The sequence below is a fragment of the Gossypium raimondii genome, chromosome 11 (genome assembly GCF_025698545.1).
Source record: "Gossypium raimondii isolate GPD5lz chromosome 11, ASM2569854v1, whole genome shotgun sequence".
Classification (NCBI taxonomy): Eukaryota; Viridiplantae; Streptophyta; class Magnoliopsida; order Malvales; family Malvaceae; genus Gossypium; species Gossypium raimondii.
The window spans coordinates 973,448-1,098,480 of record NC_068575.1 but is presented as its reverse complement, the minus strand read 5'-3'; the positions used below and the strand labels follow the sequence as shown (position 1 = coordinate 1,098,480).

At 31.8% G+C, this 125,033-nt stretch overlaps 4 protein-coding genes and 2 long non-coding RNA genes across 57 annotated transcripts; 4 read left to right on the top strand and 2 right to left on the bottom strand.

The window, feature by feature from the left end:
• Positions 1 to 5,615: 5,615 nt before the first annotated feature.
• Positions 5,616 to 7,160, top strand: LOC105761703 (NDR1/HIN1-like protein 1). The gene has a single exon (XM_012579604.2). The coding sequence runs from the start codon at positions 5,701 to 5,703 to the stop codon at positions 6,331 to 6,333; it is 633 nt and encodes a 210-aa protein (XP_012435058.1). The 5' UTR covers positions 5,616 to 5,700; the 3' UTR covers positions 6,334 to 7,160.
• Positions 7,161 to 10,258: 3,098 nt separating this feature from the next.
• On the bottom strand, positions 10,259 to 97,465 carry LOC105761687 (putative disease resistance protein RGA1). 50 transcript variants are annotated; one of them, XR_008191041.1, is made up of 7 exons: positions 94,422 to 97,465; positions 84,099 to 84,305; positions 54,580 to 54,904; positions 54,410 to 54,487; positions 54,282 to 54,311; positions 53,821 to 53,976; positions 53,286 to 53,721 (listed from the first exon to the last, which is right to left on the bottom strand). XR_008191041.1 is itself a non-coding variant. In XM_052623990.1 (6 exons), the coding sequence occupies exons 1-5, from the start codon at positions 97,353 to 97,355 to the stop codon at positions 10,512 to 10,514; spliced, it is 3,903 nt and encodes a 1,300-aa protein (XP_052479950.1). In that variant the 5' UTR covers positions 97,356 to 97,465; the 3' UTR covers positions 10,259 to 10,372; positions 10,471 to 10,511. The 50 variants fall into 50 exon arrangements, 3 of the variants coding, with proteins under 3 accessions (XP_052479950.1, XP_052479952.1, XP_052479951.1); XR_008191039.1 differs by having other exon boundaries at positions 53,818 to 53,976; positions 84,099 to 84,156; positions 94,273 to 97,464; XR_008191038.1 differs by having other exon boundaries at positions 84,099 to 84,156; positions 94,273 to 97,464.
• On the top strand, positions 79,420 to 79,870 carry LOC105801402 (uncharacterized). The gene is made up of 3 exons (XR_008191045.1): positions 79,420 to 79,499; positions 79,610 to 79,698; positions 79,815 to 79,870. It is a non-coding gene; the product is annotated as an uncharacterized LOC105801402 (long non-coding RNA).
• LOC105761713 (putative disease resistance protein RGA3) lies at positions 83,168 to 114,967 on the bottom strand. Of its 2 annotated transcripts, none has more exons than XM_052623994.1 (3): positions 112,979 to 114,967; positions 112,717 to 112,773; positions 83,168 to 83,298 (listed from the first exon to the last, which is right to left on the bottom strand). In XM_052623994.1, exon 1 carries the CDS (start codon positions 114,965 to 114,967, stop codon positions 112,985 to 112,987), a length of 1,983 nt encoding a protein of 660 aa, XP_052479954.1. In that variant the 3' UTR covers positions 83,168 to 83,298; positions 112,717 to 112,773; positions 112,979 to 112,984. The 2 variants fall into 2 exon arrangements, with proteins under 2 accessions (XP_052479954.1, XP_052479953.1); XM_052623993.1 differs by lacking the exon at positions 83,168 to 83,298 and adding an exon at positions 111,928 to 112,388.
• LOC128034891 (uncharacterized) lies at positions 103,307 to 104,165 on the top strand. Its single transcript, XR_008191043.1, has 2 exons — positions 103,307 to 103,576; positions 103,888 to 104,165. It is a non-coding gene; the product is annotated as an uncharacterized LOC128034891 (long non-coding RNA).
• On the top strand, positions 109,663 to 124,095 carry LOC105761700 (transcription factor E2FA). 2 transcript variants are annotated; one of them, XM_052623995.1, is made up of 14 exons: positions 109,663 to 110,029; positions 120,976 to 121,168; positions 121,309 to 121,362; positions 121,466 to 121,551; positions 121,662 to 121,750; positions 121,866 to 121,920; positions 122,115 to 122,167; positions 122,256 to 122,306; positions 122,412 to 122,460; positions 122,538 to 122,603; positions 122,694 to 122,770; positions 122,895 to 123,123; positions 123,371 to 123,437; positions 123,569 to 124,095. In XM_052623995.1, the coding sequence occupies exons 1-14, from the start codon at positions 109,793 to 109,795 to the stop codon at positions 123,697 to 123,699; spliced, it is 1,437 nt and encodes a 478-aa protein (XP_052479955.1). In that variant the 5' UTR covers positions 109,663 to 109,792; the 3' UTR covers positions 123,700 to 124,095. The 2 variants fall into 2 exon arrangements, with proteins under 2 accessions (XP_052479955.1, XP_012435055.1); XM_012579601.2 differs by lacking the exon at positions 109,663 to 110,029 and adding an exon at positions 119,660 to 120,049.
• Positions 124,096 to 125,033: the final 938 nt, after the last annotated feature.

Here is a 125,033-nt window from a genome sequence, read left to right as displayed (position 1 = left end):
TTATCTTAATGTATTTATCCTATTCCCAAAACTGTAATGTAGGTTTTATTTTTTTATATATATAGTTTAAGTGAATATGTATGTAAATGTATGAGATCCAAATTGTATTATATCAAAATAAAATAAAAGATCTCACAAGATGAAATTAAATATGTGTAGACATCTTATCTCCGTAGCAATTAAACATGTGTAGCCTTAAATCAATTATCAACATCATCATTACATTTTAAACCAATAATCTCAAATGTTGCTTCTCTTTCAAATTAATAGCCTTAAACTCCTCTTTAGCATTTTTCACGAATCCCAAATTTGTTATTGTTATCTCTCTCCTTAAGTTGTTAAGCCCACTCAATTCACTTGGGTGTGTGAAATATAGGGATATGTAGTATTATTGAGGTTAAATTATAGGGTATTAATGATGGGTTAATGCTAGTAAAAAAGATGAAGGGGAGATGGGTAATTTTGGAAACGGATAGTATAGTAACTTTAGGTCTTATCCATATGAAGGACAAGATGGATTATGATAATGTTATGCTACGGAGTATTAAAAGATTAGTTGCTTGTGATTAAGAAATTTGATTCAATCATGTGTTTCATGAAGGGCAGTCATGGCTATTAGCCTTGATCTGAGAGTTTGTGTTTACCCATAGTTACCAAATGCAATTCTTTAGATTCTACATAAAAATTTACATAATTTTATAATATTCAAAATTATGTCGGCTTAATTGTTATTGTTTTATCTACCTTTAACAACAAAAAGAAAAAAAAGAAAATATTTGCCCTCCAAGAGCAACCATAAAATGGGATATGCGAATATATGGAATGCCAACCTGTTGCATCACTAAATTTACTGTTTAAATTTACTGTTTAAAGATTTTTTAAATATAAAAAAATAAGAGAAAGAAATTAGAATGGGAAGTATAATGGTAGGCGTAGGTTGAAAATATATAATGAAAATCAGAATATATGATGTAGAGAGAATTAGGTGATGTTTGGCTCACTACCAAACTAACCCCATCTTCACATCAATCATTGACGTCAATTTTTTCTCTTTACAGATTCATGCTCCCAATAAAACTCCCTGTAATTGACTTTCTCCCTGTACAAATTTTGGGCAGGGAAAACAGAGCAAAAAACAGAGAACCAGAGCAGCCAACAAAGAAGCATCTATATATAGGTTCACTAAGCATGACCATGGGGGCATCACCAAGCATCTATATATTTTTGTATTTAATAAATATATTAATTCTATTTATCTATTTTGGTTTTTAATTATTCTTTTAATATTAAACCTTAAACCCCCATAACCAAAATGTTGGGTTTTGGTTGGATATGCTTTTAAACGTTTCGACCATTCATTTTTAGTGAAAAGATGCAAGTGGCAACAATCGTAAAAGGCCAATGGGTGTGGCTCTTTTTTAGCAAGAAAATTCAAAATTTAATCTTTTTTTAATTTATCATAATTTTATTTTTTTACTATATAAAACTTTAGTAATTAATCCAATTAAATAACATTATTATTAAATCGTTATTTTAAAATTTATATATAAAAAATTAATAAAACTTAACCGTTCATATATTTAAGAACAATTAAATCAATTTCTCGTTTTTCACAAATTACGATATTAAATTAAGAGCAAAAACTAACTTATTAATTTTTGTAAAATAAATGAATCAACTTTATAATTACCTTCAAAATAAATGAAAATTAAACCCCAAATATATGCCGACAAGTGTCTATTAATTGAAAATTAATCCATAAGTATATGCGGCTACACGCTATTATTTTATTTTCATTTCATCTTTTATTTATATTTTAATTGATTTAAGGATTTTAAGGTGAAAAGCTTAGATTATCAAAGTTGAAAAATAACATACGATAATTATTTATGTTACCTTGTGTTAAAATATTATACGGAACATCGAAAAATAATAATATATTCTTGTTCATAAATATTTACGTAGTTCAAAAGTTGACATATACACCTATAAAGTCTTTGCTCATAGATGAATTCACTATAATTTTTTCTCGAATATAGAAAATGTATTCTTTTTGTTTATTTAACATGATTCGTTGCAACTAGAGATTGAAGATATTTTTATGTTCATATGTTCTTCTATAAATATATAAGATATTCTCAAGCTTTTAAGATTTCCTTCTATTGAAGTAATACTATGAGTAAATTTGTAATATATATAAACTTTTAACACTTAATGGATGTTTGAATTTAAAATCAAGTTAGGAGTAAAAGGTTAAAAAATCAAACTACAATCTAACTCGTGATATGAAAAATTAAATCTAAGTTTTGAAGTATCGGATCTGATTTCTATTTTTGTATCATATATTGTATATATATTACCTCATTTACTTCAATTAATATTTTACTATTTGTTAGAATTTGTTAAAAAATTACTGTATAATTCGTTAACAACTACAATTTATCTTTGATCATGTTTATTTGCAAATGAGTTGTTTAGCGCATTAAAAGTTAGACCTCCACTATGTAATGTAGGTGCACTTTGATACAAACCTCGCTCTAGTCAACTTTGTACTATGATTCATTTGCTAAGGGTATTCATCCTATTCCCAGAACCGTAATGTAGGTTTTGTTTTAATATAGTTTAAGTGAATATGTATGTAAATATGTGAGTTCCAAATTATATTATATCAAAAAAAATATTAAAAAGATCTCACAAGACCGAAATTAAATGTGGAGACATCTTATCTCCGTACAAATAGCAATTAAACATGTGTAGCCTTAAACCAATTATTAACATCATCATTACATTTTAAACCAATGATCTCAAATGTTGCTTCTCTTTCAAATTAGTAGTCTTAAACCTCTCTTTAGCATTTTTCACGAATCCCAAATTTGTTATTGTTAGCTCTCTCCTTAAGTTGTTAAGCCCACTCAATTCACTTAGGTGTATGGAATATAGGGATATGTAGTATTATTGAAGTTGAATTATGGAGTATTAATGATGGGTTAATGCTAGTAAATACGATAATTTTAGAAATAGATAGTTTCGAAGCTTTAGATCTTATCCATATGAAAGACAAGATGGATTATGATAATGTTATGCTACGGAGTATTAAAAGATTAGTTGCTTGTGATTGAGAAATTTAATTCAAGCATGTGTTTCGTGAAAGAAATCGATTAGCAGATTAAATGACAACCATGACTATTAGCCTTGAATCGGGTATTTGTGTTTACTCACAGTTACCAAATGCAATTCTTCAGATTCTACATAAAAACTTACATGATTTTATAGTGTTTTAAATGATGTCCGTTTAATTCTTATTGTTTTATCTACCTTTACAAAAAAAAAAGAGCAAATATTTGCCCTCCAAGAGCAACCATAAAAAAGGATATACGAATATATGGAATGCCAACCTGTTGCATCACTAAATTTACTCTTTAAAGATTTTTTTAAATAAAAAAAAGAGAGAAATTAGAATGGGAAGTATTATGGTAGGCGTAGGTTGAAAATATATAATGAAAATCACAATATGTGATGTAGAGAGACTTAGGTGATGTTTGGCTCACAACATAATCATCACCCACTACCAAATTTTTAGTGGACATATCATCGGAACCAAACTAACCCCATCTTCACCACCTCAATCATGAACGTCAATTTTTTCTCTTTACAGATTCATGCTCCCAATAAAACTCCCTGTAATGGACTTTCTCCCTGTACAAATTTTGGGCAGGGAAAACAGAGCAAAAAACAGAGAACCAGAGCAGCCAACAAAGAAGCACCTATATAATGGTTCACTAAGCATGACCATGGGGGCATCACCAAGCATCTATATATTTTTGTATTTAATAAATTTATTAATTCTATTTATCTATTTTGGTATTTAATTATTCTTTTAATATTAAACCTTAAAACCCCATAACCAAAATGTTGGGTTTTGGTTGGTTATGCTTTTCAAACGTTTCGACCATTCATTTTTAGTGAAAAGATGCAAGTGGCAACAATCGTAAAAGGCCAATGGGTGTGGCCTTTTTTAGCAAGAAAATTCAAAATTTAATTTTTTTAATTTATCATAATTTTATTTTTTTACTATATAAAACTTTAGTAATTAATCCAATTAAATAACATTATTATTAAATCGTTAATCTAAAATTTATATATAAAAATTAATAAAAATTAACCTTTCATATATTTAAAAACAATTAAATCAATTTCTATTTTCACAAATTACGATATTAAATTAAGAGCAAAAACTAACTTATTAATTTTTGTAAAATAAACGAATTAACTTTATAATTACCTTCAAAATACAATTTTAAATTTAAGCAGGTGTCTAATAAAAATTTTAATTATCGTTTTATACAAGTTAAGATAAAATTAAATATTTTATAATTCTCGATTTTAAAATCATAATTTATCTATTTTATTTTTAAAATATTTTAATGAAAATTTGAAAATAATATAAGAAAAGGATAACACAAAAGAGGAAGACCAATCAATTTGAGAGATGTATATCTTTCTAAAGCTGTGGTTTCCATGTATTTGCTCATCTAACGAAACATCAACCATCATGTATAAAAATATAAATAGGGTAAATTATAGAAATAGTCACTTTTGTTTGCCTCATATTACATTTTAATTACTTATATTTGAAATGTTACGTTTTAGTCACTTATGTTATCATTTTGTCACGAAGTTGTCACTCTACCGTTAAGCTCCATTACCTCCCTAACGACGGTCCTACGTGGAGTCCAAATGGATTTTAAATGCCAACTTAGATGTCTTACGTGGTAGTCCAAATTAAATTTATTTAATTAAAAACCTATTTTCATCCCAACAACTGAACATCTAAGTTGGCATTTAAAACCCATTTAGGCTACCATGTAGGACTGTCGTTAGGGAGGTAATAGAGTTTAACGGCAGAGTGACCACTTCGTAACAAAATGATAACGTAAGTAACTAAAACGTAACATTTCAAATATAAGTGACTAAAACGTAATATGAGGCAAATAAAAGTGACTATTTTTGTAGTTTACCCTTAAAAAAGACAAATTAGTCTCTATACATTAGATCAAAGAGTAAATTGGTTCTTTCTATTAAAATTTCATCCAATTGTACTTTTAAAAATTAGCATGACTAACAAAATAACCAAACAATGACACATAGCATTTCATATGTACTTTATAATTGACATACGAGAGACTCATTTTTAACAAAGACAAATGAATAAAATTTTAACAAAAAGAATAGCTTGCTTTTTAATGTAATGTATATGGACTAATTTACTCATTTTTAAATAGAGGGGTAAAGGTAATTCGACTCTTAATATAAGAGCCTTCGTGATACTTTTACCTACAATTCTATAATACGTCAAATAATTTACTTTTAGGTAAATTACATTAATAGTTTCTCAACTATTTTTTGTCACTAAACTATTTAATTTTTAAAATCGAGACTCGCTCAACCCTACTCATGGATACCTTTAAATTACACTTAAAAAACAAAATTCAAATAATTTTATATTTAATATTAAGATATTCACTATACTTTCCCCTACAAATCTATAATACATTAAATACAATTTATTATTATATTTTTTTAATTTATTAAACATATATTTACGCAGGAAGCTAATAAGATAACACACGCTAAATACTATTCCATCACTAAATCCTCATACAATCACCAAAAAGAAACCCAATAACTTACAAATCCACCATGTCCGGTAGCAAAGACTGTGGCGGCCACCACAAATTTCCCCGGAAAAATTTCCGGCGAGTCATCTCTTGTATTCTAATCCTCCTCCTCCTCATTCTCATCACAATCTTACTCATATGGGCAATCCTTCGTCCTAGCAAACCCAACTTCACTCTCCTCGACACCACCGTCTACGCCTTCAACGCCACCACCTTCAACTTCCTCACTTCAAACTTTCAAATCACCGTCCGTTCAGAAAACCCAAACGATGATATCGGTATTTATTACGACCAGCTCGACGTTTACGCTACTTACCGGAACCAAGAAATAACACTCCGGACTCGATTCCCACCAACGTACCAAGGCCATAATGAGGTCAATATTTGGTCACCTATAATATATGGTACTATGGTACCGATCTCACCGGAATATTCCGTCGCATTGGGTGCTGAACAGATGGCCGGGAGTGTTTTTTTGGTGATCAAGATTGATGGACGGTTGAGATGGAAAGTTGGGACTTTTGTAACTGAGAGGTATCATATTCATGCAAGGTGTCCGGCTTATATTACGTTTGGGGAACAAAGCGACGGCGTTTTGGTCGGAGAAAATGTTGTTAAGTTTCAGTTCTATAGTAGATGCAGTGTCAGCTTGTGAAGAAGAAGAAGCAAGTAACGCCGTTAAGTATATGGTTTTGTTTATCTTTGTTTTAAATTTGTTTCCCTCGTTTTCAATTTGACGCCGTTAATTTTTTATTTGGGTAAACTACATTACTAGTCATCCATATATTTTTCTTTTCCTTTTTGGTCACACAACTATGAAAAGTTACAAAGTGATCACCCAATTATTAGTAAGTTTATTTTTTCACCCAACTATGAAATTTACTAATAGTTGGGTGACGATTTTGTAACTTTTCATAATTGAGTAACAAAAACAAAAAAATAGCTTGGTGGCTACTAATGTAGTTTACCCTTTTAGGTTAAAATATGCCATAAGTCCTTGTACTCTTCATAAATTTAGAATTTTAGTCCTTATACTTTTATTTACAAGAATTTAGTTATTTTACCTTTCAGATTTTAAAATTTAGGTCCAATTGTTAAAATTGTTACTTTTTTGTTGAATTTGTTGGTGTGACATTTGAAATAAAAAATACTCACTTACTAGCCATGTAATTAAGAATTTGATGTTTTAATGAACTTGAATTAATAAAATAATTTCAACAAGTGTTAACAGTTGGACTTGAATTTTAAAACCTAAAAAGTAGAAGGACTAATTTCTTAAAAATAAAAGTATACTGACTAAATTTCAAGTTTACAAAGAGTATAGAGACTTGTGACATATTTTAATTTTTTAGTATAAGGGGATTTTAATTTTGTTATAGTAAATGGGGAAATAGCAAAATAAAATGGCAATTAATATGTGAACAAAATCTAAATGTATGCAATTTCTAAAAATTGTGTGATTAATAAAATAAATGTTCCATACATTATATTTTATTTTGATTAATTTTTCCTAATTTTATAGCAGAATTTAACCTTATTTCTATAGATTAAAAAGTTACATTTCCACGTAATATTTCTTAAGAATTTCTTTTTTTTCTTTTTCAATTTTTCATCCATATAATCTTAAGAATTATTTTTCTTATTTTTCAATTTTCATTTATTTCATATAATCTTAACAACTATTTGTTATAACTCTAATTTTATTATTTAATTAATATGTTTTATCTTTTTAACACCTTTTTGAACTTGATTTTTTTCTAATATTTCATATTTTATGCTTAAAGTATAGATTTAGCTCATGTGCTCTAATTTAGCATAAATTTGAATTATGAAATTTCAATCTTAACTAAAACAACAATGTTAAATCTGTTATGTCTAAATTTGTTATTGGTTTCAAACTATGCATAAATTGTGAGTTCGGTTTTAGTTTTCAATTTAATACTTTTTAATCCATATAATTTTCTAAAATTTAAATTTCAATGTTATACCATTTAATTCATTAATTAAAATATTGTGGCTTTTTTTTTTGCAAGTATTATGTCCACATATTAAGTTGGCATGGCATTAAATGTGATAATACATTTCTCGTATAAAATTATGAAAATAATTTAATTTAATTTAATAGATTTAACAACTATCATTTTAATAAGTACTAAAAATAACTAAATTAAAATATAAAATTAGAAAAACAATCTGTGAATTAATAGTAAAATTTAACCCATAAATTAAAATAATGGCTAATTTTAAAATGAGTGGTCTGACATAAAATAGATAAAAGAAACAAAGAAAATGATGGGTTGAAGCAATGCATTACATATTTTCTTTTTCAATTATAGTTTGGACCTACTTTTTTTTTCCTTCTTATAATTAATTTAAGAAGTTTATTTAATGTTATACAATTAACAATTAATGAATCAAATGATATCATATTATTATATTTTTAATGAATAAATAATTTTTTTCTCATAAAGTGATATTATTTGTGTATAATATAATTATATGATACATTAAATATAAGAATCTTTTAATTTAATATCTTAAAAGTGTGCATTTAGGGAATCTAAACTCCAATTTTTTACCTAAATATTATATTTTCCTTTTTCTTTAAAAACAAAATAAAAATTAATAATTTCAAAATAATGAGTACATAAATGTAGCATTCTGCCACTTGGTCCACTAGTTAGTGCATGATTTATATTCAAAAAGTGAGGCTCAAAAATCCTTTTTTTCTTAAAAGAAAATACAAAAATTAAGGTTCACAAACATCAATTTTTTTAATTGATATGGTGCAACAACTTACATGGGCTTAATTGCAAATTTTTTAAAACATTTACACACATTAGGGGTTAAGGCTGGGAAGTCCCTATATTATAGACTACATCAAATTAGTCCCTTTGTTATTAAATGGATCAATTTAGTCCCTATACTATTAAAAGGAATTAAATAAAATTAAATTGTAACAGAGTTAGCAATTTTCAATACAATTTTCATACAATAAATGTTAACTCTATTACAACTTGGTCTTATTTGATCATTTTTAATACTACAGGGACTAAATTGATCATTTAATTATTGAGGGACTGATACAGGGATAGGGACTTCCCAGTTACTTTCAGCCTTGTATATGTATTTAAATCCTACATATGGATGTCGGACTAGGAAGGACATTGGTGCCGATTGGATAGACCAAGCTTTTTGGCCCCATCAATACCATATTTTGTAAATTGAAGTTACTTCGTTAATTCATTTATCATTTTCTTTTGCTAATTTGTGCAGTAACCATCGAAGATTTTTAGTGAAACGTATTTGGCAAATTCATGAATCTAAACGAATTTGGTAATTTTTCTGATGTAATAAACTGATGTATTAGAACCGCATAATTAATGCTTAGTTTTGTCAGCATTAGTTAAATGGAAGATGCAAAATGAGGCATGCATTCTTCATGAGCTCATCCATCCACACCACTCTACTCCATATGCATTGACATATTGTTTCAAACATTAAAATGAACATAAATGTGTATTTTTCTCAAATTGATACGTATCATGTAACAAGTAAAATAAAAAGCATAATCAAGATGTTTACACAGTTTGGAACTTGTCCTACTGTACAAATAAGTGATTTAAGTTTTACTCCTAAGTAAATTCTCTTCCAACTCATTTTAGCCATGCAAATGAAAATCAACACTCAACACTCAGACGGTGTATGACAATGTCACTCAATAATAGTTCCTACTATGACATATGTGCTTTAAATTCACACATCATCTATATATAAGCTTTAGGATTGGTCAAACCCTTCATAAGCTCCGCGTAAAGTGGAATAATAAATTTCCAAATGCAATATCTCCGACAATTATCATGATGAACAACAAGACTGTTCCAAAAGCAACAATGAGCCTGAAAATTATAAATGCCAACATGGAATATGTTAAAATTGATGTCATTTAGACTGAGCAGTGTCCAAAGTGTAGAAACACTTACTGTTACTAAACGGAACTTTATTTATGTGCATGAATGGCCATTTTCTATGCTTTTCCAGTTCAAATTCAACAAAGGGCCAAACATAGGGCATCATCATCTGTAATAGTAACAAACTCCCATTCCCAAACATAGAGCATCAACCTCATCCTCACCACCAAATATTCTGAAGCAAGATCCTTCCATGATTTAACCTTCAAAATTCAAACAGCTAAAAGGGGTGCTCTGCATCAAAGAATATTGTGAAATATCCCCTTCTTCCCCCTCCATTTTCATCAACACTTAACCTCTACCCCCTATTTAATTTACTTACTTGACAACCACATTGCGTGTTTAAGCTCTCTCCAACACGACTCCAAGAATCTGTCAACAGCATAGGAACCAGATATTACCATTTTTCTTGACATATAAATTGCAACTCTTGAAATACTGATGACATATATTACCATTTTTCTTGAGTTGGAATATTTTGGCAGATGAAAAAATGGTAGTTGAAAGTATGGCCTCTGCTTCTTGTAATATATGCTATTCTCTGCCGAAGAAGAGAGCCAAAATCTAGCAAAAATTAGGATTCGATCATCAGAGGGACTCTTCAACAAAGAAAGAAAGAACACATGTGCATGGAGAGGAGGATTTCATGGGAGTACAATGCCATGGACAGGTCAGCAGTGAAGAATGCATGTCCTGCTTTTTGGCTCTTCCATTGAACTCATGCTGAAAAAGAAGAAGCTTAGTTAGGGGGTTATATTAGATCATTTGAAATTGTGAGATTTTTATGATTTAAAAATGTAAACCAATTAAGTAATTACCACCTCTTTTTCTGCATCTAATTTCTTAAAGTTGTCAAATGCCTTCAGAAATATCCAGCACTAGGCCAATGGGTTACTGCACAAAATTAACAAAAATATTATGAAAAATGAGTAGTATTTCAGTAAGGAAATTAATGAAAATACTAACCTGAAGGAATGTGAGCAATCTTATACCAATCGGCACCAATGTCCTTCTGACACCTTTCTTCCAACTGAGGAACCTTATGTATATTTAACTGTTGCAAATTGGTTAGGCAGCGCATCTCATCCGGAAGCGACGTTAAATTGGGCCAATCAACAAGAGAAAGAATTTGCAGATTTGTTAGATGTTGAATCCACTCCGGAAGATGCCGACACTTTGGAATATTTTCCAGTGCTAGGGAGCGTAGTCTTGTATGATCTTGGAATATTTGGAAGCCAGCTGCTGATAGCTCCAGCTCCTCGCAGTTCATTACTACAAGCACTTCAAGGAAAGTGAGATGTTGGAACACAGGAAAGAGTGACCTCAATCCGCTGCAATTCCGAATTTCTAATCTTTTCAATTGAACAAGATGTTGAAGCCCTAGGGGGAGAGACACCAGCTGTGGAATATTAATAATCTCCAAATGAGAGAGATTCTTAAGGGCTTGCCATTCCATGCCCTCTAAATCAACCTCCTTGCAATCTTCTATTGTTAATTTTTTGAGGCCGGTGAAATGTTTCAAGTACTCATCTAGCATGTGAGTGTCCAATCCCTCAATTTTGTGTACATGGAATGCTTTCAATTTGGAGAGAGGAAGAGAAGATGTTGAACTTGATGGGGTCGTACCAGTGATGTTCATCTTCATGGTCTGCTTTAACGGCCTTGAACTGGTCTTCACCAACCTTAGATCATCATCGAGTGAAGGATACAACGGCATTGAATTCAAAGGGCAATTTGCAATTTCTAAAGAGGAAAGACAAGGAAATGCCATGGTTGATGTTCCTATAACTGTTGTGTCATCCTCGTTATCATCATCAATCGACCTTTTCCTCCACCAACTCTTCATATTTGGGCAATTCTCGAGCCAAAGAGACTTAAGCGATGGGAAGAATGATTCCGTTTCTCCTGGACTTCCTTTTGGGCTGTTATCATCCAAGTACTCCAGCTCAGTTAAATCAACAATTGACAGCTTTTGAAGACAAGGCAATTGCGCAAAGGACGGGGTTTGTTTGAAATTACTAGGACCCCGTATTCTAATCACGACGAGGTTTGTGAGCAAAGAAAGCCAACTTGGAAACTTGGCATCACCCCTCCATCCTCCAATAAAGAGCTCCTTGAGATTAGGATGTGGCCGGAGGTCTTCAAGTGACTTGTCATCATCATCATCACCACCATCATTATCATCATTATTCCATTTTAAAACCAACGATCTCAAATGTTGCTTCTCTTTCAAATTAGCAGTCTTAAACTCCTCTTTTGCATTTTTTACGAATCCCAAATTTGTTATTTCTAGTTGTCCCCTTAAGTTGTTAAGCCCACTCAATTCACTTAGATCTGCACCGTCATGTGAGCCATCTTTATCCACTACAAACATGCTTAACGTCTCAAGGGAAGTCAGCTTCCCTATTCCACGTGGCATATGAGTTAAACTATAACAATCTCCACACGCAAGATGGGTAAGATTCACCAATTTTTCAATCTTCTTCGGCAATTCTTCAAGCTCCCAACATAAACCAAGTTTCAAAACTTGCAAATTTTGTATCTTGCAAATACTCTTTGGGAGGCTCTTAATACTAAAATTCACAGAAAGATTAAGGTATCTCAAATGTTTCAACTTATAAATGGAGCGTGGAATCATCTTAAAATCTAAACCATTCATTTCCAATACACGCAAGCATCTGCAATTTGAAATTATAAAATCCCAAGTTTCATCACTCAAATTTTGATCTATGTTGTTTGGAAAGTGTAACAAGGTTCGCAACTTCTTTCCCTTAAACAAAGGAATTAATGAAAGATCAATTGATATGTGGCGACATTTTTCACCAACCTTGCTTGCAATTTCATTTGAATCTACAATACTACTCTCCGTCCCTGCTACTGATTCAGCTAGATCATGCATTAAATCATGCATTTTACATGTTAGTCCTTCCCACGAATATCCTTCTCCTACTTCTTGGAAGAAACCTCTTTCGTTTAAATCTTTAAAATACACAAATCCAATCTCCTCGAGAGATTGACTTGGATTCAATTGCTTTACAAAGCCTTGTGCAATCCAAAACTGAACAAGAGTTTGTACACGAATTTCATGATCTTTTGGATACAGTCGGCAATAAGCAAAGCAATGCTTCAAATGGGATGGGAGATGATCATAGCTCAACTTAAGTGTAGCTAGAATTTTACCTTCGTTTTGAGCTATTCTAGTAAATTCGTTATCTTTGAAAGAACGCCACTCCTTTTCAGTTTCTTTGAAAGATAACACACCAGCTATCGTCCTTATGACCAAGGGAACCCCCCCACATCTTTCCAAAATCTGTTTCCCTATTTTTACAAACGTTGGGTTTATAGATCTTTACTCCAATGCTATTTCTTTGAACAAAGACCAAGCATCGTCATCAGACAAGCCTTTCAGAACATAAGGCTGACATTTACTAGTAATCTTTGCTACTCTCAAAGAGCGAGTAGTTACTATGATCCTACTTCCTTTAGCCCCACCTACTAATAACTCTTTTAAACTAACCCATTCTTCCCACTCCTCATTCCAAATGTCATCCAAAACAAGCAAATATTTTTTCCCACCGATTTTTCCTCGAAGTTGGTTTTGCAATTGATCCATTTCGAGTTTTTGATTTGGTGCTTGGCGATTCTTGATTTGATAATGTTTTCTACAATTATTTTGACATCAAAAACATCTAAACGCACACAAACATCATCAACTCAAAATGATTTTGACCATTTCATCATTATACACAAAGCTGCGCCAAAGCGGTCTTCCCTAACCCTCCTAACCCCACAATTGGAATGATGTAAACATTCTCTTCACTTTCAAACTCTAACATGAGTTTTAAAAGAGCTGCTTTATCATCGTCTCTCCCTGTTGGTGCAACAATAGAATCAAGCAGACTCAGCAAGTATCTTGTCGAGCAAGCCTCGAATCTTGCTGAGCAAACAAACAATTTCGAGTTAAAGAAAGAAGAAAATAAGCTGGGGAAATTTGAGAGAATATTGATGAACAAAAACTAATTTGATTCATGCATAAAACAATGGCTTGAAGCCAGTACATAACTCAAGCATAAGGCTTGTCAAAATCAACAAGTAATTACCTACCTCCACTAATTACATAGAAACTTGAAATCTTAGCTTGTAAACTTATACAAAGCGTGTTTACAGCTCATACATAAGCTAATTACATCAATCGAAAGCTAACTTAGTTAGAAATGAACTAACACTCATTTCATCAACTAAATATAACAAAATGAACAAAATGAGCTTGCATCGCAACCCTTGCATCTGCTCCACTTTGCTTGGTCTTCATGGCTCAGATGGAATCGAGTGTTGGCTTCATGTGACCAACTTCAACACTCCTCCTTGGTTAGCATGGTGCAAACACCTAATTTTCTTCTTAAATGCTCAAACCTTGTGACATTAAGGGCTTTAGTCAAAATGTCGCAAGTGGTCCTCTAATTGCAAAGTGAATTAGCTTCACTTCTGAGCTTGCTCCATTTCTCGAACAACATATAGCTTAATGCTAAAATGCTTTGTTCTTCCATGGAACACAGGATTTTGGCAATTGCAACAATAGATTGATTGTCACGAAGATCTCTGTTGCTTCCCTTTGATCCATATTCAAATCACCAGATTTTCCTAAGCCAAATGGCTTGGTTGATGAGACTTGTGCCGCCACATACTCGCTTCAGAGATTGTGCCACCGGACTTTGCTTCTTCGAGCTCCAGCAGAACATAGTGAACCAAGGTTGAAAGCATACCGAGGTGCTTTTCATGTCATCTATCGATCCAAATTAGTCACTATCGGTGTACCCAACTAGATTTAGATTTCCTTTCTGCATTGTACCTTAAGCCATAGTCCAAAGTGCCTTTGACATATCTCGAGCACTCTCTTGGCGACTGAAATGCTTCTCATTGCAACAATGCAAGAACCTTGAGAGCAATCCTACAGCATACATTATGTCCGGTCTAGTGGCGATTAAGTATAGCAAACAACCAACTAGACTCACAGAGGTAGTTTCACATACCTTCTCAAAGTCTCCTTGGCTCGATAGTTTTCTCCAACAACAGAACAGTGTTTTAGTTGGTTTGTTGTTTTGCATGGAGAACTTGGTCGAATCTTTGTGGCAAAGCTCTTCGACTTAAAAATATCCCATTCGTGCTTGAGTCACCTCCATTCCAAGAAAATAGGACATCTCCCCAAGATCGACATTTCAAACACCTCTTGCATCTTGGTCTTGAAATTAACCAAGATCGCCGATCTCCTCCTGTCACCAAGAAGTCATCAACATATAGGGACACAATGAGTTGTGTTTGTGTCCCTTGCTTCTTAACATACTGATGTTGGCTCACTCTTGCTTCGATTGAATCCCGGATCACCAAGTATCCATCGATTCTCATTGCATGCAGCCCTTGGAGCCTGTTTTAAGCCATATAGGGCCTTCTTCAATTTGTAGACCATATGCTCTCTCCCATTGTTTCAAACCCTTGTGGTTGTTCAACATAGATGTCTTCATCTAAAAACCATTCGAAAGGCTGATTTCACATCGAGTTGATGAATTTTCCATTCGAGCTGGGCTGCTAAGGCAATCAGCAGTCTGATGGTGTCGAGCCTGGCCACTGGTGCAAAGGTCTCCAGGTAGTCCAAGCCATACCTCTGACTGAACCCCTTGACAACCAACCTTGCTTTCAGTTTGTTCAAGGTACCATCAGCATTTTGCTTGGCTTTGTACACCCATTTCACCCCAATCACCTTCCTTTTGACTGGCCTTTCAACCAATTCCCAGGTCTGGTTCTTCTCAATCATGCTGATCTCCTCAGCCATTGCCTGCTTCCACTCTTGCTGAGCTTCAGCCTCTTCAAAGTTACTTGGTTCAGCTATGGCTATATGAGCCCTTTCATAAATCTCAGTCATTGATCTTGTTCCTCTGACTGGTTCATCATCAATGTCCATTTCAGGAACACTTTGTTCTGGCTCAGCTTGGTTTGTTGTAAGTTCTTCAGAAACTTCCTCAGGTTCATGCCTTTCCCAGTTCCAACATGACCTTTCATCAAATACCACATCCCTGCTTACTGACACTTTGTTTGTTGAAGGATCCAAGATCCTATAGCCTTTCTTAACAGTGCTGTAGCCCACCAGAAGACCAGGTCGAGCCCTTTCAGACAATTTGTCCCTTTTAACAGCAGGTACATGTGTGTAACATATGCATCCAAAGACCTTCAGATGAGCCAGTGATGGCTTGAAGCCAAACCAGGCCTCGAATGGAGTCTTCTGATCCAAAGCCTTGGTTGGAAGTCTATTTTGAATGTATGTTGCAGTGTTAATCGCTTACGCTTATAGTGCTTTAGGCGATTCTTCGAATCATTAAGCACCGCCATATCCATTAAGCTCCTATTCTTCCTTTCACTTACACCATTCATTGAGGTGTATAAGTGTTGGTAAGTGGTGTTTGATGCCCGCCTTATCACGAAGGCTTGGAACCGAAATGAGGTGTACTCGGTCCCATTATCGACCTTATGGTCTTGACTTGCACTGTTTACATCTCTCAGCAGTTTTAAACTTCCAAAACACAAGGGCCACTTCGATTTACTTTTTAAGAAGTAAAGCCAAGAATATCTAGAGAAATCATCAACAAACAAGATGAAGTACTGTTTCCACTTAGTGACTTAGTCCTCATAGGGCCACACACATCGGTGTGCACCAGTTGGAGTTTTTCGAGGCTCTCCGTGCTTGATTCATGGAAATGGCAATCGGCTCGCTTTCCTAGTCGACACACTTCACACACATCATCATGGTCCACCGAGTTGATGAAGTTTTCAGCCGTCTTCTCGACCATTAGGGCCATCGATCCGAAGTTGGCATGTCCCACCTTTGATGCCACAACTTAGATTCATCCGATGTGGTTGTGTAGGCAATGTCGACTTCTTTGTCCGATCAACCACAAAGCTCTTATCACCATAGGGATCGCCATCGCTTTGGATCCACTTGGATCACCGATTTGGCAATCGCTTGTCCTTGAACACCATAGAGTAACCTTTCTCCAAAGAATTGAGCTATCTTTGAGTAGGTTTCATCAATTTCGAGCACCAGAGCACATTTGAGATCATTTTGGCACCTGTGGGAGTGCATATCAGCACATCACCTTTGCCTTCAGCTTGAATAAAGTGCCCATTACCAATTTTGACTTTGGTTCTACAGTTTCTGTCTAAAGACTTGAAGATTGCAGCATCAGGTGTCATGTGATTGGTGCATCCACTGTCTAGGAGCCAACCAGATGAGAGCCTTTCCTGAGCAGCTGAGCATGACACAGCAAAGACTTGCTCCTCTTGGTCACTGTCCTCCTTAGCTACTCGAGCCTCAGCTTTCATCTGTTGAGACTGGTTCTGTCTTGTTTTGGTCTTGCTCTTGCAAACTCTCTCAACATGACCCTTCTTCTTACAATGCTGACACACAGCATCTGGATTGAACCAGCATTTTTCTTCTGGATGACCAGCCCTTCTGCAGTGCTTGCAAGTTTGACCTTCTCTTCTCGCAGCATCATTCTTTGGCTTGTCTCTCCAGGCCTTCTTGCCTTTGTAGGCAGTATTTGTCCTTGCTTGAAAGGCACCTTCTTGATGCTCTTCCAGTCTACTTGCTCTCCTCTGCTCTTGAGCATATAGAGCATTGATCAACTCAGTCAGGGAAATGGTGGACAGATCCCTTGAGTCCTCGAGAGATGAGATTTTTGCCTCATACCTCTCAGCGAGTTGCTATTACTTTCTCCACTATCCTAGCTTCATTAAACTGCTCTCCAAGGAGCTCGATGCTATTAACCACGACCATAATCCTGCCGAATATTGCTTGATGCTTTCTTCTTCTTTCATCTTTAAATTCTCAAATCTCTCCTCAAATTCAAGAATCATTCTCGCCTTGTCCTCTCTGTCCCTTGAAACTCTTCTTGCAACTTATCCCAGCTGTTTTGGTGATTCACAGGCCATAATCCTTGTGAAAATCACATCCGACCTTTGAGTTCAATGCAAGACATGGCCTTGTGCCTCTTGGTCCTCTCATCAAGATCTTTGCTGATCCGAGCCATTGTTGGATTGCCTCTAAGTGGTTCCGGTTCAACATCCGAGTTGACCACCTCCCACGATCATAAGCCTGCAGTAAGTCTTCATTTTGACCACCCATATGTGATAGCCTTCTCCATTGAATACTTGAGGTGCAAATGGTGAAAAGCTTGATGAAGCCATGGATTTGTATAACAGTCCCTTAAGAAATAAGCTCTAGATACCAATTGTTGGTGCAACAATAGAATCAAGCGAGACTCAAGAAGTATCTTGTCGAGCAAGCCTCGAATCTTCTTGAGCAAACAAACAATTTCGAGTTAAAGAAAGAAGAAAATAAGTCGGGAAATTTGAGAGAATATTGATGAACAAAACTAATTTGATTCATGCATAAAACAATGGCTTGAAGCCAAGACATAACTCAAGCATAAGGCTTGTCAAAATCAACAAGTAATTACCTACCTCCACTAATTACATAGAAACTTGAAATCTTAGCTTGTAAACTTATACAAAGCGTGTTTACTGACTCATACATAAGCTAATTACATCAATCGAAAGCTAACTTAGTTAGAAATGAACTAACACTCATTTCATCAACTAAATATAACAAAATGAACAAAATGAGCTTGCATCAGCAGCCCTTGCATCTGTTCCAGCTTTGCTTGGTCTTCATGGCCTGTATGGAATCGAGTGTTGGCTTCATGCTGACCAACTTCAACACTCCCTATTATGTTATCTTTAAAAGAGTGCGTTTGATGCCTCTTTTTGGTCATGAAAGAGGTTTCCATGGGGCGGTCACGCTCTACCAAATTGAACATCTTGGCCTCACTTCCGATCAAAGTTAGCCTCGCCTTAATGGCCTTAATTTGACGACCCATTTTGAGACTGCAAGCAAACTGGTTTGAGCTTGAGAAGAAAAGGCGTACCTCTTTCGTCAGCTTGCTCCCACCCAATAGATCTTTCCGCAAAGCTTCGGTAGAGAAATCATCAAGCAAGTCATCGGCATCATAAAGTACATCTTTCAGCTTTTCAAGCCAATCTCTGACGCGATGGCTGGTCACAGATCGCTCTTCTGCGTCAAGAAGCACAGCTTTGATTGTGGAGACGGTGCTTTTGAGGTCGTCGAGGTCATCTTTGACATTCCACCACAGTCCAATTTGAGAGAGAGTAAAGGAGCTCAATTTAGTAATAAGCTCTACGGCGAGGTCGAAAGCAATTGCTTCGGCCATTGCTGGTTCAAACTGAAATCAAGCAAAAGAGTGTTTGGTTACTGCAAGAGGAGGACTAAAATGAAAATGATTGGAACAAGATGAAACACAGATGTGGATCCATACACGCGGAGACTAAGAATTTTTATAGGTGTTACCATCCACCCTGCAAGTAGTATAATTAAATGAAAATAATGTTGATTGGTGGGAAATGTTTGACACAAATTTGTAAATGGAGACAAAGTTGGGATGATGACACTTCGGGTGCTCGCACAATTACATCAACTTGGGCAAAATTTGTGAGTCTCGATCCCTACAAATAATTGAAATTAATGAAAAAGCTATGAAAGAAAAGAGAAGAAAGTGACAAATCCCATGGAATCCAAGGTGTTTCGATTGAGGCCAATGCATTCGAGTCTTAAATTAAGTATTTTATTTCTATTTGAGTTGGAATTTAGTTCGTAATTTAATTTAACAAGATAAAAATATATAATATATTACTAAACATAAATTTAATTCGATCAATAGTTCAAATTCAGCTCAATAATTATCGAATCAATTTAAATTTATTTATAATCGTTAAATTATTAACATTAAAATCTCATTTAGGCCTCTCCCCATGAAATTTAGCTTTAATTTTTCCTTTTAGTAACTTGGTAACAATTATTATTATCATGTCTATAACCATATATAATGACAATTGTTACTATATCCATTATTATTATACTCTACTCTTATTAATAATGTTTTTATATTGATAAGTCTTTTAATTATATTTGTTATTAATTTTTTATATACTATTAAGAATAAAATAATAATATGATTTGATTTTGTGTCAAATAAGTGTCTCATAAAAGTTTTAACCATTTCTTTATATTATTAGTGTGGAACTTTGATGACGAAAATCTCGAACACATGAACAACAATTTGAACAGAGAAAAGAAGAAATAGGACAAGGCTCAATTATCTTTCTATTCACCCCCTACTCTATGTGCAAATGAGTTTAAAGTAAATGAACCTCAAGGATACATGAACCCTAGTAGCTATGAGCGTTTTACATTAACGAAAATAGTCCACTAAGAACTAAACAGAGTATAACAAGAAAATCAATTTTTATAAAAAATTTCAGCAATATTATTTTATAGAACAATCTAAGAATGGTAAAATATGGTAAAATATTCCTAAATTATGCTTGTATCGAATATCACTAAATTATTAATAAATTTATATTTTAATTATTAAATTTTATTTAATGCACGTGCAGTTTATCTTATTATTAAAATTGTTGAGATAGGTGAAATGTGTTTATCATCAGTTCTTTTATTAGTTTAACTTTTATTATTGTTAATCCTAGTGGTGTTTATGAATTGTTATGGTGAGATACTTTTTATTGTTAATACTCTAGTGTTTATGTGTTTTTCTTTTTATTATTTTTATTTTTAGAGTAAATATCAAAATTATTTATGAACATTATTGTGATGTGTGATTTGTAATTTGATACATAAATTTTAATTTTGTATAATTATATAAATAAAACTTTAACTATGATTCAATTGTATATATGAAAATGCAAATGTTAAAACACACCTATATTACCCGTAGAGTTTATATAATATTTTAAAGATGCCACCACCCACCAACCCACTAAGTAATAATTAAATAAAACGTTGCTAATTTTATATTAAAAACTTAGTTAAGGGACGGTCTTTCTTTATAAATTTTCTGCACTTTTCAACGTATTTTTCTTGAACAGCATCACATGACATGATGCTATATATGAATAAAGAACGACAAGTTGGGCAGAATTATCAATTGTATATCTTTTTTAAAGGGTAAAAGTGGGATTGGCTGAGAATCCAATTTAATTTTAGTGTTAATTGAAAATTCAATCACAAGTTTTATCTTTCCAAATATAGTTTATACTATATTTTTATTATTAATTACGGATATTGGTGATGTAGGTGAGCGTGTTAATATTTGTTATTAAGGGTAGTAGCATTTTAATTATTCTAATATACATTTATTTGTTTATTGTAAATGGGGTGATGAGTTTTATTTGTTTATTATAGGAAATTTGGCCCCATTCTTTTATTTATAATTGTTTATTACTTCTCTGTTCCATGCGCAATCATATTGCCATATTTGTTAAATTTTATTTATACTTTTGCTAAATAAATAACTTGATAGAGGGTTGTGAGATCCAAACTTATATTTAAAAATCTTTATTTTGGTTTTTTTTTTTTAAGAGATAGACATTGCGCTGTTTGATGAGCCTGCATTGTATTAGGTAGTTGGTCAGGTAAAGGCTGACCAAGCCAATGATGCTTAGCTGGTCTTTTCGGATGATCAGCCACGCTGGGACTAAGACACAACTCGGACTCCCACGGTGGGCAGCAGTGAGGAATCTTGGACAATGGGCGAAAGCCCGATCCAGCAATATCGCGTGAGTGAAGAAGGGCAAGGCTCGCTCGTAAAGCTCTTTCGTCAAGTGCGCGATCATGACAGGACTCAAGGAAGAAGCCCTGGCTAACTTCATGCTAACAGTCGCGGTAAGACTGGAGGGGGGGCAAGTGTTCTTCAGTATGATTGGGCTTAAAGGGCACGTAGGCGGTGAATTGGGTTGAAAGTGAAAGTCGCCAAAAACTGGCGGAATGCTCTTGAAACCAATTCACTTGAGTGAGACAGAGGAGAGTGGAATTTTCATCTTATAAAGTTGTATTAACATCAAGTTAAAAAGAGCTTGTTGATTCCGTATTGATAGACATACAGTTGAAAGTAACGAATTGATCATTTGTCGTATTCGATCTACCGAAGAATACATTGGCATGTCCAAGTAAGGAGTTAGTTGAATTTTATAAAGGGAAATAACAATCAGATCTAAACAACTCGCGCAGTTGAGGCCGTTGGTTCGAGTTGGACCCTTTTAGTTAACAAGGCTACTAGAGAGCTAAATTGTGGACGCATGTTTCGTGGTTGTTCATTCGGTAAGGATTAGTTGTTGGGCATTCCGCAATTAATTTACACACGGAAAGGTTGACGGTCTGAGGCTTCCTCGATTCGTATAACTGGCTTAACGATTGAAGGAGAAGACTTGTTATTGAGGATTGATTCAAAGTTGAAGCAAAATCGAGCTTGAAGCTAGAATTTAATCATATTGGTTTACTTAATTTAATTTCGTTTCTACTTATTTTTACTGTTATTCAGTTCCAATATCTTTATTATTTTTACTCTTATTAGATTTAAATTCTCCTTTTTATTTTTGCATAGACCGTCGCACCTCATGGGCACCTATTTAATTTTTCCATCCATTTTGAGATGATTTGACAGAGAATGTAAGTTCAAACTTCTCCATCCATTTTGAGGTAATTTGACAGAAAATGCAACTTTAAAGGCTAAAAGAGGAGAAAAATTAAATGGAGGGCTAAAATAACTTTTTCTATTAAATTGGAGGACCAAAAGAATCATTATGCCAAAAAATAATAATTTTCTTTTTGGTCATTTTCTAGTGCTATAATTCAAGATGGTGTGGAATTATTACATCAGCTAATCTTATTATTATTATTATTATCATCGTGGTCATTATTGTTTTTAATATCATTAGAGCGAATGTTATTGTCCAAACAAGGATAGCTTAAATATAATTTATTCAACTTCTTATAATATATTAGGGCTCCTCTAAATGCTCATTTGCCTCCGATGAGTAGAGTTGAATAAAAAAAACTAAAAAATTCAAAATTGATCTGGCTCGAGGTGTTTAGAAAATATATAGCATGCAAGTTAAAAAATCACAACCGCCCAAAACCAAACCAAATTCTATTTTTAAAAAAATCACTCGGTTGAAGTTAAATTGAATATTTTATTTCTATTTGAGTTGGAATTAAGTTCGTAATTTAATTTAACAAGATAAAATAATATAATATATATTACTAAACTCAAATTTAATTAGATTGATAGTTCAAACTCAGTTCAATAATCATCGAATCGAATTTAAAATTTTTTAGTTGAATTCAGTTAACATATGAACATTAATATCTTATTTAAGCCTCTCTCGCCAATATAATTTAGCTTCGATTTTTTCTTTTGGTAACTTGGAAACAATTATTATCATGTCTATAATTATATATAATTATAATTCTCACTATCCATTACTATTATACTATACTCTTAATAATAATATTTTTTTATTGATGAGTCTTGTTAATTATATTTGTCATTAATTTTTTATACAATATTAAGAATAGGAATAAAATAACATGGTTCGAATTCGTGTCAAATAAGTGTATGATAAAAGCTTTAGCCATCGCTCCATACTATCAGTGTGGAGCTTTGATGACGAAAATCTTGAACACATGAACAACAATTTGAACAGAGAAAAGAAGCAATAGGACAAGGCTCCACTATCTTTAAGGTTCTATTCACCCCTTACTCGATGTGCAAATGGGTTTCAAATAAATGAACCTCGAGGATACATAAACCCCAGTGACTATGTGCGTTTTATATTAACGAAAATAGTCCGCTAAGGACTAAATAGAGTATAATAAGAAAATCAATTTTTATATAGAACAATCTAAGAATGGTAGAAAGAATTTTTATAAGAATTCAAGAGACATTAACTTTCAATAGGTGTGTTTTTTTTAATAATCATATCTTCAAAAGATACATAATTATTCAATTAATATATTAAATAAACATAACTATTCAAATAATATTGCTTGAATAGTTATAATTCTTTGTCGAAAAATCAAGTGATATGTACTTTTTATATTTAATAGATTTAATTTATTATTATGAATAGTTATAACTCTTGATCAATAACCAAAAATATAATTTCTAATTAATTATACTCTTTTATTTATAATTATTGGGACAAGATAAATATTTGATAATTTTCCATCACATACAAGTCAAGACATATTTGCTATTAATAGTAGTATTTAATTTTTCCTTAAAATATACATATATTTATTAGGAAAGGATCAAATTTTTTATTAAGGATAAATATCAAATTTATACATGAATTTTGGTTTAATATGCAATTATCTATATGAAACTTGAATTGTGGTTCATATATATATATATATGAAACTTTGATTTTAATTCAATTGTATATATTATATTAGATTATTATAATTATTTATATATTTAATATATAAAAAAATAAAATGAGAGGTTGATTTGGCATATCCCAGGAGAAGTTGCCTACAAAAGAAAAAGTTAATATTTTTGGACTTAATATCAAGGGTGATTGCAAATGTGGCACAGAGAGCTGTTGAGGAGTTGCATAATCACTTATTTTTTGGCTTTAATTTTGCAAAGAACATGTGGTCATAGGGATGTGTTGTGATTAGGCTATCGTGGAGTTGAATGGGAAATCATTACTTATATCATCATCAATATTGCTTGTCGAAACTGCTTTTTTGAAAACAAAAATTTTAGTTGTCGACTCTAAAAAATAAAACTGGAGTCGCCACCGATCCTTTATTAAGGTGTGATCGGCCCACCTTAAAAATAATTTTAGACTGCGAAATTTGAGAAAATAGGTTCGGGAGTCAGTTACGCACAAGGAAGGATTAGCACCCTCGTAACGCCCAAAATTGGTACCAAATTGATTTTTTTAATGCCTTGATGTCGAAAATTTGAAAAGATTTTAAAAGGGAACTTTTTATTTCATGAATGAATCAAAATAATAAGACATTCTTATTTCAAAGAAATAAAACACCACACCCAGTGAGTTAGGGCACAATGTTTCTAAATCTTCAAAATACCCGAATATTGCCTTTTGTTTCTGAAAATTCTTATTTCGAGAAGTCAAAATATCAGGACCAGTAAGTTAGGACCCAACATTTTAAATCCCCGAGAATAAGCTTCATTTGAAATTTGTGAATTTATCGCAAAACGAATACTTGGCTTTCTAAATTCATCAAAAAATAATCGCGATCCAGTAAGTTAGGACACGATCTTTCACGAGAATCATGAATGCCAAATAGTTTGGAATTTATAAAATAGGATGATTTAAATACTTTGAGAAAATCAAAAGATATATTGTTTAAAAGGGATGCTAAAAAGGGTTAAGGTATAACATGAAACGGATATTCTAATTTCAAACATATATGAATAAATATTTACGAATGTATATATAATTAGGTATAATATACAAATAAATTTACAAATATGTATACGCATATATATCTAACACACATATACAGGAATACATGTAAAAAGAAGGAATGGAATAAATCAAATAAACAATATAAAAAACATGTAGTGAAAAGAAAATAAAAGTATAAAAATATGCACATGTATATATTTACAGAATAAAATGTATAGTATATAGGTCTATTATAAAATGCGTATTTTGAACTATAAAATATGAAAAAACATGTGTATTTAAAACATGTATGTGTACATATACATGTATTTGTAAAAAAAGTTTATGAAGGATAATAAAAAAACATATATACATATTACAAAAGTAAAGAAAATCTGAAATTAAAATATAAAATGAGCATATGTATAGATATAGAAACTAAGAAATAAAAATAAAAATAAAAGCATACGTATAAAGCATGTATGAGTGGACGTACCCTGTAACATGCATACATATATACTATAAAAACCATGCCAGTATACTAGATAAAAAAATTGCACACATGTATTAAATAAAACGATGCATGTATGTTATAAAATAATAATAATAATAATATCAATGATAGAGTAGTATAACAAAAATAATAATAGTAATAATAAGAATAGTGAAACAAATTTTAAAAAAATTAAATTGAACTAAAAAAGAAAAAAAAAGTGAAATTCGAAATAAAATAAAACAGGACCATATTGAGTGCGCGCGCAAGTGTGGAGGACCAAAAGGGAGATTATCTCCTCCTTCCAAAACGCTACGCAGCAAGGGACCAAATTGAAACAAAAATAAAATGTGTGGCCCAATTTTTTCAAAATGCAGAGTTGTAAGATTAAATTAGAGTTTATCATGAGTTGAGTTTAAGTATAATATTAATTCATTTTATATTTGTTTAAATTCGGTTTGAGTCAAAATATAAGTTTAAAATTTTACTTTAAGTTCGTCTAAATTTGTATATAGTTAACTCATGTCAATTTTAGACCCGCCATACTATTTTTAAAAAAATTAAAATATATTTGAATTATTTCTAACTTAATATTTAATAATTATGTATATATTTTTATTGAAATTTTATATATAGTCATATTAACATTATAATAGTACATAAATTTATTTTTATTTGTTACAAATTACATAACATATAAAAAATAATGTAATATAAAATATTGCAAACTAAAAAATTAGGTCAGCCCAAACTTACAGTTTAAATGTTCAATCTCAAGCCCAACCTATATTTTAAGCGGACCTTTTTTTTTTTTTTTGCTGGAGCCTATTTTTTAAACGTAATATATTTATTTAAACTTTCACAAATTTTGAACAAGCTTTTGGACTTGACGAAAAACCCTATCCATAAACAGATCTAGACTGAACTAAATTTACTACATTCTTTCCCTTTTATTTCCCTATTATTTTGGGTTAATAGTACATATCTATTAAAACTTTATTGCTCCTATAGGGATGATTATATATTAAAGTTAGACAATGATCGTACAAAGCTATTTTATTCACAACCAAGTCAAGAAATTGTCAATCCATACAATCGTATGCTTTTTCAAAATCTACTTTAAAAGATAGCACCTCCCCTTCTTTGCTTTTTTGAATATAGTCCACAACTTCATTTTCACTAAAGCACAATCCAGAATCTAACAATCTGAAATAAAAGCAAAATTGACCTTCATTGATGGTCCTGAATGAAGCTTTGAATCTATCTAGTCAAAAATTTTCGGTATAGTAAAAATTTTTAACATCAAATAAATAATAAAATAGGGTGGGCATCAATAAATAAATAAATAAAATCTGAATTTTACTGTATGGACAAGTCTATTGAGAAATTTTTTAAAATGATATTTTAGCATATATATGGGTTAAAGTACTTAGGAAGTCCCTCTAACATTAAATGAATCAATTTAGTCCATATACTATTAAAAAATATCAAATAAGTTCAAATTGTAACGGAGTTAACATTCACTATAGCACATTTAACATTAACATAGTTAAATATTTTCAATACATTTTAGACAATAAATGTTAACTTTGTTACAATTTAACCTTATTTGATCTATTTTAATAGTATAGGGACTAAATTGACCGAGAGGGTTATTTGATAAGTCCCTATAATACAGGGACTTCTCAATTCTCAAGTACTTTCAACATTATATATGTATTTCAATCTTATTTTGGAATGAAATTGAACAACTGAAAAAGGTTAGAGTTCAAAAACATTATACAGTCCCGATGATTGTCACAGATTTTCATCTAGTAATAGTCGTAGAATAGTTGCCGATCAAGAAGTTGAAGCAATTGTTGTGAGATCTCTAGTGAGTTCAAAAATTCTCTTCTGAAAATGGTGGCTATCATGTAATTAGCAGTATATTATTTCAATTTTGGTGAGAATTGTATTCTCACTTAAACGCTTAATGCCATTTGCTTAATACTTTGTGTGTGTGATCTTTTGATCTGTTCATAGACAGAACTTTTCATGGTGGCTAAGTTTCTTAGGGGATAAATTATTAGTAGTATTATTTGTTTCTGCAGTGAAATTGTGATGCCTGTATTTTAAACTGTGAGGTATTTCCGTATTTGTTGATGTAGTGGAGTTTTGGTAGATTTAAGTGCTCGTTTGCTGTACTAAGTTGAAATTGAATGAATGCTGGCCTCATCCAATGTCCAAAACTTGATGACTTCAACATTTTGATGCCTTAATTTGAGAAGACTAAGTTAGAGTACTATAAAACTTTCTAAGAATGCTGATGAGGCATAGATCTAGTGATCTAATATAATTGCAATTGATAGTATGGTAGTCTAAATGCTTTAGTAAGAGAGGAAGATTATGTCATGCTACTCCATTCTCGGTTTAAATCAGTGCTCTATATGAAGAAAGGTTGATGGGTGTTAGTTCTTTTGATGTCTTGTCTTTGATGGATGTTTGAAAAATGATTCAGTTGATATTCATAATGTCTATCACTACAGTTTCCCCTTTATGTATAATATGACTGCTAGTTTGTCGGTCTTCGTATATTATATTCCTTTTTCTTATTGTTTTCAACACGATAACAACTGAGTTACTAGTTATTTTACTTGATTTTGTCATGGCATTTCAAAGATGACCTTAAGGACCTCAAAAGCACCATCTTCACAATCAAAGATGTGCTTCTTGATGTCGAAGAACAATCCATGACCAGCACTCTCATCAAAGATTGGCTTGAAAAGTTAAAAGATGCATTTTATGATGGCGATGATTGGCTCGATGATTTTTGTTGAAGGTTGGTAAGCATGTAGCAAAGAAGCAGACAACAAGCAGGTCATGAAGATTGACCCATGCAGAAGCTGCTGCAGCAAGCACAACTGTTCCTTTTTTGTTCATTTTGTAACCTTAAGTTGATGTAATGTATTTTAGTTCATTTTGAACTATGTTAGGTTAATGAATGATGTAATTAGATGATGAATGAGCTGTAAACTCAGCTTTGTCCATGCTTACAAGTTTTGTTTTTCAAGTTTCAATGTATTAGTGGTAGTAGGTAGCAATTAGGTGACCACATACCGATTTTGATAAGCAAATTACTTGATTTATGTATTGGCATTATGCCATTGATCAAAATGAATGAAATCCATCAGTTTTTTGTTCTATTACACTTCACTTTCTTTGCTTTCTTTTCTCTTCTTTTCTTTTCATTTTCTCTCGATTTCTTTTGTTTCTTCAGCAAGCATTGAGCCTTGCAGCTCAAGCCATAAGCTGAACTTGTCTGTTCTTTGTTCCTAACACCAACAATTTTTCTACTGAAGTTTTGCGGAAAGATCTACTGAGCAGGAGCAAGCTAATGAAAGAAGTATGCCTTTTCTTTTCAAGCTCAAACCAATTTGCTTATGGTTCCAAAATGGGTCATCAAATTAAGGCCAGGATGTTCAACTTGGTAGAGTGTGACCGTCCCATTAAAACCTATTTCATAACTAAGAAGAGGCAGCGAACACACTCTTTTGTGAGTAAAGATGAAATAATATGGAGGGAAGATGATAAAGCAGCTTTTCTAGAACACATATTAGAGTTCCAAAGTGAAGAGAAGGTTTATGTGATTCCGATTGTGGAGTTTGGAGGGTTAGGGATGACTACATTAGTACAGTTTGCCAATGAAGTGGTCAATGATCATTTTAAGTTGAGGATATGTAAAGATTCCAAACTGGTCATCTCGGAAGCGATCTTAAATCGGGCAAATTAGAGAGATAAAGAAATTGCAACCCACTCCGGAAGATGCCGACACTTTGGAATTTTTGCCTGCGATAGGGAGCGTAGGTTACAATGCCATGGACAGATCACAACTCCACTTTCTATATAGTTTCAAAAATTACTCGGGGGCAGAAGGCAATGGGAGCCACAACTCCCCTTACCCCTCCCCCTTCCAAATTTGGGAAATTCTCATTAAGCCTTCAATTTTTTTGAAAATTTTAATTAAACTCCTCAATCTTTTTAAAATTTTTGAAAAATTTAATTCCACATTTCGCTACCTTTCGTCTCTGATAGCTTTAGTTTATTTGAATGCTTGGAATTAGGCTTTCACATTGTTACATGGTTGAAAATTACTTGTATTTTGATAACGAAAACAATGGGAAAAATAACAATTAGATGCTTGGAATATTGGCTTGTGCCATGATAGGCCTTTATAAGGTGTTATTCAACTTGTAATTTGATGTGTGCCAACATAAGCATCAACAGACAAGTCATGTATATACAGCCAGGACATCGACATCTTTTGGAAGCATCATAATTGAACAATGTGAAATACCGTCTAAAACAATTATTGTCTCATAATCAATTGTGCATCCCTGCATTTGAATACTGTTTGGAACATTAAAAATGTGTTTTTTCCTGAGTTGGTACATATTATGCAACAAGGAAAATAAAGAACACAATTAAAATGTTCACGCAGTTCTAAACTCGTCCTACGTCTGCAGGGCTTTGCCCAAAAATGAATCCACTATGAACTTCATAGTACAAAGAAATGATTTAAGCTTAACCCCTCAAACACTTGATGCAATCTCACTTTTGTACAATTAAGTAAATTCTCTCCCAACTCATTTTAGCTATGCAAGTGAAAATTCACATTCAACACTCAGATGGTTTTCCTACTATGAATCAAGCTCTTAATAAGCTCAATGTAAAGTGGAATAATAAATTTTCAAATGCAATATGTCTGGCAAATGTCATGCTTGAACAACGACTCTTCCAAAAGCATCAATGAACCTGAAAATTATAAATGCCAACATAGAATATGTTATAAATCCCATTATTATCAGCCTTATATTTGCACATATGTGTGTTTAGTATATTGCTGTTGATATATAAATAATGAAACATTTTATCAACTTCATCCTCACCACCAAATATTCTGAAGCATCTTCCTTTTTTTCCTGTTTGGACCTTCAATAACAAATCTGTTTGGAATTCCAAACAGCTAAAAGAGTGCCCTGCATCAACGAATATTATGAATTTGAATACCTCCAAAAGCCTGTCAATAGCAGTGGTACCATCTAAGATAGTAATCAGTTGGCATATATTAAGAGAAAACATAAATATATATAAAGATACAATAGGTAAGTGCTTAAATGAAGAAAGCAGAGCATATAGTCCAACCATTTTGAAGGCTTCATAGGCCTCTCTCTCCACATCAATGATTTTTTAGAATTAAATTAGTAGAAGCAATTGTCAAGTTATTATTATGATTTAAAAATAAAAAGCAAATAGATAAATTAGCACCTCTTTTTATGCATATAAAATGATTGAAATTCACTAATGCCTTTATCCAATGCCTTACTGCACAAATCAGCAAAAATATTATGAAAGATGATAAGTAAAAAGTAGGATGAAAACAAAGGGATTTTAACAAGGAAATTAACAGTATCCAACTTCAATGAAAAATGGCATCAGACCCCTGACTTGGAGATTCAATATACCACTCTTATTTTTCTTCAAAAAAAGATAAGGTCATCAAAATAAATAAATAACAAAGACAGACCAACCTGATTCACAAAATGCAGGGGATGTGAGCAATCTTTTGCCAATCAGCGCCAATGTCCTTCCGACATCTTTCCTCCAACTGAGGAACTTCATGTATGTGTAAATGCTCCAAACTGGTTAGGCAACGCATCTCATCCGGAAGAGATGTTAAATTGGGCAAATAAGAGAGATGAAGCTCTTGCAGATTTGTTAGATGTTGAAGCCACTCCGGAAGATGTCGACACTTTGCAATATTTTCCAGACACAGAGAACGTAGGCTTGTATGATCTTGGAATATTTGGATGCCAGCTCCAGATAACTCCAGCTCCTTACAGTCCTTTACTTCAAACTCTTCAAGGAAAGTGAGATGTTGGAACACAGGAAGCAGTGACCTCAATCCATTGCAGTTCTGAATTTTTAATGTTTTCAATTGAACAAGATGTTGAAGCCCAATGGGGAGAGACACCAGCTTTGGAATATTATCAATCTTCAAAAAAGAGAGATTCTTAAGGGGTTCCCATTGCATGCCCTCTAAATCAACCTCCTTGCAATCACTTATTGTTAAGAATTTGAGGCTGGTGAGATGTTGCAGGCACTCATCTAGCGTGTGAGTGTCCAACCCCTCAATGTTGTGTACATGGAAAGATTTCAATTTGGAGAGCGGAAGAGAAGAGGTTGAAGTTGATGGGGCCTTAGCATTGATGTTCATCTTGATAATCTGCTTTAACGGCCTTGAACTGGTATTCGACAACATTAGATCTTCATCGAGTGATGGATACAGTGCCATTAAAGTCAAAGGGCAATTTTTAATACCTAAAGAGGAAAGACAAGGAAATGCCATGGTTGATGTTCCCATAACTGTTGTGTCGTCCTCGTTGGAATCATCATCGATTGGTTTTGTCGTCCTCCACCAACTCTTCATATTCGGACAGTCCCAGAGCCAAAGTTGCTTAAGTGATGGGAAGAATGATTGTGGTTCTCCTTGACTTCCTTTTGGACTATTATCATCGATTGGTTTTGTCATCCTCCACCAACTCTTCATATTCGGACAGTCCCAGAGCCAAAGATGCTTAAGTGATGGGAAGAATGATTGTGGTTCTCCTTGACTTCCTTTTGGGCTATTATCATCCATGTACTCCAGCTTAGTACAACCATGTATCTCCAGCCCTTTAAGACAAGGAAATTGCGCAAAGGATGGGATTTGTTTGAAATTACCCCGATATATTCTCATATAAACGAGATTTGTGAGCAAAGAAAGCCAACTTGGAAACTTGGCATCACCTCTCCATCCTACAATACAGAGCTCCTTGAGATTAGGATGGGGCTGGAGGTCTTCAAGTGACTTCTCATCATCACCATTACCACAGGCCCATGCTAATTCCAACGATCTCAAATGTTGCTTCTCTTTCAAATTAGCAGCCTTAAACTTCTCTTTTGCATTTTTTACGGATCCCAATTTTGTTATTTGTAGACGTCCCCTTAAGTTGTTAAGCAGTCTCAATTCACTTAGATCTGCACCGCCATGGGACCCATCTTTATCCACTACAAACATGCTTAACGTCTCAAGTGAAGTCAGCTTCCCTATTCCACGTGGCATATGAGTTAAACTACGACAAGAATAACACGCGAGATGGGTAAGATTCACCAATTTTTCAATCTTCTTTGGCAATTCTTGAAGCCTGCAACACTCATCAAGTTTCAGCGCTAGCAAATTCTGAATCTTGCAAATACTCTTTGGGAGAATCTCAAGACCGCTATTATAAGAAAGATCAAGGTACCTCAAATGTTTCAACTTACAAATGGAGCGTGAAATCTTTTGAATACCTATAGAATCCAATTTCAATACACGCAAGCTTCTACAATTTGCAATTATCAAATCCCAAGTTTCATAGCTGAAATCTAGACTTATTTTGTCTTCAAAATGTAACAAGGTTCGCAACTTCTTTCCCTTAAACAAAGGAATTAATGAAGGTTTAATTGATATGTGGCGACATTTTTCACCAACATCGCTTGCAATTTTATTTGAATCTACAATACTACTCTCCATCCCTGCTACTGATTCAGCTAGATCATGCGTTAAATCATGCATTTTACATCTCATTTCTTCCATCAAGTCTCCTTCTATATCTTGAAAGAAACTTCTTTCGACTAAAGCTTTAAAATACCCAAACCCGATCTCCTCGAGAGATTGACTTTGATTCAATTGCTTTATGAAACCCTGTGCAATCCAAAATTGAACAAGCGCTTGTACTTTAATTTTGTAATCTTTTGGATACAATCGGCAATAAGCAAAGCAATGCTTCAAATGAGACGGGAGATGATCATAACTCAATTTCAGTATAGGTAGAATTTCTCCTTCAATTTGTGAAATTGTAGCAAGTTCATTTTCTTTGAAAGAATGCCACTCATTTGCAGTTTTCTTCAAAGATAATGTACCAGCTATCGTCCTTATGGCTAAGGGAACCCCACCACACCTTTCCGAAATCTGTCTCCCTACTTCCACAAAGGCTGAATTTGTTGAGTCTGCATGTCCTTGCTCAAATGCTATCTTTTTGAACAAAGACCAAGCATCATCATCAGACAAGCCTTTCAATTTCAAAACATGGGATTGACATTTATTAGTTATCTCCGCTACCCTTAGAGATCGAGTAGTTACTATTATCCTACTCCCTTTAGCCCCACCCACCAATAACTTCTTTAGCCTAGACCACTTTTCTGGGTCCTCATTCCAAATGTCATCCAAAACAAGCAAATATTTTTTCCCATCAATTTTATCTCGAAGTTGTTTTTGCAATTGATCCATTTCAAGATTTTGATCAGGTGCATGATGAGTCACAGATTTGATAATGTTTGCTACAATAGCTTTCACATCAAAATCATCTGAAACACACGCAAACATCGTTAAGTCAAAATGATTTTTGACCATTTCATGGTTATAGACAAGTTGGGCCAAAGCAGTCTTCCCTAACCCTCCAAACCCCACAATTGGAATGATATAAACATTCTCTTCACTTTGAAACTCCAACACGAGTTTTAGAAGAGCTGCTTTATCATCATCCCTCCCTATTATGTCATCTTCACGCTCAAAAGAGTGCGTTTGCTGCCTCCTTTTAGTCATGAAAGAGGTTTCCGCGGGGCGATCACGCGGAATGAAGCCAAAAGTGTTGGTCTCGCTTTCAATTGAAGCTAATCTCGCCTTAATGGCCTTCATTTTCCGACCCATTTTGAGACCATAAGCAAATTGGTTTGAGGTTGAGAAGAAAAGGCGTACCTCTTTCGTCAGCTTGTTCCCACCCGATACATCTTTCCGCAAAGCTTCAGTAGAGAAATCATCGAGCAAGTCGTCGGCATCATAAAGTACATCTTTCAGCTCTTCAAGCCAAACTTTGACGAGATTGTCGGTCACCGATTTCTCTTCTGCGTCAAGAAGCACAGCTTTGATTTGACAGACAGTGCGTTTGAGGTCGTGGATGTCATGTTTTAGATTCCACCACAGCCCAACTTGAGAGAGAGCACGAGAGCTCAACTTAATAATGAGCTCTGCGGCAATGTCGAAAGCAATTGCTTCGGCCATTGTTGGTTCAAACTGAAATCAATGCAAAAAGTGTTTGATTCGTGAAAGAGGAGGACTAATATGAGAATGATTCCAACAAGATGAAACACAGATGTGGATCCATACACGCGGAGACTGAAGTATATTTATAGATGTTACCATCCACCCAGCAAGTAGTATAATTAAATAAAAAGTAATTTTAAGAGATTCATTAATATAATTATTTGTCTATGCAATATGTCAAAGTAAAATGTAAGAGGTTGATTTGGCATATCCCAATATATTTTGTTATAGTTTGGATGGTCATTCTTGTCAAGTTACCTATCATTGGCAAAGCTTGGTAGAGACTCTTAAAATGGTAAATTTTTAATTTAAACCTTTTATAATTTATAAAATTTTAAATTAATAATGATAAAATTATAATTTAATCCTCTAAAAATTTATAAAAAATTAATTTAACTCTTTAAAAATTATAAAGATATACTACTATAAAAATATATAATTTAATTCCGACTAAAATTTTTTTTAGCTCGGCTACCGTTGCCTATAAAAGAAAAATAAATTTCGTTTTCCACACAATATGTGGAGAGATATTGGGTTTATGTCAGCTCCATGGGAATGTATTTTATTGGAATTGAAGGAAAAATCATTACTTATACCCTTATGAAGATTGCTTCCAATGCTCATATCTATTTAATTATTTTATTACACATAAAATTGTTTATTGTGAGTTGGATGCTTTTGGTTTGATTATTTAAGATATTTTATTTTTAAATATATTCTTAATTATTTATTTTACATATACATGTATTTTAACTTAATATATTTAATAGTGATTTTGTTTTTTATAAAAAAAGGACCCAAAGGTACTACCTCATTTTAAGTTGCATCATAAATTACAATGTTATGGATATCGCTAGGATAATTCATCCCAAAAGATAAATTACAACACTTAGAAAGAGCCCAATTACAAAGAGATCGACTAATTTGTTACAACCACGTTTCACCCATTTGACCTCGGCGGAAACAAAAGAATCAAGCATCTTGTGAGCTCATTGATGCAGTGATCAAGGGTCGTTATGTCCTCTTTGTGAAAACTAAAGCGGTTGATAATGCTAGCACAATCTGCTTCAAAAATGACATTATCGGCTTCAAAAAATTGAGCATGCCGAAAACCATCAATGAGGGCATCTAATTCTGCTTTAATAGTGATTTTTTATTCTCATTTTATCGGTATATTTGTTGGAACATTTTCAAATATTTATAGTGTTCCAATAACTATAAATGAATTGGTGTAATTAATCAAAAGATTACATTATTTGATTTTTTGAAAAAGAGTTATAACTATTTAAATAATATTATTTGAATAGATATAAATGAATAATTATGTGTTTATTTTTAAGACATTATTATTCAGAAAGACACCTATTGCTGAAGAGACATGAAAATTTCTATAAGTAGAAATGGGATTTCATTTGGAAAACGTACCAAAAAATTCTAAATATTCTTTCTTTCCTTCCTTCATTTTCTAATATTATTAGATTATTCTATAAAGTATTACTGCAGAAATTCTTTGTAGAAATTGAGTTTTTGATATACATTGCTTAATGCTTGGTGGACTATTCTCGTCAGTGCAAAACGCAAATAGTCATTGGCTTCATTGTATCCTCGAGGTTAATTTGCTTGAAACTCATTTGCACACCGAATATAGGTGGGGGTGAATATAACCTTAAAGATAGTGGCTTGATACACGCCTTGGAGCATTGTCATTTTTCTTCTTTTTCTGTTCGAGTTCTGTTTGTGTGTTCGAGATTTTTCTCACTGGAGTTTTGTACTAACAATTTTAAGGTTATAATTCATGATGACTACCACAACACATGAAAGTGGAACACTAAGGGAGTTGGCTTCCAACTTTGTTAAACTTGATCGGTTTGATGGTTGTAATTTTCGACGATGGTAGAAAAATATGCACTTCTTATTATCAACTTTGAAGATTGCTTATGTTTTGGATACTCTAAGACCTGAAGAGAATGAAAACCAATCTGTTGTTGCAACTTGAGAAAGATAAAAATGGGACAATGCTGACTACATGTGCATGGGCCACATATTGAATGGTTTATCTGATGGTTTGTTTGACACCTACCAAAACGAGGTCACCGCTAAAGAATTATGGGACAAATTGGAGACAAGATACATGACCGAAGATGGTACAAGTAAGAAATTTCTTGTCAGTCATTTCAATAATTATCAAATGGTTGATGGTCATTCTATTATGGAACAATTTCGTGATATTGAAAAGATGTTGAATCAATTCAAGCAATATGGTATGAAAATGGATGAAATGATTGTTGTATCCTCCATAATAGACAAACTTCCTCCATCTTGGAAAGACTTTAAAAGAAGTCTAAAACATAAGAAAGAGGAAATATCTCTTGAGGCTTTGGCAAATCATCTTCGTATTGAAGAAGAGTATAGAAAACAAGATCAAAACCTAAATTCAGAAATTGCCAAAGTGCATGTTACGGAGGAAGTACAGACTACTAAACCATTCAAGAGAAAGTTTAAACAGACTGATAGAGCACCAAAGTTCAAAAAGAAACAAAAGGGCTCATGCTATCATTGTGGAAAGCCCGAACATTTCAAGAATGAATGTCGATTTTTAAAGAAGAAATCATCTTTTAAGGCTGATAATAACGAAAAATTCGTTGCAATGATATCTGAAATTAATATGGCACAACATGAAAGTACATGGTGGATTGATACCGGAGCAACCAAACATGTGTGCAAAGACAAAAGCATGTTCACAAAGTTCACACAATGAAAAAATGACAATGTCTTGTACATGAGAAATTCTTCCACCGCAGCAATCAAAGGCAAAGAGTCTGTTGAACTACAATTCACTTCTGGAAAGGTTTTAACCTTAAATGATGTATATTATGTACCAGAAGTTTGAAATAATTTAGTGTCTGGAAGTCTGTTGAATAAGTTTGGTTTCAAACTTGTTTTTGAGGCAGATAAGTTTATTTTGTCTAAGGGACGAATTTTTGTGGGGAAAGGGTATATGTATGAGAGCATGTTCAAACTCAATATTATTAATAAAAATAAAAATACTATTTCTACTTATATGGTTGAATTTTTTTGTTTGTGGCATTATAGATTAGGTCATTTGAATTATAGAAAATTGAATGACATGTATAAGTTAGATTTAATTCCTATTTTAATAATAACATTGAAAAATGCAATACATGTATGTTGACTAAAATTACAAGAAACCCTTTCCCTAAGGTTAAAAGGAAAACAAAATTGCTTGATTTGATACATAGTGATTTATGTGACATGCATAATACTCCTACATTAGGTGGAAAGAAATATTTTGTTACTTTTATTGATGATTGTTCTAGATATTGTTATGTATATTTATTGCATTCAATAGATGAAGCGCTTAATAAATTTAAAGTTTATAAATCTGAAGTTGAACTTCAGTGTGAGTCATTTATCAAGTGCTTAAGATTAGATAGAGGTGAAGAATATTATAATCCAAGTTATTTTGAATCCACTGGAATTGTCCATCAAGTTTTAGCCCCTTACACACCACAACAAAATGGTGTAGCTGAAAGGAAAAATAGAATCTTAACTGAAATGGTAAATTCAATGTTATCATATTCAGGTATTGGACAAGGTTTTAGGGCGAAACTGTTCTAACAACTTGTCATATATTGAATAAAGTTCCTAATAAGGAAACTAAAATAACCCCCTATGAACCATGGAAGAAAATGAAACCAAACCTTAATTATTTGAAGGTTTTGGGTTGTAGAGCTATTGTAAAAGTTCCAACACCTAAACGTAAAAAGTTAGGTGAAAGAGGAATTGAATGCATATTTATAGGTTATGCACATAATAGCAAGGCATATAGGTTCATGGTAATTGAACCAAATGATTCAATTTCAATTAATAATGTTATTGAATCAAGATATGCTATTTTTGATGAAAATAGATTTAATTCTATATCAAGACAATTACACCACAACAATTGATTCATTCTTCAAATGAGAATGAGATTCCATTGGAACAAATTGATAATAATAATGAATCTTGTCAAGAATTAAGAAGAAGTAAGAGAATTAAAAATGTCAAAGATTTTGGACCAAATTTTATTATGTTTCTTGTAAAAGGAAAAGGTGAAAGTATATGCAATAAGATACCTTATTGTTATAATACAGAATCTGATCCTATTACATTTGAAGAGGCAATGAAATCTCAAGACTCTGCTTTTTGGAAAGAAGCAATAAATGATGAGATGGATTCAATAATGGGAAATCAAACTTGGATCTTAGTTGATCTTTCACCAGGTTCCAAACTAATAGGTTGTAAATGGATCTTCAAAAAGAAAATGAAGGTTGATGGAACCATTGATAAATTTAAAGCAAGGTTGGTAGCCAAAGGTTTTATACAAAATCAATGTATTGATTACTTTGATACCTATGCTCCAGTAGCAAGAATTGCTACAATTAGACTCTTAATATCACTTACCTCTATATATAATTTAGTTTTTCACCAAATGGATGTTAAAATTGTATTTTTAAATGGTGAATTAGAAGAGGAAGTGTACATGGAGTAACAGGAAGGATTTATTGTTCCAGGACAAGAGCATAAGGTATGTAAGCTTGTTAAATCTTTATATGGGCTTAAACAAGCACCAAAACAATGGCACCAAAAGTTTGACAAGGTTGTTTTAGCTAATGGCTATAAAATAAATGAATCTGATAAGTGCATATATAGCAAATTTGAAAATGGAAAAGGTGTCATAATTTGCTTATATGTAGATGACATGCTCATTTTTTGCACGGATTTGGAACAAATAGAAAACACAAAGAAATTCTTGTCAAACAACTTTGCTATGAAGGATATGAGTGTAGCAGATGTTATTCTTGGGATTAAAATAACCCGAGATGAAAGCACTATAGCTTTATCACAATCACATTACATTGAAAATGTGCTTAAAAAGTTTGATCTTTTCAACTGTATACCAGCATCTACACCCATGGATCCTCAAATAAAATTAGTATCTAATGCTAGTAGGAAAATTGATCAATTGAAATATGCAAGTCTAATTGGTTGTCTTATGTACATAATGACTTGTACAAGACCAGATATTTCATATGTTGTTGGAAAATTGAGTAGGTACACAAGTAATCCAAGTAGTTTGCATTAGCAAGCTTTGAATAGAGTACTTAAGTACTTAAAGAAAACTATTAACTATGGATTGTGTTATAACAGATATCCTCCAGTTTTAGAAGGTTATTCGGATGCTAGTTAGATTACAAGTTTGGAAGATCATGCATCTACTAGTGGATGGATCTTCATTCTTGGTAGATAAGCCATTTCTTGGGGTTCCAAGAAACAAACATGTATTACTGATTCCACCATGGCAGCAGAATTTATTGCATTAGCTGCTGCATCTAAAGAAGCAGAATGGTTAAGAAATTTTCTTTATAATGTACCTTTATGGCCTAAGCAAATTTCACCTATTTCTATACGTTGTGATAGTGAGGCTACTCTAGCAAAGGCATATAGCCAAGTATATAATGGAAAGTCTAGACACATTGGATTAAGACATAGTTATGTCCGATAATTAATCTCTGATGGAGTGATCACTATTAATTATGTGAGGTCAAGTGAAAATTTGGCAGATCCTTTGACAAAAAGTCTTGCTAGAGATATAATAAAAAGGACCTCAAAAGGGATGGAACTCAAGCCCATTAATTAGAGTCACCCATGATGGAAACTCAAATCAATGCTTGGTATAACGTCAAGTCTTGAGTTCAATGAGACAAAGTACATCATTAGTATGTGACTGTTAGCACTATAAATAAATCCATCCTAAGATTAAAGTGCTAGGTATCCATAATGATAAGGAAAGGATGAATAATGTACTCTTAATGGACCCATAACAGAAATATGTTAGAGTGTTATAATTACGGGAACACTCTTGATGGGATCTACCTATGTGAGTGGAAGTGCGGCCGCTTCTAGGAGCTTAAGGGTTTGACTCTGACAGCACTCATGAAAAGAGGACACAGACATATGGCCATAATAGTGTCTCTAGATACTATGCATTGGCCGATGTTGAAATCATTGTACGAGATGTGTTCAGTTAATCAAATGGAATAGTTGGTTCAAAGCTTTGTCTACCGTGCATTTTTTATTAACTTTAACATATATTCACTAAGTGAAGGTTCAATTGTAAGATACATTCATTTATGCAAATTGATTTCCAAGAATATCAAAATCTAAAATATTTTGAAAATGGGGGAGATTGTTGGAGCATTTTCAAATATTTATAGTGTTCCAATAACTATAAATGAATGGGTATAATTAATCAAAAGATTATATTATTTGATTTTTGAAAAGAGTTATAACTATTTAAATAATATTATTTGAATAGTTATAAATGAATAATTATGTGTTTATTTTTAAGACATTATTATTGGAAAGACACCTATTGATGAAAGATGTCTCTATGAAGAGACATGAAAATTCCTATAAATAGGAATGAGATTTCATTTGGAAAACATACCAAAAAATTTCAAATATTCTTTCTTTCCTTCCTTCATTTTCTAATATTATTAGATTATTCTATAAAGTATTACTGCAGAAATTCTTTGTAGAAATTGAGTTTTTGATATACATTGATTAGTGCGTAGTGGACTATTCTCGTCAGTGCAAAACGCAAATAGTCATTGGCTTCATTGTATCCTCGAGGTTAATTTGCTTGGAACTCATTTGCACATCAAAGATAGGTGGGGGCGAATATAACCTTAAAGATAGTGGCTTAATACACACCTTGGAGCATTGTCCTTTTTCTTCTTTTTTTGTTCGAGTTCTGTTCGTGTGTTTGAGATTTTTCTCACCGGAGTTTTGTACTAACAATATTTACATTTGAATTCAAATACATATTCTACAATTAACTTTAATCTCACTGTTACAATACTTAACCTCACTAAATTACTTGTTTAACATGATTATCGTGAATTTATAGAAAGAACAATCACGAAGCAAATGCAGATGCACTTATGTTTAAAGTGTTTTTAATTGAAATTTTATTATTTTGAAAAATAAAAGTATAATAACTTTTTGGCATTCCAACTTTATAAAAGAATTATTTTAGCTCTTTATTTATTTTCCTTCTTTTTAGTCTTTGAACTTACATTTTTTGTCAAACCATCCAAAATGGGTAAAAAGTTAACGTTTGTTAACTTTGTTGACATGACATATAGGTGGATTACCACAGTATGTCACATTAGCAATTAATTATTTTAAAAATATCAAAAAATATTTTCTTATTATTTTTTAATTTTTTTAATGTTTAAAATATTTTTTAAATGTTTTAAAATTTTAAAAAATAATTAATTGCTTATGTGGCATATACATGGAAATCCGCGTGTATGTCACATCAGTAAAATCAACAGACGTTAAATTTTCACTCATTTTGGAGTGATTTAACAAAAATTACAAGTTTAAGAACTAAAAGAAACGAAAAATTAAATGATAAGTTGAAATAACTTTTTCCGTAAAGTTAGAGACCAAAAGAATCATTATGGCAAAAAATAGTTGTTTTTCTTCTCTTTTCTTCTTTTCTTTTTGGTATCTTTTAGTGCTAAAATTCAAGATGGTGTGGAATAGTTTCTAATCTTATTATTGTTATATATGTTTTCGATCTCATTAGAGCTATAATCTTATTGTCTATATAAAGAGAGCCTAAATATAATTTGTTTAGCTTCTATTAAACATGTTAGTGCTCCTTTGTATGATCATTTTCCTCCCGTGAGTAGGGTTGAGTAAATAAAATAAAATAATTGAAAATCGATCCAAATCAAGGTGTTTAGACGGTTTATGGAATACAAATTAAAAATCACAATTATCCGAAACCGAACAAAATTCTATTCTTTATTTAACTTATAAATAATTTTTTATAACATAAAAATCTTTTATATTGAAAAATAGTGAAAATAAATATATATATATATATATATTTTAAAAATATTATATAAAAGTATTTGATTATTTTTATTTACTTAAAAAATTTTAAAATATCTATGAAAATAACTTTGAAAATTTGTCAAATGATAATTAAAAGCAGTAAAATAAAGTTAATTTTATTAAAATAATTATAAAATTTTATAATAAAAAATCGAACTAAACTAAATTATAATGGATGGATAAAAAAATGCAATCGAATTAAACTAATATCACTTAATTTTATTGCACCAAACTGGACATAAAAGATTTTCTTAAAAAATTTAACCTGCAATGAGACTGTTTTTCTCACTAAAACCTTCTAGAGCGTGCAATGTCCTCGCCAAGTAAGTAAATTCAATAGAGGTTGGAGGCTAAAGGTTGATACATAAAAGAAGGGGAGGGGCATAGTTCTGCTTCAAACAAAACCCCAAATTTAGCATCTTGAGTTGTTAAAATAAGTAAATTCACCATACTTTTCCGTTAGATTTTGGCTCTCTTCTTCAGCAGAATGTAGCGTACAGTACAAGAAGCAGGGACCATCCTTTCTACCATGATTTGTTTATCCGCCCACATATTCCAACAAAACGAATATGGTAATAAATGTCATCAATTTCCTTCTAATTTCCAATGGATCTGATATAAATGGTGTAACTATATTCAAGAGTACTTGTATAATATATATGCCCAACTGAGTACTAGATGGAATCTATGCTGTTGACGGACTCTTGGAGGCATGTTCGAGAGAGCTTAAACACATTTATATTTTTCAGTGTTCCATACAATATTCTAATGAGTGTCAAATTCATTAAAAATGATGTAAAAAATAATATAAGGAGTAGGGTCAATCCACAGAAATTGAGATATCAACATTTGTTGTTTGCTTCAACCAAGTTGCACGTCTAGATTCCTATCCTGCCCACGAGGTGTGACTGTCTGTGCAAAAATAAAAAGAAAAATTCTAATGTAATAAAAGTAAAAATAATAAAGATAAAAATAAGCAAAAAGGAAATTAAATTAAATAAACTAATATGATGGAATTCAAGCTTTAAGCTCGATTTTGTTCCAATTTCAAACCAATGCACGATAACAAGTCTTCTCCTTCAACCGATAAGCCAGTTATAGTGATCGAGGATGCCTCAGACCACTAACCCTTCCATATGTAAATTAATTACGAGAACGCCCAACAATTAATCCTTATCGAACGAACAACCACAAAACACGCATCCACGATTTAGCTCTCTGGTAGCCTTGTGAGCTAAAAGGGTCCATCTCGAACCAACAACGTCAATTACGTGAGTCGTTTAGATCCGATTGCTAACTTCTTAGTTGGACACGCTAATGTGTTCTTCGGAAGATCAAATACGACAAATGCTCAATCCGGTACTTCCAATTGTACGTCTATCAACACCGAATCAATGAGCTATTTTTAACATTGTGTCAACACAACTTTGTGAGATGCCAATATCTATCTCCTAAATCAGAGAAACAACAAATACCGAAATAAAAGTTTTTAAGTATAAATTTAGATCTCACAGCTGTCTACTGGATTATTTATTTAGCTACTAATGAAAATATATGAAATAAAAGTATAAATAAAATTTAAAAAATATGGAAATAGGATTGCGCATGGAAGAGAGAAGTGATAAACAAGTATGAATAAAAGAGGGCAAATTTTCCAATAATAAAGAAAAAAAAATCATCACCCTTTAAAAAAGAGTGGGCCAATCTCACTTTTACCCTTTAAAAAATATATACAATAATGTTGCAATTGATAATTCTGCCCAACTTGTCGTTCTTTATTCATATATAGCATCATGTCATGTGGTGCTATTCAAGAAAAATACATTGAAAGCTGCAGAAAATTTATAAAGAAAGGCCGTCCGTTAACAAAGTTTTTAATAAAAAATTAGTAACTTTTTATTTAATTATTACTTAGTGGGTGGATGGTGACATCTTTAAAATACAATATTGACTCTACGGGTGATGTATGTATGTATTAACGCTTGTATTTTCATCTTGTTCGAATCATTTCACTCTTCCTCCTGCAATAATCAAACACTTTTTGCGTGCCATCAATGGCTGAAGCATTGCTTTCGATATTGCTGGAGAGCTCATTACTAAGTTGATCTCGCGAGCTCCCTCTCAGGTTGGAGTATGGTGGAATTTCAAAGATAACCTCGATGACTTCAAACATTGTTGCTGTCATATCTGAATGGGCTGATCTATGAAAATTAAATTAACTCTGATACTACTTAATTGTTAGGATCAATCCAATTAAGCAATAAGTAAATAAAATAGCGGAATAAATTGAGAAATTGAACACATAAATTTAACGTGGAAAAATCCCTTTAAAGAGGATTAAAAACCACGAACAAATATAATTTTACTATAATGGTAAAAGAACGAAGAGCATAAAAGATGGAGATAAAAACTAAACCCCGAAAACACGAAAACAAAGAACCCTAAAAACGTAAACACAAAATTCTCTAAATGTGTTATGAGTCTTATTATTAATTATTGGTATCGTTGATGTAGCTGAGCGTGTTAATATTTGTTGTTAGTGGTAGTAACATTTTAATTATTTTATTCTACATTTATTTGTTTATTGTAAGTGGGTTGATGATTTTATTTGTTTATTTTGGAAATTTTGTTTCATTCTTTTGTTCCATGTCATGTTGGAAAAAGAGTTTGAATAAACATGTTTGGAGTATTAGGGTTGTATAATCTAAATTTTAAGAGATTGTTGGTAAGTCAAGTAAAAAAAATATTTTTTAGAAAATTTAATATTTATTAATATAATATATATGTTTAGCATTTATTAGCATAATATATTTGAGATTGATTAGAATTAAATTTTTTTTAACCTATAAATAGATGTAGTTGAAACTCCTATCGTATGATTTGAATTCAAACAATTAATGCAATAACCATATAAAATGGCGTTGGTTTGGCTACCCCTTTGATGTTTTGGCTTCGTTTTGGTGTTTGTTTTGGGGGTTGTGTCTCTTTGGGTTAGTTTTCAATATATGCGTGCTGATGATGCAATGAATAAAGAAATCAAAAGTTATGCAGAAATTTCAATTCTGGATGGCGCTGCAATTATATTATTAAGAGTAGTAGCATTTTATTTATTATTAACATATATTTGTTTATTGGATACGTGTGTTGATGATGCAGTGAATAAAGAAATCAAAAGTTGTGCAGAAATTTCAATTTTGGATGGCGCTGTAATTATATTACTCAGAGTAGTAGCATTTTATGTTTCTTTTAGATGTACATATATTTATTAGGAAAGGGTTGAAGTTTTTATTTGTTTATTATTAGGGTTAAATATCAAATTTATACCTTAGTTTTGGTTCAATTGTATAATTTGATACATGAATTTTGATTTGGTGCAATTATCTACATGAAACTTGAATTCGGTTCATATATATATAAAACTTTGATCTTGATATAATTATACGCATTAAAGAAATGAATACCTATATTTATTTTCACATTGGATTAATATAATAGTAGCGACCTAAAATTTTTGCGAGTTAGTTAAGGTCGTTACGAAAGGAAATCTTGGGTTGACGATTATTGAAAATTCGGAAAAGGTCTCAATTTTACTTAAAAAGAGACGAGTCGCCACCGGTCCTTTTTCTAAGTGAGATCAGACACCTACTAAATTCTCTTTTTAAAAGAAAATTTATTTTTAAAATTCTCTTTAAAAAAAGTCGATTTTAGGTCTGCGTCAAAATCCAAAGAAAATTAGAGTTCGGGAGTCTGTTATGCACAAAGAAGGTATTAACACCCTCGTGGCGCCCAAAATCGATATCCCATTAAACGCGTGTTGTCTTAAATTTTAAAAATACGAATTCAATTTAATATTTAATCATGATTCGATTGAAAAATGAGAATTTTGATAAATCACATATTATTGTATTGTATATATTTTAGAATGAAATACTGATAATTTACTGAATAAAAATAAAGATTTTATTTTTAATGAGAGAATTTTTAAATTTTTTAATTTTTAGAAGGGCGTTCCGTATTTAACAAAAATCAATGATATCCACCCAACATAGCAGTGAAATCAATGACTTAATGCTAAATCGGTTCGTTGACTTAGGTATTGAAATTATTTAAATTAAAAATTGTAAATGAAATATTTCTAAAAGGCTGTTTAAAAATGCTAATTTAATTAAAATGAAACAATATTTAAATACATGGACTAAATAAATAAATACATGCACTTATGTTGTGAGATATCTAGTGAGTTCAAAAATTCTCTTCTGAAAATGGTGGCTATCATGTAATTAGTAGTATATTATTTCAATTTTGGTGAGAATTGTATTCTCACTTAAACGCTTAATGCCATTTGCTTAATTTTTTGTGTGTGTGATCGTTTGATCTGTTCATAAACAGAACTTTTCATGGTGGCTAAGTTTCTTAGGGGATAAATTATTAGTAGCATTATTTGTTTCTGCAGTGAAATTGTGATGCCTGTATTTTAAACTGTGAGGTATTTCCGTATTTGATGATGTAGTGGAGTTTTGGTAGATTAAAGTGCTCGTTTGCTGTACTAAGTTGAAATTGAATGAATGCTGGCCTCATCCAACGCCCAAAACTTGATGACTTCAACATTTTTATGCCTTAATTCGAGAAGACTAAGTTAGAGTACTATAAAACTTTCTCAGAATGCTGATGAGGCAAAGATCTAGTGATCTAATATAATTGCAATTCATAGTATGGTAGTTTAAATGCTTTGGTAAGAGAGGAAGATTATGTCATGCTACTCCATTCTCGGTTTAAATTGGTGCTCTATATGAAGAAAGGTTGATTGTTGTTAGTTCTTTTGATGTTTTATCTTTGATGGATGTTTGAGAAATGATTCAGTTGATTTTCATAATGTCTATCACTACAGTTTCCATCTTATGCGTAATATGACTGCTAGTTTATCGGTCTTCGTATATTATATTCCTTTTTCTTACTGTTTTCAACACGAAAACAAGTGAGTTACTAGTTATTTTACTTGATTTTGTCATGGCATTTCAAAGATGACCTCGAGGACGTCAAAAGCACCATCTCCACAATCAAAGCTGCGCTTCTTGATGCCGAAGAACAATCCATGACCAGCACTCTTGTCAAAGATTGGCTTGAAAAGTTGAAAGATGCATTTTATGATGCCGATGATTGGCTCGATGATTTTTCTACTGAAGCTTTGCAGAAAGATCTACTGAGCAGGAACAAGCTAATGAAAGAAGTATGCCTTTTCTTTTCAAGCTCAAACCAATTTGCTTATGGTGCCAAAATGGGTCATCAAATTAAGGCCAGGATGTTCAACTTGGTAGAGTGTGACCGTCCCATTAAAACCTCTTTCATAACTAAGAAGAGGCAGCGAACACACTCTTTTATGAGTAAAGATGAAATAATAGGGAGGGAAGATGATAAAGCAGCTTTTCTAGAACACATATTAGAGTTCCAAAGTGAAGAGAATGTTTATGTGATTCCGATTGTGGAGTTTGGAGGGTTAGGGATGACTACATTGGCACAGTTTGTCAATAAAGTGGTCAATGATCATTTTGAGTTGAGGATATGTAAAGATTCCAAACTGGTCATCTCGGAAGCGATCTTAAATTGGACAAATCAGAGAGATAAAGAAATTGCAACCTCAAGATGAATACACTATGAACTTCATAAAGAAATTGCAACCACAAGATGAATACACTATGAACTTCATAGTACAAAGAAATGATTTAACCTCAACCCCTCAAACACTTAACGCAATCTCACTTTTGTACAATTAAGTAAATTCTCTCCCAACTCATTCTAGCTATGCAAGTGAAAATTCACATTCAACACTCAAATGGTTTTCCTACTATGAATCAAGCTCTTAATAAGCTCCATGTAAAGTGGAATCATAAATTTTCAAAGGCAATATGTCTGGCAATTGTCATGCTTGAACAACGACTCTTCCAAAAGCATCAATGAACCTGAAAATTATAAATCCCAACATAGAATATGTTACAAATCCCATTATTATCAGCCTTATATTTGCACATATGTGTGTTTGGTATAATGCTGTTGATATATAAATAATGAAACATTTTATCAACTTCAACCTCACCACCAAATATTCCGAAGCATCTTCCTTTTCTTCCTGTTTGGACCTTCAGTAACAAATTTGGCTGGAATTCTAAACAGCTAAAAGAGTGCCCTGCATCAATGAATATTATCAATTTGAATACCTCCAAAAGCTTGTCAATAGCACAGGTACCATCTAAGATAGTAATCAGTTGGCATATATTAAGAGAAAACATAAATATATATAAAGATATGATAGGTAAGTGCTTAAATGAAGAAAGCAGAGCATATAGTACAACCATTTTGAAGGCTTCATAGGCCTCTCTTTCCACATCAATGATTTTTTAGAATTAAATTATTAGAAGCAATTGTCAAGTTATTATTATGATTTAAAAGTAAAAAGAAAATAGATAAATTAGCACCTCTTTTTATGCATATAAAATGATTGAAGTTCACTAATGCCTTTCTCCAATGCCTTACTGCACAAATCACCAAAAATATTATGAAAGATGATAAGTAAAAAGTAGGATTAAAACATAGGGATTTTAACAAGGAAATTAATAGTATACAACTTCAATGAAAAATGGCATCGGACCCCTGACTTGGAGATTCAATATACAACTCTTATTTTTCTTCAAAAAAAGATAAATAAATAAATAACAAAGACAGACCAACCTGATCCAACCGAATGTTGGGGATGTGAGCAATCTTTTGCCAATCAGCGCCGATGTCCTTCCGACATCTTTCCTCCAACTGAGGAATTTCTCCTATTTGTAAATACTACAAACTGGTCAGGCAACGCATCTCGTCCGGAAGAGATGTTAAATTGGGCAAATTAATGAGATAAAGCCCTTGCAGATTTGTTAGATGTTGAAGCAACTCCGGAAGATGCCGACACTTTGGAATATTTTGCAGCCATAGAGAGCGTAGGCTTGTATGATCTAGGAATATTTGGATGCCAGCTCCAGATAACTCCAGCTCCTTGCAGTCCTTTACTTCAAACCGTTCAAGGAAAGTGAGGTGTTGGAACACAGGAAGCAGTGACCTCAATCCATTGCAATTATGAATTTTTAATGTTTTCAATTGAACAAGATGTTGAAGCCAAATGGGGAGAGACACCAGCTTTGGAATATTATCAATCTCCAAATGAGAGAGATTCTTAAGGGGTTCCCATTGCATGGCCTCTAAATCAACCTCCTTGCAATCCTCTATTGTTAATGTTTTGAGGCTGATGAGATGTTGCAGGCACTCATCTAGCGTGTGAGTGTCCAACCCCTCAATGTTGTGTACATAGAAAGATTTCAATTTGGAGAGAGGCAGAGAAGAGGTTGAAGTTGATGGGGACATACTAGTGATTTTCATCTTCAATGTCTGCTTTAACGGCCTTGAACTGGAATTCCTCAACTCTAGCTTACCATCGAGTGATGGATACAGTGGCATTAAAGTCAAAGGGCAATTTTGAATTGTTAAAGAGGAAAGACAAGGAAATGCCATGGTTGATGTTCCCATAACTGTTGTGTCATCCTCGTTGGAATCATCATCGATTGGTTTTGTCGTCCTCCACCAACTCTTCATATTCGGACAGTCCCCGAGCGAAAGATGCTTAAGTGATGGGAAGAATGATTGTGGTTCTCCTTGACTTCCTTTTGGGCTATTATCATCCATGTACTCCAGCTTCGTACAATCATGTATCTCCAGCCCTTTAAGACAAGGAAATTGCGCAAAGGACTGGATTTGTTTGAAATTAACCCCATCTATTGTCATATAAACGAGATTTGTGAGCAAAGGAAGCCAACTTGGAAACTTGGCATCACCCCTCCATCCTCGAATGCAGAGCTCCTTGAGATTAGGATGGGGTTGGAGGTCTTCAAGTGATTTATCATCACCACCACCACCACCATCATCATACCATTCTAAAGCCAACGAGCTCAAATGTTGCTTCTCTTTCAAATTAGCAGCCTTAAACTTCTCTTTTGCATTTTTTACGAATCCCAAATTTGTTATTTGTAGATGTCCCCTTAAGTTGTTAAGCAATCTCAATTCACTTAGATCTGCACCGCCATGGGACCCATCTTTATCCACTACAGACATGCTTAACGTCTCAAGTGAAGCCAGCTTCCCTATTCCACGTGGCATATGAGTTAAACTATGACAAGAATAACACGCAAGATGGGTAAGATTCACCAATTTTTCAATCTTCTTTGGCAATTCTTTAAGCCAAGTACACCAGTCAAGTTTCAGCGCTAGCAAATTCTGAATCTTGCAAATACTCTTTGGGAGAATCTTAAGATCGCGATTATAAGAAAGATCAAGGTACCTCAAATGTTTTAACTTACAAATGGAGGGTGAAATCTTTTGAATACATATAGAATTCAATTTCAATACACACAAGCATCTACAATTTGCAATTATCAAATCCCAAGTTTCATAGCTGAAATCTTCACTTATTCTGTCTTGAAAATGTAACAAGGTTCGCAACTTCTTTCCCTTAAACAAAGGAAATAATGAAGGTTTAATTGATATGTGGCGACATTTTTCACCAACATCACTTGCAATTTTATTTGAATCTACAATACTACTCTCCATCCCTGCTACTGATTCAGCTAGATCATGCATTTTACATGTTAGCCCTTCCCATAAATATCTTTCTCCTTGTACATCTTGAAAGAAACTTCTTTCAACTAAATCTTTAAAATACCCAAACCCGATCTCCTCCAGAGATTGACTTTGATTCATTGCTTTATGAAACCCTATGCAATCCAAAATTGAACAAGCGCTTGTACTTTAATTTTGTTATCTTTTGGATACAATCGGCAATAAGCAAAGCAATGCTTCAAATGAGACGGGAGATGATCATAACTCAATTTCAGTATAGGTAGAAGTTCTCCTTCAATTTGTGATATTTTAGCTAGTTCATTTTCTTTGAAAGAATGCCACTCATTTGCAGTTTTCTTCAAAGATAATGTACCAGCTATCGTCCTTATGGCTAAGGGAACCCCACCACACCTTTCCGAAATCTGTCTCCCTACTTCCACAAAGGCTGAATTTGTTGAGTCTGCATATCCTTGCTCAAATGCTATCTTTTTGAACAAAGACCAAGCATCATCATCAGACAAGCCTTTCAATTTCAAAACACGGGATTGACACTTATTAGTTATCTCCGCTACCCTTAGAGATCGAGTAGTTACTATTATCCTACTCCCTTTAGCCCCACCCATCAATAACTTCTTTAGCCTAGACCACTTTTCTGGGTCCTCATTCCAAATGTCATCCAAAACAATCAAATATTTTTTCCCATCAATTTTATCTCGAAGTTGTTTTTGCAATTGATCCATTTCAAGATTTTGATCTGGTGCTTGATGAGTGACAGATTTGATAATGTTTGCTACAATAACTTTCACATCAAAATCATCTGAAACGCACGCAAACATCGTTAAGTCAAAATGATTTTTGACCATTTCATGATTATAGACAAGTTGGGCCAAAGCAGTCTTCCCTAACCCTCCAAACCCCACAATTGGAATGATATAAACATTCTCTTCACTTTGAAACTCCAACACGAGTTTTAGAAGAGCTGCTTTATCATCATCCCTCCCTATTATGTCATCTTCAAGCTCAAAAGAGTGCGTTTGCTGCCTCCTTTTAGTCATGAAAGAGGTTTCCGCGGGGCGATCACGCGGAATGAAGCGAAAAGTGTTGGCCTCACTTTCAATTGAAGCTAATCTCGCCTTAATGGCCTTCATTTTCCGACCCATTTTGAGACCATAAGCAAATTGGTTTGAGGTTGAGAAGAAAAGGCGTACCTCTTTCGATTTGAAAAATAATACAAGTTTAAGGACTAAATTAATTTTATAAGGATGATTATATATTAAAGTTTGACAATGAATGTACAAAGCTATTTTATTCATAACCAAGTCAAGAAATTGTCACTCCACACAGTTGTCTACTTTTTCAAAATCTACTTTAAAAGATAGCACCTCCCCTTCTTTACATCTTTGAATATAGTTCACAGTTTCGTTTTTACTGGAGCACGATCCAGGATTTATCAATCTGAAATAAAAGTAAAATTGAATTTTATCGATTGTTCTGAGCCGAGCTTTGAATCTATAAAGTCAAAATTTTTCAATGGGGTTAGTGGACTTTACTTTAGTTTAATTGAAAATAGCTCACAAGGTTCAAATTGAACATATATAGACATCTTTTCTCCCCTTGCTTGAGTTGTTGAACTAAACTAACTTTATTCATATAATATTAATTTTACCCAAAATTTTCCGTTTCAACGAAAACAAAATTCCTAAAATACAAAAGTTAATGGAAGATAAAGAAGACATTGGATCTAGGTTTAGTTGTTTTGTAATAAGCTAAAATGCAGTTGTTGCAGGGCATCCATATTTGTATCCTCAACATTTGGTAACTGATGGGAGCTATGCTAAACATTCAACCAATCATTAGGTACTGAAACGTTTTCATTAAATGATAGTCTTACATAATGTACACAAGATTGCCTGATAGTTAGTTGTGTTTCCATGTGTTGGATTATTATTTGAAACCCCGAAAGAGAAAATTGTATTTTTTTTTAAGATGGCACACACAAAAGTAAAAATAAAGGAGAATAAAGAACACAACCAAGATGTTTACGTAGTTCAGAACTCATCCTACATTTGTGAGCTTTGTCTAGAGATAAAATCGCTATAAACTTTACAGTACAATGAAATTATTTATGCCCAACTCTCCAAACTTGGTGCAACCTCACCTTTGTACAATTAAGTAAACACTCTTCCAACTTAGTGAAAATCAACACTCATAAGGTGGCACTCAACTAATAGTTACTAACTAAATGTTCCTTTAAGTCCACAAATCATCAATTTATACAAGCTCCAAGATCAGATGATGAAGAATGCATACAGATTGAGTCTTCAACAAAGAAAAAAAGAAAAAGAAAGAACAAATGTGCATAGAGAGGAGGATTTCATGGGAGCACAATGCCATGGACAGATCAGCTGATGAAGAATGCATGTCCTGGTTTTTGGCTCTTCCATTGAACTCATGCTGAAAAAGAAGCAGCTTAGTTACGAGGTTATATTAGATCATTTGAAATTATGAGATTATTATGATTTTAAAAATGTAAAGCAATTAAGTAATTACCACCTATTTTTCTGCATCTAAATTCTTGAAGTTGTCAAATGCCTTTCAGAAAAATACATGCCAATCGAATATGTGGGCAGATAAACAAATGAGGGTAGAAAGTATGATCTCTGCTTTTTGTATTGCATGCTATGCTCCGCCGAAGAATAGAGCCAAAAGCTAACAAAAATGAAGGGTAAAAAGATTAAAAATTTCAAGATAAAACATAAAATTGTATGTACATATGATTAAGATTTAAATTAGGAAAATGAACAAAGCAGAGCATGAAGTAGAAGCATATTGAAGGCTGGCATGCAAGCATTTTGGAAAATGCCCATTGGGTACCAATAAAGATTTTTTAGAATTAAAGTATTAGAAGCTATGAAATGATAGATATGAACCACCAAAATGCTTCACACTACATCTAAATTATTCAATTTTGTTTTATGGAATCAAATAGAAAATAAATGAGTGGCATGAATTACCTGTCATTCCTTGTTGGTATTTGGTGTAAGCTGCAATTTCAAATGTGTATACACATATGGATTTCATCAGATCATTGCGATGGTGAGATTAATATAATTTAAAAGCGTAAAGCAATTAGCTAGATTACCACTTTTTTTTTCTGCGTTTGAATTCTTGAAATTGCCAAATTCGTTTCACTAAAAGTCTTCGATGCTTACTGCACAAACTAGCCAAATAAAATGATAAATAAAGAAATTGCACCAAAAGCTTGTTCTATTTTGGCAAAAGAGGCTGTAGTTGGAGAGTCAATATACCAACCTGTAGCGATCTGAGCAATATTATGCCAATCGGCACCAATCCCCTTTCGATATCTTTCCTCCAACTGAGGAATTCGTTTCATAAAGAACTCTTCCAAACTGGTTCTCGTCCGGAAGCGATGTTAAATTAGGGAAATCAGAGAGAATAAGCCTTGGAAGATTTGTTCGATGTTGAAGCCACTCCGGAAGATGGCGACACTTTGGAATCTTTGCCAGCGTTAGAGAGCGCAGGCTTATATGATCTTGGAATATTTGGAAGTTAGGTGCAGATAACTCCAGCTCCTTGCAGTTACTTATTGCATGCCCTCTAAATCAACCTCCTTGCAATCTCCTATTGTCAATTTTTTGAGGCCGGTGAAAACAGATTAATGGAAACCATGTAGTTTTCAAAGGTGAATAAATAAGGAAAATTAAGATCGGTGTTAACAATTTTTACTAATATTTTGAAAACATTTTAAAACATTTTAAATAATATTTTAGCTAACCAAATTAAAAATTGTACCCTAACCAAATTATAGACAAGTGTATTTGATTAATTTAAAAAAATTATTTTAGCTTATATAAGGGTTAAAATATTTGGAAAGTTTAAAATTAGTCCCTCTATTATTAAATGGACCAATTTTATCCCAATACTACTAAAAGAACTAAATAAGGTTAAATTGTAACAGATTTAACATTAATAGAATTAACAAATTTCAATATATTTTTATAAAATAAACCTTGAATTTGTTATAATTTAACTTTATTTGATCAATTTTAATAGTACAGGTAATAAATTAATAGCATTAACAAATTTCAATATATTTTTATAAAATAAATGTTTTGCCTTTGATGGATGTTTGAAAAATGATTCAGTTGACATCCATAATGTCTATCACTATAGTTTCCCCCTTATGTAGAATATGACTGCTAGTTTGTCAGGCAAAATTATGTTCGTATATTATGTTCTTTTTCTTATTGTCTTCAACACGATAACAAGTGAATTACTAGTTACTTTACTTGATTTTGTCATGCCATTTATCTCTTTGAGTTTTGGCCTTTCTGAATTAACTTTTGAATCACGTAGTGAAGCATTTCTGATGGTTCTTATGACTAACAGTAGGCTTTCTTATCCAAGCTCTCCTACATATGCATTTCTTAAACTTATGCTCTTTTCTTCATTTCAGTTGGTTGTTAATCTTGATATAACCATGCACAAATACTAATACTAAGGGACCTTGTAATTTTGCCTGCCATTGGAACTATTCTGAAATATTGCTGATTTTTCTCAGCAATTAAAGAGGAAGAGCGCAGCAGACAAAAATGAAGTTGAGTCTAGCCAACATAATACAAGATGTGTTATTCAACTTGTAGTTTGATGTGTGCCAACATAAGCATCAACACACAAGTCATACATATAAACAGCCAGGAAACCGACATCTTTTGGAAGAGTCCTAATCCAAGCATCATAATTGAACATAGTCTTGGAATACTGTCTAAAAAAATGGTTGTCTCATCATCAATTGTGCATCCCTGCATTTGAATGCTGTTTCGAACACTAAAAAAACATAAATGTGTTTTTTCTGAGTTGACACGTATTATGCAACAAGGAAAACAAAGAGCACAATTAAGATGTTTACACAGTTCAAAACTAGTCCTACATCTGCGGCGCCTTACCCAAAGATGAATACACTATGAACTTCATAGTACAAAGAAATGATTTAAGCCCAACCCCTCTAACACTTGATGCAATCTCAACTTCAACCTCACCACCAAATATTCTGAAGCATCTTCCTTTTTTTCCTGTTTGGACCTTCAAAATAACAAACTTGGCTGGAACTCCAAACAGCTAAAAGAGTACCCTACATCAATAAATATTATGAATTTGAATACCTCCAAAAGCCTGTCAATATCACAGGTACCATCTAAGATAGTAATCAGCTGGCATATATTAAGAGAAAATATAAATATATATAAAGATGTGATAGGTAAGTACTTAAATGAAGAAAGCAGAGCATATAGTACAACCATTTTGAAGGCTTCATAGGCCTCTCTCTCCACATCAATGATTTTTTAGAATTAAATTATTAGAAGCAATTGTCAAGTTATTATTATGATTTAAAAGTAAAAAGCAAATAGATAAATTAGTACCTCTTTTTATGCATATAAAATGATTGAAGTTGACTAATGCCTTTCTCCAATGCCTTACTGCACAAATCACCAAAAATACTATGAAAGATGATAAGTAAAAAGTAGGATTAAAACAAAGGGATTTTAACAAGGAAGTTAACAGTATCCAACTTCAATGAAAAATGGCATCCAGACCCCTGACTTGGAGATTCAATATACCACTCTTATTTTTCTTCAAAAAAAAGATAAGGTCATCAAAATAAATAAATAACAAAGATAGACCAACCTGATACAACCGAATGTCGGGGATGTGAGCAATCTTTTGCCAATCAGCGCCAATGTCCTTCCGACATCTTTCCTTCAACTGAGGAATTTCTTGTACTTGTAAATACTCCAAACTGGTTAGGCAACGCATCTCGTCTGGAAGAGATGTTAAATTGGGCAAATTAACGAGATAAAGCCGTTGCAGATTTGTTAGATGTTGAAGCCACTCCGGAAGATGCCGACACTTTGGAATATATTCCAGCCGTAGAGAGCGTAGGCTTGTATGATCTTGGAATATTTGGATGCCAGCTCCAGATAACTCCAGCTCCTCGCAGTTCCTTACTTCAAACTCTTCAAGGAAAGTGAGATGTTGGAACACAGGAAGCAGTGACCTCAATCCATTCCAGTTATGAATTTTTAATGTTTTCAATTGAACAAGATGTTGAAGCCAAATGGGGAGAGACACCAGCTTTGGAATATTATCAATCTCCAAATGAGAGAGATTCTTAAGGGGTTCCCATTGCATGCCCTCTAAATCAACCACCTTGCAATCTCCTATTGTTAATCTTTTGAGGCTGGTGAGATGTTGCAGGCACTCATCTAGCGTGTGAGTGTCCAACCCCTCAATGTTGTGTACATGGAAAGATTTCAGTTTGGAGAGTGGAAGAGAAGAGGTTGAAGTTGATGGGGCCTTAGCATTGATGTTCATCTTGATAGTCTGCTTTAACGGCCTTGAACTGGTATTCCTCAACTCTAGCTTATCATCCAGTGATGGATACAGTGGCATCAAAGTCAAAGGGCAATTTACAATCCATAAAGAGGAAAGACAAGGAAATGCCATGGTTGATGTTCCAATAACTGTTGTGTCGTCCTCGTTGGAATCATCATCGATTGGTTTTGTCATCCTCCACCAACTCTTCATATTCGGACAGTCCCAGAGCGAAAGATGCTTAAGTGATGGGAAGAATGATTGTGGTTCTCCTTGACTTCCTTTTAGGCTATTATCATCCATGTACTCCAGCTTAGTACAACGCTCAATCTTCAGCAGTTCAAGACAGGGCAATTGAGCAAAGGACGGAAAATATTTGAAATTATCACCGCTTATGAAAATTTTGACGAGATTTGTGAGCAAAGGAAGCCAACTTGGAAACTTGGCCTTGCCCCTCCATCCTGCAATACAGAGCTCCTTGAGATTAGGATGGGGCTGGAGGTCTTCAAGCGACTTCTCATCGTCATCATCAAAACGAAGGCTCCATTCTAAAAGCAACGATCTCAAATGTTGCTTCTCTTTCAAATTAGCAGCCTTAAACTTCTCTTTTGCATTTTTTACGAATCCCAAATTTCTTATTCTTAACTCTCCCCTTAAGTTGCTAAGCAGTCTCAATTCACTTAGATCTGCACCGCCATGGGACCCATCTTCATCCACTACAAACATGCTTAACGTCTCAAGTGAAGTCAGCTTCCCTATTCCACGTGGCATATGAGTTAATTCCCAACAATCTTTACACCTAAGATGGGTAAGATTCACCAATTTTTCAATCTTCTTCGGCAATTCTTTAAGCCCAGTACACCAGTCAAGTTTCAGCGCTAGCAAATTCTGAATCTTGCAAATACTCTTTGGGAGAATCCTAACGGGATTCTCAGAAAGATCAAGGTACCTCAAATGTTTCAACTTACAAATGGAGGGTGAAATCTTATGAATACCTATAGAATTCAATTTCAATACACGCAAGCATCTGCAATTTGCAATTATCAAATCCCAAGTTTCATAGCTGAAATCTTGACTTAATCCGTATTGAAAATGTAACAAGGTTCGCAACTTCTTTCCCTTAAACAAAGGAATTAACGAAGGATTAATTGATATGTGGCGACATTTTTCACCAACATCACTTGCAATTTTATTTGAATCTACAATACTACTCTCCATCCCTGCTACTGATTCAGCTAGATCATGCATTAAATCATGCATTTTACATGTCATATTCCCAATTCCATATTCTTCTACCTCTTGAAAGAAACTTCTTTCAACTAAATCTTTAAAATACCCAAACCCGATCTCCTCCAGAGATTGACTTTGATTCAATTGCTTTATGAAACCCTGTGCAATCCAAAATTGAACAAGCGCTTGTACTTGAATTGTGTAATCTGTTGGATACAATCGGCAATAAGCAAAGCAATGCTTCAAATGAGACGGGAGATGATCATAACTCAATTTCAGTATAGGTAGAATTTCTCCTTCAATTTGTGAAATTTTAGCAAGTTCATTTTCTTTGAAAGAATGCCACTCATTTGCAGTTTTCTTCAAAGATAATGTACCAGCTATCGTCCTTATGGCTAAGGGAACCCCACCACACCTTTCCGAAATCTGTCTCCCCACTTCCACAAAGGCTGAATTTGTTGAGTCTGCATATCCTTGCTCAAATGCTATCTTTTTGAACAAAGACCAAGCATCATCACCAGACAAGCCTTTCAATTTCAAAACATGGGATTGACATTTATTAGTTATCTCCGCTACCCTTAGAGATCGAGTAGTTACTATTATCCTACTCCCTTTAGCCCCACCCATCAATAACTTCTTTAGCCTAGACCACCTTTCTGGGTCATCATTCCAAATGTCATCCAAAACAAGCAAATATTTTTTCCCATCAATTTTATCTCGAAGTTGTTTTTGCAATTGATCCATTTCAAGATTTTGATCAGGTGCTTGATGAGTCACAGATTTGATAATGTTTGCAACAATAACTTTCACATCAAATTCATCTGAAACACACGCAAACATCGTTAAGTCAAAATGATTTTTGACCATTTCATGGTTATAGACAAGTTGGGCCAAAGCAGTCTTCCCTAACCCTCCAAACCCCACAATTGGAATGATATAAACATTCTCTTCACTTTGAAACTCCAACACGAGTTTTAGAAGAGCTGCTTTATCATCATCCCTCCCTATTATGTCATCTTCACGCTCAAAAGAGTGCGTTTGCTGCCTCCTTTTAGTCATGAAAGAGGTTTCCGCGGGGCGATCACGTGGAATGAAGCCAAAAGTGTTGGCCCCACTTTCAATTGAAGCTAATCTCGCCTTAATGGCCTTCATTTTCCGACCCATTTTGAGACCATAAGCAAATTGGTTTGAGGTTGAGAAGAAAAGGCGTACCTCTTTCGTCAGCTTGTTCCCACCCGACAGATTTTTCCGCAAAGCTTCAGTAGAGAAATCATCGAGCAAGTCGTCGGCATCATAAAGTACATGTTTCAGCTCTTCAAGCCAAACTTTGACGAGATTGTCGGTCACCGATTTCTCTTCAGCATCAAGAAGCAAAGCTTTGATTTGACAGACAGTGCGTCTGAGGTCGTGGATGTCATGTTTGAGATTCCACCACAGCCCAACTTGAGAGAGAGCACGAGAGCTCAACTTAATAATGAGCTCTGCGGCAATGTCGGAAGCAATTGCTTCGGCCATTGTTGGTTCGAACTGAAATCAAGGCAAAAAGTGTTTGATTCGTGAGAGAGGAGGACTAAAATGAGAACAATCCCAGCAAGATGAAACACAGATGTGGATCCATCCACCCAGCAAGTAGTATAATTAAATAAAAAGTAATGTTGATTGGTGGGAAATGGTCCCTCCATGTTTACTGTTTGACACAAATTTCTGAATGGAGACAAAGTTGAGATGATGACACTAGGGGTGCTCTGCACAACGTACAAATAATTGAAATTAATGAAAAAGCTATGAAAGAAAAGAGAAAAAGGAGACAAATCCCATGGAATCCAAGGTGTTTTGATTGACGCCCATGCATTCTAGTCTTTCTAAGGATGGGTTTGGATGGGCGATTGGGTCTGAATACTTGATGCTAACTTAAATTTAACTTACTTTTGGTGTCACGCTGTGAGATCGCTACAAGATTCTAATCTCACCACCACCTCTGTTTTTACACTATCCGCACATAAACGCACCGCCAATCCAAACTCATCCTAAACCTTCTTCCCACTTACTTTTGTGTAATTGAGTGAGTCTCAATACTCGGTTCTAACTTAAATTTAATATTTTATTTTTGAGTTTAACTTCGGTTAAATATATAAAATTAAAATTAAAATTCATTGGCCACTAGAATCAAATATTATTAAATTCGAATATGATTAAATCAATAATTTAAACATAACTTATTGACTACTAAATCAAATTTAAATCTTTTTCGAATCGAATTTAATTATCTTACGAATATGATTATCATGTCCTCCTTGTGAAAACTAAAGCAGTTGACAGTGCTAGTACAATCTGCTTCAAAAATGACATTATCGACTTTAAGAAATTGAGCAAGCCGAAAACCATCGATGAGGGCATCTAATTCTGCTTTAATAGTGATTTTTTATTCTCATTTTATCGGTATATTTACATTTGAATTCAAATACATATTCTATAATTAACATTAATCTCACTGTTACAATACTTAACCTCACTAAATTACTTGTTTAACATAATTATGGTGAATTTATAGAAAGAACAATCACGAAGCAAATGTAGATGCACTTATGTTTAAAATGTTATTAATGAAAATTTTATTATTTTAAAAATAAAAGTATAATAACTTTTTGGCATTCTAACTTTATAAAAGAATTATTTTAGCTCTCTATTTATTTTCCTTCTTTTTAGTCTTTCATTTTACATTTTTTGTCAAACCATCCAAAATGGGTGAAAAAGTTGACGTTAATTAACTTTGTTGACATGACATATAGGTAGATTACCACGTGTATGTCACTTTAGCAATTAATTATTTAAAAAATATTAAAAAAATATTTTCTTATAAATTTTAAAATATTTTTTAAAATTTTTTAAAATTTTAAAAAATATTTTATTGCTTATGTGGCATATACGTGGCAATCCGCGTGTATGTCACATCAGTAAAATCAATGGACGTTAATTTTTCACTCATTTTGAAGTGATTTGACAAAATTTACAAGTTTAAGAACTAAAAGAAACGAAAAATTAAATGGAGAGTTGAAATGACTTTTTCTATAAAGTTGGAGACCAAAAGAATCATTATGGCAAAAAATAGTTGCCTTTCATCTCTCTCTCTCTCTCTTTTTTGGTTATTTTTTAGTGTTAAAATTCAAGATGGTATGGAATAGTTTTTAATCTTATTATTGTTATATATATATATATATATATATATTTTTTTTCGATCTCATTAGAGTTAATCTCACTATCAATATAAAGAGAGCCTAAATATAATTTGTTCATCTTCTTTTAAACATGTTAGTGCTCCTTTGTATGATCATTTACCTCCGTAAGTAGGATTGAGTAAATAAAATAATTAAAAATCGATTCAAATCAAGGTGTTTAGACGGTTTACGAATACAAATTAAAAAATCACAATTATCCGAAACTAAATCAAATTCTATTTTTATTTAATTTATAAATAAATTTATTTTTATAATATAAAATAAATCTTTTATATTTAAAATAGTGAAAATAAATATATTTTAAAAATATTATATAAAAGTATTTTATTATTTTTATTTACTTAGAAAAATTTAAAAATATCTTTGATATAAACTTTCAAAATTTTTCAAATGATATTTAAAACTGTAAAAAAAGTTTATTTCATGAAAATAATTATAAAATTTATAATAAAACTTTGAACTAAACTAAATTATAATGGACGGATTAAAAATAGAATCGAATTAAACAAATATCACTTGATTTTATTGCACCAAACTGGACATAAAAGATTTTCTTAAAAATTTAACTTGCAATGAGATTGTTTTCTCACTATAACCTTCTAGAGGTGTTATATAAGTACATACCATATGATAATTATAAATTTAATTATTTAATTGTTATAAAATTAAATATATTACAAATTAATATTTATATAATGATATATTGAATACATGTAAATTTATTATCATAAATATATTTTTAATTATTATTTAATATAAATAATTTTATTATATTTTATTATTTTCATTTATATAAAATATAGAATTTTAAGTTTATAATAATTTCAAAAATATATAATTTTCATAATCAAATTTTATATGAATTAAATCTAAATAAGTAGATATGTAATAATCAATAAAAATTAATAAAAATATATTTATTAATAAATTTATTATTTACCATGATTGCAAATTTAGTATATATTATATTATTTAGTGTTAAATATAATCTTTCATTTTACAAATATAATTTAACATCCTTAATAATCAATTTAAGGTGAAAACACCTCTCTAGTCCCTTTCAATTTTGATATCAAGCAAATTGGTCCTTTTAAAAATTTAGAACAATTTTATCATTGTTAATTTTGAAATTGAGCAACTAAGGATAATTAATCACAACGTTAATATTTTTGTCATCTATACATAATTTTATAGGTATAATAACAACTTTAGCCCTAAAAGTTTACACATTTTGTCAATTTAGTTCTAGTTTAACAAAATCAAATTGCAACATTTACACATTATGTATGAACTGAATTTGTTATTATACTAATCAAAATTATATACGAGAGACAAAAAATATTAACATTATTGTTAATTGTCCTTAGTTCACTTTTGAAATTGATAGGGATTAAATTGCTCCATTTTTTGAGAGGGCCAATTTGCAAAATATTGAATTTAAGAGGATTGAAGAGGTGTTTTTATCCATTTTAACCTCACCTCACTACTACAATTGTTACTGAATCCAAATATATATCCAACACTGATTATTGTCACATCACTAACGTATTCAATCTCACTATTACAACAACTAATTTTACCACCAACGTTATTTTTAATTTCTCTAGAATTCATCCAATTATACATCCAAAGAAAACCATAAACTTATCTAAATAATTGTTATAAAAATTAAATATATTACAAATTAATATTTATATAATGAATACATGTAAATTTATTATCATAAATATATTATTCATTGAATATTATTATACGTGATTTTATATATTTATTTTTATTCACTGAATAATATATTTTTATTTTATGTAATTAATACAAATATAATATTATTCAAATTGTGGTACATAATTAAAATAGTGTAACAATAAAAATTCAAACATAAAAGTTTGAAAGTAAATAATAATGAAATAAAATTTTAGTGATTTTAACTACTAATTTAATAAAAATTAAAACATACTATTCTTATGTATAATTTATAATTTAATATAAAATATAATTTTAATTATTTTTAATATAAACATAGTTTTGATATTTTTAATTATTATTTAAAATATTTTATTATAATATATAAATTAATATATATAATATAAAAATCTATAAAAGAATTCCAAATTTCAATTATTATAATATAAATTTTATATCTAAAATCCTGAATTAAATTAAATTAATTCAATTGAATTGGACAAACAAATTGACGAAATCATTTGATATGATTGGTTGGATTACCAATCTAATTTTAAAACCTTGACCAGGACAACATCAATATGTGAATTTGTTTAATATTGTTTATTTAATAAGTCTAAATTTTGAGCATCTAAAATGTTAATAAAATCTTATTTCTAATTATTTTCATACATTGAATATGTCATTTCACTTTGTTAGAACTTGTTTAAAAGAACATTGTATGCTTCAATGGAAGTCACAATTTTACGGAAAAATTCCGTAAAAATTTCGTTCGAAAATTTCGACGTTTGGGCACTCAATTTAGTCAAAAGGACTAAATTGTAAAAAGTGCCAAAGTTGAGTTCTACATGTTAGAAGTGTCTAATTGTTATGAGATTATAAGTTGGGGGTCCTTATGTAGTAATTAGACCATTAGTTAATTGATGGACAAAAATAGACATAAGAAATGGGTGAAATATATTTTTTTAAGTAGGGGCATTTTAGTCATTTGGTAATAAAAAGAATAAAATGGGAAAAAGATGACAAAAATCATCATCTTCTCCATAAGTTGCTGTCAAATTTGAAGAGTCACCATAGCTAGGGTTTCTTCACTTTCTCAAGCTCATAGTAAGTGCATCCTAGCCCTGTTTTTAATGTTCTTCGCATTTTTGGAATCCTCGTAGCTCGGTTTAGCTTATTCTATCAATAATTCATGTTAGGGTTCATATTTGGAAAAATACCCATAGGTGAAATGTGTTTATTTTTCTGTTTTATGGTAGAATATGAAGCTAGAAATTATGTTAAACAACTTTTGCTAAGTGATTTTAAGCAAAAACGAGTAAATCGACATAATCGGTAAAAATATTTATTGTTCATAAGTGTATGTTAGAGTGAGAATTTGATGTTGCCATATAAGGGAAAAGTGTTCAGCATGTTGTAAAACATAAGAATAAGGTGTGAAATTTAATTTTCGAGCTTGGGGACAAAAATGTAATTATGCAAAAGTTTAGGGGCAAAATCGTAATTTTATAAAAGTTGAGTCGAAGCTTGTTTTAATAAATGTGAATATTAAACAAGCTCAATTTTCTGTTATAGATCAAGAAAGACGAGAAATCAACCTTAATCGGGGAAAAGAGAAGATTGAGGATTAAATTGCAAAATCTTTACATTTTGTATCGAGGTAAGTTGTATGTAATTAATATTGTTATAATTGTTTTCGTTATATTTTGTGACAATATACGTGAAAGGGTTGATATTATAATGTGTTTTGAATGAGTTGTAAATATATTTGGAAAGTAAGAATCTTTGTGGAAATGTCGTAATGCTAAAGATTTGAGTAAGGTATCGATGAACACGCGTGTAGTATTGTGTGAAGGCTACTACGTGTATCGATAAGTAATGTTCACATGGGTAGTACTAAGTGAAGGCTACTATGTGTACCAAGAAGCTTTGAGCACGTGTGTAGTACTGTGTGAATGCTACCACGTGTCTCGGTAAACTACGGTCACATGTGTAGTACTAAGTGAAGGCTACTATGTGTACCAAGAAGCTTTGAGCACGTGTGTAGTACTGAGTGAAGGCTACTACGTGAGCCGTAAAACTTGATCACGTGTGTAGTACTATGTGAAGGCTACTACGTGAATTGTAAAACTGATCACGTGTGTAGTACTATGTGAAGACTACTACGTGTATCGAATGATAAAAATAATATGAGTAGTACTATGTGAAAAGCTCCGAATATTATTTTATATATACCGTCATGATGATGAAATTTGAGTATGTGATCGGAATGTAATAAGTTGTGAAAATCGATTGAAGTGATGAAATTTGCGTTGTGTTATAAAATAAGTGGTTATAGTGCTATGTGAATAAGGAATGTTGGAATAGAACAGATTTGGACAGTGACAGTGATGTTAGTTTGAAAAATCACCAAAAACTATAAAAATTGAGTTAGAGGTTGAATAATATATGAGATTGAAGCTGAATGAATCTATTTTCATATGGAAGAAACAAAGCAAGCAAAGGAGTTGTATGTTTGGAGATATTTAAACTTTATTGAGACAGGGTTGGATTGATTTCGAAATCCCCTGTTTCAACTTTGGAAAATCACCAAAAATTGTAAAAAAATAATTATGGCTTGAAATTTATATTCTTGAATTCCTTAATGAGTCTATTTTTAATAGAAAGAAACAAGAACATTGTTTGAATTTTGTACAAAGAGTTAAATAAATTTTAGTGAAGAGAGGTCAGAAGTGTCAAAGAGTGAAACAGGGGAACATTTAGAGAATAAACTGTACTAATTGGCTAAAAAAAATTCTGAAAATTTTATGGTAAGAATATATGTGAGTCTAGTTTCAGAGAAAATTTACGGATCTCAATTCGGAGTTCTGTATCTCCGGATAAAAATAATTTACCGACTGTGATGCAGAAAAACAGTTTGTTGGAAGTTGACTAAATGATAGATTTATGTGTGATAGAAATGATATAATATATGATACTATCTTAGAAATTTATTTATCGATTACATACATACTTACTAAGCTGTAAGCTTACCCCTCTTTATTTTTCCTTTGTTTTATAGTGATATTAATCAACTCGGGAATTGGACGGAGTTAGAACATCATCCTCACTATCATCATCAACTTTTGGGTATTTTGCAATCAATACTTTTGAAAAATGGCATGTATAGATGACTTAATGCAATGTAGTTTAAACTTATATATATATATATATATATATATATATATATATATGTATAAAATATCGTTTGGTTTAAAATGTCGGTATCTATAATTGATGAATTATTTCCTTAAATCTTTTGTTCATATAGTTTAGGATGTTATGGATGAATTAATCATGTCAGAACATATGATTGTGTTTGGTTGAAATATCGATGTTGCTTGAGATTGTGTTTCGAAAATTTGCAGGAGGAATTGAATATTTATGAAAAGAAACTATGTCAAAATTTTTGTAAAAGAAAAAAAAAATTTGATCGCTTGATAACACTTCTCGCCTTGTTTCGACGATGAATACGGGTAAGAGGTGTTGCAATAAACTTATCTAAATAATTGTTATAAAAATTAAATATATTACAAATTAATATTTATATAATGAATACATGTAAATTTATTATCATAAATATATTATTCATTGAATATTATTATACGTGATTTTATATATTTATTTTTATTCACTGAATAATATATTTTTATTTTATGTAATTAATACAAATATAATATATTCAAATTGTGGTACATAATTAAAATAGTGTAACAATAAAAATTCAAACATAAAAGTTTGAAAGTAAATAATAATGAAATAAATTTTTAGTGATTTTAACTACTAATTTAATAAAAAATTAAAACATACTATTCTTATGTATAATTTATAATTTAATATAAAATATAATTTTAATTATTTTTAATATAAACATAGTTTTGACATTTTAATTATTAATTAAAATATTTTATCATAATATATAAATTAATATATATAATATAAAAATCTATAAAAGAATTCCAAATTTCAATCATTATATTATAAATTTTATATCTAAAAATCCTGAATTAAATTAAATTAATTCAATTGAATTGGACAAACAAACTCGACCCAAAATCATTTGATATGATTGGTTGGATTACCAATCGATTTTAAAAACCTTGACCAGGACAACATCAATATGTGAATTTGTTTAATATTATTTATTTAATAAGTCTAAATTTTGAAGCATCTAAAATGTTAATAAAATCTTATTTCTAATTATTTTCATACATTGAATATGTCATTTCACTTTGTTAGAACTTCTTGAAAAGAATATTGTATGCTTCAATAGAAATCACAATTTATCTTTGATCATGATTGTTCGCAACTGAGCTACTTAGTAAATTAAAAATCAGACCTCGACTATGTACTGTAAGTGCATTTTCCTACAAACTTTACCCTATGATTCATTAGCCAAAGGTATTCATCCCATCCCCCAAAGTCATGAGATAGATTTGTAAGCTTTGTTTATGTTATAGTTAAGGTGGATGTGTACGCTAGTGTGTGAGTTCTAAATTATATTGTACAAAAAACAACCAAAATTAAATGTGTGTCAACATCTTATCTCCATGCAAATTTAAGCTATTGAGCTAATTTATTCTTATAAAATATTAATTTTATCCAAAATTTTCTACTTCAATACAGAAATTAATGTACAAAGAAAATAAAATTTTAAAAATATTAAAATTAGTGGAAGATAAAAGAAGACATTGGATATAGGTATAGCTGTTTTGTAACAACCTAAAAAGGGTCGTAATTGCTGCAGGGCTCCCGCATTCTCGTATCCTCAATATTTGATAATCGAATGGAGCTCAGCTAAGCATTCAACCAATCATAAGATGAAGATGTGGGATTCATTACTCAATCTAGCAATGTCTTCAATTTTGTACAACTCAATCTTCAAATTGCTTAATGGTTCTTGCGTGAAACCCTTCCATTAAATGATAGTAGATCTACATAATGTACTCAAAATTGCTTGATAATTAGTTGTGCTTGTGTTGGAACCTTATTTGAAACATCAAAAGAGAAAAATATGTTTTGTCTTGAGTGGACACATATATAAATAAAACTAAAGAACACAACTAAGATATTTACGCAGCTTGAAACTTGTCCTACGTTTGCAGCGCCTTGTTCAGAGATAAATCCACTATATATTTTCTAGTACAAAGAAATGATTTATGCCCAACTCTCAAACATTTGGTGTCACCTCACCTTTGTACAATGAAGTAAACTCTCGCCCAATTCACTTTAGCTATACAATTGAAAATCAACACTCAAAAGGTGTATAACAATGACACTCAATAATAATTCCTCGCTATGAGCGCATGTACTCCTTTAAATCCACACATCATCCACTAAACAAATCATCTATATATAAGCTCCAAAATGCACCAAGCTTTACATAAGCTCCATGTAAAGTGGAATAACAAATTTTCAAATGCAATATCACTGGACCTATGTAGAAACACTTACTGTTACTAAACGCTACTGTATATCATGTGCATAAATGGTGGCTCACAGCAAACCCATTGTCCATGCTTTTTCAGTGCGTTCAAAGTTTATACATTCTGTCAATTTAGTTTTGATTTAATAAATTTAGCCTACAATATTTACACATTTTGTCAATTTGATTCTAGTTTAACAAAATTAGATTGCAACATTTACACATTATGTATGAGCTCGATTTGTTATTATACCAATCAAAATTATATACGAGTGATAAAAAATATTAACATTGTGGTTAATTGTCCTTAGTTCACTTCCGAAATCGATAGGGATTAACTTACTTATTTTATTTTTAGGGGGGCCAATTTGCATAATAATGAATTTGAGAGGAACAAAAGGTGTGTTTTTGCCCATTTTTATCCTCACCTCACTACTACAATTGTTATTGAATCCAAACACGTATCCAACAATAATTTCAATCACATCACTATGGTATTCAAGCTCACTATTACAACAATTAATCTCACCACCGCTGTTATTTTTAATTTCACTAGAGTTGATGGAATTGTCCATCCAATGAAAGTCATAGACCTATCTAAACACAAATACAAAGATAAAAACTTATTTAGATATAAATTGAAAAATAATTTTATTATTTGACACAATTAAAATGTAATTACTTGCTTGATTGATACATTTGCTCAAAGGTAATGTAGCCCCTTCCATTTTATTATTTGCTTAATTTTTTTTGTATGTGATATTTTGATCTGTTCATAAATGGAATGTTTCATGGTGGCTAAGTTTCTTAGGGGATAAATTATGAGTAGCATTATTTGTTTGTGCAGTGAAATTGTGATGTCTATATTTTAATCTATTTCTGTATTTGATGATGTAGTGGAGTTTTAATATAATTGTAATTGATGGTTTGTTAGTTTTATGTACCATAAATGCTATAGTAAGAGAGTTTAAAGCCGAACATTTAATGTCGTGCTCTATATGAAGAAAGGTTGATGAGTGTTAGTTCTTTTGATGTTTTGCCTTTGATGGATGTTTGAAAAATGATTCAGTTGATATCCATAATGTCTACCACTATAGTTTCCCCCTTATGTAGAATATGACTGCTAGTATGTCAGGCAATATTATGTTCGTATATTATGTTCTTTTTCTTATTGTCTTCAACACGATAACAAGTGAATTACTAGTTACTTTACTTGATTTTGTCATGCCATTTTTCTCTTTGAGTTTTGGCCTTTCTGAATTAACTTTTGAATCACGTAGTGAAGCATTTCTGATGGTTCTTATGACTAACAGTAAGTTCTCTTATACAAGCTCCCCTACATATGCATTTCTTAAACTTATGCTCTTTTCTTCATTTCAGTTGGTTGTTAATCTTGATATAACCATGCACAAATACTAATACTAAGGGACCTTGTAATTTTGCCTGCCATTGGAACTACTCTGAAATATTGCTGATTTTTCTCAGCAATTAAAGAGGAAGAGCGCAGCAGACAAAAATGAAGTTTTGTCTAGCCAACATAATACAAGATGTGCTATTCAACTTGTAGTTTGATGTGTGCCAACATAAGCATCAACACACAAGTCATACGTATATACAGCCAGGAAACCAACATCTTTTGGAAGAGTCCTAATCCAAGCATCATAATTGAACATAGTCTTGGAATACTGTCTAAAAAAATGGTTGTCTCATAATCAATTGTGCATCCCTGCATTTGAATGCTGTTTCAAACACTAAAAAAACATAAATGTGTTTTTTTCTGAGTTGACACTTATTATGCAACAAGGAAAACAAAGAGCACAATTAAGATGTTTACACAGTTCAAAACTAGTCCTACATCTGCGGGGCCTTACCCAAAGATGAAAACACTATGAACTTCATAGTACAAAGAAATGATTTAAGCCTAACCTCTCTAACACTTGATGCAATCTCAACTTCAACCTCACCACCAAATATTCCGAAGCATCTTCCTTTTTTTCCTGTTTGGACCTTCAATAACAAATTTGGCTGGAACTCCAAACAGCTAAAAGAGTGCCCTGCATCAATAAATATTATGAATTTGAATACCTCCAAAAGCCAGTTACCATCTAAGATAGTAATCAGTTGGCATATATTAAGAGAAAACATAAATACATATAAAGATATGATATGTAAGTACTTAAATGAAGAAAGCAGAGCATATAGTACAACCATTTTGCAGGCTTCATAGGCCTCTCTCTCCACATCAATGATTTTTTAGAATTAAATTATTAGAAGCAATTAGATAAATTAGCACCTCTTTTTATGCATATAAAATGATTGAAGTTCACTAATGCCTTTCTCCAATGCCTTACTGCACAAATCAGCAAAAAATATTATGAAAGATGATAAGTAAAAAGTAGGATGAAAACAAAGGGATTTTAACAAGGAAATTAACAGTATCCAACTTCAATGAAAAATGGCATCAGACCCCTGACTTGGAGATTCAATATACCACTCTTATTTTTCTTCAAAAAAAGATAAGGTCATCATAATAAATAAATAACAAAGACAGACCAACCTGATACATCCGAATGTTGGGGATGTGAGCAATCTTTTGCCAATCAGCGCCAATGTCCTTCCGATATCTTTCCTCCAACTGAGGAATTTCTCGTATTTGTAAATACTCCAAACCGGTTAGGCAACGCATCTCGTCCGGAAGAGATGTTAAATTGGGCAAATTGACGAGATAAAGCTCTTGCAGATTTGTTAGATGTTGAAGCCACTCCGGTAGATGCCGACACTTTGGAATATTTAGCAGCCGTAGAGAGCGTAGACTTGTATGATCTTGGAATATTTGGATGCCAGCTCCAGATAACTCCAGCTCCTTGCAGTCCTTTACTTCAAACTCTTCAAGGAAAGTGAGATGTTGGAACACAGGAAAGAGTGACCTCAATCCATGGCATTCACGAATTTCTAATGTTTTCAATTGAACAAGATGTTGAAGAGAAATGAGGAGAGACACCAGCTTTGGAATATTATCAATCTTCAATTGAGAGAGATTCTTAAGGGGTTCCCATTGCATGCCCTCTAAATCAACCTCCTTGCAATCTCTTATTGTTAATCTTTTGAGGCTGGTGAGATGTTCAAACACAGGAAGCAGTGACCTCAATCGATTGCAGTTCTGAATTTTTAATGTTTCCAATTGAACAAGATGTTGAAGAGAAATGGGGAGAGACACCAGCTTTGGAATATTATCAATCTTCAAATGAGAGAGATTCTTAAGTGGTTCCCATTGCATGCCCTCTAAATCAACCTCCTTGCAATCTCTTATTGTTAATCTTTTGAGGCTGGTGAGATGTTGCAGGCACTCATCTAGCATGTGAGTGTCCAACCCCTCAATGTTGTGTACATGGAAAGATTTCAATTTGGAGAGTGGAAGAGAAGAGGTTGAAGTTGATGGGGCCTTAGCGTTGATGTTCATCTTGATAGTCTGCTTTAACGACCTTGAACTGGTATTCGACAACATTAGATCTTCATCGAGTGATGGATACAGTGGCATCAAAGTCAAAGGGCAATTTACAATCCATAAAGAGGAAAGACAAGGAAATGCCATGGTTGATGTTCCCATAACTGTTGTGTCGTCCTCGTTGGAATCATCATCGATTGGTTTTGTTGTCCTCCACCAACTCTTCATATTTGGGCAATTCTCGAGGTGAAGACGCTTAAGCGATGGGAAGAATGAGTTAATCTCACCACCAACATTATTTTTAATTTTACTAGAATTGATCCAATTATACATCCAAAGAAAACCATAAACTTATCTAAATACAAATAAAACTATTAAAAAAACTTATTTAGACATAAATTGAAAAATAAATTTTATTATTTCACACAGTAAAAATATAATTACTTGCTTGATTTAACCCATTCAATTTGGTCAGATTGAAGGTTATTCCTTGATAAGATATTATTATTATTATTTGCTTTGGGCAAACTTAATACAACTTGATTTACTCTTTATTAATTAAAAGCATTTTATTTATATTTAATTATAAAAATGTGTATATATTATTAAAATATTATTTTTAATATTAAATGAATAGTGAAATAAGGTCAACTTATAAGGGTTAAAGTATTTAGGAAGTCCCTATATTATAAACTGTATCAAGTTAGTCTCTCAATTTAAAAGAATCAAATTATATCAAATTGTAATGAAATTAACATTTATGTAACAAATTTAACATTAACAGAGTTAACAATTTTCAATACATTTTTATGCAATAAATGTTAACTTTGTTGTAATTTGGTTTTATTTGATTCTTTTAATAGTATAGAGACTAAATTGACCATTTAATAATAAAGGGACTAATTTGATGTAGTCCCTATAATAGAGGTACTTTCACCCTTATATATGTGCTTGAATCTTATTTTGGATGAAATTGAACAATTGAAAAGGTAAAAATAAATGAAATTAGCACATTAAATTGTAATTATATACAAAAGATTCTTAGGTATGAGTAGGAAAATGGATGCCAAACATATCGTAAGATAAGATGAAGCTTCAATTTTGGTTTGCTGACAATCTTCTTTTTTGGAAGTCATATCAATTACGACTGTTTGAATTTTTAACATCTAGCGATGATTGTCAAAATATTATACTAACAAATTAGCCATAATCACTTATTTAGCTCTCCAACTTTACAATAAAAATCATTTTAGCTCTTCAATTAAATTTTTGTCTCTTTTAGTCCTTAACCTTGCATTAATGTTTATCTATTTTAGAGTGATCGATAAATAATGCAAGTTTAAGGACTAAATCGATTTTCATAAAGTTAAATATAATAGAGAATTTAAAACAAATGAAAATATTTATATTTTATTTTATATTTGTTTAAGTTCGGCTGGTCCAAAATATAAACTTAAAAATCATGTTCAAATTTGTAAATGCAATAACTCAAACTCATTTTAAATCCACTCGTTCTATTTTTAAAAAAATTAAAATGTATTTATATTATTTTTAACTTAATATTTAATAATTTTATATTTTTATTAAAATTTTATATAGTCATCTTAATATTAATAATTTTATTTTTAATAGTTTTATTAAAATTAAAACCTTGACCAGGACAACATCGGTATGTGAATTTAGTTTCAGTATTTATTTAATTTGGTTAGCACATATTAATAGTTTTCATAGTCTCTTTAGTTTTTGTTTTTTGGGATTGTGTAGAATTTAAAATTTTAGATATTTTTATGTTCATATTTTCTTTTATAAATATATATTGTAAGCTCTCACTAATTTTTCAAGCTTTTAGGAGTTCCTTCTATTGAAGCAATATCATGATCAAATCTATAATCAGTATATATGAGAAAGAAAAAAATATAAAATAAAATAAATTAAAAATTAAAAATAGACTTGGACACTTATGGATGTTAAATTTATAATAAGTTCAAGTAAAATGGCTAAAATAATCAAACTACCGTCTAACTCATGCTATGAAAACATATAATCACAGTTAAAAAAATATTGTATATTTTGATGAAAGTCACAATTTATCTTTGGTCATGCTTGTTCGCAACTAAACCGCTATAATGTAACTACATGTTCTTACAAATCTCGCGCTAGTCGACTTTGCCCTATGATCCATTAGTCAAGGGTATTTATCCGATTGATTTGTCAGTTTTACCTTTTTTATACTTTAAGTAAATGTGTACGAAGTGTGTGAGTTCCAAGTTATACTGTAACAAAAATTGAAAATAACTGACAAGACCAAAATGAAACAATTAATACCCAAAATTTTCTTCTTCAATATAGAAACTAATGCACAACGAAAATAAAGTTAGTAAATTAGTAGGAGATAAAAGAAGGGTATAGATGTTTTGTAAGAAGCTAAAAAGGGTTGTAATTGTTGCAGGGCATCCATATTGTCATATCCTCAACACTTGGTAATTGAATGGAGCTAAGCTAAGCATTCATTACTCTTGGAATTGCTCAATGGGTGTTCCGTGAAGCCCTTTCATTAAATCATAGTCCACATAATGTACACAATATGGCTTGATGGAGGGGCGAGATACAACTAAAATATATGTCAGGGGATAAAGCTAAATAATTTAAGAATTTTATTTAACAATTAATGAATCAAACGATATCATATTATTATATGTTTAATGAATAAATAATTTTATTGTTTTAATAAAGTGATATTATTGTGTGTATAATACAATTATATGATACATCAAATATAAAATCCATTAATTTAATATCTTAAAAGTGTGCATTTTGTTTAATCTAATGTGTTAAAAAGAAGAAGAAATAATCCTCTTAAATTTTATAATCTCGTCGTGTTTTTAATATGTTAGAATCAAGTTACCAATATGATGAGTACACAAGTATTTACAATTTAATCCATGTCAAATGAGAACAAAAATTTAAAACTTAAATTGACAGCTACAAAAATGAAATAATTTTATTGATATAATATTAATACTTTCAAATTTTAATTAAAATATTTTAGAATTTATAAATTAATTTTAAAAAATTAATTAATAAATTGAGAATATTTAATACAAATAACTTCGTATATGAATATAAATAGTTATAACACATTTATTAATAAATGAAAATAATGTTGTTTGGAGTTTTCTATTTTTTCATTAGCCAACTGATGATAAAAATGATAAAATTGAATCGTTGGGAGACTATTTTGTAACTTTTCATAATTGAGTGACCAAAATAGAAAAGGAAAACTTAGTCGGGTGACTACTAAAGTAGGTTACCCTTTTTTAGGTTAAAATATGCCATATGTCCTTGTACTCACCATAAATTTGAAATTTAGTCTCTATACTTGTATTTATAGGAATTTAATTCTTTTACTTTTCAGAGTTCAAATTTTAGGTCCAATTGTTAATCTTGTTAATTTTTTTGTTGAATTTGTTAGTGTGACAGTTTGAAATAAAAAAAACTTACTTGGTAGCCATGTAACTAAGAATATGACATTTTAATGAACTGAATTTAATAAAATAATTTTAACAATATTAACAGTTGGACTTGAATTTTAAAATTTAAAAGTATAGGGACTAAATTCTTTAAAATAAAAATATACAAACTAAATTCTAAACTTACAAAAAAAAATATATATATATATATATATATATATATATATAGGACTTGGGGATTTTAATTTTGTTATGGTAAATAAGGAAATAGAGAAAAAAAAGGCAATTAATATGTGAACAAAATCTACATGTTTGCAATTTCTAGATAATTTTGTGATTAATAGAAATTATTTTTCGATTCATTAAGGTTAAATTTTTTCAGAATTTTTATAGCAGAATTTAAACCTTATTTCTTCAATTCTTGCATCTTCGATTAAGGTCCACTTAGCAATACAATTTTAGAGATTAAAAAGTTACATTTCCATATAATGTTTCTTGAGAAATTTTTTCTTTTCAAAGTTTCATTAATATACATGCATTGTACGTGATTTATTTATTTATTTTATTCACTAAATAATATATTTTTATTTTATGTAATTAATGCAAAATAATATTATTCAAATTGTGGTACATAATTAAAATAGTGCAACAATAACAAATTCAAACATAAAAGTTTGAAAGTAAATAATAATGAAATAAATTTTTAGTTATTTTAACTACTAATTTAATAAAAAATTTAAAACATACAATTCTTCTGTATATTTTATAATTTTATAATTTTAATTTTTTAATATAAACATAGTTTTGATATTTTTAATTATTATTTAAAATTTTTATTTTAAATATATTCTTAATTATTTATTTTACACATACATACATTTTAACTTAATGTTCTTAATAGTAATTTTCTATTTTTATTCCATTGCTACATTTGCATTTGAATTTAAATACATATTTCACAATTAACATTAATCTCACCGCTACAATATTCAAACTCACTAAATTACTTATTTAACACTATTATAAAATATATATAAATATTACTAAATTATCAATTTTAATATTAAAGAACAATGAAATAGGGTCAGCGTGAAGAAAACTTAAAAAAAATTGTACCTAACCAAATTATAGACAAGGCTATTGATTAATTTTTAAAAATAATATTTTAGCTTATATAAGAGTTAAAATATTTGGAAAGTTTAAAATTAGTCTCTCTATTATTAAATGGACCAATTTTATCACAGTACTATTAAAAAGAACTAAATAAGGTTAAATTGTAACAGATTTAACATTAATAGAATTAACAAATTTCAATATATTTTTATAAAATAAATGTTGACTTTGTTATAATTTAACTTTATTTGATCAATTTTAACAGTACAGGTAATGGATCAATTAACCATTTAATGATAGAGGACTAATTTGTATGCAGTCCCTATAGTACCGGTACTTTAACCCTTATATATATGTTTGAAGTTTATTTTAGGATGAAATTGGAAAATTGAAAAAGTAAGAGTTCAAAAGTAAAAACAAATGAAATTAGCACATTAACTTACAAAATATATTTTTATAAAATAAATGTGTTTGGAACATTAAAAATGTGTTTTTTTCCTGAGTTGGTACATATTATTTCAATTTTGATGAGAATTGTACTCTCACTTAACGCTTCATGTCATTCGCTTTTTCTTTTCTTTCCTTTTTTTTTTTTTTTTTGTGTGTGATCTTTTGATCTGTTCATAGACAGAACTTTTCATGGTGGCTAAGTTTCTTACGGGATAAATTATGAGTAGCATTATTTGTTTCTGCATTGAAATTGTGATGTCTGTATTTTAATGTGTGAGGTATTTCCGTTTGTGATGATGTATTTGATGATATAGTGGAATTTTGGTAGATTAAAGTGCTCGTTTGCTGTACTAAGTTGAAATTGAATGAATGCTGGCCTCATCCAATGTCCAAAACTTGATGACTTCAACATTTTGATGCCTTAATTTGAGAAGACTAAGTTAGAGTACTATAAAACTTTCTAAGAATGCTGATGAGGCATAGATCTAGTGATATAATATAATTGCAATTGATAGTATGGGGAAACCTAAGTTTTAGTACCATCAAATAAAATTGCTATTGCTAGTATGTTTGTTTTATGTAATATAAAGCCATAGTAAGAGAGGAAGGCTATGTTATGCTATTCCATTCTCGGTTTAAAGCTGAACATTTAATGCCGTGCTCTATATGAAGAAAGCTTGATGGGTGTTAGTTCTTTTGATGTTTTGTCTTTGATGGATGTTTGAAAAATGATTCAGTTGATATCCATAATATCTATCACTATAGTTTCCCCCTTATGTATAATACGACTGCTCTGCTAGTTTATCGGACAAAATTATATTCGTATATTATGTTCTTTTTCTTTATTGTCTTCAACGCGATAACAAGTGAATTACCAGTTACTTTACTTGATTTTGTCATGCCATTTATCTCTTTGAGTTTTGGCCTTTGTGAATTAACTTTTGAATCAAGTAGCGAAGCATTTCTGATGGTTCTTATGGCTAACAGTAAGTTTTCTTGTACAAGCTCTCGTACATATGCATTTGTTAAACTTATGCTCTTTTTCATTTTATTTTCTTCAATTCAATTGGTTGTTAACGTAGATATAACCCTGCACAAATACTAAGGGACCTTGTAATTTTGCCTGCCATTGGCAGTACTTTGAAATATTGCTGATTTTTCTCAGTAATTAAAAAGGAAGAGCGCAGCAGACAAAAATGATATTGAGTCTAGCCAATGGACAAGCAGTCCGGGGGTTACCAGCATATCCAACAGTCCTTTCCAGACACATGTATATGCTAAAGGAGGAAGGATATATAATAGATCAAAGACATCAAAAGCCAATAAATCAATGCCTCACACACCTGTGTCAAATGCTGGTGCAATACTATTTCCCACTGGCTTAGTCCATAGAAGGAAACTTATGATTCACTCCACGGCTCTATCATCAGTACCTCATTGCTCGAATTAAGAGAGATGGATTTTGTAGAAGAGGAATCACTGACATTATATATGATAATTGGCAGGTTGTCCATCTCCTCTTACACCTGCTGGCAGCTGCTGTTTAGATAGTCCTTTAGGTAATCTTTACTGCTCATTCTTTTTTCTTTTAACATAGTCTGTTTTAGCTCCTTAACCTGCTATGGATGGTGAGAACGACAATAATGCAGTCACCATTTTTGGGTCTGTTGACGAAAAAGTTTGTCAATCTGATGAAGCATGCTGAAGATGGTATCCTTGACCTAAATAAGGCTGCAGAAACATTGGAGGTAATGACATACTAGTGAGCTTATGGATCATTGGGGGTTTGTTGAGTATTTTTTCATGTTACTTATAGGGTTCTTTTGTCTTTTATTTTTCCCTGTAAATGTTGTAACAGGTGAAGAAGAGGAGGATATATGATATAACAAATGTCTTGGAGGGCATTGGTCTTATCGAAAAGAAGTTCAAAAACAGAATACAGTGGAAGTAATTACTGATGATGTTAATCATTTTTCAAGAATTTGATGTCTTAATTTGGTTTGTCATTCTGGTTAACCTTTGAAAAATGTGAGACTTATTTGAGGATTAATCAAATTTACTAGGGGTGTTGGTGCTTCAAAGCCAGGAGAAACAGATGGCGACGTCTCTGTAATACAGGTACGTGAAAGTAATGTCAATTTTCATTTCATTGACATCCAGCCAACAAATTTTCTTGATATGGTTCACTAGGATGTTTTCTGTTTCTTTATTTTTGGTAATGACTTTCAAGAGAATTTTCAGTTACTCCTGATTGATTGATTTGTGTTGCTTATTTCTCATACCTATGAGCTTAATTTCTATTCTTTAATGCAGGAGGAAATTGAGAACCTTTCCATGGAAGAGAGGAAATCGACATCTTTTGGAAGGGTCCTAATCCAAGCATTATAATTGAACATAGCCTTGGAATACTGTCTAAAAATATTGTCGTCTCATAATCAATTGTGCATCCCTTCATTTGAACACTGTTTGGAACCTTAAAAAAACATAAATGTGTTTTTTCTTGAGTTGGCACGTATTATGCAATAAGAAAAATAAAGAGTACAATTAAGATGTTTACGCAGTTCGGAACTTGTCCTACGTCTGCGGAGCTTTGCCCAAAGATGAATCCACTATGAATTTCATAGTACAAAGAAATGATTTAAGCTTAAACCCTCAAACACTTGATGCAATCACACTTTTGTACAATTAAGTAAATTCTCTCCCAACTCATTTTAGCTATGCAAGTGAAAATTCACATCTAACACTTAGATGGTTTTCCTACTATGAATCAAGCTCTTAATAAGCTTCAAGTAAAGTGGAATAATAAATTTTCAAATGCAATATGTTTGGCAATAGACCTGTCCATGGGCCGGGCGGCCTGGCCCGGCCTGACGGCCCGCCCGAAATATGGGAGGGTTTGGGTAAAAATATAGGCCCAAAATATGGGCTTGGGCAAAAAAACGAGGCCGTTTAAAAAATGGACCGGGCTCGGGCTCAACTTTTTTGGCCCTGGCCTGGCCCGAATATAATAAATATATATTTTTTATTTTTATTTTTTAATTTTTAATTTTTAATTTTTAATTTTTAATTTTTAATTTTTAATTTTTAATTTTAAAATACTTTAAAAATATTTTTTTATTTTTTTATTTTTAAAATATTTTTTTGTGTTTTTTAAAAACCGGGCCGGGCTCGGGCTTATTTTTTTTCCCGGGCCAGGCCTGAGCAAAATTTTAGGCCCATATTTCGGGTCGGGCCCGGGCCTAAGAGTATGGCCAAAATTTTTCCGAGCCCAGCCCGGCCCGGCCCATGGACAGGTCTATTTGGCAATTGTCATGCTTGAACAACGACTCTTCATGCTTTGTCTTTTCATGCTTTGTCTTTGATGGATGTTTGAAAAATGATTCAGTTGATATCCATAATGTCTATCACTAGTGTCCCCCTTACGTATAATACGACTGCTCTACTAGTTTATTGTTTTTTCTTTATTGATTTTATATATTTATTTTTATTCACTGAATATTATATTTTTATTTTATGTAATTAATACAAAATAATATTATTCAAATTGTGGTACATAATTAAAATAGTGCAACAATAAAAATTCAAACACACAATTCTTATGTATATTTTATAATTTAATATAAAATATAATTTTAATTATTTTTAATATAAACATAGTTTTGATATTCTTAATTATTATTTAAAACATTTTATTTTTAAATATAATCTTAATTATTTATTTTACATATACATAAATTTTAACTTAATCATTGGATCAATCTTGTTGTTTTTCTACTTCTATTGCTTCCTTCATGTTTTTTTCACTTTTTGGTTGAAATTGATCTCTAACTTATTTACGGTTAAGATTTCATGTTTTGGTTTTGCTAATGTTTGCGGAATTCGGCTTAATTATTGGTTAGTCAAGCTTGGGCTATTGTGTAAGCCAAATTTAAATACCTTAATGTCCAACTTAGAATGGTTTTTCTTTTTTGAACTAATATTGAAAATACCAATTGAAATCAGAACTTAAGACAAATAGTTTTTTAGGTTTAGTCAAGGTTGTTTGAACCGGATCAGGATCTTGGTTCGAAGAAGGGCATTGAATAGATTGACCCAGGAATCGGTATGGACGATTGTATTGGGCGAAAAACTGGTTGAACCTGGCAGTTGAATCAAGTTTTTATTTTTTATAAATTTTTTAATGACCACCGGTTGAACCAATGAATTGGTGGCCTGATCAATTTTACTATTGGTCCGGTTTCGAAAACCTTGAATTTTTGAGAATTGTGTTCATCTTTTGCTAGGTAAAGAAGTCCAAGTTGATTTTTATCTTGAATCAAGTTATGTTTTAAAGTAAACTTGATCAAGTTGGAATTGAGTTTTGAGGTGCGAACACAAATGGGAATGTGAATTTGTTACTATTACAGATGAGGATGAGGATGCCCAATGTTTGGCCCTTTCTTAAACTTGGAATCAAAAAGCATAGACAACGGATATGTGTTTGGCCACCATTTGTGCACAAAATATGGAGTTATGTTTTTAGTAACAGTAAGTGCTTCTTCTACATTTGGAAACTGCTCGGTCTATACGAGATCAATTTTATCATACTGTATATTGATATTTACAGTTTGCAGGTTCATTGTTGATATATGGAGGGAATTGATGGGCTAGAATCCTCCTAGGAGACTTTGATTTCCTTAGCTCAAGCATTGATGTTTGGAACATTAAAAATGTGTGTTTTCCTAAGTTGGTACATATTATGCAACAAGGAAAATAAAGAACACAATTAAGATGTTTACGCAGTTTGGAACTCATCCTACGTCTGCGGGGCTTTGCCCAAAGATGAATCCACTATGAACTTCATAGTACAAAGAAATGATTTAAGCTTAACCCCTCAAACACTTGATGCAAATTCTCTCCCAACTCATTTTAGCTATGCAAGTGAAAATTCACATTCAACACTCAGATGGTTTTCCTACTATGAATCAAGCTCTTAATAAGCTCCATGTAAAGTGGAATCATAAATTTTCAAATGCAATATGTCTGGCAATTGTCATGCTTGAACAACCACTCTTCCAAAACCATCAATGAACCTGAAAATTATAAATGCCAACATAGAATGTGTTACAAATCCCATTATTATCAGCCTTATATTTGCACATATGTGTGTTTAGTATAATGCTGTTGATATATACATAATGAAATATTTTATCAACTTCAACCTCACCACCAAATATTCTGAAGCATCTTCCGTTTTTTCCTGTTTGGACCTTCAATAACAAATTTGGCTGGAATTCCAAACAGCTAAAAGACTGCCCTGCATCAATGAATATTATGAATTTGAATACCTCCAAAAGCCTGTCAATATCACAGGTACCATCTAAGATAGTAATCAGTTGGCATATATTAAGAGAAATCATAAATATATATAAAGATATGATAGGTAAGTGCTTAAATGAAGAAAGCAGAGCATATAGTACAACCATTTTGAAGGCTTCATAGGCCTCTCTCTCCACATCAATGATTTTTTAGAATTAAATTATTAGAAGCAAATAGATAAATTAGCACCTCTTTTTATGCATATAAAATGATTGAAGTTGACTAATGCCTTTCTCCAATGCCTTACTGCACAAATCACCAAAAATATTATGAAAGATGATAAGCAAAACGTAGGATTAAAACAAAGGGATTTTAACAAGGAAATTAACAGTATCCAACTTCAATGAAAAATGGCATCAGACCCCTGACTTGGAGATTCAATATACCACTCTTATTTTTCTTCAAAAAAAGATAAGGTCATCATAATAAATAAATAACAAAGACAGACCAACCTGATACAACCCAATGTTGGGGATGTGAGCAATCTTTTTCCAATCAGCGCCAATGTCCTTCCGACATCTTTCCTCCAACTGAGGAATTTCTCGTATGTGTAAATACTCCAAACTGGTTAGGCAACGCATCTCGTCTGGAAGAGATGTTAAATTGGGCAAATTAACGAGATAAAGCCCTTGCAGATTTGTTAGATGTTGAAGCCACTCCGGCAGATGCCGACACTTTGGAATATTTTGCAGCGATAGAGAGCGTAGGCTTGTATGATCTTGGAATATTTGGATGCCAGCTCCAGATAACTCCAGCTCCTTGCAGTCCTCTACTTCAAACTCTTCAAGGAAAGTGAGATGTTGGAACACAGGAAACAGTGACCTCAATCCATTGCAGTTACGAATTTTTAATGTTTTCAATTGAACAAGATGTTGAAGCCACTCCGGAAGATGCCGACACTTTGGAATATTTTGCAGCCATAGAGAGCGTAGGTTTGTATGATCTTGGAATATTTGGATGCCAGCTCCAGATAACTCCAGCTCCTTGCAGTCCTTTACTTCAAACTCTTCAAGGAAAGTGAGATGTTGGAACACAGGAAGCAGTGACCTCAATCCATTGCAGTTATGAATTTTTAATGTTTTCAATTGAACAAGATGTTGAAGCCAAATGGGGAGAGACACCAGCTTTGGAATATTATCAATCTCCAAATGAGAGAGATTCTTAAGGGGTTCCCATTGCATGCCCTCTAAATCAACCTCCTTGCAATCTCCTATTGTTAATCTTTTGAGGCTGGTGAGATATTGCAGGCACTCATCTAGCGTGTGAGTGTCCAACCCCTCAATGTTGTGTACATCGAAAGATTTCAATTTGGAGAGAGGAAGAGAAGAGGTTGAAGTTGATGGGGTCGTACTAGTGATGTTCATCTTCATGGTCTGCTTTAACGGCCTTGAACTGGTATTCGACAACATTAGATCTTCATCGAGTGATGAATACAGTGGCATTGAAGTCAAAGGGCAATTTTTAATTTCTAAAGAGGAAAGACAAGGAAATGCCATAGTTGATGTTCCCATAACTGTTGTGTCGTCCTCGTTGGAATCATCATCGATTGGCTTTGTCGTCCTCCACCAACTCTTCATATTTGGGCAATCCCGTAGGCAAAGATGCTTAAGTGATGGGAAGAATGATTGTGGTTCTCCTTGACTTCCTTTTGGGCTATTATCATCCATGTACTCCAGCTTAGTACAATCATATATCTCCAGCCCTTTAAGACAAGGAAATTGCGCAAAGGACGGGATTTGTTTGAAATTACTACCACTTATGTCAATTGTGACGAGATTTGTGAGCAAAGGAAGCCAACTTGGAAACTTGCCATCACCCCTCCATCCTGCAATACAGAGCTCCTTGAGATTAGGATGGGGCTGGAGGTCTTCAAGTGACTTCTCATCGTCATCATCAAAACGAAGGCTCCATTCTAAAAGCAACGATCTCAAATGTTGCTTCTCTTTCAAATTAGCAGCCTTAAACTTCTCTTTTGCATTTTTTACGAATCCCAAATTTGTTATTTGTAGACGTCCCCTTAAGTTGTTACGCAGTCTCAATTCACTTAGACCTGCACCGCCATGGGACCCATCTTTATCCACTACAAACATGCTTAACGTCTCAAGTGAAGTCAGCTTCCCTATTCCACGTGGCATATGAGTTAAACTAAAACACTACGACACCCAATATGGGTAAGATTCACCAATTCTTCAATCTTCTTTGGCAATTCTTTAAGCCCAAAACAGCAGTCAAGTTTCAGCGCTAGCAAATTCTGAATCTTGCAAATACTCTTTGGGAGAATCTTAATATTGTAATTGGAAGAAAGGTCAAGGTACCTCAAATGTTTCAACTTACAAATGGAGGGTGAAATCTTTTGAATACCTATAGAATATAATTTCAATACACGCAAGCATCTACAATTTGCAATTATCAAATCCCAACTTTCTTCACTAAAATCTTGATCTATGCTGTTTGGAAAGTGTAACAAGGTTCGCAACTTCTTTCCCTTAAACAAAGGAATTAATGAAGGAATTAATAAAGGATTAATTGATATGTGGCGACATTTTTCACCAGCATCACTTGCAATTTTATTTGAATCTACAATACTACTCTCCATCCCTGCTACTGATTCAGCTAGATCTTGCATTAAATCATGCATTTTACATCTCATATCCCCAAATCCATATTCTTCTACCTCTTGAAAGAAACTCCTTTCAACTAAATCTTTAAAATACCCAAACCCGATCTCCTCCAGAGATTGACTTTGATTCAATTGCTTTATGAAACCCTGTGCAATCCAAAATTGAACAAGCGCTTGCACTTGAATTGTGTAATCTGTTGGATACAATCGGCAATAAGCAAAGCAATGCTTCAAATGAGACGGGAGATGATCATAACTCAATTTCAGTATAGGTAGAATTTCTCCTTCAATTTGTGAAATTTTAGCAAGTTCATTTTCTTTGAAAGAATGCCACTCATTTGCAGTTTTCTTCTAAGATAATGTACCAGCTATCGTCCTTATGGCTAAGGGAACCCCACCACACCTTTCCGAAATCTGTCTCCCTACTTCCACAAAGGCTGAATTTGTTGAGTCTGCATATCCTTGCTCAAATGCTATCTTTTTGAACAAAGACCAAGCATCATCACCAGACAAGCCTTTCAATTTCAAAACATGGGATTGACATTTATTAGTTATCTCCGCCACCCTTAGAGATCGAGTAGTTACTATTATCCTACTCCCTTTAGCCCCGCCCATCAATAACTTCTTTAGCCTAGACCACCTTTCTGGGTCCTCATTCCAAATGTCATCCAAAACAAGCAAATATTTTTTCCCATCAATTTTATCTCGAAGTTGTTTTTGCAATTGATCCATTTCAAGATTTTGATCAGGTGCTTGATTAGTCACAGATTTGTTAATGTTTGCTACAATAACTTTCACATCAAAATCATCTGAAACACACGCAAACATCGTTAAGTCAATTGAAGCTAATCTCGCCTTAATGGCCTTCATTTTCCGACCCATTTTGAGACCATAAGCAAATTGGTTTGAGCTCGAGAAGAAAAGGCGTACCTCTTCCGTCAGCTTGTTCCCACCCATTAGATCTTTCCGCAAAGCTTCGGTAGAGAAATCATCGAGCAAGTCGTCAGCATCGTAAAGTACATCTTTCAGCTTTTCAAGCCAATCTTTGACGAGATGGCTGGTCACGGATCGCTCTTCTGCGTCAAGAAGCGCAGCTTTGATTGTAGAGACGGTGCTTTTGAGGTCGTCGAGGTCATGTTTTAGATTCCACCACAGCCCAACTTGAGAGAGAGCACGAGAGCTCAACTTAATAATGAGCTCTGCGGCAATGTCGAAAGCAATTGCTTCGGCCATTGTTGGTTCGAACTGAAATCAAGGCAAAAAGTGTTTGATTCGTGAGAGAGGAGGACTAAAATGAGAATGATCCCAGCAAGATGAAACACAGATGTGGATCCATCCACCCAGCAAGTAGTATAATTAAATAAAAAGTAATGTTGATTGGTGGGAAATGGTCCGTCCATGTTTACTGTTTGACACAAATTTCTGAATGGAGACAAAGTTGAGATGATGACACTAGGGGTGCTCTGCACAACGTACAAATAATTGAAATTAATGAAAAAGGTATGAAAGAAAAGAGAAAAAGGAGACAAATCCCATGGAATCCAAGGTGTTTTGATTGAAGTCTTTCTAAACCTTCTTCCCACTTACTTTGTGTAATTGAGTGAGTCTCAATACTCGGTTAAATTCAATATTTTATTTTTGAGTTTAACTTTGGTTGAATATATAAAATAAAAATTCAATAAAACTCATTCGCCATTAGAATCAAATATTATTAAATTCGAATCCGATTAAATCAATAATTTAAACATAACTTAATGACTACTAAATCAAATTTAAATCTTTTTGAATCGAATTTAATTAACTTACAAATGATTATCATGTCCACCTTTCTCACCCACCTACTTAGCTTTGATTTTGTCTTTTAAAGTAACTTGGTGTCTATAATTATATATTACGACAATAGTTACTGTTATAATTGTTTGTCTATGCAATATATCAAAGTAAAATATAAGAGTTTAACATTTGTTAACCCTGTTATAAAAATTTAATTTAACTCTTTAAAAATTATAAAGATATATTACTATAAAAATATATAATTTAATTCCGACTAAAATTTTTTTTAGCTTGGCTACTATTGAAAAATTAATTTAGTTTTTGAACACAACATGTGGAAAGATATTGGGTTTATGTCAGCTCCATGGGAATGTATTTAATTGGTATTGAAGGAAAAATCATTACTTATACCATCATGAAGATTGCTTCCACTGCTCATATCTATTTTATTATTTTATTACACATATAATTGTTTTATTGTGAGTTGGATGATTTTGGTTTTTTTAAGATATTTTATTTTTAAATATATTTTAAATATTTATTTTACACATACATGTATTTTAACTTAATACATTTAATAGTATTTTTTATAATAAAAAAACCCAAAGGTCGCTACCTCATTTTAAGTTGCATCATAAATTACAATGTTATGATTATCGATCGCTAAGATAATTCATCTCAAAAGACAAATTACTACACTTAGAAAGAGCCCAATTACAAAGAGAATCAGCTAATTTGTTATAACCACGTTTCACCCATTTAACCTCGAAAGAAACAAAAGAATCAAGCATCTTGTGAGCTCCTTAATGCAGTGATCAAGGATCGTTATGTCCTCCTTGTGAAAACTAAAGCGGTTGACAATGTTAGCACAATCTGTTTCAAAAATGACATTATGTTTAAAGTGTTTATTAATTATTTTGCAAAATGAAAGTATAATAACTTTTTTGGCATTCCAACTTTATAAAAGAATTATTTTAGCTCTCTATTTACTTTCATTTTCTTTTAGTCTTTGAACTTATATTTTTTTTTGTCAAACCATCCAAAATGGGTGAAAAAGTTAACATTTGTTAACTTTGTTGACATGACATATAGGTAGATTACCACGTGTATGTCACGTTAACAATTAATTATTTTAAAAAAATATTTAAAAATATTTTTTTGAATTTTTTTAAAAAATAATTAATTGCTTATGTGGCATATACGTGGCAATCCGCGTGTATGTTACATTAGCAAAATCAACATACGTTAATTTTTCACTCATTTTGAGGTGATTTGACAAAAATTACAAGTTTAAGAACTAAAAGAAACGAAAAGTTAAATGGAGAGTTGAAATAACTTTTTCTATAAAGTTAGAGACCAAAAGAATCATTATTGCAAAAAAAATAGTTGTTTTTCTTCTCCTTTTTTTTTTGTATTTTTTAGTGCTAAAATTCAAGATGGTGCGGAATAGTTTTTAATCTTATTATTGTTATATATGTTTTCGACCTCATTGGAGCTAATCTCACTGTCTATATAAAGAGAGCCTAAATATTATTTGTTCAGCTTCTTTTAAACAAGTTAGTGCTCCTTTGTATGATCATTTACCTCCCATGAGTAAGGTTGAGTAAATAAAATAAAAAATATTTGAAAATTGATCCAAATCAAGGTGTTTAGACGGTTTATGGAATACAAATTAAAAAATCACAATTATTGAAACCGAACCAAATTATATTCTTTATTTTAATTTATAAATAAATTTATTTTATAATATAAAAATAAATATTTTATATTTAAAAATAGTGAAAATAAATAAATATATTTTAAAAATATTATATAAAAGTATTTAATTATTTTATCTACTTAAAATAATTTTAAAAATATCTATGAAAAAACTTTGAAAATTTGTCAAATGATATTTAAAAGCCGTAAAATAAAGTTTATTTTATTAAAATAATTATAAAATTTATAATAACAAAATCGAACTAAACTAAATTATAATGGACGGATAAAAAATAGAATCGAATTAAACTAATATCACTTGATTTTATTGCACCAAACTGGACATAAAGGATCTTCTTAAAAATTTAACTTGCAATGAGATTGTTTTCCTCACTATAACCTTCTAGAGGTGTTATATAAGTACATATCATATGATAATTATAAATTTAATTATTTAATTCTTATAAAATTAAATATATTACAAATTAATATTTATATAATATATATTAAATACATGTAAATTTATAATCATAAATATATTTTTAATTATTATTTGATATAAATAATTTTATTATATTTTATTATTTTCATTTATATAAAATATAGTCCTTAAATGTTGAAGTCTAAACCCAACCCTTAAACAAAGGAATTAAATTTAAAGTTGAGAAAGATATGGATGGTAGTAATGGGAGCATAAGCATGTAGAAGCAATGGTGGCATTTCATCTTATTAGCAGCTTTGGAATAGATTCTTAAGGATGAGTAGGAATCTGTATGCTTTTTTTTTAATTTTTATATTTAAAACATTAGTTAATTGCTAATGTGGCATCCATGTGTATGTCATGTAAGTTTAAGGACTAAATTGATTTTTCATAAAGTTAGAAGGTTAAATAAACCATTATGCCAAAATATAATAGAAATTTAAAAAATGAAAATATTTATATTTTATTTTATATTTGTTTAAGTTCGCCTGGTCCAAAATATAAACTTAAAGTCTGTTCAAATTTGTAAGCAGTTAACTCAAACTCATTTTAAATCCACTCATACTATTTTAAAAAATTTAAATGAACTTATATTATTTTTAACTTAATATTTAATAATTTTACATTTTATTAAAATTTTATATATAGTCATCTTAAGATTATAATAGTATTATAATTTTTATTTTTATTTGTTACAAATTACATAACATATAAAATTAACATAATATAAAATATTGCAAACTTAAAAATTGGGTCGGACCCAACTTAGGCTTTGAATATTCAAATTCAAGCTCGACTCATATTTTAAATGGGCCTATTTTTTAAATTTAATAGTTTTATCCAAATCTTCCAAAATTTCAAATGAGCCTTTGAGCTTGACAAAGAACAGTAAGTCTCTTTCCCTATTATTTTGGCTAAACAATACTGTAAGATCAGCTGATGAAGAATGCATACAGATCGACTCTTCAACAAAGAAAAAGAAAGAACAAATGTGCATAGAGAGGAGGATTTCATGGGAGCACAATTCCATGGACAGATCAGCTGATGAAGAATGCATGTCCTGCTTTTTGGCTCTTCCATTGAACTCATGCTGAAAAAGAAGTTGCTTAGTTACGAGGTTACATTAGATCATCTGAAATTATGAGATTATTATGATTTTAAAAATGTAAAGCAATTTAGTAATTACCACCTATTTGCCTGCATCTAAATTCTTAAAGTTGTCAAATGCCTTTCAGAAAAATACATGCCAATCGAATATGTGGGCAGATAAACAAATGAGGGTAGAAAGTACGATCTCTGCTTTTTGTATTGCATGCTATGCTCTGCCGAAGAATAGAGCCAAAAGCTAACAAAAATGAAGGGTAAAAAGATTAATGGAAACCTTGTAGTTTTCAAAGGTGAATAAATAAGGACAATTAAGATCGGTGTTAACAGTTTTTACTAATATTTTGAAAACATTTGAAAACATTTTAAATAAGTTAATATATATAATATAAAAAATCTATAAAAATTTTCAAAATTCAATTATTGTAATATAAAACTTTCATATCTAAAACCCTAAATTAAATTAAACTATTTCAATTGAATCCAACAAACAAATTAGACCGAAAACCAATTAATATGATTGGTTCGCCACCTATCTAGTTTTAAAACCTTAACCAGCACAACATCGGTATGTGAATTTAATTTCAGATTTATTTAATTTGGTTAGCACATATTAATAGTTTTCATATTCTCTTTAGTTTTTGTATATTGGGATTGTGTAAAATTTAAAATTTTAGATATTTTATGTTCATATTTTGTTTCATAAATATATAGGGTAAGCTCTCACTAATTTTCTCAAGCTTTTAGGAGTTCCTTCTATTGAAGCAATATCATGAGCGAATCTATAATCAATATATATGAGAAAGAAAAAATATATAAAAAAGTAAAATAAAAAATGAAAATAGATTTGGACACTTATGGATGTTATCAAACTATTGTCTAACTCGTGTTATGAAAAAAAAATCACAATTAAAAGAATATTGTATGCTTCAATGAAAGTCACAATTTATCTTTGATCATGCTTGTTTGCAACTAAGTAGCAATAATGTAACTACATGTTCCTACAAACCTCGCACTAGTCGACTTTGCCCTATGATCCATTAGTCGAATTTGTGATGTCTATATTTTAATATGCGAGGTATTTAAAGAAATAGATACATGAATTTATTTTTGTAGTGGATAAATATAATTATTTATTTACACAATATATAAACATAAAATGATGTCATATTAATAATTTATGAAAATTAGATCAAATTAAAATTTCATGTATAAAATTATATGTTATGCCAAAGTTTATATGTAGTTTTGAGATTTATCCCATTTTCCTATTAACTTAGCAAGTAGGTTGAGCATTAAATGTTCGCTCAAATATGATAGGGGACATACTTAAAACACATGTGTACATGCTATATAGGCAACTTGAATCTAATTTGTTAAAAGAAGAAGAAGAAGTAATCCTCTTAAATTTTATAATCTCAGTGTTTTTAATATGTTAGAATCAAGTTATCAATATGATGAGTACACAAGTATTTACAATTTAATCCATGTCAAATGAGAACGAAATTTAAAATCTAAATTGATAGCTACAAAAATGAAATGATTTTATTGATATAATATTAATACTTTCAAAACTTAATTAAAATATTTTATAATTTATAAATTAATTTTAAAAAATTAATTAATAAATTGAGAATATTTAATACAAATAACTTCTTATATGAATATAAATAATTATAACACATTTATTATTAAATGAAAATAATGTTGTTTGGTTGGAAATGGTCCCACCGTATTTTACGTTTGGGGAACAAAGCGACGGTGTTTTGGTTGGAGAAGAAGGAAGTAACGTCGTTAAGTACATCGTTTTGTTTATCTTTATTTTAAATTTGTTTTCTCGTTTTCTATTTTACGCCGCTAATATTCTTTTTTGAGTAAACTATATTAAAAGTCATTCAACTAGTTAAAAAGTTACAAAATGATCACCAAATTATTAGTAATTTCTTTTACCTAATTATGAAAAGTTATAAAATAATAAATTTTTATTATTATTTAGCGCATACGAGTATTTGTTATTTTTTTTCTTTGAATTTTTCATTTATTCATTGAATGAATTAATAAATTTCTCTTTAAAAAATTTACTCGGGGCAGAACATAACAAGAGTCAAAGCTTCAGCTTGTAATATTGGCTTGTGCCATGATAGGCCTTTATAAGGTGTTGTTCAACTTATAATTTGATGTGTGCCAACATAAGCATCAACACACAAGTCATGTATATACAGCCAGGACATCGACATCTTTTGGAAGAGTCCTAGTCCAAGCATCATAATTGAACATAGCCTTGGAATACATACCGTCTAAAACAATTATTGTCTCATAATCAATTGTGCATCCCTGCATTTGAATACTATTTGGAACATTAAAAATGTGTGTTTTCTTGAGTTGGTATATATTATGCAACAAGAAAAATAAAGAACACAATTAAGATGTTTACGCAGTTCGAAACTCGTCCTACGTCTGCGGGGCTTTGCCCAAAGATGAATCCACTATGAACTTCATAGTACAAAGAAATTATTTAAGCTTAACCCCTCAAACACTTAATTATACGTCTGAAGCATCTTCCTTTTTTTCTTGTTTGGACCTTCAATAACAAATTTGGCTGGAATTCTAAACAGCTAAAAGAGTGCCCTGCATCAATGAATATTATGAATTTGAATACCTCCAAAAGCCTGTCAATATCACAGGTACCATCCAAGATAATACTCAGTTGGCATATATTAAGAGAAAACATAAATATATATATAAATACATATAATACAACCACATCAATGATTTTTTAGAATTAAATTATTAGAAGCAATTGTCAAGTTATTATTATGATTTAAAAGTAAAAAGCAAATAGATAAATTACCACCTCTTTTTATGCATGTAAAATGATTGATGTTGACTAATGCGTTTCTCCAATGCCTTAATGCACAAATCACCAAAAATATTATGAAAGATGATAAGTAAAAAGTAGGATTAAAACAAAGGGATTTTAACAAGGAAATTAACAGTATCCAACTTCAATGAAAAATGGCATCAGACCCCTCACTTGGAGATTCAATATACCACTCTTATTTTTCTTCAAAAAAAGATAAGGTCATCATATTAAATAAATAACAAAGACAGACCAACCTGATTCAACCAAATGTTGGGGATGTGAGCAATCTTTTGCCAATCAGCGCCAATGTCCTTCCGACATCTTTCCTCCAACTGAGGAATTTCTTGTATGTGTAAATACTTCAAACTGGTTAGGCAATGCATCTGGTCCGGAAGAGATGTTAAATTGGGCAAATTAACGAGAAAAAGCCGTTGCAGATTTGTTAGATGTTGAAGCCACTCCGGAAGATACCGACACTTTGGAATATTTTGCAGCTGTAGAAAGCGTAGGCTTGTATGATCTTGGAATATTTGGATGCCAGCCCCAGATAACTCCAGCTCCTTGCAGTCCATTACTAAAAAGTCTTCAAGGGAAGTGAGATGTTGGAACACAGGAAGCAGTGACCTCAATCCATTGCAGTTATGAATTTTTAATGTTTTCAATTGAACAAGATGTTGAAGCCCAATGGGGAGAGACACCAGCTTTGGAATATTATCAATCTCCAAATGAGAGAGATTCTTAAGGGGTTCCCATTGCATGCCCTCTAAATCAACCTCCTTGCAATCTCTTATTGTTAATCTTTTGAGGCTGGTGAGATGTTGCAGGCACTCATCTAGCGTGTGAGTGTCCAACCCCTCAATGTTGTATACATGGAAAGATTTCAATTTGGAGAGTGGAAGAGAAGAGGTTGAAGTTGATGGGGCCTTAGCATTGATGTTCATTTTGATAGTCTGCTTTAACGGCCTTGAACTGGTATAGAACAACATTAGACCTTCATCGAGTGATGGATACAGTGGCATTAAAATTAAAGGGCAATTTTGAATGTCTAAAGAGGAAAGACTAGGAAATGCCATGGTTGATGTTCCCATAACTGTTGTGTCGTCCTCGTTGGAATCATCATCGATTGGTTTTGTCGTCCTCCACCAACTCTTCATATTCGGACAGTTCCAGAGCGAAAGATGCTTCAGTGATGGGAAGAATGATTGTGGTTCTCCTTGACTTCCTTTTGGGCTATTATCATCCATGTACTCCAGCTTAGTACAATCATCTATGGTCAGCCCTTTAAGACAAGGAAATTGCGCAAAGGACGGGATTTGTTTGAAATTACCACCACTTATGAAAATTTTGACGAGATTTGTGAGCAAAGGAAGCCAACTTGGAAACTTGGCATCACCCCTCCATCTTTCAATACAGAGCTCCTTGAGATTAGGATGGGGCTGGAGGTCTTCAAGTGACTTCTCATCATCATCATCATCATCTTCATCATCAGAATCAAATTTCCATTGTAAACCCAACCATCTCAAATGTTGCTTCTCTTTCAAATTAGCAGCCTTAAACTTCTCTTTTGCATTTTTTACGAATCCCAAATTTGTTATTCCTAACCCTCCCCTTAAGTTGTTAAGCAGTCTCAATTCACTTAGATCTGCACCGCCATGGGACCCATCTTTATCCACTACAAACATGCTTAACGTCTCAAGTGAAGTCAGCTTCCCTATTCCACGTGGCATATGAGTTAAACCCCTACAACCTTCACACCCAAGATGGGTAAGATTCACCAATTTTTCAATCTTCTTTGGCAATTCTTTAAGCCTATGACAGCTGTCAAGTTTCAGCGCTAGCAAATTCTGAATCTTGCAAATACTCTCTGGGAGAATCTTAATATTGAAATTCCAAGAAAGATCAAGGTACCTCAAATGTTTCAACTTACAAATGGAGGGTGAAATCTTTTGAATACCTATAGAATTCAATTTCAATACACGCAAGCATCTACAATTTGCAATTATCAAATCCCAAGTTTCATAGCTGAAATCTTGACTTATTTTGTCTTGAAAATGTAACAAGGTTCGCAACTTCTTTCCCTTAAACAAAGGAATTAATGAAGGTTTAATTGATATGTGTCGCCATTTTTCACCAACATCACTTGCAATTTTATTTGAATCTACAATACTACTCTCCATCCCTGCTACTGATTCAGCTAGATCATGCATTAAATCATGCATTTTACATGTTAGCCCTTCCCTTGAATATCTTTCTCCTACTTCTTGGAAGAAACTTATTTCAACTAAATCTTTAAAATACCCAAACCCGATCTCCTCCAGAGATTGACTTTGATTCAATTGCTTTATGAAACCCTGTGCAATCCAAAATTGAACAAGCTCTTGTACTTTAATTCTGTAATCTTTTGGATACAATCGGCAATAAGCAAAGCAATGCTTCAAATGAGACGGGAGAAGATCATAACTCAATTTCAGTATAGGTAGAAGTTCTCCTTCAATTTGTGATATTTTAGCAAGTTCATTTTCTTTGAAAGAATGCCACTCATTTGCAGTTTTCTTCAAAGATAATGTACCAGCTATCGTCCTTATGGCTAAGGGAACCCCACCACACCTTTCCGAAATCTGTTTCCCTACTTCCACAAAGGCTGAATTTGTTGAGTCTGCATATCCTTGTTCAAATGCTATCTTTTTGAACAAAGACCAAGCATCATCATCAGACAAGCCTTTCAATTTCAAAACATGGGATTGACATTTATTAGTTATCTCCGCTACCCTTAGAGATCGAGTAGTTACTATTATCCTACTCCCTTTAGCCCCACCCATCAATAACTTCTTTAGCCTAGACCACTTTTCTGGGTCCTGATTCCAAATGTCATCCAAAACAAGCAAATATTTTTTCCCATCAATTTTATCTCGAAGTTGTTTTTGCAATTGATCCATTTCAAGATTTTGATCAGGTGCTTGATGAGTCACAGATTTGATAATGTTTGCTACAATAACTTTCACATCAAAATCATCTGAAACACACGCAAACATCGTTAAGTCGAAATGATTTTTGACCATTTCATGGTTATAGACAAATTGGGCCAAAGCAGTCTTCCCTAACCCTCCAAACCCCACAATTGGAATGACATAAACATTCTCTTCACTTTGAAACTCCAACACGAGTTTTAGAAGAGCTGCTTTATCATCATCCCTCCCTATTATGTCATCTTCACGCTCAAAAGAGTGCGTTTGCTGCCTCCTTTTAGTCATGAAAGAGGTTTCCGCGGGGCGATCACGCGGAATGAAGCCAAAAGTGTTGGCCTCCCTTTCAATTGAAGCTAATCTCGCCTTAATGGCCTTCATTTTCCGACCCATTTTGAGACCATAAGCAAATTGGTTTGAGGTTAAGAAGAAAAGGCGTACCTCTTTCGTCAGCTTGTTCCCACCCGATACATCTTTCCGCAAAGCTTCAGTAGAGAAATCATCGAGCAAGTCGTCGGCATCATAAAGTACATCTTTCAGCTCTTCAAGCCAAACTTTGACGAGATTGTCGGTCACCGATTTCTCTTCAGCGTCAAGAAGCACAGCTTTGATTTGACAGACAGTGCGTCTGAGATTGTGGATGTCATGTTTGAGATTCCACCACAGCCCAACTTGAGAGAGAGCACGAGAGCTCAACTTAATAATGAGCTCTGTGGCAATGACGGAAGCAATTGCTTCGTCCATTGTTGGTTCAAACTGAAATCAAGGCAAAAAGTGTTTGATTGGTGAAAGAGGAGAACTAAAATGAGAATGATTCCAACAAGATGAAGCACAGATGTGGATCCATCCACCCAGCAAGTAGTATAATTAAATAAAAAGTCATGTTGATTGGTGGGAAATGGTCCCTCCAAGTTAAAGTCATGTTGTTTGGTGGGAAATGGTCCCTCCATGTTTACTGTTTGACACAAATTTCTGTAATGCTCTGCACAATGTGGAGCCGTACAAATAATTGAAATTAATGAAAAGGCTACGAAAGAAAAGAGAAAAAGGAGACAAATCCCATGGAATCCAAGGTGTTTTGATTGAAGTCTTTCTAAACCTTCTTCCCACTTTGTGTAATTGCGCGAGTTTAACTTAAATTCAATATTTTATTTTTGAGTTTAACTTTGGTTGAATATATAAAATAAAAAATTCAATAAAACTCATTTAAACATAACTTAATGACTACTAAATCAAATTTAAATCTTTTTTTAATCGAATTCAATTAACTTACAAGTGATTATCATGTTCACATTTCTCACCTACCTACTTAGCTTTGATTTTGTCTTTTAAAGTAACTTGGTGTCTATAATTATATATTACGACAATAGTTACTGTTCATTACTATTTTAGTATACCCTTATTATTAAATTTTTTTATATTAATGGGTATGTTAATTATATTTGCTATTAATTTTAATTTTGATTCAATTATACATATGTAAAAAATGCATACATATATTTTTTTACATTGGATTAATATAATTGCTTGTCTATGTAATATATCAAAGTAAAATGTAAGAGGTTGATTTAGCATATCCCAAAACATTTTGTTATAGCTTGGATGGTCATTCTTGACAAGTTGCGCTATCACCTGCGAAGCCTAGTAGAGACTCCTAAAATGATAAATTTTTAATTTACACATTTTATAATTTATAAAATTTTAAATTAATAATGATAAAATTATAATTTGTTCATCTAAAAAATTTATAAAAATTTAATTTAACTCTTTAAAAATTATAAAGATACATTACTATAAAATATATAATTTAATTCGAGTAAAATTTTTTTAGCTCGGCTACTATTGCCAACAAAAAAAAATTAATTTCGTTTTTGAACATGTGGAAAGATATTGGATTTATGTCAGCTCCATGGGAATGTGTATTTAATTGGTATTGAAGGAAAAATCATTACTTATACCATCATGAAGATTGCTTCCACTGCTCATATCTATTTTATTATTTTATTACACATATAATTGTTTTATTGTGAGTTGAATGATTTTGGTTTGTTTATTTAAGATATTTTATTTTTAAATATATTTTAATCATTTATTTTACATATACATGTATTTTAACTTAATATATTTAATACTGGTCACTATCTCATTTTAAGTTGCATCATAAATTACAACGTTATGAATATCGATCGTTAGGATAATTCATCTCAAAAGACAAATTACTACACTTAGAAAGAGCCCAATTACAAAGAGAATCGGCTAATTTGTTATAACCACGTTTCACCCATCTGACCTCGAAAGAAACAAAAGAATTAAGCATTTTGTGAGCTCCTTGATGCAGTGATCAAGGATCGTTATGTCCTCCTTGTGAAAACTAAAGCGGTTGACAATGCTAGCACAATCTGTTTCAAAAATGACATTATTGGCTTTAAGAAATTGAGAAAGCCGCCAAAAACCATCGATGAGGGCATCTAATTCCGCTTTAATAGTGATTTTTTATTCTCATTTTATCGATATATTTACATTTGAATTCAAATACATATTCTACAATTAACTTTAATCTCACTGTTACAATACTTAACCTCACTAAATTACTTGTTTAACATGATTATCGTGAATTTATAGAAAGAACAATCACGAAGCAAATGTAGATGTACTTATGTTTAAAGTGTTTATTAATGATTATTTTGAAAAATGAAAGTATAATAACTTTTTGGCATTCCAACTTTATAAAAGAATTATTTTAGCTTTCTATTTACTTTCATTTTCTTTTAGTCTTTGAACTTATATTTTTTTGTCAAACCATCCAAAATGGGTGAAAAAGTATTTAATTATTTTTATCTACTTAAAATAATTTTAAAAAATCTATGAAAAAACTTTGAAAATTTGTCAAATGACATTTAAAAGCCGTAAAATGAAGTTTATTTTATTAAAATAATTATAAAATTTATAATAAAAATCGAACTAAACTAAATTATAATGGATGGATAAAAAATATAATCGAATTAAACTAATATCACTTGATTTTATTGCACCAAACTAGACATAAAAGATTTTCTTAAAAATTTAACCTGCAATGAAATTGTTTTTCTCACTAGAGGTGTTATATAAGTACATATCATATGATAATTATAAATTTAATGATTTAATTGTTATAAAATTAAATATATTACAAATTAATATTTATATAATGATATATTAAATACATGTAAATTTATTATCATAAATATATTTTTAATTATTATTTGATATAAATAATTTTATTATATTTTATTATTTTATTTATATAAAATATAGTCCTTAAATGTTCAAGTCTAAACCCAACCCTTAAATAAAGGAATTAAATTTAAAGTTGAAAAAGAAAATTGTAGCGAATATATGGATGGTAGTAATGGGAGCATAAGCATGTAGAAGCAATGCTGGCATTTCATCTTATTAGCAGCTTTGGAATAGATTCTTAAGGATGAGTAACCATTAAGCCAAACATATCGTAAGGTGAAGCTTCAATTTGAATTTTTAACATCTAGCGATGAAAGGTAGAGATTGATTCTTCGCTTGTCAAATTTTTATACTAACAAATTAGGCATAATCACTTATTTAGCTCTCCAGCTTTACAATAAAAAATTATTTTAGCCCTTCATTTAAATTTTTGTCTCTTTTAGTCTTTAAACTTGTATTGTTTATTGAACCAACCCCAAAATGAATAAAAAAGTTAACATTTATTAACTTTGCTGATGTGGCTTCCACATGGAAGCCAATGTGTATGCCACGTTAGCAATTGATTATTTTTAAAAAAAAATTAAAATAGTTTTTAATAATTTTTATACTTTTTAAAACTTTTAATAAGTTGTATACTTTTTTTAAATTTTTATATTTATTAAAACATTAGTTAATTGCTAACGTGGCATCCATGTGTATGCCATGCAAGTTTAAGGACTAAATTGATTTTTTTCATAAAGTTAGAAGGTTAAATAAATCATTTGCCAAAATATAATAGAGAATTTAAAAAATGAAAATATTTATATTTTATTTTATATTTGTTTAAGTTCGCCTAGTCTAAAATATAAACTTAAAGTCTCTTCAAATTTGTAAACAGTTAACTCAAACTAATTTTAAATCCACTCATACTATTTAAAAAAATTTAAATGAATTTATATTATTTTTAACTCAATATTTAATAATTTTACATTTTTATTAAAATTTTATATATAGTCATCTTAAGATTATAATAGTATTACAATTTTTATTTTTATTTGTTACAAATTACATAACATATAAAATATTGCAAACTTAAAAATTAGGTCGGGCCAAACTTAGGCTTTGAATATTCAAATTCAAGCTTGACCCCTATTTTAAACGGGCCTATTTTTTGAATTTAATAGTTTTACCAAATACTCTAAAATTTCAAATGAGCCTCTGAGCTTGACAAAGAACATTAAGTCTCTTTCCCTTTTCTTTCCCTATTGTTTTGGATAAACAATACAGTAAGATCAGCTGATGAAGAATGCATACAGATCGACTCTTCAACAAAGAAAAAGAAAGAACAAATGTGCATAGAGAGAAGGATTTCATGGGAGCACAATGCCATGGACAGATCAGCTGATGAAGAATGCATGTCCTGCTTTTTGGCTCTTCCATTGAACTCATGCTGAAAAAGAAGCAGCTTAGTTACGAGATTTTATTAGATCATTTGAAATTATGAGATTATTATGATTTTAAAAATGTAAAGCAATTAAGTAATTACCACCTATTTGCCTGCATCTAAATTCTTAAAGTTGTCAAATGCATTTTGTTGACACCACTTTTTTTGATGAAACAGGATTAACTTGGTTTTGAAAATGAAAACGAAAATGGGAGTCGCCACCAATCTTTTTTGATGAGGTGTGATCGGATCACCTTAAAAAGTGGTTGTTTTTAATAAACGATTTAATTTTTATTAAAACAACGATTTTGGTCTACAAAATTCAAAAAAATGGGTTCGGGAGTCGATTACGCACGAGGAAGGATTAGCACCCTCGTAACGCCCAAAATTGGTACCTAGTTAATTATTTAATGTCTTTATGTCGAAAGCTGAAAGTTTGAAAAGATTTAAAATACGATCCTCGTTTATTAATGTTGATTTAAAAATGCTTTAATTAAATCAAAAATAGAAAATGCCTCCTTATCCCGAAGTAACAAGATGTCACACCCAGTAAGTTAGGACCCGACATCTCATATTTTGAGAGTGAATTTGCATTTCACTTTTTATTTAAACCTCATTTATTTTAATTTTAAAAGGATATTCAGTTACTTAGAATCAACGAGAAAAATCGAAGCCCAGTAAGTTAGGGCACAATTTTTCGAATTTTCTAAATATAGAATATTGCCTTTATTTTTTGAAATTTTATGTATTTAAAATTTGAAAAGATATTTTGCTATTTGGGTTTAACGAGAAAATCGAGACCCAGTAAGTTAGGGTACAATTTCTCAAAATTCCAAAATGCAAAATACTGACTTATTTTAAAAAAAATTCTTGAATAGTTGCGGGTACAACACTTAAAGACATACATTTATTTTGAATAGTCCACGATGCAATGACATGAAATGAGATATGGTAGCACACACGAGACAATAATACACGAATACAATATCATGCAAGTGGACGCCAACGACATGAAAACGAATAAACGAATTAACTTACACAAAGCGATAATCATACAAAGATTCATCATTCAAATTCAAACATCGATAAATAAAGACCAATAATTTAAACAATAATTTAAAAGGTATAAAGCAAATTAAAATTAAATAAAACGTAAAAGAAAATTTTAAAATGATAATGATGAAATTAAAATAGATAATGCAAACAAAGAAATTTAAGGTAAATAATATACAAAAAAATGATATATATATATATAAGATAAAATAAATAATGTATATATAAAAGTATAAGATAAGTAATGTGAAGGAAAAATCTTTGTAACGAAAAAAACAAATAAAACATTTTGATAAATAACTTGCGTTTAAAGATATATAAAACAATTTTAAATAATAAAATAATTTTAACTAAATAATACATAAAATGAACATCAAAATAAAGATAAAATGACAATTTAAAAGGAAATTGCAGAAAGCAGTTTATAATATTTGACATATAATACATCTTATCATAAAAAGATAAATAGTAATAATAAATAATTTATAAAAGCAAGTCAGTATCTTATATATATAAAAATTTGAAATGTAATATAGGAAAAGAAACTTAGGATAATATATATAAACCAAAACTGTTTAATATAAATAATACACAAAAATCTTAAAATAAATAATGATTGAACTGTTTAAATGAAACAATATATATATAAAAATCTAAACCGTTTAAAAAGTAAAACGCAATCAAAATAAACATGAAAACTAAAAAAACAAAAGCAAATTTTAAATAATAAAAAAAGAGTCAAAAGGTCAGGGACTAAAATAAGACATGCGCAAGGGCGTGAGGACTGAAGAAAGAAATATTCCCATTTCCATGCGCACTGTTTTGCACAGGACCAGATTGGAACAAGCGCCAAAATTCTGTGGCCGAAATTTAGTAAATAGAAAAGTGCATCGAATGTGCCCCAGAACTGGAAGGACTAATTGCGCAAAATACCCATTAGGGTAATAATTACCATAAAAGCAACAATTTTTACTCCTGCCGTTTCATTCTTTTGCAAAGAATACACAAAAAACAAAATAAAAATAAAAATAAAACAAAAGGGAGACTCCCTTTCTCTGCTAGGCCGACGGCCTCCCAAGACCTCCGTCGCGCCACCAACGTGGTCGGCGACCGGTGCCGGAAAGTGGTCCCGTTAGCCCCTGTTTCACGGTATCCTTGAAAGCCAAAGCTCTCTCAACCCACGGGAGTCGAAAACAAAGGAGGTTCACGACCGCTTGGACCCGATTCGGGCGACGGAGGAGAGATCCTCCGACGGCGCAACCACGGCCACCCGGTGGGTTCCCCTCCCCTTTATTTTTGCTTTTTGATTTTTAGTTATTTGAAATAGATTTGCAAAAGAAAAAAAATATAAAATAAAATAAGATAAAACAAATAAGTAAGAGAAAACAAAGAGGAAATTGCAAGGATTCAACCTTTGAAAACTCTGTTCTATTTTGATTTCTTGATGTGCCTTCGTAAAAAAAAAAATACAACGATTAGATCTTGGCTTTTATAGCCCTATTACAACTGTTCATTCTCATTTTTTGTTTTTTGCTCTTTATTTCTTTGTATTCTTCTGTTGCTTGCATTCATTCTTCTCTGCAGGTGTCAGACGAGGCCGACGGCTGTGGTCAGAAGCGTGCATGAGTGAGCCTGGCAGCATGCGGCGCTTGGAGGCTTGGGGGCAAGCAGCAGCTAGGGTTCTCTGTTGCTGAAATTTTTTAATTTCCTGGGCTAGGGTTTAGGTTTGTTGTGTCTAATGTAACTGGACTGATTATTTTTTGTTAATTTGGGCTGTTTCGGGTTCTATTGGGCCACGGGCAGAATTTGGGCTCTACACCTTTCAGAAAAATACACGCCAATCGAATATGTGGGCAGATAAACATGTGAGGGTAGAAAGTATGGTCTCTGCTTTTTGTATTGCATGCTATGCTCTGCAGAAGAATAGAGCCAAAAGCTAACAAAAATAAGGGTAAAAAGATCAAAAATTTCAAGATAAAACATAAAATTGTATATACATATGATTAAGATTTAAAATTGGAAAATGAACAAAGCAGAGCATGAAGTAGAAGCATATTGAAGGCTGGCATGCAAGCATTTTGGAAAATGTCCATTGGGTACCAATAAAGATTTTTTAGAATTAAAGTATTAGAAGCTATGAAATGATAGATATGAACCACCAAAATACATCACACTAAATCTAAATTATTCAATTTTATTTTATTGAATCAAATAGAAAATAAATGAATGGCATGAATTACCTGTCATTCCTTGTTGGTATTTGGTGTAAGCTGCATTTTCAAATGTGTATACACAATAGGATTTCATCAGATCATTGCGATGCTGAGATTAATATAATTTAAAAGCGTAAAGCAATTAGCTAGATTACCACTTTTTTTTTCTGCATTTGAATTCTTGAAATTGCCAAATTCGTTTCACTAAAAGTCTTCGATGCTTACTGCACAAAATAGCCAAATAAAATGACAAATGAAGAAATTGCACCAAAAGCTTGTTCTATTTTGGCAAAAGAGGCTGTAGTTGGAGAGTCAATATACCAACCTGCAGCGATATGAGCAATCTTATGCCAATCGGCACCAATCCCCTTCCGACATCTTTCCACCAACTGAGGAAATCGTTTCATAAAGAACTCTTCCAAACTGGTTCTCGTCCGGAAGCGATGTTAAATTAGGCAAATCACAGAGAATAAGCCTTGGCAGATTTGTTTGATGTTGAAGCCACTCCGGAAGATGGCGACACTTTGGAATCTTTGCCAGCGCCAGAGAGCGCAGGCTTGTATGATCTTGGAATATTTGGAAGTTAGGTGCAGATAACTCCAGCTCCTTGCAGTTACTTATTGAAAACGAGAGATGTTGGAACACAGGAAAGAGTGACCTCAATCCATGGCATTCATGAATTCCCAATGTTTTCAATCGAAAAAGATGTTGAAGCCCAAGGGAAGAGACACCAGCTTTGGAATATTACCAATCACCAACCAAGAGGTTCCCATTGCATGCCTTCTAAATCAACCTCCTTGCAATCTCCTATTGTCAATTTTTTGAGGCCGGTGAAAACAGATTAATGGAAACCATGTAGTTTTCAAAGGTTAATAAATAAGGACAATTAAGATTGGTGTTGACAATTTTTACTAATATATGACACATGTCAAACCATGATTAGTTAAATTTGAAAACATTTTAAATAAATTAATATATATAATATAAAAAATCTATAAAAATTTTCAAAATTCAATTATTGTAATATGAAACTTCCATATCTAAAAACCCTAAATTAAATTAAACTATTTCAATTGAATCGAACAAACAAATTGGACCAAAAATCAATTAATATGATTGGTTCGACCACCTATCTAGTTTTGAAAACCTTGACCAGAACCACATCAGCATGTGAATTTTATTTTCTTTAATGAAGTGATATTATTGTGTGTATAATATAATTATTTGATACATCAAATATAAAAATCCATTAATTTAATATCTTAAAAGTGTGCATTTTGTTTAATCTAATGTGTTAAAAAAGAAGAAGAAGAAGAAATAATCCTCTTAAATTTTATAATCTCTTCGTGTTTTTAATATGTTAGAATCAAGTTATCAATATGATGAGTACACAAGTATTTACAATTTAATCCATGTCAAATGAGAACCGAAATTTAAAACCAAATTGACACTACAAAAATAGAATGATTTTATTGATATAACATTAATACTTTCAAAACTTAATTAAAATATTTTAGAATTTATAAATTAATTTTAAAAATTAATTAATAAATTGAGAATATGGTTGGAAATGGTCCCACCATGTTTTACGTTTGAGGAACAAAGTGACGGCGTTTTGGTTGGAGAAGAAGGGAGTAACATCGTTAAATACATCGTTTTGTTTATCTTTGTTTTAAATTTGTTTTCTCATTTTCTATTTGACGCCGTTAATATTCTTTTTTGGGTAAACTATATTAAAAGTCATTCAACTATTTAAAAAGTTACGAAATGATCACCAAATTATTAGTAATTTCTTTTACCTAATTATGAAAAGTTACAAAATAATCAATAAACTATTATTTTTTTCCTTTTTTTTTCACCCAATTATCTTGGATTTTTTGGTGTTTTCTATTTTTTCATTAGCCAACTGATGATAAAAATGATAAAATTGAATCGTTGGGAGACTATTTTGTAACTTTTCATGATTGAGTGACCGAAAAAGAAAAAAAACTTAGTTGGATGACTACTAAAGTAGGGTACCCTTTTTTAGGTTAAAATATGCCATATGTCCTTGTACTCACCATAAATTTGAAATTTAGTCTCTATACTTGTATTTATAGGAATTTAATTTTTTTACTTTCAGAGTTCAAATTTCAGGTCCAATTGTTAATACTGTTAAATTTTTTTTTGTTGGATTTGTTAGTGTGACAGTTTGATTTAAAAAAATTTACTTACTTGGTAGCCATGTAACTAAGAATATGACATTTTAATGAACCCGAATTTAATAAAATAATTTTAATAAATGTTAACAGTTGGACTTGAATTTTAAAATTTAAAAATATAGGAACTAAATTCTAAACTTACAAAAATATATAGGACTTGGGGATTTTAATTTTGAAACGACCTAAAAAGTGCGGTATTGGAAAGTGAATTATCGTGTCTCTGTTTTGGTAAAATGGACTATTAAAATAATTATTAAAAATATGTATAGAATTAGTTATAAGACCAATTGGATTTTAGTTAAGTGAATTTAGTTGAATTAAAGTTAATTATGTATTAGGACTAAATTGAATTAAGTGTGAAAGTTAGAAAGGTGAAAGGACTAAACTAATAATTAAACAATAAAAGGTGACAAGTGTGGTAATTATAAATAAATGTGTAAAAGATAAATATATACAATTGTAATATTTATATTGTCTATTAAATAGATATTTATTAGATAAATAATTAAATTATAAGATATTTATGTGATTAATAAATTAATTTGTGACAAGTGTAGGGTATAGATTAAGTACAAGTGTAAAAAATATATGCATTAGTTATTAATTAGATATTTATTGTAATTATATTATTATTATAATATAAAGTAAAGAAATAAAAGAAACAAGGAAATAAAGAAAGAAAAGAACAGAGAAGTAGAACGAAACAGAGAAAGAAAAGAAAAAAGGAAAATTTGGTCAGTCAATTTAATCCCTTTTCTCTTAGTTTTGATGTTTTTGGAATCCTAGAACAAAGTATTATTGAATTTATGTCAAAATTTTGGAAGTTATTAGATTTCTAGACATTGATTATGTTGAATAAATGAATGAATTAGGGTTAAATTAATTTAATTTCAAGTTAGAAGTTAGTAAAGGATTTAATTGTAAAATAAAGCGTAAGTTTTGATTAGTAGGGACTAAATTGAAAGAATCCTGAAATTAGGGATTTATGGTGAAATTGAAGAGTTAAAATGAGTTTATAGTAAGAATTGAGAAAGAATATGGAGTTAGATTGGGAAAATAAAATTAGTATTGATAAGGGATTAAATTAGAATTTAGGTAAAGTTTAGGTATAAATAGAAATATTTTGATGAAATTGTGTATTAATGATTTTTAATTGTTTAATTACGTAGCTAATGTCGTGCAAGAGTCATTAACCAAGAAAGGAAAGGTGAAGGTGGACAAGGAGTGACTCGAGAGAAATTTCGGTTAGTATTACTATAATTCAAATTTAATTATTAATTGTTAAAATTTAAATTAATATACATGATAAGCAAACTGAGGTAAGTATCATGATTGAATTGAATTGAGGTAAGTATCACTTGATTTTATTGCACCAAACTGGACATAAAAGATTTTCTTAAAAATTTAACTTGCAATGAGATTGTTTTTCTCACTATAACCTTACAGAGGTGTTATATAAGTACATATCATATGATAATTATAAATTTAATTATTTAATTGTTATAAAAATTAAATATATTACAAATTAATATTTATATAATGATATATTGAATACATGTAAATTTATTATCATAAATATATTTTTAATTATTATTTAATATAAATAATTTTATTATATTTTATTATTTTCATTTATATAAAGTATAGAATTTTGAGTTTATAATAATTTCAAAGAAAAATATAATTTTCATAATCAAATTTTATATGAATTAAATCTAAATAAGTAGATATGTAATAATAAATAAAAAATTAATAAAAATATATTTATTAATAAATTTATTATTTACCATGTTTGCAAATTTAGTATATGTTATATTATTTAATGTTAAATATAAATAATTTAACATCTGTAATAATCAATTTAAGGTGAAAACACCTTTCTGGTCCCTTTCAATTTTGATCTCAAGCAAATTGGTCCTTCTAAAAATTTAGAGCAATTTTATCATTGTTAATTTGAAATATAGTAGCTAAGGATAATTAATCACAACGTTAATATTTTTGTCATCTGTACACATTTTTATTGGTATAATAATAACTTTAACCCTAAAAGTTTACACATTCATCAATTTAGTTCTAGTTTAACTAAATCAAATTGCAACATTTACACATTATGTATGAACTGAATTTGTTATTATACTAATCAAAATTATATACAAGTGACAAAAATATTAACATTATTGTTAATTGTCCTTAGTTCACTTTGAAATTGATAGGGATTAAATTACTCTATTTTTTAGAAGGGCCAATTTAAAAATATTGAATTAAAGAGGGATGGAAGAGGTGTTTTATCCATTTTAACCTCACCTCACTACTACAATTGTTATTGAATCCAAATATATATCCAAAACTGGTTATTATCACATCACTACGATATTCAATCTAACTATTCCAATAACTAATCTCACCACCAACGTTATTTTTAATTTTACTAGAATTGATCCAATTATACATCCAAAGAAAACCATAAACTTATCTAAATACAAATAAAACTATAAAAAAACTTATTTAGACATAAATTGAAAAATAAATTTTATTATTTCACACAGTAAAAATATAATTACTTGCTTGATTTAACCCATTCAATTTGGTCAGATTGAAGGTTATTCTTTGATAAGATATTATTATTATTATTATTATTTGCTTTGGGCAAACTTAATACAACTTGATTTACTCTTTATTAATTAAAAGCATTTTATTTATATTTAATTATAAAATGTGTAAATATAATTAAAATATTAATAATAGTATAGAGACTAAATTGACCATTTAATAATAGAGGACTAATTTGATGTAGTTCCTATAATAGAGGTACTTTCACCCTTATATATGTATTTGAATCATATTTTGGATGAAATTGAACAATTGAAAAGATAAGAGTTCAAAAGGTAAAAATAAATTGTAATTACATACAAAATACTTCCCTCCACATTTATCCGAACAAAAGATTCCCTCCCTTTTCCCTCGTTTTCTACTCTCTCTCTAACGTCTAAACTAAAACCCTCACTTTCTCTCTCTTCCTATTCCCCCAATTCCAATTATACCCCCACCTCCTTCCCCTAGAAATCATATACCTCCATGTCCGGCGGGGCTGGAGCCTCCGATGGTCCCACGCTGCCGTATCAACCTCCTACGGCTTCCACAGCACCAGCTTCGACGGTTCCTCCGGTTGTTCCGCCGATACGTCGTCACCTGGCCTTCGCTTCGACGAACCCGCCGTTTGTTCATCCCGATGATTATCACAGATTTTCACCTAGTAATAGTCGTGGAATCGTCGCCGATCAAGAAGTTGAAGCAATTGTTGTGAGATTTCCAGTGAGTTCAAAAATTCTCTTTTGAAAATGGTGGCTATCATGTAATTAGTAGTATATTATTTCAATTTTGATGAGAATTGTACTCTCACTTAACGCTTAATGTCGTTTGCTTAATTTTTTTGTGTGATCTTTTGATCTGTTCATAAATAGAACTTTTCATGGTGGGTAAGTTTCTTAGGGGATAAATTATCAGTAGCATTAGTTGTTTCTGCAGTGATATTGTGATGTCTGTATTTTAATACGTGATCTATTCCCGTTTTTTGATGATGTATTTGATGGTTAAAGTGCTCGTTTGCTGAACTAAGTTGAAATATAATGAATGCTTGCCTCATCCAATGTCCAAAACCTGATGACTTTAACATTTTGATGCCTTAATTTGAGAAAGCTAAGTTTTAGTACTATCAAATATAATTGCAATTGATAGTATGTTAGTTTTACGTAATATAAATGTTATAGTAAGAGAGGAAGGTTATGTTATGCTACTCCATTCTCGGTTTAAAGCCAAACATTTAATGCCGTGCTCTATATGAAGAAAGCTTGATGGGTGTTAGTTCTTTTGATGGATGTTTGAAAAATGATTCAGTTGATATACATATTTCCCCCTTATGTATAATATGTCTGATAGTTTGTCAGGCAAAATTATGTTCGTATATTATATTCCTTTTTCATTCTGTCTTCAAGTAGTGAAGCATTTCTGATGGTTCTTATGACTAACAGTAAGTTTTCTTATACAAGCTCTCCTACATATGCATCTGTTAAACTTATGCTCTTTTTTATTTTATTTTCTTCAATTCAATTGGTTGTTAATGTAGATATAACCATGCACAGATACTAAGGGACCTTGTAATTTTGCCTGCCCTTGGCACTACTTTGAATTATTGCTGATTTTTCTCAGCAATTAAAAAGGAAAAGCGCAGCAGACAAAAATGATGAGTCTAGCCAATGGACAAAGCAGTCCAGGAGTTACCAGCATATCCAACAGTCCCTTCCAGACACCTGTATCTGCTAAAGGAGGAAGGATAAATAATAGATCAAGGACCTCAAAAGCCAACAAATCAATCGGCACCAATGTCCTTCCATCAACTGAGGAACTCGTGCAAATTATGAAGTTCTCAAATGCCTTTCTCCATTGGGTTACTGCACAAATGCCTTTCCATCAACCTGATTACAACCAAATGCGTGGGATGTGAGCAATTTTATGCCAATCAGCGCCAATGTCCTTCCAACTGAGGAATTTGTCGTATATGTAAAGATTTCAAACTGGTCATCTCAGAAGCGATCTTAATTGGGCAAATCAGAGAGATAAAGAAATTGCAACCCGCTCCGGAAGATGCCGACACTTTGGAATTTTTGCCGGTGATAGAGAGCGTAGGTTACAATGCCATGAACAGATCACAACACTTTCTTTATAGTTTCAAAAATTACTCGAGGCAGAAGGCAATGGGAGCCAGAGCTCTCCATACTCCTCCCCCTTTCCAAATTTGGGAAATTCGAATTAAGCCTTCAATTTTTTTGAAAATTTTAATTAAACTCCTCAATTTTTTTAAAATCTTCACTAAGCCCTTTAATAGTCTTATTAGTTTTAATTAGACCCTTTTTTTTGAAATTCTCATTAGGTTCTTTAAAATTTTTGAAAAATTTAATTCCACATTTCGCTACCTTGTTGAAAATTACATTTTAATTACATTGTTGAAAATTACTTGTATTTTGATAACGAAAACAATGGGAAAAATAACAATTAGATGCTTGGAATATTGGCTTGTGCCATGATAGGCCTTTATAAGGTGTTATTCAACTTGTAATTTGATGTGTGCCAACATAAGCATCAACAGACAAGTCATGTATATACAGCCAGGACATCGACATCTTTTGGAAGCATCATAATTGAACAATGTGAAATACCGTCTAAAACAATTATTGTCTCATAATCAATTGTGCATCCCTGCATTTGAATACTGTTTGGAACATTTAAAATGTGTTTTTTCCTGAGTTGGTACATATTATGCAACAAGGAAAATAAAGAACACAATTAAGATGTTTACGCAGTTCGGAACTTGTCCTACGTCTACGGGGCTTTGCCCAAAGATAAATCCACTATGAACTTCATAGTACAAAGAAATGATTTAAGCTTAACCCCTCAAACACTTGATGCAATCTCACTTTTGTACAATTAAGTAAATTCTCTCCCAACTCATTTTAGCTATGCAAGTGAAAATTCACATTCAACGCTCAGATGGTTTTCCTACTATGAATCAAGCTCTTAATAAGCTCCATGTAAGGTGAAATAATAAATTTTCAAATGCAGTATGTCTGGCAATTGTCATGCTTGAACAACGACTCTTCCAAAAGCATCAATGAACCTGAAAATTATAAATGCCAACATAGAATATGTTACAAATCCCATTATTATCAGCCTTATATTTGCACATATGTGTGTTTAGTATAATGCTGTTGATATATAAGTAATGAAACATTTTATCAACTTCAATCTCACCACCAAATATTCTGAAATAAAGATATGATAAGTAAGTGCTTAAATGAAGAAAGCAGAGCATATAGTACAACCAATTTGAAGGCTTCATAGGCCTCTCTCTCCACATCAATGATTTTTTAGAATTAAATTATTAGAAGCAATTGTCAAGTTATTCTTATGATTTAAAAGTAAAAAGCAAATAGATAAATTAGCACCTCTTTTTATGCATATAAAATGATTGAAGTTCACTAATGCCTTTCTCCAATGCCTTTCTGCACAAATCAGCAAAAATATTATGAAAGATGATAAGTAAAAAGTAGGATGAAAACAAAGGGATTTTAACAAGGAAATTAACAGTATCCAACTTCAACGAAAAATGGCATCAGACCCCTGACTTGGAGATTCAATATACCACTCTTATTTTTCTTCAAAAAAAATAAGGTCATCAAAATAAATAACTAACAAAGACAGACCAACCTCTTACTACCAAATGTGGGGGATGTGAGCAATCTTATGCCAATCAGCACCAATGTCCTTCCGACATCTTTCCTCCAACTGAGGAATTCCATTTATGTATAAAATTTGCAATTTGGTTAGGCAACGCATCTCGTCCGGAAGAGATGTTAAATTGGGCAAATTAACGAGATAAAGCCCTTGCAGATTTGTTAGATGTTGAAGCCACTTCGGAAGATGCCGACACTTTGGAATATGTTCCAGCCGTAGAGAGCGTAGGCTTGTATGATCTTGGAATATTTGGATGCCAGCTCCAGATAACTCCAGCTTCTTGCAGTCCTTTACTTCGAACTCTTCAAGGAAAGTGAGATGTTGGAACACAGGAAGCAGTGACCTCAATCCATTGCAGTTATGAATTTTTAATGTTTGCAATTGAACAAGATGTTGAAGCCAAATGGAGAGAGACACCAGCTTTGGAATATTATCAATCTCCAAATGAGAGAGATTCTTAAGGGGTTCCCATTGCATGCCCTCTAAATCAACCTCCTTGCAATCTCCTATTGTTAATCTATTGAGGCTGGTGAGATGTTGCAGGCACTCATCTAGCGTGTGAGTGTACAACCCCTCAATGTTGTGTACATCGAAAGATTTCAATTTGGAGAGTGGAAGAGAAGAGGTTGAAGTTGATGGGGCCTTAGCATTGATGTTCATCTTGATAGTCTGCTTTAACGGCCTTGAACTGGTATTCCTCAACTCTAGCTTATCATCGAGTGATGGATACAGTGGCATCAAAGTCAAAGGGCAATTTTGAATTGTTAAAGAGGAAAGACAAGGAAATGCCATGGTTGATGTTCCCATAACTGTTGTGTCGTCCTCGTTGGAATCATCATCGATTGGTTTTGTCGTCCTCCACCAACTCTTCATATTCGGACAGTCCCAGAGCGAAAGATGCTTAAGTGCTGGGAAGAATGATTGTGGTTCTCCTTGACTTCCTTTTAGACTATTATCATCCATGTACCTCAGCATAGTACAAAACCTAATATCCAGCCGTTCAAGACAGGGCAATTGAGCAAAGGACGGTAAATATTTGAAATTATCACCACTTAATAAAATTTTGACAAGATTTCTGAGCAAAGGAAGCCAACTTGGAAACTCAGCATCACCCCTCCATCCTTGAATACAGAGCTCCTTGAGATTAGAATGGGGCTGGAGGTTTTCAAGTGACTTCTCATCATCATCATAATCATCATCATCATAATCATCATCAGAATCAAATTTCCATTCTAAAAGCAACGATCTCAAATGTTGCTTCTCTTTCAAATTAGCAGCCTTAAACTTCTCTTTTGCATTTTTTACGAATCCCAAATTTGTTATTTGTAGATGTCCCCTTAAGTTGTTAAGCAGTCTCAATTCACTTAGATCTGCACCGCCATGGGACCCATCTTTATCCACTACAAACATGCTTAACTTCTCAAGTGAAGTCAGCTTCCCTATTCCACGTGGCATATGAGTTAAATCCCAACAATCTTTACACCCAAGATGGGTAAGATTCACCAATTTTTCAATCTTCTTTGGCAATTCTTTAAGCCTATAACATCTGTCAAGTTTCAGCGCTAGCAAATTCTGAATCTTGCAAATACTCTTTGGGAGAATCTTAATATTGTCATTCCAAGAAAGGTCAAGGTACCTCAAATGTTTCAACTTGTAAATGGAGGGTGAAATCATCTGAATATCTAACAAATTAGTCAATTTCAATACACGCAAGCATCTACAATTTGCAATTATCAAATCCCAAGTTTCATAGCTGAAATCATCACTCAATTCTCTATCTATGTTGTCATGAAAATGTAACAAGGTTCGCAACTTCTTTCCCTTAAACAAAGGAATTAATGAAGGTTTAATTGATATGTGGCGACATTTTTCACCAACATCACTTGCAATTTTATTTGAATCTACAATACTACTCTCCATCCCTGCTACTGATTCAGCTACATCATGCATTAAATCATGCATTTTTACATGTCATTTCTTCCATCAAGTCTCCTTCTACCTCTTGAAAGAAACTTCTTTCAACTAAATCTTTAAAATACCCAAATCCGATCTCCTCGAGAGATTGACCTTGATTCAATTGCTTTATGAAACCCTGTGCAATCCAAAATTGAACAAGCTCTTCTACTTCAATTCTGTAATCTTTTGGATACAATCGGCAATAAGCAAAGCAATGCTTCAAATGAGACGGGAGATGATCATAACTCAATTTCAGGATAGGTAGAAGTTCTCCTTCAATTTGTGAAATTTTAGCAAGTTCATTTTCTTTGAAAGAATGCCACTCATTTGCAGTTTTCTTCAAAGATAATGTACCAGCTATCGTCCTTATGGCTAAGGGAACCCCACCACACCTTTCCGAAATCTGTCTCCCTACTTCCACAAAGGCTGAATTTGTTGAGTCTGCATATCCTTGCTCAAATGCTATATTTTTGAACAAAGACCAAGCATCATCATCAGACAAGCCTTTCAATTTCAAAACATGAGATGGACATTTATTAGTTATCTCCGCTACCCTTAGAGATCGAGTCGTTACTATTATCCTACTCCCTTTAGCCCCACCCATCAATAACTTCTTTAGCCTAGACCACTTTTCTGGGTCGTCATCCCAAATGTCATCCAAAACAAGCAAATATTTTTTCCCATCAATTTTATCTCGAAGTTGTTTTTGCAATTGATCCATTTCAAGATTTTGATCAGGTGCTTGATTAGTCACAGATTTGATAATGTTCGCTACAATAACTTTCACATCAAAATCATCTGAAACAGACGCAAACATCATTAAGGCAAAATGATTTTTGACCATTTCATGGTTATAGACAAGTTGGGCCAAAGCAGTCTTTCCCTAACCCTCCAAACCCCACAATTGGAATGATATAAACATTCTCTTCACTTTGAAACTCCAACACGAGTTTTAGAAGAGCTGCTTTATCATCATCCCTCCCTATTATGTCATCTTCACGCTCAAAAGAGTGCGTTTGCTGCCTCCTTTTAGTCATGAAAGAGGTTTCCGCGGGGCGATCACGCGGAATGAAGTGAAAAGTGTTGGTCCCACTTTCAATTGAAGCTAATCTCGCCTTAATGGCCTTCATTTTCCGACCCATTTTGAGACCATAAGGAAATTGGTTTGAGCTTGAGAAGAAAAGGCGTACCTCTGTCGTCAGCTTGTTCCCACCCGATACATCTTTCCGCAAAGCTTCAGTAGAGAAATCATCGAGCAAGTCGTCGGCATCATAAAGCACATCTTTCAGCTCTTCAAGCCAAACTTTGACGAGATTGTCGGTCACCGATTTCTCTTCAGCGTCAAGAAGCACAGCTTTGATTTGACAGACAGTGCGTTTGAGGTCGTGGATGTCATGTTCTAGATTCCACCACAGCCCAACTTGAGAGAGAGCACGAGAGCTCAACTTAATAATGAGCTCTGCGGCAATGTCGAAAGCAATTGCTTCGGCCATTGCTGGTTCAAACTGAAATCAAGGCAAGAAGTGTTTGATTAGTGAAAGAGGAGGACTAAAATGAGAATGATTCCAACAAGATGAAACACAGATGTGGATCCATCCACCCAGCAAGTAGTATAATAAAATAAAAAGTAATGTTGATTGGTGGGAAATGGTCCCTCCATGTTAAAGTCATGTTGATTGGTGGGAAATTGTCAAACTTCTCAATGAAGACAAAGTTGGGATGATGACACGTGGGGTGCTGTGCACAATGTGGAGCCGTACAAATAATTGAAATTAATGAAAAAGCTATGAAAGAAAAGTGAAAAAGGAGACAAATCCCATGGCATCCAAGGTGTTTCCTTCTTCCCATTTACTTTGTGTAATTGAGCTAATTCCAATCCGAATTAAATCAATAATTTAATGATTATTAATTTAAATTTAAATTTTTTCAAATCGAATTCAATTAACTTACGAATGATTATCATGTCATTTTTCTCACTCACATACTCAGCTTTTATTTCGTCTTTTAAGGTAACTTGGTGTTTATAATTATATATTACGACAACAGTTACGGTCTATTACTACTTTAGTATACTCTTATTATTAATGTTTTTTTATATTAATGGGTATGTTAATTATATTTGCTATTAATTTTTTTATATAATATTAAGAGTAGGGATGGAGGTAACATTATTTGAATCCGTGTCAAATAGGTATTGACAAAATTTTAACTACTGCTTCCTTGCAAGTCAAGACATATTTGTTATTAATAGTAGTATCATTTTATTTTTCTTTTAAATATACATATATTTATTAAGAAATGATCGCAGCTTTTGATTTGTTTATTATTAGGGAAAAATTTAAATTTATACATAAATTTTAGTTCAATGAGTAATTTGATACATGAATTTTGATGTGATATAATTTTTACATGAAACTTATACTGTGAGTCATATATATACACATTAAATTTTAATTACGATTCAACTGTACACATGTAAAAAATGCATACATATATATATTTTTACATTGGATTAATATAATTGTTTGTCTATACAATATATCAAAGTAAAATGTAAGAGGTTGATCGGCATATCCCAAAACATTTTGTTATAGCTTCCGATCCTCATATCTATTTAATTATTTTAATACACATAAATTTGTTTATTGTGAGTTGGATGATTTTGGTTTGTTTATTTAAGATATTTTATTTTTAAATATATTCTTAATTATTTATTTTACATATACATGCATTTTAACTTAATATATTTAATAGTGATTTTTTTTATAAAAAAAAAGACCCAAAGGTCACTACCTCATTTTAAGTTGCATCATAAATTACAATGTTATGGATATCGCTAGGATAATCCATCCCAAAAGACAAATTATAACACATAGATAGATCCCAATTGCAAAGAGAATCGACTAATTTGTTACAACCACGTTTCACCCATTTGACCTCGGTAGAAACAAAAGAATCAAGCATCTTGTGAGCTCTTTGATGCAGTGATCAAAGATTATAATGTCCTCATTGTGAAAACTAAAGCAGTTGACAAAGCTAGCACAATATGTTTCAAAAATGACATCATCGGCTTTAAGAAATTGAGCAAGCCAAAAACCATCGATGAGGGCATCTAATTCTGCTTTAATAGTGATTTTTTATTCTCATTTTATCAGTATATTTACATTTGAATTCAAATACATATTCTACAATTAACTTTAATCTCACTATTACAATAATTAACCTCACTAAATTACTTGTTTAACATGATTATGGTGAATTTATAGAAAGAACAAGTCTGAAACAAATGCAGATGCACTTATGTTTAAAGTGTTATTAATGGAAATTTTATTATTTTGAAAAATAAAAGTATAACAACTTTTTGGCATTCCAACTTTATAAAAGAATTATTTTACCTCTCTATTTATTTTCCTTTTCTTTTAGTCTTTGAACTTATATTTTTTGTTAAACCATCCAAAATAGATTACTACGTGTATGTCACGTTAGCAATTAATTATTTTAAAAATATACATTTAAAAATATTTTCTTATAATTTTTTAATTTTTAAAATATTTTTGAATTTTTAAAATTTTAAAAAATAATTAATTGCTTATGTGGCATATACGTAGCAATCTGCGTGTATGTTACATCAGCAAAATCAACAGGCATTAAATTTTCACTCATTCTAGGGTGATTTGACAAAAATTCCAAATTTAAGAACTAAAAAAATAAAAAATTAAATAGAGAGTTGAAATAACTTTTTCTATAAAGTTGGAGACTACAAGAATCATTATGGCAAAAAATAGTTGTTTTTCTTCTTTCTTTTTTTTTTTTTGGTAATTTTTAGTGCTAAAATTCAAGATGGTGTGGAATAGTTTCTAATCTTATTATTGTTATATATGTTTTCGATCTCATTAGAGCTAATCTCACTGTCTATATAAAGAGAGCCTAAATATAATTTGTTCAACTTCTATTAAACATGTTAGCGCTCCTTTGTATGATCATTTACCTCTTGTGAGTAGGGCCGAGTAAAAAAAAACAAAACAAAATAATTGAAAATCAATCCAAATCAAGGTGTTTAGACGGTTTATTGATACAAATTAAAAATTTACAATTATCCGAAATCAAACCAAATTCATTATTATCACATTACTATGGCATTCAGTCTCATTATTACAACAACTAATCTCACCACCAACGTTACTTTTAATTTCACTAGAATTCATCCAATTATACATCCAAAGAAAACCATAAACTTATCTAAATACAAATAAAACTATAAAAACTTATTTAGACATAAACTTTATTATTTGACACAATAAAATATAATTACTTGCTTGATTTATACATTTGTCCAATAGTAATGTAACCCATTCAATTTGGTCAGATTGAAGGTTATTCTTTGATAAATTATTATTATTATTATTATTTGCTTTGGGCAAACTTAATACAACTTGATTTACTCTTTATTAATTAAAAGCATTTTATTTATATTTAATTATAAAATGTGTAAATATAATTAAAATATTAATAATAGTATAGAGACTAAATTGACCATTTAATAATAGAGGGACTAATTTGATGTAGTTCCTATAATAGAGGTACTTTCACCCTTATATATGTATTTGAATCATATTTTGGATGAAATTGAACAATTGAAAAAGATAAGAGTTCAAAAGGTAAAAATAAATTGTAATTACATACAAAATACTTCCCTCCACATTTATCCGAACAAAAGATTCCCTCCCTTTTCCCTCGTTTTCTACTCTCTCTCTAACGTCTAAACTAAAACCCTCACTTTCTCTCTCTTCCTATTCCCCCAATTCCAATTATACCCCCACCTCCTTCCCCTAGAAATCATATACCTCCATGTCCGGCGGGGCTGGAGCCTCCGATGGTCCCACGCTGCCGTATCAACCTTCTCCCACGGCTTCAACAGCACCAGCTTCGACGGTTCCTTCGGTTGTTCCGCCGATACGTCGTCACCTGGCCTTCGCTTCGACGAAGCCGCCGTTTGTTCATCCCGATGATTATCACAGATTTTCATCTAGTAATAGTCGTGGAATCGTCGCCGATCAAGAAGTTGAAGCAATTGTTGTGAGATTTCCAGTGAGTTCAAAAATTCTCTTTTGAAAATGGTGGCTATCATGTAATTAGTAGTATATTATTTCAATTTTGATGAGAATTGTACTCTTACTTAACGCTTAATGTCGTTTGCTTAATTTTTTGTGTGATCTTTTGATCTGTTCATAAATAGAGCTTTTCATGGTGGGTAAGTTTCTTAGGGGATAAATTATCAGTAGCATTATTCGTTTCTGCAGTGATATTGTGATGTCTGTATTTTAATATGTGATCTATTTCCGTTTTTGATGATGTATTTGATGATTAAAGTGCTCGTTTGCTGAACTAAGTTGAAATTTAATGAATGCTGGCCTCATCCAATGTCCAAAACCTGATGACTTGAATATTTTGATGCCTTAATTTGAGAAAGCTAAGTTTTAGTACTATCAAATATAATTGCAATTGATAGTATGTTAGTTTTATGTAATATAAATGTTATAGTAAGAGAGGAAGGTTATGTTATGCTACTCCATTCTAGGTTTAAAGCCAAACATTTAATGCCATGCTCTATATGAAGAAAGCTTGATGGGTGTTAGTTCTTTTGATGTTTTGTCTTTGTGGATGTTTGAAAAATGATTCAGTTGATATCCATATTTCCCCCTTATTTATAATATGTCTGATAGTTTGTCAGGCAAAATTATGTTCGTATATTATATCCTTTTTCTTATTGTCTTCAAGTTGTGAAGCATTTCTGATGGTTCTTATGACTAACAGTAAGTTTTCTTATACAAGCTCTCCTACATATGCATCTGTTAAACTTATGCTCTTTTTTATTTTATTTTCTTCAATTCAATTGGTTGTTAATGTAGATATAACCATGCACAAATACTAAGGGACCTTGTAATTTTTGCCTGCCATTGGCACTACTTTGAAATATATTGGCACTACTTTGAAATATTGCTGATTTTTCTCAGCAATTAAAAAGGAAAAGCGCAGCAGACAAAAATGAAGTTGAGTCTAGCCAATGGACAAGCAGTCCAGGAGTTACCAGCATATCCAACAGTCCCTTCCAGACACCCGTATCTGCTAAAGGAGGAAGGATAGATAATAGATCAAAAACCTCAAAAGCCAACAAATCAATGCCTCAAACACCTGTGTCAAATGCTGGTGCGAGACTATTTCCTACTGGTTTTGTCCATAGAATATGATTCACTCCACAGCTCTATCATCAATACTTCATTGCTCGAATTAAGAGGGATGGATTTTGTAGAAGAGGAATCACTGACATTAAATATGATAATTGGCAGGTTGTCCATCTCCTCTTACACCTGCTGGCAGCTGCCGGTATGATAGTTCTCTAGGTAATCTTTAGTACCCATTCTTTTTCCTTTTAACATGGTCTGTTTTAGCTCCTTAACCTTCTATGGATGGTGAGAACGACAATAATGCAGTCACCATTTTTAGGTCTGTTGACGAAGAAGTTTGTCAATCTTATGAAGCATGCTGAAGATGGTATCCTTGACCTAAATAAGGCTGCAGAAACATTGGAGGTAATGACATACTAGTGAGCTTATGTATCATTGGGTGTTTGTTGAGTATTTTTTCATGTTACTTAAAGGGTTCTTTTGTCCTTTATTTTTCCCTGTAAATGTTGTAACAGGTGCAGAAGAGGAGGATATATGATATAACAAATGTCTTGGAGGGCATTGGTCTTATCGAAAAGAAGTTCAAAAACAGAATACAGTGGAAGTAATTATTGATGATGTTAATCATTTTTCAAGAATTTGATGTCTTAATTGGTTTGTCATTCTGGTTAACCTTTGAAAAATGTGGGACTTATTTGAGGATTAATCAAATTTACTAGGGGTGTTGGTGCTTCAAAGCCAGGAGAAACAGATGGCGATGTCTCTGTAATACAGGTACGTGAAAGTAATGTCAATTTTCTTTTCTTTGACATCCAGCCAACAAATTTTCTTGTTATGGTTCATTAGAATGTTTTCTGTTTCTTTATTTTTGGTAATGACTTTCAAGAGAATTTCAATCCCTGCCGATTGATTGATTTGTGCTGTTTATTTCTCATACCTATGAGCTTAATTTCTATTCTTTAATGCAGGAGGAAATTGAGAACCTTTCCATGGAAGAGAGGAGATTAGATGATCAAATAAGGTTGTGCATGGCTTATTCTCTTGTTAAAGTAGCAACTGTTACTATCTTGAACCTGTTTAGGAATGCTGATGCTTCTAAAATATTTCAGAGAAATGCAGGAAAGGTTGAGGGATTTGAGTGAGAATGAGAACAATCAGAAGTAAGATTTTGTTGTCTGCCTTGTACTGTAATCCAATTAATTGAAGTTTAACTGCTAATTGTTTGCAAAAAAATTATACATTTACATATCTTCACACTGTTTCAGGTTGCTTTTTGTGACTGAAGAGGACATCAAGGGTATACCTTGTTTTCAGGTTCGTTTATTTCATGCCTCTAATGCAATGATATTCTGCATTTGATACTAATCTTCAAGTCACCTTGGTTTTGGCAGAATGAAACCCTGATAGCAATTAAAGCTCCACATGGAACAACTCTCGAAGTACCTGATCCTGATGAAGTAAGATGGCATAGAGAAATTTAATGAGTTATTACCATTTTCCACTTTCATGATTTAAACGCATTGTGGGATTGCTCCTATATATTACAGGATGTTGATTATCGACAAAGGAGATACAGGATAATCCTTAGAAGCACAATGGGTCCGATTGATGTTTACCTAGTCAGGTGTTATTCCCTTCTTTACATATTTTAAACCATTTATCCATACATGTTCTTTTGAAATAAGTCTAATTGATCAGAACAAGATAGGTTGTTTTAATGTCTTTCTTTTCTATTGTTGCTTCCTCAGCCAATTTGAGGAAAAGTTTGAAGAGATGAATGGCGTTGAACCACCTCTGAGAGTCCCACTTGCTTCAAGTTCTGGCTCTAATGAAAACCAAGTTGAGTTGGTCAATACAGTGAGCATCCAAAAGGAGATTGAACTACAGGCTCAGCAAACTCATCAAATCTGCTCTGATATAAATGCTACACAAGAGTCTGTTGGGGGAATGATGAGAATTGTTCCATCGGATATTGACGTAAGTGCCATTTTTCTTGACCAGTTATTACACTAGCCAAGCTTTACAAACATCAAATAAATGGACAGTGGTTCATGTCAAAGATAATTTATGAATTTAGGTAATCTGGAATAATTCATTAGAAGCCTCGGTTACCCCTCTTTAGGAGGGTAAGGTCCAAGATTCAAACACCTTTCTCCCCCTAGGACTTCATCATGTACCAAAATTGATAATTTTGACTAATAACTTTTCTTGCCCTTGTTTTCAGAATGATGCGGATTATTGGCTTCTATCAGATGCCGATGTTAGCATTACAGATATGTGGAAGACAGATTGTATCCTTCTATAAAGTTTAGCTAATCTATCTGCTTAACCCCCCATAGGCAGGAAAATGCACACACAAACTTATTTATACTTTCAGAGGTACAACAGGTGAATGTGTGATCCTTAACTCCTAGAATGACAGGTGTTGAATGGAGCGGAGTAGATATGCTTCATTCAGACTTCGGAATGGCTGAGGTCGGTACCCCAAGGCCAGAAAGTCCACCTTCTAGAATGACCGAAGTGCCATCTTCTGATTTTAAATCAACTCGATAGGTAAGATTATTTTCCTGACGAAATTCTGCAGAACAAATGCCAGCTAGGGGTTATTCCAATTTACTCCAGGGTTGAGCTATTTTTCCTATCCCATGGTTTTAACTATAGAAATAAAAAGTGTCGGCATCAGAATTCTGGTCCATCTAATCTGGTTATATATGCACATTAACAACATCCTTTTCTTGATCTGAGTTGCTTAATTTGTCATTAGTTTTTTACATATCAAAATCGAAAAAGCAGCCTTACTAAATGTAGATGTGTAGAATTGGTGCATCGAGATGATAATCATTGGATCAATCTTGTTGTTTGTACGAATTCGATCCATTGTATATTTGAGGTTGTGACCTTGGCATCTATAAATAATCACATGATTATAGGAATCCAATTATTTTTCTACTTCTATTGCTTCCTTCAAGTTTTTTCACTTTGTGGTTGAATTTAATCTCTAACATATTTATAGTAGAAATTTTCAAGTTTTGGTTTTGCTAATGTTAGTGGAATTCGGTTTAATCATTGGTTAGCTGAGCTTGAGCTATTGAGTAAGCCGAATTTGAATACTTTAATGTTCAACTTAGAGTGGTTTGTAAGTCTACATTAAGGGTTTTTTTTGAACTAGTATTGAAAATACCACTTGAAATCCGAACTTGAACAGAAATAGGTTTTTAGGTTTAGTCAAGGTTGTTTGAACCGACTAGTTTGGGAATCGGTATGGATCGATTGTACAGGACAAAAACTAGTTGAACTTGGTGGTTGAATCAGATTTTTATTTTTATTTATTTTTATGAATTTCTTAATAATTTGTTTAACTGGAATGGTTGGACTGATAAATCAGTGCCTTGATCAGTTCGATCATCGGTCTAGTTTCGAAAACCTTGGATTTAGTTTAAGAATCATGTTCATCTTTTGCTAGGTAAGCAAATCAGTTGATTTTTATGTCGAATCAAGTTTCAAAATATTTTTTGAAAGTAAACTTGAATGAGTTCGAATTGAGTTTTAAACTTTAAATTGTGATCTATTAGTTTCTTTTTACTGGTTGAGCTCGGTTGAATTACACCTCTATGAATCTATTCATAAGCAAATATTGTCTTGCTCAACTCCCAGCTACTCCATGACACCCACAGTAAAAGTCCCCGCAAAGCCAACTCTCCTAACGGAAAACCTCCTTCGAACCCCTATCTACTGCCTTGTTGCGCTTGACCTTGAGTAGGGGTATAAATGAGATACTAGCGTTCCCAAGTTACTTGAGTTCGACTTGAAGAAAATTAAATTTAACTCGGTAATTATCGAGCTGAGCTCAAGCGTAAGCTATCAATCAAGTCAAATCCAAATTTAGT

What these genes read in the sequence shown, in the direction of transcription:
- LOC105761713 (XM_052623994.1), bottom strand. Translation starts at nt 114,967, where the DNA reads ATGCATGATTTAATGCATGATGTAGCTGAATCAGTAGCAGGGATGGAG.
- LOC105761700 (XM_012579601.2), top strand. Translation starts at nt 119,810, where the DNA reads ATGTCCGGCGGGGCTGGAGCCTCCGATGGTCCCACGCTGCCGTATCAA. An exon ending in AAAAACAGAATACAGTGGAA is followed by an intron (nt 121,751 to 121,865) that starts GTAATTATTGAT and finishes CAAATTTACTAG; the next exon opens with GGGTGTTGGTGCTTCAAAGC. An exon ending in ATTGATGTTTACCTAGTCAG is followed by an intron (nt 122,771 to 122,894) that starts GTGTTATTCCCT and finishes TTGCTTCCTCAG; the next exon opens with CCAATTTGAGGAAAAGTTTG.
- LOC105761703 (XM_012579604.2), top strand. Translation starts at nt 5,701, where the DNA reads ATGTCCGGTAGCAAAGACTGTGGCGGCCACCACAAATTTCCCCGGAAA.
- LOC105761687 (XM_052623990.1), bottom strand. Translation starts at nt 97,355, where the DNA reads ATGGACGAAGCAATTGCTTCCGTCATTGCCACAGAGCTCATTATTAAG. An exon ending in AAGAGTTTGAAGTAAAGGAC is followed by an intron (nt 11,130 to 31,365) that starts TGTAAGGAGCTG and finishes ACAATAGAAGAT; the next exon opens with TGCAAGGAGGTTGATTTAGA. An exon ending in GATTGCTCACATTCCTTCAG is followed by an intron (nt 10,544 to 10,615) that starts GTTAGTATTTTC and finishes AATTTTGTGCAG; the next exon opens with TAACCCATTGGCCTAGTGCT.